Source organism: Macaca fascicularis, chromosome 3 (genome assembly GCF_037993035.2).
Source record: "Macaca fascicularis isolate 582-1 chromosome 3, T2T-MFA8v1.1".
NCBI lineage: Eukaryota > Metazoa > Chordata > Mammalia > Primates > Cercopithecidae > Macaca > Macaca fascicularis.
In genome coordinates, this window is record NC_088377.1 from 170,159,194 (window position 1) to 170,299,255 (window position 140,062).

Sequence of the window (140,062 nt, forward strand, 5' to 3'; positions counted from 1 at the left end):
TTGGTTCTGGATGTGGAGCCCACCCATACAGAGGGTAAACTGTGCATATTTTTAAAATCCGGGTGTAAGTGGACCCTCAAAGTTCAGACCCATGTTGTTCAAGGGCCAACTGTATTCCATACAGAGAAACAAATGTTGGAAGTAAATGCTTGCTGCCGCCAAGTAAAAATAGCACTGAGGCAAAAGTTTTCTCAGCAAGGCAATTTACTTCTATAGAAGGGTACATCTCACGGATGGAGCAATGGTGAGAGCACACTGGATGAGGGAGGGGTAGGGGGTCTTATTCTTAACACAGCTAGTCACTACTGCTTTTCCCTATTGTCTTTTCCCTATTGACTGGGGTTGGATGGCACAGTCTAAGCTAATTCTGATTGGCTATTTTAAAGAGAGCAAGGGTATAAGCTGGAGTGGCAAGGTTAGTAGTTTTGGCAGGAGGGATGGTTGCAGAGTAGGTGACTAATTATGATTAAGGACAAAGCAGGTGACTAGGAACAGAGCAGGTGACTAAGAACAGAGCAGGTGATAGAGGCTAGGAGGGGGTTGTTTACTGAAACTAGGGCAAGGAGACATAAAGAATGAGGAAGTTAAACTTTAAAATGGAGAACAAAGAACGGGGAGCTAAACATACTGACACATTGGTTCTTTGGAGAGGTTCCTCTCTCTCTTTCTCTCTCTTTCTCTCTCTCTCATCAGTATGACTCATAGGTTTCAATTTTATTCAAGAGTTTGTAACTTATTACGGTCATTATCTGCTTTGACATTCAAACAGTCCCAAATTTGGCTTGTGGGAGCACCTCCAGGCTGTCTTCTGCATTCTTTTGACTTGTCCACCATCATTCTTTGAGCAATTCCTTCCTTTCTGGCAAACAAGAGGCTCCACTCTTATCTTGTACTTTTCCCGCCTCAATCTTGGAATCAGCCATTTCTCCAAGAAATCCTGGTTCTTTAGAGTGGAAGATGGTATTTGGAAACCAATCTACACACTTAGTGTGCTTCTTCTTACTGTTGTGTCACTGCTTCTAGGCCCTCTCAATGGACAGATTTAGAAAAACACACACACACAGCCATATATGCACAGACATTTTTATATACTCATGCACCTGTAACTATATATCTCCATCTCTTTCTCTCTCTCTCTCTCTCTCTCTCTCTCTCTCTCTCTCTCTCTATTTATGTATTTTAAGCTGAGTTCATTCTGGTATCTCCAATTTCAGTCTACCACCTCAGGGTTCTTTCTAGCCTTCCCAAGCTTGCCATGCTTACAAGGACCTTCTCCCACAGTGAGAAACCTGGCTACCATTATCCTCAATGTGTTTGCTTATTTGCTCAGGTAACCAGTCTCCTAACCATACTGGCTGACTCCCTCATCCGCCACCGTCCCTACTGAGCAAGCCCTCTGTCTTTGAGAAGCTCTCTGATCTGCCTCATCCTTCATCCCTGGGCATACTGCGATCCCAGAGCCTGGTGGGCTCACCTCTGTCTCCTTCGCTGCTTGCTGCCGCACAGCAGGCAGTAAGGCAGCTCCTCGTGGAACTCTGGGAAATACAAAGGGCTACAACGGAGTTGGAAGGCTGCAGGTTGTATTATTGACCTTCACTCTTCCATAGGCTGAAGGTCCTGGGGTGATGAGGACTCAGGGGCCTGTCTATAGCCTTTGTCAGAGGACATGGGGTATCCTCTCCCCTAAAAGTTTTCTTTTTTAACCATTGTATTGAGGTATGATTGAGATGTAAAAAGCTGTATATATTTAATGTATACAACTTGATGAATGTGGGGATAAATATACGCCTGTGAAGCCAACCCTACTACCATCAAGGCCATAGACATACCCATCACCTCCTGAATTTTCCTCCTGCCCTATTATTATTATTATTATTATTATTATTGTGTATGTGTGTGTGTGTGTGTGTGTGTGTATGTGTGTAGAACATCAAATATAAGATCTACCTTCTTAGGAAATTTTAACTATATCGTACAGCATTGTTAGTGGTAGGCATGATGCCTCATAGTAAATCTCTAGATTCATCTATCCTACAACTGAAACTTTGTATTCTTTGACCATCATCTCCTCATCTTCACCTCTCCACCCAGCCCGTGGCAATCACTGTTCTACACTCTGCTTCTATAAGTTTGACTAATTTCTTTTCTTTGAGACAGGGTCTCTCTCTGTCGCCCAGGCTGGAATACAGTGTGGCACGATCATGGCTCACTGCAGCCTCAATCTCCTGGCTTCAAGCAATCTTCCCACCTCAGCCTGGGAACACAAGCCCTGCTAATTTTTATTATTACTATATTTTATTTTTAGAGATGGGGGTCTCACTATGTTGCCCAGGCTAGTCTTGAACTCCTGGGTTCAAATGATCCTCCCGCCTTGGCCTCCCAAAGTACTGGGATTACCGATGTGAGCCACCCTGCCCAGCCAAATATTTTTGATTTCATGTATAAGTGACATCATACGGTATTTGTCTTTTTGTGTCTGGTTTATTTCACCAGGTCCGTGCATGCTGTTGCCTATGGCAGGATTTCCTTTCTTCCTTTCTTTTTCTTCCTTCCTTCCTCTCTTGCTTTTTCTTCCTTTTTCTTCCTTCCTTCCTTTCCTTCCTTCCCTTCCCTTCCCTTCTTCCTTCCTTCCTTCCCTCCTTCCTTCCTCCTTGCTTTCTCTCTCTTTCTCTTTCTCCTTCCTTCCTTTCTCTCCTTTTCTTTTCTCTTTTCTTTTCTTTCTCTCTTTCCAGGATCTCTGTGGCCTAGGCGGGAGTGCGATGGTATGATCATGTCATGGCTCACTGCAGCCTTGCTCTCCCAGCTCAAGCGATCCTTTTGCCTCAGCCTGTCAGTTAGCTGGGGCTATAGGCGCATGCCACTGCACCTGGCCAATTTTATCTATTTATTTATTTATTTATTTATTTAATTTTTAGTAGAGACGAGGTCTCACTACGTTGCTGATCTCAAACTCCTGGGCTCAAACAGTTCTCCCACCTCGGCCTCTGAAGGTATTGGGATTACAGGTGTGAGCCATTGCACCGGGCCCATTTCTTTCTTTTTTAAGGCTGAATTGTCTCCTGAAAAATTTTAAAAAGCCCTCTTTTCTATTTGGAGGTGTATCCTATTCTCATGAGGTAATCCTTCCATCAAATCGGCCTGAAGAACTGAACAATGGTGAACCCAGCTGGGCTCTTCTGTCTCTAATGAGACAGTGCTGTGACTGATAGGGGATTTCTGAAGGTTTTTCTTGAATTGTTTTCTTCTACTCTTGAAGGGTTTTCTTGAATTGTTTTCCTGAGCTGATTACTGACTCCCTCAGACCGCTCTTCTCCAATTTGGGGAGGAGGAGGGAGTAATTTGTGAGAACACGGACAATTTTATTAACTAGCATTCTTACTCTACTATCAGGCTAGCTCCAGATTTTACATCTTTTCTACTCTTTGGCCACCCGACTTAATCTCTTTCTTTGTTAGGTTATCAATAGTTAATCTTTTGTTTTTTAAATAAACTATATACTTAATGTCTATGGCCAGGGTAGTCATTCTGTGACATAGCTTCTTCGCATGGGTTGCTAATTGTCCATCAATATCCCGCATCCTTAAATAATAAATAATTCTCCAGTTCTAGGTGGGCTCACGGCCACCCAGTGAAAAGCTACATTTCCCAGCTTCCCTTGTATCTGGGTGTGGCCCTGTGTCTGAATTCCGACCAATGGGATGTGAGCAAAAGTGATTATGCCATTTTCAGGTCATAGCCTTAAAAGGAATGAGTGTAAACTCCCCTTTCTTTTCCCACTTCTCACTGGCCAGGATGCAGACATAATGGCAGGAGCTGGAGCAGCCACCTTAGGACCCAGAGCTGAAAGCCACATGTTGAGAAGGGCAGAGATACTGTATCCACTCTGGATTGCTGACCTTTGAACTATTATGTAAGAGAAAATCAAAATTCTATTTTAAGTCACAATAGTTTGGGGTATTTGATTACCTGGACTACATCTTAAGTAGTATAGCTTCATGCCACTACCTTCACCCAGAAGCCTGTACCTCCCCTTCATTTGCACGTACTTATGTTTTCTTTTTTTTTTTAATTATACTTTAAGTTCTAGGGTACATGTGCACAACGTGCAGGTTTGTTACATATGTATACATGAGCCATGTTGGTGTGCTGTACCCATTAACTCATCATTTACATTAGGTATATCTCCCCTAATGTTTTCTTAGTTCATGTTTTATGTCCATGTTTTTACAAAGTAAAATGTTTAGTAGTCCAACTAATTTTTTTCAAAGAACCAGCTTATGGATTTATTTTGGTGTGCTTACTGTTTTGAGATTATTTTTGCTATATTTGAATGAATTTTAAGCCATTTATAGAATCATGGGGTCACATACTTTTCTTCTCAACATTCTTTCTCCATTGTTTCATTGTCCTATGCCATCTAAAATTGCTGGAAAGAGGTCTGAGGCCAGTCTCCTTTTATCCCCTGGGTAGACTGTCTGCGTCTTCTTTCTGGATGTTTGAAGCATAATTTTTTTGTTTGTTTGTTTTTAATATGGGGTTTTCCGGTGGAAACCAGAAAACCTGCTAGAGAAATTCTCTTTTTTTTTTTTTTTTTTTTTTTGAGACAGAGTCTTGCCCTGTCACCCAAGCTGGAGTGCAATGGCGTGATCTCGGCTCACTGCAACCTCCACCTCCCACGTTCAAGTGATTCTCTTGCCTCAGCCTCCCGAGTAGCTGGGATTACAGGCGTGCGCCACCACGCCCAGCTAATTTTCAGTATATTTAGTAGAGACGGGGTTTCACCATGTTGGCCAGGCTGGTCTCGAACTTCTAACCTCATGATCCTCCCGCCTCCATTTCCCGGGTTCAAGCAATTCTCCTGCCTCAATCTCCTGAGTAGCTGGGACTGCAGGTGCCTGCCACCACACCTGGCTAATTTTTGTATTGTTTGTAGAGATAGGGTTTTGTCATGTTGGCCGGCCAGGCTGCTCTCAAACTGGTCTCAAGTGATCTGCCCGCCTCAGTCTCCCAAGGTGCTCAGATTACAGGTGTAAGCCACCATAACCAGCCCTGCTAGACAAATTCTAAAAGAGCGGTAACACTTAGTTAATGCATTCTTTATCCCTAAGATTTAGGAACTTCATAAGAGCCAGTGGCTTCTTTGCTCACTTTACCTGCAATATAGTAAATTCAGTTCTTTTGCTAAATCAGGACTTTTGTTTGTTTATTTCAGAAATGACTGTTTCTTTTTATGTTTTTTCTTACTTTTTTGAATTTCATTTATTCCCTAGGACTCAATCTGCATGTTGGATCAACATAACTATTTTCTATGTCTCTCATTTCTCCCTAGTCAGTTCATCTCTCTCCCCAGCTTTACTGTGTCATATTCTCAAACCTGTCATCCATGTCGCTGACTCAGTTTTCTGTCATGCCAGCTCTACTTCTTATGGCTTCTAATATGACTTCCAGATCTTTAGTGAGTTTTTCTTGTTTCTTTTTTTCTTTTCTTTTCTTTTTTTTTTTTAGTTTTATTTATTTATTTATATTTTTTGAGATGGAGTTTTGGTCTTGTTGCCCAGGCTGGAGCGCAATGGCGTGATCTTGGCTCACCGCAACCTCCGCCTCCTGGGTTCAAGTGATTCTCCTGCCTCAGCCTCCCGAGTAGCTGGGATTACACCTATGTGCCACCACTCCCAGCTAATTTTGTATTTTTAGTAGAGACGGGGTTTCTCCATGTTGGTCAGGCTGGTCTTGAACTCCCAACCTCAGGTGATCCACCCACCTCGGCCTCCCAAAGTGCCGGGATTACAGGCATGAGCCACAGCACCCGGCCTGGTTTTTCTTGTTTCTTCACTTACCTCTTTTGGTCTTAATTTCATCTTATTTTGGTATCTCTACATTTTTGTTCAGAGGGTCCATATTATATTTAATTTCCTTGAGAGTACAGAGAAGAGTCTTGTCAAATATTTTCTTCTACTTCCTGGGATCATTATTCTTTTGATATGCAGTTGTCATGTGTACTTTCCTCCTGGCATGCTTTGGGAGAGGAGGGTAGCATCTTACAGAGATCCTGTGATAGAGCTTTACTAAGAAATAGTGACTATTTTAATTTTTTTAAAAAGTGTTTACCTTGAATCCACTAACCCTTTAGATAGAGCTTCTATTTCACAGGAAATAAGTAGCTAGAGAATCAAACTAAACATCACCCCATGGAAGCAACCAGACAAACCTAGAAGGTAGGACATGGTGTGGGACAACTCACCCAACTGCTCTCACTAATAAGTGTCCTTAAAAGGGGAATATACTAAATTAAATAAGCTAAGGGAACATGCTTGGTCCTGGATTGGGTACTGATTTGGATAAGCCAACTGTAGTAATAATTTTGGTTAATTGGAAAAAGTATAATGTGGCCTGAAAATTAGGTAAGATGAAAATATAGGGAAAAACAAAGGCAGAGAGTGTCAACTAAATGAATCAGGTTGTTAAAGAGAGTGTCAACTAAATGAACCAGGTTATTAAAAAGTTATAAAACAATATTTAAAGTATGATCTCATTTTGGTTTTATACACACACACACACACACACACACACACACAGTTATAGTGATGTTCTCCAGGAGGCAGGACTATGCTGAGTTTTATTAAAAACTTGCTGTATTGCTGGCCATGGTGGCTCACGCCTGTAATCCCAGCACTTTGGAAGGACAACGTGCATGGATTTCTTGAGGTCAGGAGTTCAAGACCAGCCTGACCAACATGGTGAAACCCCGTCTCTACTAAAAATACAAAAATTAGCCAGGCATGTTGGTGGGTGCCTGCAAGCCCAGCTACTCTGGAGGTTGAGGCAGGAGAATCACTTGAACCTGGGAGGCGGAGGTTGCAATGAGCCAAGATCGCTCCATTGCACTCCAGCCTGGATGACGGAGCAAGACTCCATCTCAAAACAACAACAACAGAAACCTTGCTGTATTTTCCAATATTCTACAAAGCTTTGCACTGCTTATGTAATAATAAAGTGTTTTAAATAGTGACATAGATTTAAATGGGACAGACTTACCACAAAGATAATAAAACTTAAAGCTTCGGGGCCTCTAATTCATATGGGCCTTATGAGGCCCTAGGAGGACCTCTAGCAATTTTGTATCATACTTTCGTGGGTGTTTTAATTTTATTTGTTAAGTTCTAGCATCTTTTCACTGTGGTGAAATATATACAACATAAAATGTACCATTTTAACCATTTTAGGTATGCAGTTCAGTGGTATGAAGTACATTCTCACTGTTTTGCAACCATCACTGCCATCCATCTCCAGAACTTTTTCATCTTCTGTAACTGAAACTCTGCACCCATTAAACAATAACTCCCTATGACTTCCTCCATCCAGTCTTTTTATTTTTAAGAGTTTCCAAAATTGTATAAACTCTTAGCTTCACAAAACCTGGGTCAAGCCCCAGCTGACAATTGAATGTCCTAGTAATTCCTGTGCAAGCTATGAAATGATACCTTGCACTGCCAAAGTGGCTTTGGCCTCAAATCAAAGGACAGTCAGCATAGTTGAGGCTGTCACCAAAGTTTTCATCACTAAATGTGCAAACAGCACTAATTGTGGCAGCATCATTATTACTGAATACACAAGGAGGAAAAAGCAATGTTTTCTCAAGTTATTGGAACCCACATCTGTATAACTTTCCCCAGAAGCTACAAGTTTGTAGTTTCTACAGTCCTAATTTCCTGTAAATTAACCCTATTTTCTTCATTGTTTAAAGTTATTGGTAAATAATTTTACATCTCCTTTTCCAGAAGGTAGTCACATGGCCTTACCTAGCTGCAAGAGAAGCCAGGAAATGTAATCTTTCTTACAGGAGACCTGTGCCCAACTAATGATCAAGTATTCTATTACTAAAAAATCAGAATGGGCCGGGCATGGTGGCTGAGGCCTGTAATCCCAGCGTTTTGGGAGGCCAAGGCAGGTGGATTACTTAAGGCCAGGAGTTTGAGACCAGCCTTTAGCAGAGATGGCAAAACCCCATCTCTACTAAAAATACAAAAGTTAGCCAGGCATAGTGGTGCACATTTGTAGTCCCAGCTACTCAGGAGGCTGAGGCAGAAACCCCATCTCTACTAAAAATACAGAAGTTAGCCAGGCATAGTGGTGCACGTTTGTAGTCCCAGCTACTCAGGAGGCTGAGTCAGAAGAATTGCTTGAACTTGGGAGGTGGATATTGCAGTGAGTCAAGATTGTGCCACTGCACTCCAGCAGCCTGGGCCACAGAGTGAGACCTTGTCTCAAAAAAAAAAAAAAAAGAAAGAAAGAAAGAAAGAAACAGAATGGGTGTTGGGACAGACAACTAACAGACAACTAAGTATCTGTCACATGGTTTCTATAAAGATTCAATATGCTTGTTTTTGAGGTTTGGTGGGGGAAGTAGGAAGGGGTGCGTATCTTTGTGTTTGTTTGTTTGTTTTTGTTTTTGTTTAAATACAGACAGGGTCTCATTCTGTTGTGCAGGCTGGAGTGCAGTGGCAAGATCACAGCTCACTGTAGCCTTGAACTCCCGTCCTAGAGTGATCCTCCCAGGAACCTAGGCTTTCCAAAGCACTAGAATTACAGGTGTGAGCCACCTTAAAGCACCATTTACACAACTGTTTAGCATCTTGTTTAGAGCTAAAAAATCATTTGCTCACAATCAGCTTTCTAGACTGGGCACCCAAGCCTTCTTCCTCTGAGGGTTGAACACCATAGAAGTGGGCTTAACAGACTTGTACGGAAAAGAGAAGTCATCTCCCCAACTGACTCTTGGGTGTCTCAATGGCCAAGTATACTCAAACCGTATGTCTAAACCAATGAGCTTTATTGTTGTGGTTAAGCTTTAACTGTGAACAGCAACATATCATTTTATTAATTACTACGCTTTTGTGCTGTGTGTTCCCTTTCTAGGTTATTTCTAGGGAAATGCAAACCAAAGGATGTGGTCTCTAATCCAATCCTTAGAGAATGTGACCATGAAATCACTTTTCCTACCTGGTAAACAAAAGATAATGAGAAAAGTGAGGTCGGAAGTTGCTTTACTGAGTCAGGAGCTATAACAGGTGCTGGAGCAGGGGTGTGATCTGAAGGACCAGAGGGAAGGACTGATGAAATTGGACGGGGAGAGCCTCCAGGCCCTTTAGGCTTCTCTCTGACTTTATAATGAAATGCAAAAGTCAGCCTCCATGCTTGTCCTTTGTGTGTAATGATTGTCAAACTCTTTTTCTGTATGTGTCACATTTGACCTTGATGGTTAGTTCATTATGTAATAAATTCAGAATTTGGGCCAGACACAGTGGCTAATCCCAGCACTTTGGGAGGCCAAGGTGGGCGGATCACCTGAGATCGGAAGTTTGAGACCAGCCTGACCAACATGGAGAAACCCTGTCTCTACTAAAAATAGAAAAAATTAGCTGGGCGTGATGGCATATGCCTATAATCCCAGCTACTTGGGAGGCTGGGGCAGGAGAATCGCTTGAACCCAGGAGGCAGAGGTTGTGGTAAGCCGAGACCACGCCATTGCACTCCAGCCTGAGCAACAAGAGCAAGACTCCATCTCAAAAATAAAAATAAAAATTTAGAACTTGGTCCAAATTAGAAAACAGTTTCTCCCGGGAATGGCCTTGCATAGTGGTCAGCCTGCTTGGTTCTCTCCCCCTGACCTAGCAGCCCATGATTTGGGCTCTTTCCTCCTCTGGTTCAGGGTTGAGGGACGCTGTCACTCTCCGAGAGGGGGAACAGCTTGTGGACCTAGCAGAGGTTCTATTCCTCCCAGCCAGTGCCCTAACAAAGCCAGCCTCTGGATAAGAAACTAATTCCTTCCCCTGCTTCTTCAGTTTGACCTCTTAAGGGAAATAAGTCCTGCAGAAGTAAGCAGCCTGGTGCGGCAGAACGCAGAGCAGGCACCAACTGCCCTGCAACTGCTTCCATAACCTGCAGATCCACCAGGGTGTCGGGGACCCACATGATGCAAAGCTTAGGAAGACGGGGTTTTCAATGGACACGCAACTTTTAAAGTTGTGTGAGATAGGTTGCATTCAGAGTAAGGAACGGTTGAAAGGCAGGAAGGGCATTTTCCTCTTAGCAGTGGAAGGAGCTTCCTGACAGCCCTCCTTGCTTGCTTTCTGCCTGGCTCACCGCTTTCTCTGCAAGTTCTGGGAGGACTATGTCCTGGGGTCCTGAAAAGGGCTGGGGGTTATCAAGGCACCGATAGGGCACACAGGCTCTCTGGAGGAAAAGGGAGGCTCCTCTGCACTTCCCCTTCCTGCAGGTCCGTGCTGATTTTTCGTGATGTCATCCATTCATCATTGTGAGCTGACTGGCGGTCCCAGGGCTTGGCCAGCTGCCCAAGGCCAGGAGGGGAGAGAGAGATCCCAGGACAAATGTGCAGCAGGCCCCTGAGCATGTGTAGAAATGTCATCAGTTCCACATGGAAAGACTTGGAGGAAATCAAAGAAGACAGTAAAAGTCACAAGATCCTATCCAACCTTCCCTTCCCTGAATGCCTGGGAAGAATTCAGGGGCCTCTTTCCTGTGGATCAAGAGCCGAACCCTGGAGTGGGCCTAGGTGTGGAGGAGGGACTGCTCTGCCAGGTGGTTCATTCTCCAGAATTCAACCTGTTTCCTAACTCCGTGGTGTTTGAAAGCAACTTCGTCCAGGTACTCTTGGGTGGCACAGAATAGCACTTTTTGATTCTTCTAAACCTGTTACCAAGATATGACTGAGAGAGTCCATCCCTGGAACTGGGGCGGAGTGAGAATTGAGGCAAGAAGCTAGTGACCTGGAATACAAGGCCATCCCCACTGACCTGGGCTTTGCTGAGCCTCAGACAGGGCTTCTCCTACAGATAGCTGTCACCCGGGGAGAAAGGTCAGGGGTCCTCTGCTCTGAGAGGAGAATTCGGTATTCTAATCCCCCAGTTTACTTCAGCCCCCAGGCTGTCACCTGAAGTAGATGAAAAAAGAGGCAGTGAAAAGAGACACTTCTTGAGAACAAAAATGCGGATTGGAGAAAGAACAGCACCTGGGGACCCAGAGACAGCTGGGCTCAGATTCCAGTCTTCTGCCTTCTCCTTGGGAGGTGACTGTGCAAGTAACCTGTGCAGCCTGAATCTGGCCCCTTTATTGTAAAAGGTTTGAACTGACCTGAGGATGAAATGCTAATACAGCAAGCAAAGCACCTGGTCTAACAGGCACTCGGTGCATGTTTGTCTCCTTGCCTGGGCTCTCCTCTGGTTGGATGGAAGCAAGAATAAACATCACTTTGGAGTTAGAGAGGACCTTCCTGTTCAGTGAAGGTGCAGGAGATAACAGGGCCCCTCAGGAAGGACCAAGAGGATAAATTTTTCAGAGAAGGCCAGGAAACAGTCCAGGGAGGATTGGCAGAAATGACAGATGGCAGGGAACTCCTGAGCTGTAATTCTTGTGGGCAATTGTTAACAAAGGGTGATAGAAATATTGTTTAAATACTAGTAGTTGTTTAATTAATACAGTGGTTATCAATAAGAATTGATATTTGGCCCCAACTGCCACGGAACATTTGACAATGTCTGGAGACATTTTTTGTTGTCCCCATTTGGCTGGTAGTGCTACTAGAACTAGTAGGTAGAGGTCAAGGATGCTACTAAGTATTCTCTAGTGTGCAGGGCAGTATCCTGCCCTCAACAAAGAATATCCAACCCAAAACATTAATAGTGTCGAGGTTGAGAAACCCTGGGCTGAAACAGATGGCGGCTTTTGCCAAATGCTCAGGTTGTGCCTGGGGGCTGTGTTGCAGGTCAAAAGGGGCAGGAATTGGAGAGACATCTACAAAGCCTCCTACACTATGGCCCTGGGGGTGACCTCCTCAGTGCCCTGCCTGCCCCTCCCCAACATCCTACTCATGGCCAGTGTCAAATGGCACCAGGGGCAGAGCCAGACATGGAACAGACCATCCACAGCCCCCAACATCTTCCTGAAGAGGTGAGCAACGCAGATGAGAATGGAGGACAAGAGGGGTGAGGGGTGGATGCAAAGTGGAGGTTGCTTGACTACTAAACTCAAGGAGAAGATAGAGATGTCATCAGCAGTAACACTGATTTTTTTAGACAACAGTATCCTAAGACAGGTGGTACACTGGAAGGACAGAGGCCAAGTGGGACAAAGGGAGATGTCATGTGGACAGGAGTGAGGGGCCAGTCTACCTGCCCACTTTCTTTCTCACTGCACGGACGCCACTGAATTCATAGGAAATCTCTCAGCATTGGGCCCAAGGCAAGGAGGCAGTGAGGTAGGGCAGATGGAGCACTGGTTGGGGAAAGGAGATTATTTTTAGTTCTTGGTATGCAACTAACTGGACTCAATTTTTAAAATCACAAGTTATTTGCTGCTCCACAGTTTTCTTTTTCCTCCCTTCCTTCCTTCCTTCCTTCCTCCCTCCCTCCCTCCCTCCCTCTCTCTCTCTCTTTCTTTCTTTCTTTCTTTCTTTTGAAAGTGAATCTCAAAAAAGACTGTCACCCAGGCTGGAGTGCAATGGTGGGACCTTGGCTCACCGCAACCTCTGCCTCCGAGGTTCAAGTGGTTCTCCTGCCTCAGCCTACCAAATAGCTGGGATTATAGGCGCCTACCACCACGTCGGGATAATTTTTGTATTTTTAATACAGACAGGGTTTCACCATGTTGGCCAGGCTGGTCTTGAACTCCTGACCTCAGATGACCCACCTGCCTCAGCCTCCCAAAGTGCTGGGATTACAGGTGTGAGCCACCATGCCCTGCCAGTTTTTTTTTTTTTTTTAATCAGTAAAATAAAGGGGACTAAGTCTCACTTAGAGGGGTAGCATATAGTGACATCATGCTTGCCCAGGATGAAGTAGTCTTTTTAAATCTTTGGGCCTCTTTAGATAATCTGTAGGATATCTCAAGAATCTCTAGAAATTCCCAAAAGTCCAGGAAAGTCCTTCATTTCTCCATGTTACCTCGGTGATACACCTCTTCATGATGTTCTTGGTGTACCTGTAGCAAGTACTGCCCAGTCCCAGCTGACTAATATTAGATCCAAAGCCAGATCCTTGAACTTTAACTCCCTTGGGAAGACTAACTGTGGCATTAAACTCAATAAATGAACAAGCCAGACAGTGGGGCAAGCTCCTTTGGTGCTTTCAAGAAAGAAATTTCAGCTGGGTGTGGTGGCTCACGCCTGTAATCCCAGCACTTTGGGAGGCAGAGACGGGTGGATCACCTAAGGTCAGGAGTTCAAGACCAGCCTGACCAACATGATGAAACTCCATCTCTACTAAAAATAAAAAATCAGACGGGCCTGGTGGCACATGACTGTAATCCCAGCTACTCAGAAGGCTGAGACAGGAGAATCACTTGAACCCGGGAGGCGGAGGTTGCAGTGAGTCAAGATCATGCCATTGCACTCCAGCCTGGGCAATAAGAGCAAAACTCTGTCTGAAAAAAAAAAAGAAAAAAGAAAGAAACAAATTGCAAAATCTTATGACTCCAGCCACCTTACCTCCTAGGCTGTCTCTCTCAAATAGGGTCTAGGGCACACAAGAATCATGGCAGGGTGGGTGGAAGTTACAATGCAAGTTCCAGGGCCACACCCAATTCCTAGTGAATCTGAATCTTTAGTGGTGTCTTCAGGTGTCTGCATTTTAAACAAACTCAGCCGGTGTATTTGGTCTCCCCAACATTTGAACAGCACTGTGCTAAAGCACCCTCTTTCCTACCTCCAAAAGCCTTAGTTCTAAAGAAGACCTTCCTCATTTTAATGAAGACAGGGTCAGATTGGATGCAATAGGGTTGTCAATGTGTGTCTTCCCTGGTGGCTTCAGGATTCTCCCATTGAAGTTTGTGGAGCTCCAGGTATGTGACCACCATCAACGCATCCTGCAGTTGAGAACAGTCACCGAGAAGATTTATTACCTAAAGCTCCACCCTGACCATCCTGAGACTGTCTTCCACTTCTGGATCCGACTGGTTCAAATTCTGCAAAAGGGGCTGTCCATCACCACCAAAGATCCTAGGATTCTTGTCACTCACTGCCTGGTACCCAAGAACTGCTGCAGCCCCTCAGGAGATTCAAAGGTAAGTAATCACCATTGCCAACCTCCAGCCAAGGCCAGAGCAGTGAGGTAGAGCTTAACCCAGCTGGTATGTGAGCACCCTATGAAGGTGATCTCAGCTCGAGGCCTTTTCTAAACAGCTTTATTGAATAGCATTTAGAACCATAAAATCCACTATGGGGGATTTTCTTATTTTATAATTGTTTTTTGTTTTTATATATATTTTATATAAACAATTTTATGTAAATTGTTTATTGTTTTCTAAAATCTACCATTGCGGATTTTATTGTGGATTATGTTGAAACCACAGTTTCAACACTTTCAGTAGATGTATAGAGTCATGTAACTATCACCACAATCCAGTTCCAGAACATTTCCATTACCCTAAAAAATTCCCCCTCGCCCATTTGCAGTCATTCCCTGTTCCTACTCCCAGCTCTAGGCAACCATTATCTGTTTTTAGTCTCTACACATTCATCTTTGGCATTTCATATAAATGGAGTCTTACAACATATAGTCTTTTGTGTCTGGCTTCTTTCACTTAGCATAACATTTTTCAGGTTCATCCATATTGTAGCATGGGGCCAACTCCAGGGCAGAGTCACAGAGTATTTGTAGTTTCTTTTTGTTTTATTCTGCTTTTTCTTTTTCTTTTTTTTTTTTTTTGAGATGGAGTCTCACTCTGTCGCCCTGGCTGAAGTGCAGTGGCGCGATCTTGGCTCACTGCAACCTCTGCCTCCCAGGCTCAAGTGATTCTCCTGCCTCAGCCTCCCAACTAGCTGGCATTACAGGCGCGCACCACCGTGCCCAGCCAATTTTTGTATTTTTAGTAGAGACGGGGTTTTGCCATGTTAGCCAGGCTGGTCTGGAACTCCTGACCTCAGGTGATCCACCCACCTTGGCCCACCGAAGTGCTGGGATTACAGGCATGAGGCACTGTGCCCAGCGTTGACCATTTTTCAATTGGGTTTTTTCTTCTTGTTGCATTGTAAGAATTCTTTTTATATTCTGGATACAAGTTGTTCATCAGATATATGAAAATATTTTCTCTCAGTCTATGAATTGCCTTTCATTTTCTTAATGATGTTTTTGAGGAGCAAAAGTTTTTAATTTTGATAAAGTGCAATTGTCAACTTTTTTCTTCTTTTTTTGAGACAGTCTCGCTCTGTTGCCCAGGCTGGAGTGAAATGGCACAATCTCGACTCATTGCAACCTCCACCTCCTGGGTTCAAGTGATTCTCCCACCTCAGCCTCCCAAGTAGCTGGGATTACAGGCATGCGCTACCACACTCAACTAATTTTTGTATTTTTTGGTAGAGATAGGGTTTCACCATGTTGGCCAGGCTGGTCTCAAACTCCTGACCTCAAGTGATCCACCCGCCTCAGCCTCCCAAAGTGCTAGGATTACAGGAGTGAAACTTTTTCTTTTATGGATCAGGTTTTCTATGCATATCTAAGAACTCTTTGTTCATTCCAAAGTCACAAAGATTTATCCTATGTTTTACTTTAGGAGTTTTATAGATTCAGCTCTTACATCTAGGTCTATGATCCATTTTGAGTTAATATTTATGTATGGAATGAGGTAATGATCTAAGTACTTTTTCTGTGTATGTGGATATGTAATTAGCCTAGCACCATTTGTTGAAAAGACTATTCCTTCCCACATTGAATTGTCTTAGCACCTTCGTCAAAAATCAACTTACTATCAATATAAGGATTTATTTCTGAATTATCAGTTCCATTCTGTTGATTTATTTGTCTATTCTGTGTCAATACAACAATGTCTTGGTTAATGTAGCTTTATATTAAGTTTGAAAATGGGTGATATAAGTCTTCCAATTTTGTTCTTTTTCAAGCTGTGTTGGCTATTCTAGATCTGTTGCATTTTAATATAAATTTTAGAATCAGTTTGTTAATTTCACAAAAAAACCTGTTAGAATTTTGATAAGCACATGTTGAATTTATACATCACTTTGGGGAGAAGTGCCATCTGATAATATTGAGTCTTCCAATATCTGAATACGGAATGTCTTTTCATTTATTCAATACTTTAGTTTCTCTTAGCAATGTTTTGTAGCTTTTGTTTTGTTTTTAATAGAGATGAGGTCTCACTGTGTTGCCTAGGTTGGTCTTGAACTCCTGGGCTCAAGCAATTCTCCTGCCTCAGCCTCCCAAAGTGCCAGGATTACAGGTGTGAGCCACATGCTCGGCCTATTTTGTAGTTTTTAGTAGACAAGTTCTGCAAGTTCTGCACTTATTTTATTCAACGTTTTCCTAAGTATTTTATTGTTGTTGATGCTGTTGTGAACAGAAATGTTTGTGTTTTGTTAATTTCATTTTTGGGTCATTCATTGATAGTATTAGAAATACAATTGGTTTTTAAATATTAACTTCATTATACATTATAGCAGTTTTATGGATTCCTTGGGATTTTCTACCTACACACCACACACACACACACACACACACACACTCATGCCATCTGCGATAAGGACACTTTCACATCTTCATTTCCAATCTAGGTTTGTTTATTGCTCTATTGCACTAGCTACAACCTCCAGTACACGTTTAATAGGAGAAACAAGAGCAGACATCCTTGTCTTGTTCCTGATCTTAGGAAAAAAACATTCAGTTTTTTGCTATTAAGTATGATGCTTATTATGAATATTTGTAGATGCCCTTACTCTGGTTGAGGAAGTTCCCTTTATTCCTAGTTTATTGAAAAGGTTTTCTTTCTTTTGTTTTCTTTCATCATGAATGGGTATTAGATTTTGTTAAATGCTGTCTCTGCATCTATTAAGATGATTATGTGGTTTGTCCTTTACTTTGTTAATATAGTATATAACATTAATTGATTTTTTTAATGTTAAACCAACTTTGTGTTCCTGCAATAAAATCTGCCTGGTCACAGTGCATATATTTCTTTTTCATATGTTACTAGATTCAGCTTGCTCACATTATGTTGAGGAATTTTGCATCTATGCTCATGAGAGATATTGGTCTGAAATTTTCTTGTGATATCTTTGTGATACCCTAGCTTTGGTATCAAGTTAATATTAGCCTCATTGAAGAAGTTGAAAAGGATTCCCTCCTCTATTTTCTGAAAGAATTCATGAAGCATTGCTATTACTTCTTCTTTAAATATTTGATAGAATTCACCAGTGAAGATACCTGGGCCTTTTTGCCCCAGAACATGATGAATGTAAGTCTGACTTCAGCTACAACAGAAACTCCGTGAAGGCAGGGGGTTTTATCTGTCTTGTTTATGGCTATATCTCTAGTACCTGGCACCTAGTTGGCATTCAATAAATATGGAATGAATGAGTGGCTATGGACATGGACAGCACAACTGGAACACTTTTGAGTATCACAAGCAGCAGTAAAGAAATTAATTTTGCCCCGATGTAAGAAGCAGCACATTATAGGATATATAGGATATATCTTAGAGAAATTAAATTTTAAAACACTAATTAGGCTGGGCACGGTGGCTCACGCCTGTAATCCCAGCACTTTGGGAGGCCAAGGTGGGCAGATCACAAGGTCAGGAGATCAAGACCAGCCTGGCCAACATGGTGAAACCCTGTCTCTACTAAAAATACAAAAATTAGGCCAGGTGCGGTGGCTCAAGCCTGTAATCCCAGCACTTTGGGAGGCCGAGACGAGAGGATCACGAGGTCAGGAGATGGAGACCATCCTGGCTAACACGATGAAACCCCGTCTCTACTAAAAAATACAAAAAAATAGCCGGGTGAGGTGGCAGGTGCCTATAGTCCCAGCTACTCGGGAGGCTGAGGCAGGAGAATGGCGTAAACCCGGGAGGTGGAGCTTGCAGTGAGCTGAGATTCGGCCACTGCACTCCAGCCTGGGCGACAGAGCAAGACTCCGTCTCAAAAAAAAAAAACAAAAAACAAAAAAAAAAAATTAGCCAGGCGTGGTGGCAGACACCTGTAGTCCCAGCTACTTGGGAGGCTGAGGCAGGAGAATCGCTTGAATCCAGGAGGCAGAGGTCGCAGTGAGCCGAGATCACGCCACTGCACTCCAGCCTGGGCATAAGACTGAAACTCTGTCTCAAAAGAAAAATCCCACTACATTTCTATAACAAATATATGATTCCCCTACATTTAAGTATAAAACCAAACAGCATAAACTTTATTAAGGCTTATATTAATAGGCTATTCATACATTATATTAAGGTATATTAATAGGAATAAGTATCTGCTAAGTTATGTTAAAAGTATGTAACGAAGATATTATCCTTAAGGCACAAAAGGACATTTTTACCTGTACAAGGAGTGTAAACCAAAAAATATGGCCTCAGAATTGCCTCTGTGAGCAGCTGGTGTGGCTGCACTTTGGAAATTTTTGAGTTCTAACACTTTAGAGTCTGAACCATGATATTACGAAAATGTGAAGACTCCAAGGCCTTAACCACCTGGTTCTGCTTTTTTTCTTCATATAGTTAGTACAGAAGAAACTCCAAGCCTCCCAGCCCAGCGAGAGTCTCATTCAACTAATGGCCAAGGGGGAGAGTGAAGCCCTCTCTCAGATTTTTGCCGACTTACACCAGCAGAACCAGTTGAGGTACATGACTTAAATCAGGCCAGCCTCTGACATTCCTTCCTGCAACCCAGATGGTCTGGGCTGTGAGATCCAGAAACCAAACATCTTGGTTAATGAGCACAGGGTTTTACGTGACCAGGCACGGTGGCTCACGCCTGTAATCCCGGCACTTTGGGAGGTCGAGGCAGGTGAATCGCTTGAGGTCAGGAATTCAAGACCAGCCTGGCCTTGATATACTGTCACTCACTATCCAGTCTTTTTTTTTTTTCCTTTTTGAGACAGACTCTCACTCCGTCACCCAGGGTTCAAACGATTCTCCCGCCTCAGCCTCCCGAGTAGCTTTGACTACAGGCATGTGCCACCATGCCCCCAACTAATTTTTGTATTTTTAGTAGAGACGCGGTTTCACCATGTTGGCCAGGCTGGTCTCAAACTCCTGACCTCAGGTGAGCTGCCCACCTCGGCCTCCCAAAGTGCTGGGATTACAGGCATGAGCCACCGTGCCCAGTCACTGTTCAGTCTTTATCCTTGATTCAGGACAACCTTCCTCCAGCTCTCCTTGCCTTGTTCTCCTTCTCCACACAGCAAGCATGGTGGGCTTGACTCCAGAGGAGGACTACTATAAAAAAGGAAACGAAACTCTCCAACAATGAGGATAAGTTAGGTATACAGGTGAAAAAGTAAAACCTAATTTCTTTTTTTGTTGTTTTTTGTTTGTATATTTGAGACAAGAGTCTCACTCTGTCACCCAGGCTGGAGTGCAGTGGCACAGTCTCAGCTCACTGCAACCTCTGCCTCCTGGGTTGATGCGATTCTCCTGCCTCAGCCTCCCAAGTAGCTGGGATTACAGACGCATATCACCACACCTGGCTAATTATTGTATTTTTAGTAGAGACAGGGTTTCACCGTGCTGGCCAGGCTGATCTCGAATTCCTGACCTCAAGTGATCCACCTGCCCCGGCCTCCCAAAGTGTCGGGACTACAGGTGTGAGCCACCATGCCTAGTCACGTAAAACCTTATTTCTAATCCAGTTTCTAGTCCTACAGGGAAATAACCAAAACCATAGTTCAAAACATTGTCAACTTATTGGATTTACTTACCTACTCACCCAAGGTCTCTGGTTGGACTTTATGGCGCTTCTGTGGTCGTTTTCTTAATATAGAGTCTGTTCTGGAAAGCTCCATGCTACAGATCTGTCTTCTTCATGGCTGAGGCAATGCTGCTGTATGTACGGATGACTTAGCATTAAGTCTTGGTATAAAACCGGTTGGTTTAAAAGAAACATGAGTTGAGCGTACTTAGACCAGAGGGTACCACAGAATATTCAGTCCCAGATAAAGTGGGATCCAGGGTCCTAGTGCCTGTTACTTATGGTTTAATAGAAAGGGGAGGACAGAAATAAATTAGTAAATGTTACCAGGAGAGAAAAATGAGGTATTAGAGAGGAGAATTTTGTCACAACAGGAACCAGTTGGACCAGCAGTTCAGAGGCAGAACAAATTCCCTTTCTTTCTGAGCACTGGTAATAAACTGAAAACCAGTACAGCTCAGAGGAGGCAAGCACTTATAGCAGCAAAGAGCTCACATAGACGTGGGCCCAAGTCACTGCTCTGACTGCACCCTTGAGCATATCGAAACTTGGGGGCTCAGTTTTCAGATCTGTAATATGGAAATGAAAATAGTGCCAACCTCATCCAGATGTCAGGATCAAATGAGCTCATATGTATCAAGCACTTAGAATGCTCCTCAGCATATTTAGAGGCAAATTGTAAGAAAGCTCTCAATAAGTATTAACTTGTATTATTAATTCTAACTTGGCTGGAGGTAGAAAACTATTAACACAAGAGAAAGACTGATCTGTTTCCCAGTATAAAGAATATATCCTAGAGATTGTCACTCCATATATCATACAGAGCTCTGTAATGAAGGAACTGCTCGATGAGATGTTATATTGCTGAGCTAGAGGGCACTGGACTCTAATAGAGCAAGGTAGTTTGAAACTACTTTTTGGCTGTCTCAAAATATCAAATCGCTGACTCTTTCTTCCTTCCTTCCTTCCTTCCTTCCTTCCTTCCTTCCTTCCTTCCTTCCTTCCTTTCTTTCTCTCCTTCCTTTTTCCTTCCTTCCTTCCTTCCTTCCTTCCTTCCTTCCTTCCTTCCTTCCTTCCTTCCTTCCTTCCTTCTTTTTTGAGACAGTCTCACTCTGTCTCCCAGGCTGGAGTGCAATGGCACAATCTCAGCTCACTGCAACCTCTGCCTCTTGGGTTCAAGTGATTCTTATGCCTTAACCTCCAGTGTAGCTGGGGTTATAGGCACTCACTATCATGCCTGGCTAATTTTTGTATTTTTATTAGAGATGGGGTTTCTTCATGTTGGCCAGGCTGGTCTTGAACTCCTGGCCTCATGTGTCCACTCACCTCCCAAAGTGCTGGTATTATGGGATTGAGCCACTGTGCCTGGCCAAATCACTGATTTTTAAATTACTATTTAAAGAACAGCTTCTGTTTATACCTCATTGGTCACACTCAGTCACATGACCTCACTCAGCTGCAAGGGAGGCTGGGAAATGCATTCCTCATTTTGCATAGCCACGTACACAACACAAAATTAGGTACTGTGCCCCCCAGGGAGAAGGCAAAAAGGGTCACTGGGGGCCTACTGGCACTCTCTGGCACAGACAGCTTTTAATATTTCTAGAAGTTGAGAGGAGGCTAAGATCTGAAGTAGAAAATAGGCAATAGACAGCTAAAGAAAGGGTGAAGAAGGGCCAGGCAGATTAAGGGAATGGGCAGGTGCAAGGCTGAGGCTTCCGCAAAGAAAGAAGCTTGGTGGAAGGCCAGTGTGGAAGAGCAGGTAGTGGTGGAAAAGAATAAGTAGAAGAGGGCAGGGACTGAGCCAGGCAGGGCCTGGGAAGCCATGCGAAGAAATTTAGAATTCCAGTGTCATGGAAGCCTTAGCAGCATTTTAAACAGGGAAGTGACGTGATCCAATTTACATTTTGAAAAGGTCATGCTAGCTGTTGCCTGACAGTTAATTTGAAGGGAAGGAGAGATGTGGAAAAACGAGTTAGGGAGCTATGGCAACCTAGTCTGGGCAGATCAGAAGGATGTAAGAAACGAGGGGAGGAAGGGATTCGTTTTTGCTTCACTGCTATCTTGATAATTGCTTTGTACAGACATTTAGCGCCTTCTCTTCAGTTTCCCAGAATGGAGTCCCTGAGTGATGATTTTTCTCTCATTTGGGCTGGTTCTAGTCTGGTTGCAATTATTACCAGTTTTTGCATACTGGCAACAACATGCAACTTAACAGCAAATAAAATAAATGGCTGAGATGCAGAACTGAACAGATGGCGTCACCCCCTCCTCCTCAGCAAAATCAGCAGCATGGGCTCTGCTCCCCACCTCCCACCCCATTCCACCTCCCCCTTCCTGATTTTTTTTTTCTGGAACTTTAATATGCGTCACACCCATCCAATATAGCCACAGCTGGCCTTTTTCATATTTATATCTGTCTCTAAAGCTTTGCATCAGGAACTTTTGAACAAGATCTGAAATACAAATTTAATGTTCTTTTCCTTTACTTTCAACTTTCATTTCCTTGATCCTGAAATGGCTCGAGTTTCAGGAGCAGCAAAAAGGTGGAGATCAACAAGAACAGCTCAGGTAAGGGAGGGCACAGGGTACCATACCTCAAAGAGCTTTCTACTCTGGATATAAGAATAAGATCCCCTCCAGCCCCCATCCTGGTTGTCCTGGTGCTGTCAGTATTGACATTGTCTTTCCATGCCTTAGTTTGAATTCCTTTAGGCTCTCTGGCCACCACAATCAAGTTGGCACCAAGTCCTAACCAACTTCTTTCTTTGCAATTTGTCTTCTATTCTTTACTTCATTTCTACACCCACAGACCCTACACTAGCCCAGCCCTTCTCATCTCAAGCCTGCAGCACTCTTCCACAAGTTCATTTATCCATTTATTCATTCAAAACCATGCACTGAATACTGTGTAAGTCCCAATTACTGTGATGGGCTTTAGGGTCACCATGTAGAAAGACCCCATGGTCCCTCAAGAAGTTTATAATTTGGTAGTGTCAGATGGGGAAATCCCCGAATTACAAAACGTCTCCTTCCAGGCAACATTCAAAGCTTATGCCTAGGGTGCCAAAGGAGCACAAAGACGGGGGTCCCTCATTCCTGCCAGGAAGTTGGCCTGGAAGGCATGGTTTCTGAACTGAGTCATAGACAATGAGTGCAAGTGAGCTGGCTGAAACAGATAAGGCAGGGCATTCCAGGAAGAAGAAACAGAGTCTGCATGAGGCAGCATGACACATTCTGGAAAAAGCAGCCAGTTCCCTATTTCCAGCTTCTATTCACCCCAAATCCACTCAGTTTGCCATGCATGGCCCTGCACAATCTTCCCCCATCTCACCCATCTCACCTGCTCACTCACTGTTCCTCTAATAGCAGCCCTCTGCCTAATCATCTTCTCCAGCCCAAATCTTTTGCTCCAGCAAACCTTAGCTATCCCATGCCTCCTTCATCCCCCATCCACTTCCTTTCCCCAATGCTTCACTCTAAATCCTGCCTATCCTACTAAATCCTACCCTTCACACAACACCTTCCTGCCAGGCTAATCCTTCCTTGGTCATAACATCTCTTTCGTTATTCCCTAGTTGTTTTATAGGTTTGAGAGATATTTCTTTAGTGAATACTAAATTGTTTTCATGCTTCTCAGTTGTCCACAGCATGAAGCAGAGGGCTGAGAACACAATGGGAGGCAATAAATACCCATATACCATGCCACTAATAAATTATTCCTTCACGTTGGTTCAGTGGGCAACCAGAATATCATAACATATTTATAAATTTAGAGAAGACCGTAGGTCCCAGGGGAACTCTGCTAACTTTCATCTAAATCAGGGATTACAAATGTATAGGTCTGCAGGTGATATAAATGGGTAAAAGGGGCCAGGTACAGTGGCTCATGCCTGTAATCCCAGCACTTTGGGAGGCCAAGGCGGGCAGATCATGACGTCAGGAGTTCGAGACCAGCCTAGCCAACATGGTGAAACCCCATCTCTACTAAAAATACAAAAATTAGCTGGGTATGGTGGTGTGTACCTGTAGTCCCAGCTACTCGGGGGGCTGAGGCGGGAGAATCGCTTGAACCTGGGGAAGTGGAGGTTGAGGTAAGCCAAGATCGCGCCACTGCACTCCAGCCTGGTGACAGAGTGAGACTCAGACTTAAAAAAAAAAGTGGATAAAGGGCTGGGTGACATGGATGTAAGAAAAGGTTAACTTTTCTCTAAATTCTATTATAAGTAAAACAACTGCTGGCAGCTGACACTTGGTGTCAAAACTGAGAAGACAGCAGGGAGCGGTGGGGATAGTGGCAATGAGAAAGTGAAAGCTTCAATTAAGACTTCCATTAATTGTTGCCATGCTGGAATCCAGGCCAAATATTCTAGTTTTTCAAGAGAAGCCAAAAGATCTGGACATACGTGGCATACTACCTTCCTATAAAATATTAAAGCATAGTATTGGCTAATACTTAGTGGGCAAACAAAATATATCTGCAGACCACATTCAGCCTGGAGGCTGCCAGCTCACAGCCCCTGTTCTAAATGGTGAGCACAGCTGTGGCTGCCTCACATTTTGTCCAAGTCTAAGAATGTTTTCTCATGTTATGCGACTAATGACATGATGGTGATTAATTTCTCTGCATTTAAACATACATTCAAACACACATATGTATAAACATACACACTCAAAACATACCCCATGGCATTAGGCTTGAAAAAAAACAGACGTGAGGATTATTTCAAACATTTCTGGGACTTGAGAAAACAGAATTTTAGGGTCACAGGGTATCTGGCATCATGGGGCCTACCATGCCCAAGATGTTCCTAGGCTGAAATTGAATTGAAATTAACCATCCCATGTGGCCTCCAGGCCATCTTTTCTCATTGGGCGAGGTAGCATACTCTCTCAGTTTAAAGACTGTTATACCCCAGCCTCTTGGAACTTTTGGATAAATAAGAGAGACTTACAATTGGAAAAACCAGAGGCCCAACAGCACCTGTGTGGCTGACTCTTTGCACTCCCCACCAGCAGGTGGTGTGGCCTATTATGGCAGTGCTTCTCAAAGTTTAATGTCCAAACAGTCCCCCATAGATCTTGTTAAAAGGCAGATTTGAATTTCTTGGGTCTAGCGGGCTTGAGACTGCGATTCTAACATGCTTCCAGGTAATGCCCAAGGTGCTGGGCTGCGGGCCATCCTTTGAAAAGCCGGGCCCAAGTGGATCAAGAAAAGGCTCTGGCTTAAGGTCTGCTGAGGTTCGAGGCCATTGCTAGTTCAGCTAGATGAATCTCCTGGGGTAAATTCACTCAGTTAACCCATCTGAATCATATTAGGTCTCTCCTTTTACTGGTGCTTCTTGTTCGTGTGATATAGTGGTAAGAACGTGGACTCTGGAGCCAGGCTGCCCAGCTTGGAATTCTGACTCTGCCTCTCCTTGTGTGACCATTGGTAAATTACTCATCCTCTCTGTCCTTACAGAGGTGAGGATTAAAGGACCATGAAGGCATGTAATTGTTTGGAATGGTGCCTGGCACATCATAAGCACCCCCCAAATGTCGACTGTTACCTGTGAGTGCTCTGTGAACCAGCATACAAACAAATGCATTTCTGGCCGGGCGCGGTGGCTCAAGCCTGTAATCCCAGCACTTTGGGAGGCCGAGGCGGGCGGATCACAAGGTCAGGAGATCGAGACCACAGTGAAATCCCGTCTCTACTAAAAATACAAAAAATTAGCCGGGCGCGGTGGCGGGCGCCTGTAGTCCCAGCTACTCAGGAGGCTGAGGCAGGAGAATGGCGGGAACCCGGGAGGCGGAGCTTGCAGTGAGCCGAGATCGCGCCACTGCACTCCAGCCTGGGCAACAGCGTGAGACTCCGTCTCAAAAAAAAAAAAAAAAAAACAAAAAAAAACAAATGCATTTCTTTACTTGATCTAGGGAGAGATTCTTCCCGTGAAGACAGCATCCCTTGCACCCGTGACCTACGTTGGAGAGCTTCATTCACGTATGGAGAGTGGGAAAGAGAGAACCCCTCCGGCCTGCAGCCCCTGTCACTCCTCAGCACTCTGGCAGCCTCCACTGGGCCACAGCTGGCCCCACCAATAGGTACAGCAATGGGAGGAATCCCCTGCCATTGTGGGGCAGCCCTGGTATTCAGTCTCAGGGCTGGGTCAGGTCCTGGGGTCCTGAGAGTGATTCCAGAAAGCTGTGTGGTATGGTCGAGGGATGCTAGCCACAGAGACCTCAGCCCTCTTTTCCCAACTGGGCTGAGCAAAACCCTGATGTGTGGCACCTCCAGGGCCCCCAGAGTTCCCCCAGATGCTGTTGATGCTACAGCTGCTTTCTCTTGCTGTGTGGGAGGCGTAAGGGGTCTCCTCTGCAGAGTCCCCATGTGGTCTTTCCTCTCTTTTCCTTTCCTGGAGCTCTTGAAGAGCCTTCTTACTGCTTGGGTTGGGGTGCAGAGAGTGAAAAGGAAGTAGGCTAAGGGGTCTGGGATGGGGTCAGACCTCCCTAACGTCCCAGTCCTTCTCTCTCCATGCTCAAGGCCCATTTGTCTATCCACACATTCATTTAATAAACATTTGTGAAGTACTTCCTACGTGCCTCTGTCTGACCAGAGATAGATTTCCTTAAAAGGGAGGGGTGATTTCTGTTTTCTAAAGTAAAATATCATTAATAAACCACCAACTTTTTTTTTCTGAGACAGAGTCTCACTCTGTCACCCAGGCTGGAGTGCAAAGGCATGATCTCAGCTCACTGCAACCTCTGCCTCCCAGGTTCAAGTGATCCTCCTGCCTCAGTCTCCTGAGTAGCTGGAATTAAAGGCATGCACCACCACACCCAGCTAATTTTTGTACTTTTAGTAGAGACAGAGTTTCACCATGTTGGCCAGCCTTGTCTTGAATTCCCGACCTCAGGTGATCTGCTCGCCTTGGCCTCCCAAAGTGCTAGGATTACAGGTGTGAGCCACTGGGCCCAGCCACCACCAACTCTTACAAGATACTATTATAGATAGTTGACCATTTTTTAAAATTAGCATAAGTATCTATGTGCTCACAAAAGAGCTTTTTAGGTAATTTATATCCTATCAAACACTTTTCTCTCCTACGCTCACAGGAAATTCTATTTGAGCCATCCTTCCACAATGGGGAGAATCTATGCAAGCCTCATCAATACCACTTTGCAGCATTCAGCTTCTGAGGGATTATCAGGATGGAGAGGAGGAGAAAACTGCAACTAAGGAAAAATAGTTACCTCACAGTGACAGCAGAGCCTTTCCAGCTGTACATAACCACGTCCTCACCACTGCACCTCGGCATACGCTACCTCCATGCCACTGCCAGAGCTGGCCTAGCAAGATGTGCTCTCAGAATGGCCGGGTCCAAGAGATGGAGGAAAGGAGTGAAAGCGAAGTAGGACCAGAGAAGTGGAAGAAAGCAAAATGGAGGTGACGAGAAAGGTGGCGGGAGAAAGTCAAAGCAGATGACAGACACAAAGAGAAGCAGTAACAAGAAACAGAAGAGACTTGGCAGACGAGATAAGGAGGACAAGAGAAGGGACACACCCCTGAGAGATGCTCACCAAGCTTCTATTTATCTAATTTAAAACTTGAAAGTAAAGCCATAAACAAACAAACAAAAAAAGAAATATGTTTTCTTCCCTGCTCAGACCATTCTGGACAAATATGAACTGCCAGACACCTTCCATCTCCCTTTCTGTCTGTTTTTCTTGCTAGTTCCTCTCTTCTGATTAAAGCTTTATTCCTTCATCGTTGGTCTGTTCCCTAACTTGGACTTGCTAGCCCTATTGTTCTGAATAGAGGTTTGGGTTTGAGGTGCAGAAAGGTTCTTACGGGAGGTAGTAAGACAAGGTGTGTAAGGAAGGGTGAATTTCTCTTTTGTGTTCAAACTCCCTAAGTTTGCTATTATCTCCGTGCCGCAAACACTGGCTCAACTTCTTTTTTGTATAACACTCCCTTGAAATGTCGACATAGCTTGTTAGTACTTTTTAAATTAGAGATTCCAGAGATAGGAGATATAGGCTCAACATATAGGTTAATCAGAGGTTTACCAATTATAGATGAAGGGAGTCATGAAGGAGTGTTTGTCAGATGGTCTATGGACCGGCCTCTTTGTTTAAAATGTGCAATACTGTCAGAAGCAGTAGCTCATGCCTGTCATCTCAACACTTTGGGAGGCTGAGGCAGGTGAACCTACTTGAGCCCAGAAGTTTGAGACCAGCCTGCGAAACATGGCAAAAACCCATCTCTGCCAAAAATACAAAAAAAATTAGCTGGGAGTGGTGGTGTGTGCCTGTGGTCCCAGCTACTAGGGAGGCTGAGATGGGAGTATTGCTTGAGCCCAGGAGGTCGAGGCTGCAGTGAGCAGTGAGGGTGCCACTGCCTTCAGCCTGGGTGACAGAGTGAGATCCTGTCTTAAAAAAAGAAAAATTTCACATTTAATGAGAAACAGACTTTGAGTACTTCAGGAAAGCTGCCCATCCCCCAACTGGGGTGGGTATTTTGATTTGACTTAAGATATGCTAGCAGTGTCTTTTTCCTCACTGAAGTAGTTTTCAGGCTGAAATGGTTGGAGGGCTAAAAACATAAGCTCCTGGATCACCATTACTCAAAGACTGAGTTATGTCCTAATTCTTAGTGATTTCAACATCCACATAGATGATCCTTCCCATACTTTGATCTCTGTTCCCTGAACTCCTGCCTTCCAATAATACTTTTTCCACCCTCCTCAACCACTGTCTCCCTTGATTTTACCCTAGTGCTTGTCATTAATAACTGCACCTAACCCCATTATTTCCACTCCCTAGCTATACCATCTCCTGTGTTTTCCTGAGTCCAATAATCCATTGACCCACCAATCCAACAATCTATTGCTTCTACCATGTTTTCACTGTCCCTCCCTCTCTTCATGTTCTCATTTCCTTGCCCTGTAACCTAGATTACCTGTGATCAGTCATTATTATTATCACTTCCTGGCATGCATTCTCAACATCTTTGTGTCTCTCTCACTTCCTTCCTTGGCTAAATCCAGTTCTCTACCAGCTCCATGCCTGTGTGATGCTGCTAAGCTTGCCACTGCACCCCTCTGGAGAAGATCACATGACATACTAACCAGTCTCACTGCAAAGTCATCATCATGGGCTCAAGGAGGTCCTTGATGTTGCCTGGAAATCATCATACATTCCCCTAAATCTGTTCACTCTGCTGAATGACTATTTCACACCTTCTCTCTCCTCTAACTGCCGATGCCTCCTGATGACCCCGCTTCCTATTTCACTGAGAACGTAGTAACAATTGAAAGAGAATTTCAGGCTCTCACCACCGAATCTACCAATTACCTAGATCCAGACCCACTAACTCTAGCTTCTCTCCTTGTTACTATGGAGGAACTGTGTCTCCAAGCAAAGTCCAGCTCTTTCCCTTTTGTAGTAGATCCCATCCCATCTCACCCAAAGATGTCACACCAGCAACTTTTCCTTTTTCCTACATCATCAGTTTGATCTCTACTTCTAGATCCTTCCCATCAGCAAGGAATATACTAGTATGCCTCCTAAACATACTTATTTCTTACATTAAAAAAAGAACAAAATAAAACAAAACCTCTCTTGGCCCCTCTGCCACCTTGCTCCAGTTTTCTCCACCCCTTTAAGCAAACTCCGTGAAAGGGATCCAACTTTTAAAAATCTCCATTGTCTCTTGAAGCCCTTCAATCAGGTTTTTGCATCCACTACCTCAACAAACCTGTCAAAGATTCCCACATTGCTAAAGCCCATGGCCAACCAGGCCCCACCTCACTGTCAGCAGAATGCTTTCTCCCTGAACCTTTTCTCCACTTGGCTTCCAGGACACTCTCTTGGCTTTCCTCCTCCCTCATTGGCCTTTTTCTCAGTTCCTTTGCTGATTCATTCTCATCAACACCCCCCAATCATGTCTGAATATCAGAAATTCCCAGGATTCAGTCCTTAAATCTCTTGTAATCAAAACACACGGATTTCATGCTACAAATATACTCTTCTTTTTTTTTTTTTTTTTTTTTTTTTTTTTGAGACGGAGTCTCGCGCTGTCACCCAGGCTGGAGTGCAGTGGCCGGATCTCAGCTCACTGCAAGCTCCGCCTCCCGGGTTCACGCCATTCTCCTGCCTCCACCTCCCGAGTAGCTGGGACTACAGGCGTCCGCCACCTCGGCCGGCTAGTTTTTTGTATTTTTTAGTAGAGACGGGGTTTCACCGTGTTAACCAGGATGGTCTCGATCTCCTGACCTCGTGATCCGCCCGTCTCGGCCTCCCAAAGTGCTGGGATTACAGGCTTGAGCCACCGCGCCCGGCCTCAAATATACTCTTAAACTTATATCTTTAGTCCAGACCACTATGTACTCCAGAGATACATATCCAACTGCCTAGTCAATATCTCTACTTGAATGTCTAATATGCCCAAAACAAATCTCTCAATATTATCCCTCAAATTAGCTGGGTGTGGTGGTGCATGCCTGTAATCCCAGCTACTCAGGAGGCTGAGGCAGGAGAATCACTTGAACCCAGGAGGTGGAAGTTGCAGTGAGCTGAGATCACACCACTGCACTCCAGCCTGGGTGACAGAGCGAGACTCTGTCTCGGAAAAAAAAAAAATTATCCCTCAAAACTTTGATCTCTCTAAAGTCTTCTCCAACCTAATAAGTGGAAGCCTCATTTTTCTACTTGCTTAAAACCTTGGAGTCATCCTTAACTCCTCTCTTTCTCTCCACCCTATTTCCAACCCATTAGGAAATCCTTTCAAACTACTTTCAAAATATATTCAGAATTTGATATTCTCACTAATTCCACTGCTACCAATCTGGACGAAACCATCATTATCATCACTCACCTGGATTGTTGCAAACACTTCCTAAATGCACTTGGTTCCTAATCTTACTCCCTTTCAGTCTAATGTGATCCTTTTAAAATACTAGATCATGTTACTTCTCTGCTCAAAACCTTCCAGTAGCTTCCCTTCTGTATTAGTTAAGGCAATGCTAGCTCTGAAAGAGATAAATCCTAATATATCAATGGCATAAAATAGCTAATAGAAGTTCTACTTCTCATTCACAAAGAGTCCAAAAATGGTGTTCCTGGTTCAAAAACTGAGTGGCAGTTTCACAGGATCCTTCCATCTTGTGGCTCTGCCATCTGCAACACACAGCTTCTAGCCACAGAAAGAGAATGAGCTCGGAGAATTACACATGGCAGGTCTGTATGGCCAGTACTGGAAGTAGTGTACAACATCTCCACCCTCCTCCCTTCCATCAAAGCTCAGTCATATGGCCACACTGCAAGGGAGGCTGGGAAATGTAGTCTAGCTGGGTTCACAGAAAGAAGAAGAAACAATTTAGCAAATAGTCAGTCTTCCATATCCTCTCACTCATCATAGCGAAAGCTAAAGTCCTTGCAATAGCCTAAAGGCCCTGCATGATGTCCCTCTCTCCCTCCCCCATTCCTGTTGCTCCCTCTCTGACCTCATGTCCTCTACTCTCCTTGCTACTGTACTCCAGTCCCACTGGCTTCCAGTTGCTCCTCAAACATTTCAAACATACTCCCAACTCAGGGCCTTGCCTTGGTGTTCCCTTTTCCTGGAATGTTCACCACCATCAGATGTTCACTCATATGTCACCATCTCATGAGCTTCCCTGGCCACCTTTTCTGAGATGGCAACACCACTCCTGCTAGTCCCAACACTCACTGTTCTCCTTTCCTGCCTTATTTTTCTCCTTATGTAAGCAAACAGAGAGGGTCTGTATTAGTCCATTCTTGTATTGCTATAAAGAAATACCTGAGACTGGGTAATTTATAAAGAAAAGAGATTTAATTGGCTCACAGTTCTGCAGCTATACAGGAAGCATAGCCGCTTCTGCTTCTTGGGAGGCCTCAGGGAAATTATGGTGGAAGGCAAAGGGGAAGCAGATATGTCTTGCATGGCTGGAGCAGGAGGAAGGGGCAGGGCAGGTGCCACAGACTTTAAATGAACACATGTCATGAGAAATCATTCACTATACAGTACCAAGCGAGGATGGCGCTAAACCATTCATGAGAACTCCACCCCATGATCCAATCACCCCCCACCAGGCCCTTCCTCCAACACTGGGGTTTACAATTTGACATGAAATTAGGGCAGGGACACAGATCCAACCCATATCAGGGTCTCCAGGGATAAAAGGAATTCAGTCAACTTGAGCAATCAGCCTGTTTCACAGCCTTCTGCCCTGTGGCCTGTTCTTCCCCAAACCCTGCATGGAATGTGGTCACCCTGTTGGTTTGAACCAGCTCCTTGCAGGCCCTGGCAATTTATAGATGAACTGTGTCAACTTTTCTCTTGACCATGTCAAAGTCTCCACCTTAGGAGGAGCTATAGCTTCATTGCCATAATATGCCACCTATGTGCTGGCATAATGGCTCAGTCATCTGTGCCACTGGGACCCCTCCTCTACGTGTGATTTTACACCTTCTCCCCTCTCCATCACCGCGTAAAACCCTCCTGTCACTTTCCCTTGGGGAGACATTGCTTTAGAGAACATTCCCAGTATCCTTCTTACATATGCCAAGTAATAAAACTCCTATTGATCAAAAACTGAGTTTTGCATTGTTTGTTACTAAGAGAACAAACCCTGGTTTTTCAGGTAACAGCACCTGTCACCACCTCTCATTCTATGTATGTTGCTTTTTTCTTGTTTTTGGGCTGTCTCACTTACCTCTACACACCAGAATATAAGCACCATGACAGACTTAATTTTGCTCACTGCTGTATCCCCAGTCCTAGAACAGTGTCTGCACACAGGAAACACTGAAGGTTCAGTAGCACCCATGAGCAGAGATGGGATGCTTGGACACGAATGTCAGCCTTTTGTGGTGACACCATCATGTGGCCACAAGCAGTCCTTCAGTGCTGCTCTCACTCGATGGCCTTGGGTGCAGCTATTGGTGGCATTTCTAATATGTGTTGTCCCTCAGGTCCTTTTCTTCCTTCCTCCACCCACTTTCTAACTCTGGGGCTCCCATGAAGTCTAATCTGCTTTCATCTCTTCAAAAAGTTTATCTGTTCTCATGGCTCCACCAGCCATCTCCTGGCCAACAACCCCTCCCAAGTATCTCCTCCAGGCTCTTGGGTCTTTCTCTTTAGATGTTCTGCCATCACATAGACTTCCTATGTCTTGAATTCAATTGACTTCCCTCATTCCATGCATCTAGCTCATTCTCCCAGTCTCCCATGATTAAAACCTTTTAATTTTTGAGTGCTCCTTCTTCATTTCATTCATTCAAGTGGTCACTAAGCTCAGGACTTATTTCCACTTTTAAAATCTGTCTTGTGGCTGGGCACGGTGGCTCATGCCTATAATCCCAGCACTTTGGGAGGCCGAGGCAGGCGGATCACTAGAGGTCAGGAGTTCGACACTGGCCTGATCAACATGGTGAAACCTTATCTCTACTAAAAATACAAAAATTAGCCGGGCGTGGTGGCACATGCCTGTAATCCCAGCTACTTGGGAGGCTGAGGCAGGAGAATCGCTTGAACCTAGGAGGTGGAGGTTGCAGTGAGCCAAGTTCGCACCATTGCACTCCAGTCTGGGTAACAAAAGCAAAGCTCCATCTCAGAAACAAACAAACAAGCAAGCAAACAAAAAAACCTCTTGTATATAAGGGTTCGTTTCTATTTCCCTTGCCCTTGCTAGGCCAGGCCCTTCTCCATTAGGGAACCTCAGGGTTGGAGGGCCCCATCTCTGGCACTCTCACTATCTGTTTAGCCTTTACTAGGACAATTCCAGGATGGATGGCTCACCACTAGGCTGAGTTTGTTTAGGACAGGGACAATGTCCTATTTATTTTTGGTTCACCAGCACCTAACACAGTGCCTGACTTTAAGGAGTTGTTATTTTTATTTTTTAAAAGAAAGGGTCTTGCTCTGTTGCCCAGGCTGGAGTGAAATGGCACAATCACAGCTCATTGTAGCCTCAACTTCCCAGGCTCAAGCAACTAGCTTGAACTACATGTGTGTGCCACCATGCCCAGCTAATTTTTAATTTTTTTTTTTTTTTTTGTAGAGAGGAGGGGAGGAAGGGTCTCATTATGTTGCCCATGCTGGTCTCGAACTCCTGGCCTCAAGTGATCCTTAAGGAGGTATTTTTAAAACTGTTTTTGAAATAATGCCTCCTGAGGCAGCCTGTTTTATTGTTAATGCCCATTAGATGTGTTTCCCTGTAGGCACAAGCTCAGAAACCTTCCCAAGAAGACCCACGATTCCCACTGCCTTCAGTTCAGGCTCCTCAAATTGGCAAGATCTTCCATTACCTCTCCAAACTTACCATCCATGCTTTCCTTTCATTGCTTCCCCCTCACTCCTTTTTTTTTTTTACCTTCCTCATTTGCTACCTGGTCTGAGAATTTACCCTCCACTCTGCCCTCCACTTGTCCTTATTCCTATTACTCTTCTTGCTGAATAGTCCATTTGGGACTTCCTTAGTTCAGCCTTAGTCATATCTTCCTCTGAAGCCTTCTCTGACTACCACCAAGGGTCAGTGACACTCCTTTGTCTGAACGCCATAAGCATTAGTTGTAAAACTTTCACATTGACAGTAACTAGCTTGCTTTCATGAGCTTAACTGTTTCATGAGCTTACTACTTGTCTCAATTTGATTTTAAACTATAGAGGCTTTATGTGCTAAGAACGCCACAGGTTTACATTCCATTTGTGTTGAAGCTATAGAATCCTTTATTTGATACTTGTTTTAATTTTATGACATGAAATGGATGATTTACTAAGTTCCTCTTAAACCAGGGACATGAAACGGGTTTGTCCCATTCCCTTCACTTAACATTACTGAGCTGGGCAGTAAGCTCAGAGCTGCAGATATAAAGATGAATAGACAGATACCTACCCAGGAGCTTACTCTAGAAGAGGACAGATGGATAAGCTACATTTTATAGCAGAATTTGGCAAAGTGTACTGAAGCTATAAACAGCTATGATGGTAAATAAGGTAAGAATTATGCTTAGTGGGGTCAGGGAAAGCTTCTAGAGCTAACATCTGAACTGGGACTTCTATCGGCAAGGCAGAAAATCAGGAAAACGCTCTTAATCCTGGCAGAGGAAGCCTCTTGATCAAAAATCTTAAAGATGAAAAAGGACCGGCTGTTAGGAAACACAGATGATGGTGCCCAGAACGCAAGATGAGGGAGTGTTGGGAGATGGAGCTGAAAGATACGCTGGTGCCAAAGACTGAAGAGCCTCCTGTAGATAGCACAGGGCGCAGCGCTGAAGGGAAAGAAAAAGTTGGGATTGTTCAATAAAGTTGGTGACTGATTCAGTCGGATTAATTCCGCCCTGGTGGCCTTGTGGGAATAAAGATAACCAGCAGGATAGTCTAAGAAGCCCTGTGGAAGCAGAGTCAAGAGCTGTGAATGGGGACGTGGCAGCCAAACGGCCGCGCCCACGCCACCCACAGTACGGGGCTGAGGCTGGGGCTGGGGCTGGGGCTGGGGCCCGGGCTGGGGCTGGGGCTGGGGCTGGGGCTGGGGCCCGCGGTCCCAACAAGCCCAGGGACTTGAGTTGGGCGGGAATCCGGTCCACGCAACTCGGCGCGGTCCCGGGGACGTGGCGCTTTCCAGCCAATCCCGGCTATGCGATTGTTAGACCAATGGCTGCTCGGGGAAGCTATGCGTCAGCGGCGAATTTGCTGATGATTGGTCGGGAGGCCGCCGACGAGGCGGATGAGGGCGGGTCGGGGAGCCGCTTCCGGTTGGGCGGTGCTTGCGCGCGTGAGCTGAGCCAGTGGGTGAGCGGCGGCCTCGGCATCCTGTGTTGTGGGGGCTACGAGGAAAGGTAAGTACGGTGATGCCCAGCCTCTTCACCACTGCCTCATCTTTATTCGCTTTCTTTCTGTCCCCGGTCTTGTTCTTGGCGAGGCAGGGGACTGCTTCACTCGGGGCCCCTGTCTCTGCTGGCGCCGGGGTCCCAGGCCTGAGCCTGCTGGATATCCCAGGGCCCTCGGTGTGCAGCCTGGGATGGAGGCCGCCGACCGTCTTCCCGCGCGCTCTGGGAAGGGGGCTGGTCCGGTCGAACTCCGTCCCATTGGGTACTGTTCTGTGCCTGGTTTGCTGCGTCCTGGTCCTCCGTCTCTGGGTCACGCCACTCACTGAGTCCCTGGCACCGGAGGGTCACTTTTTGCCTCCGGAAGGTCGGAGGGCATTTGGATAGTGTTGTAACAGCTCCTTGCTGCCTCCCACTCACCAGCCTGCTTGTATGTGCCAGCCCCGCCCCAAGGCCACATCCTGAGAGTAGGGTGCATCTGCCAAGGTCGTGTTCACTCACCTAAAGGGTGCAGAAACGGGGGAAAGAACGAGTGAAGACAATAGGTGGTATCTGTAATTTTAAAGAAAAGCCGAATGTTTAGAGCTTCCATGTTTGGCTACGTATTTCAGTTAGCGACAGAAAATAGTTTTTAAAGCTTTGTTGGGGAATTAATCTTCCTTTTAACGTTTTTTGTTGCTTCTAGCCCCATATCCTACTGATCTTTAGCATGCTGCGGTCAGAAATAAACTTAATTCCCTATAGCTGCCGTGATTAAGCGTTTAGTAGAGTGGCTTGCAGTTTCGAAAGCTGCTTTTGCATCAAGGTAAAAGCTCCCTGGGTCTCCTGCTAAAACTTTTGAGCCTGTGATCTGAATTCCTAAGTGTATAAAATTCTAGAATAGTGTCTTTGAGAATTGAATTGGGTTCATTTTCTGGCATGGACCATGAAGTCAACGTAAGTGAATTGGGAATAAGGTGGCTTCTAGTTGTTTTTTGTTCTAGTAGCTTATTCAGCTTGGAGGCAGAGAACCTTGGAATCTCTATAAAATTAGTCTTTGCCATAAAATGGAACTTGATACAAGACAAATGCAAGTTTGGCCTCACTCAGTAGATTTAATTAACCAAATACCAAACGACAGTCATCACTGAAGAATTTATATGTATAATCCAAACGAGGAACCAGATATAACCTCTAAATTTAAGATCCTAGAAGACCTACCTACTAACACTTGTCAGGGGTTGACAAGTATTTGTCAAGAAAATGAGTTTGCCAAGGCCTAATCTGAGGTTTTACGGTGATTGGGGGTTGGGGACAGGGGTTCCAATAGGATTCTTTTGAGAATCACAAGCTCACAAAAATATATTGAGTATGCCTGAGTGAATAGTACTCAATATAGCTTTGAAACCAACTCATTGTCACTCTCAATATAATCATTGTTTGCTTTCATTCATCCAGTGATGTGTCAAGAAATACTTATTGATAGCACTTTATATCCATTAGAGCAGTATTGGGATCTATATATTGGTGTTATTTTTTAAAATTTATTTATTTTAGAGTTGAGGGTCTCACTATGTTTCCCAGGTGGAGCCCTGAACTCGCATGCTCAAGCTGTCCTCCTGCCTCAGCCTCCCACGTGGCTGAGACTGCAACACCACACCCTAGTACATTGGTGTTAACACAGATTTTCTGTAATGTAGTTGTACCGGCAATATTGGAAGGACAGAGGTGTAGCCAGGGATAGCCATGGGAAATGCTAGCTAGACCATAAGGCCCTAGATTGTCACTGTCTGAACTCTGAAGTATGGATGTTGCTGATGCTGTAATTTATGTATTAGAGTTAAGACAGCTGAAATAACACTTGCCTGTTCCTGGCTGATTGCCAGATCCAGTAAACGGAATTGGAGCTTGGAAAACACAGGCAGGCAGGAACCACATTGCTGCCAAGTACCGCCCAATTAATTCAGTAAGATGTATTAATCCAGTAAAATGTGCAAGACACTGTATTAGGGACAATATAGGGATAATAATTTGTACTAGCTGATATGTAGACATTCTTCCAGAAGTGCAGATTCTAAAGGGGAGCTAAGGAGACAACTTAAAGTAGCCTGTGGTCATTGTTATTGAGTGGTTCAAATGAGTTTTATAGAAGTTTATATTGGATCATACCCTTTTTGTCCAAAAAGAAAAAAATAACGGATCACTTCCAGCTAGAGTGATCATAGTAGGTAGGTCTTCTAGGATCTTAAATTTATTTGTAGACATCTGGCACTGAAGGAAGGTTGAGTTAAATTAACTACCAAATTCTCAGCAATGTCAGGCTTGTTACACATGCACAGCAAAATTACAGCTAGAAACTAAGGCTCCTGTCCTTCTTTAAAAAGTGTTTTATTCTCTAGCCAGAAAAATTTAGTTTGTGCTGGTTGCTTTGGTTATAGAACTAATGAAGCTTGAGTAATAGTTTGAGACATTCTCAGGGTTTTTCTTCTGCAGCCAGATTTTATACTTTTATTATCTCAGCTGTCTTGTAAATGTATTCCCTCCATCACACAATATAATTAGAATATATTGATGAACCGATGTAACTTCATCACTAGAGAGACGTTAAATAAATTATGTTTTGGTGTCATGACTTTTATCAAATCATAAAGTATGCCATCACTTTTATGTGATGGTCCATTGGTATAGTACTAAAGTTTTTAAGTAAAGAATGTCAGATAGATAACAAGATAACTTCATTTTCTAGATTTCATAACCTGGGCCTTAGTATAGTTAAATTGCTATCAGGCTGTTCCCTGTAATCTCCAATTGAAGTAGACAGTTAAACAATGAGCTCCTGCTTTTGCTGTGTTATGGAGAAGTAAATGCCTTTTCTGGTGAATATCCATCCAGCTCAGAGAACTGGAATTTTACTACCACACCCATTTCTCCCAATTGTTAACATTGAGCAATGGGTCTTTGGTCAACCAGAATAACTGTTGGATCACTCAGTGTTAACATTCTTGTGAAGTTGAATTTAAACGTCTAAATGTCCCTGAAACAATTTAAGTATTCTGTGACCAATGGCACTTTACCAAAATTGAAAGCTTGGGCCATATATCGATTGCAGTGCTGGTCCAATGGATACCCACTATGGACACTAAGGACAAAAATTTCCTTGAAAGCTCTTAAGTTCTTACCTGAAGGGTGGGGCAGGGAGGAGTGGTAAGAATTTAGAGCTTTTAAGGACATTTTTGGATGGATCGAAGAAACCAATTCTTAAGACTCGTTATTATTAAAATCACACTTAACCCTGTTAATCTTTTCTTTTTTTTTTTTTTTTTTTTTTTTTTGAGACGGAGTCTCGCTCTGTCGCCCAGGCTGGAGTGCAGTGGCGCCATCTCGGCTCACTGTAAGCTCCGCCTCCCGGGTTTACGCCATTCTCCTGCCTCAGCCTCCCGAGTAGCTGGGACTACAGGCGCCCGCCACCTCGCCCGGCTAATTTTTTTGTATTTTTAGTAGAGACGGGGTTTCATTGTGTTAGCCAGGATGGTCTCGATCTCCTGACCTCGTGATCCGCCCGTCTCGGCCTCCCAAAGTGCTGGGGTTACAGGCTTGAGCCACCGCGCCCGGCCGTTAATCTTTTCTTTTTAAAAATTACTGGAACGATTCATGAAAACAACTTTATAGAAGATCATTATTAGTGACATTAATACTACAAAAGGATGATAGCTACTGGATATCTTTTCTAATCTTTTGGTTTGTGCCTAACATGCTGTCCAATAAAAATATAATACTAGTCATATATGTAATTTTAAATTTTCAGGTGAAAATCTAAAACAGGGAAAGTAATTTTAATAATATTTAATCTAATACATATAAAATACCATTCTTTTGATATGAAATGTAACACTTATACCAATCTCAGTTCACACTAGCCACATTTCAAGTGCTTAGTAATCATATGTGGCTAGTGGCTACTGTACTGGGCAGTACAGGTCTAGATTTTTTTTTCCCCAAGAAAAAAATATTAGATGTTGCCTTTCGTGGAAGAGACACAAAATTTTAGAAGGAGAGACTCATTTGAGAAATGGGGGGTGGGGAGATTCAGTTTTCACAAGCATTGGTTTACTTTCTAGATCGCATGATGAAAGCTCATACAGCTAAGTCTTTCATTTATGTGTATCATATTTTTCCTAATATTATGTTGTCCATTATGTCCGTAGTATATCCATTGGACCAGTATTGTGATCAATATATATGGCCCAATGGATGCAAAGATCTTTCCAGCTGGAAGTGATCTGTGATCTGTACCTATTCCTCTAAACTTTTTTTACTTTTTAGATGAAAGTATCCAACTTAAACTTTTTTCTTTTTTTTTTTTTGAGACAGGGTCTTGTTTCCTCACCAAGGCTGGAGTGTGGTGGCATGATCATGGCTCACTGCAACCTCGTGTCTCCGGGGCTCAGGGGATCCTCCCACCTCAGCTTCCCGAGTAGCTGGGACTATAGCTGCACCACCACACCCAGCTAGTTTTTTGTATTTTTGGTGGAGATGGGGTTGCCTAGGCTGGTCTTGAACTCCAGCATTCCATCCACCTCGGCCCCCCAAAGTGCTGGGATTACAGGTGTGAGCCACTGCCAGATAGCTGGCCCAATCTAAACTTTTATAAAGTGTTGAAGTGGGTGAGGAAAATGGTGAGAAGGGCCATTAACTTTGTATCATTTGGTTTCAATTTGGTTGAAAAGACAAAGATGCTTCAGAAATGAAGTACACTGTCTGGTCGTGGTCCCAACACTTTGGGAGGCCGAGACCGAGACGGGAGGATCACTTGAGGTTAGGAGTTCGAGATCTACCTGGACAACATGGTGAAACCCTGTATCTACTAAAAATACAAAAATTATTCGGGCATGGTGGAGCATGCCTGTAATCCCAGCTATTCAGGAGGCTGAGGCAGGAGAATCACTTGAACCCAGGAGGTGGAGGTTGCAGTGAGCCAGGATCACACTGCTGCACTCCATCCTGGGCAACAGAGACAGACTCAGTCTCAACAAAAGAAAATGAAGTGCACTAATGTAGTTTTTCAAATGCTGTATATGAAGTTATTTTTTTACTGTTCCTTTTCACATCTTCCCACATAAAATATCCTTTGTCTTAGATGTGCTTTGTTTCTGCTTGAACATACACAAACGCTCCATACCAAAAACCATATGGTTTTAGATAAATCTAGTACAGTTTTTGGTATGGATGGTGTTTTTTGTTTTTAGTGTCTGTATTCATAAAACAAGAGGCCTTTTGTTAAAGTTTCTAATAGCCAGGAGTTGGTATATGTGGGCACAAAGGACGTTTTGTTTTTTTTAAGTAGAACTTACTTAAAGTGCAGATTTTTCATTCCTCCCTGCAGAAAGATGAAGTTAAAGATGGACCATTGACTTTGTCCATCTGGTGGTCCTTGATGACGTTTGTAGGCCGTTTCATCAATAAATAGTAAGGAAGCCAGATTTCAGGGTAGCATTGGATGGTGAGGAAGCAGAGGCAGCAGGGTAGAAACTGTGTGGGTGAGGGAAAGGGAATCACAGGCTTGAAGGAATAGCACAGTCTGGGAAAGACTGTGGGTAGTGGAGACCTCAGAAGCATTGATTGACAGAATGGAGGAGCCTGTTTAAGGGTGCGATTGGAAGTTTAATCGAGAGAGGGGAAGAAAGGAGAAATGGGTGAGTGATAAAGCTAAATCGCTTGGCTTTTCCTCTTTGGAATTCTGGTATCCTGGTATCAAGATATTAAGCCTGAAACATAAATGTAGTTTTCCCTCTAAATCACAAAGTGAATCAGTATATTACATTTCTGTATGCTGCATGTCTTAAAATTTGGTATAGTATCCTTTCCAGGCCCTGATAATGTTAGAGTGCATAAGCATTTATTCATATTGTAATATTTGGGGTTGGCAAGAATTGTTAGGGTATTGTGCTATATTTTATTTTGAGAATGTAATCATTTGTAAAATTTTCCTAAAGTCCCCTTAGGCATAAGGAAAATCCTTTGTTGCAGTGACTCTTGATTTTACTTGATTCTGCAAGCCTCTGTCATACATATTGTTGGGATATATCCCAAAACATCAACAACATATAATTCTGTTTTTTGTTTCCAAAGTTTTGTTTATCTGCAGCATTATTTGTTTATAGGCTGGGTATGGTAGCTCACGACTGTAATCCCAGCACTTTGGGAGGCCAGGGCGGGAGGATCACTTGAGACCAGCCTGGGCAACATAGTGAGACTCTACAACATTTTTTTTTTTTAATTAGCTGGGCATGGTGGTGCACACTTGTATTCCCAGCTACTTGAGAGGCTGAAGTGGGAGGATGGTCTGAGCCCCGGAGGTCCAGACTGCAGTGAGCTATCATCACACCACTCCAAGTAGCCTGGGTGACAGAGTAAGACCCTCTCTCAAAATAAGACTTGTTTATAGTTTGAGATAGAAGTTTCATTTTGCCCTGAAGTAAAGGCATGCTCACTTTAATGTTGTATTTATAGAGCCACTAAATCTCGAATTTTCTGTTTACTCTGATTTGATTGATCAGTTGAATTATTGGAGGGTCAGCCAGAGTGGTGTTATTCACCCAGAGCAATATTTTACAAGTAATACACACAGAAAGCTAATAAACCTGAGAGTGTGCTGTTCATACAAATTAGACAATACAGCGGATACAGTATTAAAGTTCACCTTCACACCAGTCTTACCAACCCACCCCATTCGTGTCTCTTCCATGAACCTTGAGGTTACCACTGTTTGCACATGGGTGTTTATCTTTCCACACCATTTATGTGCGTGTTGTATTTTATACAAATAAAAACGAGCTGGGGAGATTGTTTAATTTTGTTTTGCTTTTTATGTAAATGAGATCTTCACATTGTTTTGCACCTTGCTTTTTTTTATTCACTTGACATATCGTGGTGAGTTCTCCATATCACTGTGGATAGATGCGTCTCGTTCTTTTTTTTTTTTTTGCACTCTTTTTTTTTTTTGAGAAAGAGTCTCGCTCTGTCACCCAGGCTGAAGTGCAGTGGCGCGATCTCAGCTCACTGCAGCCTCCGCCTCCTGGGTTCCAGCACTTCTCATGCCTCAGCCTTCTGAGTAGCTGGGACTACAGGCGTGTGCCACCACACCCAGCTAAGTTTTGTATTTTTAGTAGAGACAGGGTTTCACCGTATTTCCCAGGCTGGTCTCGAACTCCTAACCTCAAGTGATCTTCCCGTCTCGGCCTCCCAAAGTGCTGGGATTACAGGCATGAGCCACCACGCCTGGCTTCTTTTTTTTTTTTTTTTTTTTTCCAGACACAGACAGGATCTCTGTCACCCAGGCTGGAGTTCTGTGGCACAATCTCAGCTCACTGCAACCTCCACCTGGTGGTTTCAAGCTATCCTCCCACCTCAGCCTCCTGAGTAGCTGGGACTACAGGTGCGTGCCACCATGCCCGGCTAATTTTTGTATTTCTAGTAGGGACAGGGTTTCGCTATGTCGCCCAGGCTTGTCTTAAACTCCTGGATGCAAGTGATCCACCTGCATCAGCCTCCCAAAGTGTTGGGATTACAGGCATGAGCCATCATGCCCAGCCTCATGTCGTTCTTTTTTTTGAGACTGAGTCTCGCTCTGTAGCCCAGGCTGGAGTGCAGTGGCACGATCTCGGCTCACTGCAAGCTCCGCCTCCCAGCTTCACACCATTCTCCTGCCTCAGCCTCCAAGTAGCTGGGACTACAGGCACCCGCCACCATGCCTGGCTAATATTTTGTATTTTTAGTAGACGGGGTTTCAGCATCCCATTAGCCAGGATGGTCTCTATCTCCTGACCTTGTGATCCGCCCACCTTGGCCTCCCAATGTGCTGGGATTACAAGCGTGAGCCACTGCGCCCGGCCCATTCTTTTTAACCTTTGTATATTTTTCCATAATAAAGATTTAATATATTTTGCCAATTCTCTCTTTGTATTTGTTTTCCGATTTTTTAATCGTTATGAACTGTCATCATTGAACATCTTACTTAATACAAGTATCTTTGTCTGTAAATGTGGGTATTTTGATGGGATTGAATGAAACAATGTTGAGAAACATAGCCAAGTTCTAACATTGATAGGAATAGAATAAGATAAGTACCATCTTCGACCCCTTTTTCTGTGGGTTTCATGGTCTTGCTTTCACATTGCTTCTTCTGATGGATTTTCATAAGTCTTAACCTTCACATCATCAGTAACAGTACCTTTTTTGAGACTGGGGCACTTGGGAATGACTGCCCGCCTGCCCCCCGCCGCTCCCATTATCTCCTTAGGTACATTTCTATTTGTCTTACTGCGTTGTATTTATTCTAGAACACTTTCCACTCTCCACTGATACGTCCTCTGCCATTTCAGGACCTCCCACCCACTCCCACTGAGCTGCTTTCCCAGTGATGAAAGAAAATGTAAAATCCTGAAAACCCTTCTTCTTGATTTTTAATTTTATTTTTTCCTCTAAGACTTTAACCACTCTGGATAGTACTGTGGGGAATCAGTAGAGTGTACTAAACAGATTTCTACTCTGCAGCTTCTTTGCAGGTTTTTTGTCACATTTTTTCAGTGAAGTGTTCCAGCTTTGTGCTTGTTCATTAGAGTCTCCTGTGACTACAGAGATTCTGAAAGTTTGAATCAGGGCCTGGAAATCTGTACTTTGAACAGTACTACAGGTGGTATTTATGCCTAGGCAAGTATCGGAAACAACTGTGCAGAAGGATAAAGAAGTTCTTATCTGTGGCCAGACCATTTTAATGATTTGGCCTTTGAAGGTGACTCAAGGTTGAGCCTGGATGTTGGAGACTTGGTGCTATAGACCAAGGAAGCTGCCAAGTGTTTCACTGGTTCCTAATCTCATGAACATCAGAATCACCTAAAAAACATTTAAAGCTGCAAATGTCTGAATTCAGCTTCAGAGAATCTAAATCAATAGGGGAAACTTAAAGCTTCCTAAATGATTCTAATAATCAGCCATATTTGAAGACCAGACCATTGATGCGTACAAAAAGTAAAGGATTTGGAATCAGCATTTAAATCTTGGTTCTTTCACTTTTAATTCTTACGAACTTAGGCAAAAGGATTAAAGTTCTACTTTCGTATCTTTTGAAAGAAAACAGAAAGTGGACATTTTAACTATAAGTTTCTTATCAGCCTACAATCAGATGAAGGAAACTGGTAAAAATTTCTCACCATAATAATTGAAGAGTCCGATATTCCACCATACTTATTTTATGGATTAAGTAATTGGGATAATACAAAAGACTTGCATAGATGTGTGTATCACATTAATAATTTGGGATGTGAGCTTTTAATTTCTTATTTAATTATTAAGCATACTGCCTCCTGAATTAACTGCTTTTCATTTTCTTTAAGATCTAATTATCATGGACCTGCGACAGTTTCTTATGTGCCTGTCCCTGTGCACAGCCTTTGCCTTGAGCAAGCCTACAGAAAAGAAGGACCGTGTACATCATGAGCCTCAGCTCAGTGACAAGGTTCACAATGATGCTCAGAGTTTTGATTATGACCATGATGCCTTCTTGGGTGCTGAAGAAGCAAAGACCTTTGATCAGCTGACACCAGAAGAGAGCAAGGAAAGGCTTGGGTAAGGTGCCAGCTGTCAGGGGTCTAGTGTGGGTAATGACATTCTTTATAAAGGCTAATTCTTTTCTTCTTTTCTGGCTCAGTTATGAGTAAAGTTGTATTGAACTATTAATATATCTTCTGAAAGCTAATCATGGAATTACTACCTCTAAAATTTCATTAAGTGCCTGATTTCATACATTTTTAATTGAATAACAGTTTGTACCTTGTTCTGCAAAGCATTGTTTTTGCATAAAAGTACCAAGTACTGCAGGACCCAACTTGAACTGCATTATCTTGCTCCCAGAAGAATATAGCATGGGGGGATTTCTCATCTCTTCTCATCTCTGCTGCTTTTAATTTTTAAAAACTGTGCCCTATTGACCTGGCACAAACCAAGTCTTTGATGGGCTAATAAACTGCACATTGGATCCCTATGAAGTTTATGGTTTCCCGGGGTGTCCTTCACCCTCTTTATTTTCATTCTCAGATATTTGCTTCAGTAGAAAACAAAAATCAAACCAACTTTGTCTTTTAGAAAATTGTAACTTAATGTCTGAGTATGAGTTACTGTTTCAGTAACAGCGGGGCCATAGTCAGGTTCTTTGGCTCTCTTGGTAGACAGCTTTTGACCTGAAAAATTGATTTTGTAGAATCCCAGTTGAGTATTTCTAATTGGGGATCTGACAGTGTGTTTTTTGGTCCTTCCAAAGCCTTCCTTTTGAAGAAAATGCAGGTCAACTTTATAAAAATATTATTCTCAGTGAGCACTATTGGTGCAACTTTCTGAACTGTATTCGAGAGATTTGTGTGGAAAGTTGTGCCACACATAGCAATTTCTAAAAATATTTTGCCTTGATGGGTAGCATTTTGATCATAAGACATTGTTACAGGATTTGCTTTGGAAGATGCTGCAGAATGAATGTATTTTTTCATTGGGTTATCTACTGACTGAAGGATACAGTGTTTTATTCTTCAACGTTGACAGAAATAATAAAAATATTTTGCTATGTAGAATGAGTACTATCACATAACATTTGAAAGTAGATATAGATAGAAATGCATCACAGAGTTAGTGTTCTATTAGGTTGCTTTCCTTTGAGAGACCATCCTCACTTTCAGTTTTAATCTAATAACCGTACTAACATTCCAGGTTGAAAATAGAAATGCAGGTCGGGCATGGTGGCTCACGCCTGTAATCCCAGCACTTTGGGAGGCCAAGGCGGGTGGATCACAAGGTCAGGAGATCGAGACCATCCTGGGTGACACGGTGAAACCCCATCACTACTATTAATACAAAAAAATTTAGCCCGGGGGGGCTGGGCGCGGTTGCTCAAGCCTGTAATCCCAGCACTTTGGGAGGCCAAGACGGGCGGATCATGAGGTCAGGAGATCAAGACCATCCTGTCTAACACGGTGAAACGCCGTCTCTACTAAAAAATATTTTTAAAAAAACTAGCCAGGCGAGGTGGCGGGCACCTGTAGAACCAGCTACTTGGGAGGCTGAGGCAGAAGAATGGCGTAAACCCGAGAGGCAGAGCTTGCAGTGAACTGAGATCCGGCCACTGCACTCCAGCCTGGGCGACAGAGCGAGACTCCGTCTCAAAAAAAAAAATTTAGCCGGGCGTGGTGGCGGTTGCCTGTAGTCCCAGCTACTCGGGAGGCTGAGGCAGGAGAATGGCATGAACCCGGGAGGTGGAGCTTGCAGTGAGCTGAGATCGTGCCACTGCACTCCAGCCTGGGCAACAGAGCGAGACTCCATCTCAAAAAAAAGAAAAGAAAATAGAAATGCAGAGGGTATTCTAATTCTTTATGTTACGCCCATTAATTTTGTGCATGTCCAACCCACATTTTGTTCTGCACATATTTTTTCACAGAATTACTCTTAAATAATGGAAGGCCCTTAGGTTTGGTGTCATTTAGTGTAGATGGTACTTTAATGAGGATATTCTGATCCCTTGCAGGTAGGGATAAAGCTCTGCTGGCAGTTTTCAGTAGAAAGTACTCGTTTTTGTGATCAGTGAATATTAAAAGTTCGTCACATATGCAGATTCTGTATTTGATTAGAACAAGATGATAAAGTCATGTTTTTTATGGAATGTGCGAATAGACTGTTTGCTTCTCCCAAATTTTGTTGGTAGTGACAAATATCCCTACTTTATATAGTAACATACTGTTGGGAGCAAGAATCCCACATGAACCTTTTAAAAAACTTGTTTACTATGGCATTTCCAGACATTGTTTTGGTAGGGTAATGTATACCAGAACTGGGAACAACAGGTTCCCCCTTTTTTCCATCTGTCTATAAGACACATAATTATTAAGAGGTAAGTCATTGTTTATGCCTTATTTGCAATAATAGCTAAAAGAACACAGGAAGCATTTAAAAACAATTCAATATACAAGTTTCAGGTATTTTTTCTTATTAAGAATGTTGACAGGCCATTTTATGTATCCTTAAAATGAAGATTTGTTTTGAGGTAGTGGTTCTTAATATTTAGAAAGTTTTCTGGCTGGGCACAATGGCTCACGCCTGTAATCCCAACACTTTGGGAGGCTGAGGCAGGCAGGTCATGAGGTCAAGAGATTGAGACCATCCTGGCCCATATGGTGAAATCCTGTCTCTACTAAAAATACAAACGTTAGCTGGGCGTGGTGGCGCGTGCCTGTAGTACCAGCTTCTCAGTAGACTGAGGCAGGAGAATTGCTTGAACCCAGGAGGCAGAGGTTACAGTGAGCCGAGATCACGCCACTGCACTCCAGCCTGGCAACTAAGAGAGACTGTCTCAAAAAAAAAAAAAAAAAAAAAATCCTTGATATATTTATTATAGGAGTGAACTAGAGCAGTTCATTATCCTTTTGGGGATCACAGGCCCAGGCCCTTTGGGAGTCTAATGAAAGCTAAGGACTTTTCCTCAGAAAAGTGCGTGCTTATATATACAATTTTGGGCCAGGCACAATGGCTCACGGCTGTAATCCCAGTACTTTGAGAGGCTGAAGCAGGAGGACTGCTTGAGCTCAGGAGTTTGAGACCATGTAGTCCCAGCCACTGAGGAGGTTAAGATGAGAGGATCCTTTCAGCCTGGGAGGTCAAGGCTACAGTGAGCTGTGATTGTACCACTGCCCTCCAGCCTGGGTGACAGAGCAAGACCCTATCTCAAAAAATAATAATAACAATAAAAATAAGAAAATTTTGTGTACTTAAAATTTCAGGAATATTGGTCACCCTTCTGGAGCCCATTTATTGATCCAAATTCTTAAACAACTGAAGGGTTTGCTTTATGCTCCTTGAAATGTAGAGGTATGTGCTACCTCCTAAAAGAAATAACATGAGGTGCACTAATGCATTGTGTCTGTCCTAGAATAAAGGTTTATTTAGTGGCATCCATAGGGTTCTCCGCTGTCACAGGACTATGACACCATTAGCTTTATAAATTTACACAGGCATTTAAAGATGATGGTTTAGAGCCTTATGCCTAAAATAGGATGTGCCCACTTCCTGTGTACTTACACAACTGCCTGCGGGCTTGATGATCAGCAAGAATGGCTTTTACATTTTTAGAGGCTTGTTTAAAAAGAAAAAAATACACACACACACACACCATACCATATGTTGCCCACAAAGTCAAAAATATTTACTATCTGTCCCTTTTTTAAAAAAGAAGTTTGCCTTGTAAACTATTTTTCTGTTTAAGTAAAAAAAATATATATTATTTTTTTCTTAAGTTTGCCAACCCCTAGGTTAAACCATTTGAGATGTTTGCATTGAATAGAATGCTCTTTAGCCAGCTTCATTAAGAAAAGCCCGTCTTGAACAGTCATGTCTTTTTTAATCTGGGCGATCCTTCTCTTAGGCTATTTATAATAGTTTAAAAATACCTTTTGGGGATAGGAGGGGTTCTGGTTGCCCTTTTTCCTTGCCCTTTATTTATGAACTGTACAGTGGCACTATTAGTAACCAGTATGATTTGAGCACAAACTGCATCCCATTATAAATAATGTTGAACTGTTCAATGTTGGTATAGCTTCATCTGTGAACAGTGTTAAAATTCTACAGGACTAAAGTTACAACAACAAAAATTGTCCTTATGTCTATGTAGATAGAAGAGGATATTTATAAGAGATAACTTTTTTTTTTTTTAATTGAGACGGGATCTCGCTCTGTCTCCCAGGCTGGAATGCAGTGGTGCAATCTCAGCTTATTGCAACCACAGCCTCCCAGGTTCAAGAGATTCTCCTGCCTCAGCCTCCTGAATAGCTGAGATTATAGGCATGCGCCACCATGCCCAGCTAATTTTTGTGTTTTTAGTAGAGACTGGGTTTCACCATGTTGGCCAGGCTGGTCTCAAATTCCTCACCTCCTGCCAGGTGATCTGCCCCTCTTGGCCTCCCAAAGTGCTGAGATTACAGGCGTGAGTACCAGGCCAGAGATAACTTCTTACTGGTTTACCTTTCCTGTTAACATTTTGGAGCAAGATTACACATTCTCTGAAGGAAAATGCTAGTTACTTATAGGATTTAAGTAATAGTTGTATCTAACCCCCTATCTGTATCAAGATGAGTCTCTTTTCATAGTGTCACTAGTGCTCTTCAGTTCTGATCACTCTCCTATGTTTTTTCATGAAATGAACACAAACTGGGGAAAGACATTATTTGCTACCAAGTGACAATCTTTTCAATCCTTATAGGTGGTTACTTATAGGATTTAAGTAATAGTTGTATCTAACACCCTATCTGCATCAAGATGAGTCTCTTTTCATAGTGTCACTAGTGCTCTTCAATTCTGATCACTTTCCTATGTTGTATTCATGAAATGAACACAAACTGGGGAAAGACATTATTTGCTACCAACTGACGATCTTTTCAGTCCTACAAATAATAGAGCATAGGAGTGTACCAAGATTTCGCTTCTGTTGGAAGTTTTGACTTCAACTTCATATTCCAAACTGAGCTGCTTACTTGGGTAACATTACATAGGATGATTTTGCCTCTGTAGTTAAGTGATTGCACCTTTAAACAGAAGTTTTCATATCATGCCCATATTTTTAAATCCATAAAGATGACAGATCTGGAAGAAGGACACTTACAAAGCTTCATAAAGCTACTGATCCTTTAGCTTTGTGGTTTTGCTTTATGATCTACATACTAACCCTCTCAGCTTATTAACATTCTCATAATCAGATATACATTCTTACCACATCATTTCATCAGAGTTCTCTGTTTTCATGTAAAAATCCAGTTCAACATAGTATTTAAAAGCTGCTAGCCATTTTTTAGATACGCATCTTCCTGTCTTTTTATGTTTTTTAAAAATAATCTTGCCTTGAGATATAAATGATCCCAGAACTTTTTTGATATCTTCTTATTTTTATCAAAAATGTTACTTTTTCTAAAAGCAGCTAAATTTTTAAAGTCTGATGTAAATATTATGAATTTTTAGAAAACCATGATTATTTACCAAGAATTGGAGTTTCTCTTCTGTAAGCAATAAAGAAAAATAAAGTTCAGCCACATCTTCACTAGAAAAAATACAAATGAAAAAAAGGAAAAACATAGTTTTACATGTTGTTTGATACAAAGAGTGGAGAACTTGGATAGGAGTGGATATTCACTCCTGAATTCTAACCATAGGCTGAAATCTACCTCTAAACAGATAGGCTGAGTTTGCTTTTGGATCCAAGTGCACCAGCCTTGACTGTGTTGACCTTATTCACGTGGCTTGTTACAGACCAGTAATGGACCATTTTTTTCAGTTGCTGGCCTGGCAGTTTTGTTTTGGAGACAATTTTTTATTTCTGTGCATTAGCCCTGGGCACACACCTGGCTAAGTCCAGAGTTCTGTGTCTTTTTAACCTTTTGCTGGATTTCTCTGCATTTTCTACAGAAAGATTGTAAGTAAAATAGATGGCGACAAGGACGGGTTTGTCACTGTGGATGAGCTCAAAGACTGGATTAAATTTGCACAAAAGCGCTGGATTTACGAGGATGTAGAGCGACAGTGGAAGGGGCATGACCTCAATGAGGACGGCCTCGTTTCCTGGGAGGAGTATAAAAATGCCACCTACGGCTACGTTTTAGGTAGGTCCCTACTATCTGGGGGAAAAAGCCTTGTGGAGCTGGCACCTTGAAACGTAACTGTTTTGTCTTGTAGAATGATTGTAGATAAAATAGACGCGGATAAAGATGGGTTTGTGACGGAGGGGGAGCTGAAATCCTGGATTAAGCACGCCCAGAAGAAATACATATATGACAATGTTGAAAACCAGTGGCAGGAGTTTGATATGAACCAAGACGGCTTAATCTCCTGGGATGAGTACAGAAACGTGACTTATGGCACTTACCTGGGTAAGGGGCAAGATGTCAGCCTGGCAGAGACCATGGTCTTGAGTCAAAGAAACAAATGGGTCACACAGTAAAGGAAAGGAAGCTTATCTTAAATACTTTAATTCAGTGCTAAGCTGATTCCCTTTATTAATTTTAAATTTGTATATTATGTATTTTTACATATGTTTAATTGTCGTTTTCTGAAGTCTGGTATCTTCTACATTTTTAGCATTTTACATATATTTTACCATTTTTTCTTTATGTCATCCCTCATAGAGACAATTTTTGGAGTAGATTCATTTAAAAGAATACGTTGGGCCGGGTGCCGATAGCTCACGCCTATAAGCACTTTGGGATGCTGAGGCGAGACAATTGCCTGGGCCCAGGAGTTTGAGATCAGTCTGGGCAACATAGGGAGACCCTGTGTCTACCAAAAAAAAAAAAATTAAATTTAAGTTAGCCAAGCATGGTGGCACATGCCTGTCCTAGATACTCAGGAGGCTGAGGTGGGAGGATCACTTAAGCCCAGGAGGTTGAGGCAGCTGCAAGCCATGATTGCACTGCTGCGCTCCAGCCTTGGGGACAGAGCAAGACCTGTCAAAAAAAGAAAAAAGACACTATAAGGCTACATAGTTCCAACAGTGCAAAGCAAGGGGCTTTGAGATGTCTCTTGACATGGTCCCAGTAAAGTGTTGTACCTAAAATTCAAACCAAATTAGATTTCTTTATGACTGGTGAGAAGTCTTTCCTTAATAAAATAGCTTTCCTTGATAAAATTCAACTACTTCAGTATGTCTGCTTACTGAAGTTTGGAAATGAAAATTTCCCATTTGTTTTCTCTGGCACATGAGTTTATCAGCCTGCTTTGCAAATGCTTTAAGGCAAATAAATGTTAATTTGATTGCTTTTTGTTGATTTGATAGCTTGTATGCTTGGGCCACCTGTTAGTAATTTTCTTTTACTTGTAACACTTGCCTGCTGCTGAATACTAGGCAGTGAGTCTTACTGAGTTGATGACCCAGGGTGTTTTTATTCGTGAAATTCCTCTGTTGTACATGGTTACAGTTTAAGACCAGAACGTATTAATATAAATGGTACTTTCTCCATTTTAATCCTGGAAATTAGGCAACCTTCTGGGTTAAAGCAAGCGTTCTCTGCCACTGACTAACAGTGAGTGTATAATGGATCTGTTTCCCCACAGATAGCCAGCTGTCTGCGTTAATTACAGGACTGCATGCATTTCTGGTGAAGAGACTTTTATTTCTGTGTCAGGCTTGTTCTCTTTCCTAAGACTAAAGTGGCACTCTCTCTCAATGCTTGACACTTAGCCAAGAACCAAACATATCCTTCACCCAATTAAGAACACATGTATTAAACAGCACAGATGGAGAGGCATCCTGCTTCTTGTTCTGGCTGAGACCCAACACCTTCCTGATTTATTTGGAATTAATGATAAATATAAAGCAAAGAGTAGGCTATTGGTGATCTAAACAAAATGTTGTGTAAATAAATCTCAGCTCTGACCTAGACACTCACTCGCTGCCCAGAATGATTCTTCAGCGCTGTGTATGATTATGTGCATAAAAATCTGTTGAGAGCTCTGTTGCCTCACAGGGCAGATGATTCAACGTAATGGGTATTTCTGCTGCCTGAGACTGCATAAGCTGAAGCACTGTCTGGAGAAGCAATGTCTTTATAAGGCATCTTTCCCCAGAGGCATGAGGGTGGACAGCACTGAGGGGGTCATGAGTTGGCTTAGAGAAGTGAGGAGGAGTATTTGTTACTGGGTGTTCTTGATTCAATTTGGAGTTCAGGTATAAATCATCGTAGCTCTTAGTTAAAATCTGTCTCAATGAATCCAATATCCATGAGAGAAAGGTTAACACTGTCTCTGCCACAAGTAAAATATGAAATACTGAGATCTACCCTGCCTATAGCAAAACTAGATCAAGAGCCTACCTAAAGCTGTATACAGGCCAGCTAGGGCCAGAACTGGTGCTTAGGATAAATATGGCATTCCAAGCAGAGCTATAGGAATATAGGTTTTGTCATTAAAAATAAAGTTTTGGCCAGGCACAGCAGCTTCTGCCTATAATCCTAGCACTTTGGGAGGCCAAGGCAGAAAGGTTGCTTGAGTCCAGGAATTCAAGACCAGCCAGGGCAACAAAGCTAGGCCCCATCTTTACAAAAAATATATATATATCAAAAAGTAGCCAGGAGTAGTAGTACTTGTCAGTAGTCCTAGCTACTTGGGAGGCCGAAGCAGGAGGATTGCTTGAGCCCAGGAGTCCAAGACTGCATTGAGCTATGACTGCACTGCACTCCAGCCTGGGCAACAGAACAAGGTCCTGACTATAAATTAAAAAAAAAAAAATGTATCTTCCTATTTCCATCCTTATGTATGTATGTGCATGTTGCTATTAGGCTATTTGAGTCCAGTCAACATGTTTTACCCCAAGGGAAGAGAGCACTTATGTAAGAATTTAGTCTTAAAGTATGTTGTCTTGTTATGTTTCTTATTTATGTTACATCGTACTGAAACTGTTTAGAAGAGACACCTTAGTATCTGAGAAAGGCTTGTTTGCCTTATGTTCTCCATCTCAACCTATTATGGCTTTGAGAGAGAGAGAGAGAGAGAGAGAGAGAGAGAGAGAGTGAGTGTGTGTGTGTGTGTGTGTGTGTGTGTACGTACGTACAGGATCCCAAAGCCTTATGATTCATTAAGCTGTCTTACTGAATTTTTGATACTCAATAAAGAATGAAGCTTCAAAATGCTCAACTCTCAAAATAGTACAGTAGTTTTGTCTTTGTTTCTTTAAACTGTGCTTACAGTGTGGAAAGATTGAACAGTCTCAAAGGTCAGCAGTAATGATGTTATTCTTAAAGGGGCCCTGTGGGTCTTTTTTATAAAACCAGTGTCATATCCTTGTTATGTAATCAGTGTTGCAGGAACAACAATTTCTTAACATTAATGTGGTGTCTTTTACTTTTTAAAATATCTTCACCAAAAAATTTTCATGTCTGTTATCTTAATTCGGTTTATACAGGAACTCAGATTGGAAAAAAATTTTATTACTTTTCTGCAGTTAACTCCACATCTTTTCAGCTTAAAAAGCTTAATTTCGGCCAGGCGCAGTGGCTCACGCCTGTAATCCCAGCACTTTGGGAGGTTGAGGCGGGTGGATCACGAGGTCAGGAGATTGAGACCATCCTGGCTAGCACAGTGAAACCCCGTCTCTACTAAAAATACAAAAGAATTGCCAGGCATGGTGGTGGGCGCCTGTAATCCCAGCTACTCAGGAGGCTCAGGCAGGAGAATGGCGTGAACCCTGAAGGCGGGGCTTACAGTGAGCCGAGTTTGCACCACTGCTCTCCAGCCTGGGCGACAGAGTAAGACTCCATCTCAAAAAACAAAACAAAACAAAAAACTAAATTTCACTTTTCTATATTCTTATATAGAGACTAGGTAACTGCTGCTTGTGTAGCTCAATGTCATAACAGATGGGTAATTCCAAATTCAATTTGGTTGTAATCTAAGGGGTTTTTTTTTTTTTGTATGCCTTTGTCAAGTCATTATTGGCATAAAGTGAACTGTATGTATTTAAGTGCACAATTGATGGGTGTTGACGTATGTATTTACCAGTGAAACCACCACTGCAATCACGATAATGAGCATATCCATTATCCCCCCAACATTTCCTCATGTCCTTTGGTAATCCTCATCCTCCCCATTCCCCTGTCCATAGGCAATCACTCATCTATTTTCTGTGACTTTAAATTCGTTTGCATTTTCTGGAATTTCACTTAAATGGGGGTGAACAATACCTGTAACTCTTGGTAGATTTCTGCGTTGACTGAAAAAAAAAGAACATGACCTTCAAAGCGGTGGCATTCTATTGCTTGAATCCAAGTGTCCATTATATGAGGTAGAAGGCCTTTGGTTTCTATCTTCTTAATGGGATCCTAATGTTTAATAAAAATAGCAATAACTGACATTTATTGAAAGCCAACTATGTGCCAGGCATTGTTTCTAAGCACTTAGATATATTTTCTCATTTAAACCTTATAACAATCCTGTGAAGCTGGCACCATTGCTATCTCCATTTTACAGATAAAAGAGACAAAGGCACAGGCCAAACAGCTAGAAAATGGTAGAGTTAAAACTCAGACAGTGTGGGACTTGAGAGCCACCACTGCCTTCCAGATGTAACTAGAAAATTCAAGCCTTCTAGCAGCCTTAATACCAATAGTGAAGCATAACAGTGAGTTACATAGTTCAGGAGCCAGAGTTCCCTGTGAACTTGGAGCTGACTCTGACATCCCAATACTGGAGCTGTAGCCCAAGACTAAGTGTCTTTGTACTGCTGCAGTTTTACCTGTGTAATCAGTTATTTCTTCATTGCATGGTTTATCTTTATTGGAAGTTGATTTCCCACCTCACACATTTTCATGTTTTCTGAAAGCCTTTTAAGATTTGACCTACATTTTTGTTTTCTAGATGATCCAGACCCTGATGATGGATTTAACTATAAACAGATGATGGTTAGAGATGAGCGGAGGTTTAAAATGGCAGACAAGGATGGAGACCTCATTGCCACAAAGGAGGAGTTCACAGCTTTCCTGCACCCTGAGGAGTATGACTACATGAAAGATATAGTAGTGCAGGTGGGTGAGAACAAGGATTCTGAACAGGGACTCAGTTCCTCTTTTTGTGGCTTATTCTATCTTTCCCCTTTAGCCTTTCCTGTGTATTTGGCAGAGTGATATGCTATATAAGTACTGGCCAAATTCAGAATCCAAGGTCTGTCACTGTTTTTCTGTGACCTTGATCAAGGTGCCTTGGGCATTCTGTTTAGTATGCTAATACCTCTATCATATAATATATTTTGCCATTTCATTGGCAGCTCCATATTGTAAGAATGGGGGAAATCCTATTATTTAAAATATCCCATGACCAATAGTCAGACATCGAGTAATAACAGTGATACTAAAGAACTCTCACAGAAGGCAGTTACTAATAACATAGACTATCTATAGCTGTACACATAATCACTGGTCACATCTCCTGTTAGTGTGACTTTCGCATGACTAAGGCTACCAGGTGGGCGGGATGGGATAGTTTGTCATTAAGCAGTGTCAATGTTCTGCCAGGAAGACTCAGTTGTTCTAGATTGAAGCATAAGAAATTGCTCATGTTTTACCATTTCCTGGCTAGAAATGGTTTTAACCATACAGACACACATACGTACCTACATACATACATATATGTATGTGTATGTTTAATGAATAATAAATGTTTGCCTAAACTAGATACTTTACTTTCTTCTGGCAAATTCAGAGACTAACTTAATAGTCTCTTCTTCTTCTTTCCTGTTTAGGAAACAATGGAAGATATAGATAAGAATGCTGATGGTTTCATTGATCTAGAAGAGTATATTGGTAAGTCTCTGCTTCTAATGTTTTTCTTAGAAAAACTGAGAAGCGCCGGGCGCGGTGGCTCAAGCCTGTAATCCCAGCACTTTGGGAGGCCGAGGCGGGCGGATCACAAGGTCAGGAGATCGAGACCACAGTGAAACCCCGTCTCTACTAAAAATACAAAAAATTAGCCGGGCGCGGTGGCGGGCGCCTGTAGTCCCAGCTACTCGGGAGGCTGAGGCAGGAGAATGGCGTAAACCCGGGAGGCGGAGCTTGCAGTGAGCTGAGATCCGGCCACCGCACTCCAGCCTGGGGGACACAGCGAGACTCCGTCTCAAAAAAAAAAAAAAAAAAAAAAAGAAAAACTGAGAAGCTTTGGAAGATGTATTTGCTGGCCAGGCACAGTCGCTCACGCCTGTAATCCCAACACTTTGGGAGGCTGAGGCGAGCGGATCACCTGAGGTCTGGAGTTCAAGTCCAGCCTGGTCAACGTGGTGAAACCCTGTCTCTACTAAAAATACAAAAAAATTAGCTGGGTGTGGTGGCGGGCGCCTGTAATTCCAGCTACTCAGGAGGCTGAGGCAGAAGAATTGCTTGAACCCAAGAGGCAGAGGTTGTAGTGAGCCGAGAACACACCATTGCACTCAACCTGGGTGACAAGAGTGAAACTCTGTCTCAAAAAAAAAGAAAGATGTATTTGCCCATAGAAACAATTTACCCCAAGGGTCAATTCTCACTAGCTCATTAGCTGTCACCAGATCATTAACCAGACCAGTGTGATAGTGGGTTGTGATAAAGTGTCCATAGCCATACTGCCTAATCAACATATAAATGTGAGCCCGATATGTAATTTTAACTTTTCTAATAGCCACATCAAAAAGTAAAAAGAAACAGATGAAATTTCAACAGTGTGTTGAAATTCTAATACTGTAATTTCCACTTAATATAAATTATTGAGGGTTTTTAAAATACTTATAGCACATCCCAGCCACATTTCAAGTGCTCAGTAAGCACCTGTGGCTACCATCCTCAACAGCACAGATATAGCATGTCCTGCATGCTCAATGGAACTGATGGTAAAGAGTTGCAGGGAGCCCAGACTGACATAGGGAAACCCAGGGAAAGGAGATAGAGAATGGATTAAGAGATGGATAAATAAATGACGGGGAGGTGCTAATCCCTCTCGTAGCCATTCCTTTTTACTGTGTTCTGTTCATATTTTCTGTCTGATTCTCTGACTACTTTACTTTTGTTTTTTAAGTTTCTCCCTTTTGACATTTCCCTTTTTAGTGTCTAATTTTTCTTTAAAAAATTGTTTTGGATGTCACACCTTCAAGGCTAATTTCTCCCAAGTAAAGCTCTGTTTTATTATCATCAGACTAATTTTAAGATATTCTCATTGCTTAAAAAGAAAAAAAAAAGCTGTCTTTCTTACCAAGTAGTTGAGCAAATTGTTTCCCAATTACTGTGACAGAAATTAAAATGAGTAAAGGAGCTGAGTGTGGTGGCATACCCAGTTACTTGGGAGGCTGAGGCAGGGGGATCACTTGAGTCCAACAGTTCTGGACTGTAGTCACAAGTTCATCATCAATATGGTGACCTCCTGGGAGCAGGGGATCACCAGGTTGCCTAAGGACGTGTGAACCAGCCTAGGACAGAATCAGAGCAGGTCAGAACTGTGCTAATTAGTAATGAGGTTGTGCCTGTGGATAGCAACTGTACTCCAGCCTGAGCAACATAGCGAGACTCCATCTCTTTAAAAAAGTGAGTAAAGATGGAAAGTATAAGACTGTTACTACAAATGTCATTGTTACAAATACTTTGTTTAGAAAGATATTAGATATTTTAATATTTCACATACTTATCGGGAATAACTTATTCTAGCACACCATGGGTTTTGTGTTTCAGATAAACCCGTTTGTTTTTAGACCTCTGATAGTTATCTGAAATGTTTATTTTAAGCCTGAAAGGAAGACTTAATCCTTACCTCTGTCACCTGTCATTAAACTGTCTGGAGCAAGTCAGTTACTCCAATTGAATTACTCCTTGACTGTTCACCTTTCTTTTCTTAGGTTCAGTGACGTACTTTGAACTTTTCTTAAAGAAGGATGAGCAACAGAAGATAGGATAGGGTGTTTCCCTAAACGTTTTTTTTGTTTTGTTGGTTTTTTTTGGAGAAGTTTATCAGGACAGTGGATAAATGCCTAGGTGCATTTACTGAGCCCAGGTTGATGTTTATAGGGTTTTCTACTTTTAAATGATTTATCTTTTTATTCTTGGCTTTTGCCATTTCATTGCCATTGCTAAAACTGAGGAACTCTTTTGAACCTCCCAAGGAGAGGAATTTGTATAACTGTTAACTACGTCACTTATCAAGCATTGAGGCCAAATAAGGAGATATTTCTGTCTCCCTGTGTGTCATATAGATTCATGGACAGAGGAGTTATATTTTGAAGCTACCAAAGCTACCTTGTGCATGTATGCTTTTTTTTTTTTGTACAAGTCAGTAACTAATGCAAATACTTTTACATCTGGGGTGCTGGGCTTTGTAAACCTAAAATTCTCCCAAACAGTTATCTTTCAACTTCTAGTGCCCTGTTGAAGGAGATCATGAAGAAACAAAGTTCTTCGCCTCATAAATTTAGCATTGAAAAGAAGCCCCCATCAGTGCCTGTGGAAACATAGGGAAAGAAGAAAAGAAAAAAAACCACCCAAAGTTATGCTGATAATTATTTTTATTTTTAAAATCTATTATAGAGCATTGCAGACATACACGATTTTTTTTTTTTTTTTTTTTTTTTTTGAGACAGTCTTGCTGTGTCGCCCAGGCTGGAGTGCAGTGGTGTGGCGTGATCTCCACTCACTACAACCTCTGCCTCCCAGGTTCAGGTGATTCTTGTGCCTCAGCCTCCTGAGTAGTTGGGATTACAGGCATGCACCAGCATACCTGGCTAATTTTTGTATTTTTAATAGAGGTGGGGTTTCACCACGTTGGCCAGGGTGATCTTGAACTCCTGACTTCAAGTAATCTGACCGCCTCAGCCTCCCAAAGTGCTGGGATTACAAATGTGAGCCACCGCACCTGCCCCAAAATTAGAATAGTATAATGAATCCCCATGTACCCATGCCTAACCTCAACAACAACCAACTTACAGCCAGTTTTTTTCTCAGCCACATCCACTTCCTTGCTTCCTTCTTACTTTGAAGTAAATCCCAATCATTATCTCATTTCATCTGTAAACATTTAGGTATATATGTCTAAAATGTATATGTGTTTCTAAAAACATTTTTTTAAAGGTAATATCAACCCAAGAAAATTAATAATCCCTTCAAATCATCAAATAGACTGAATCTTTTAAAAATAGAAATTCGGCCAAGCATGGTGGCTCATGCCTGTAATCCTAACACTTTGAGAAGCTGAGGTGGGCAGATCACAAGGTCAGGAGTTAGAGACCAGCCTGACCAACATGGTGAAACCCTGTCTCTACTAATAATATAAAAATTAGCCAGGTGTGGTGGCATGTGCCTGTAATCCCAGCTACTCAGGAGGCTGAGGCAGGAGAATGGCTTGAACCCGGGAGGCGGAGGTTGCGGTGAGCCAAGATCGTGCCAGTGCACTCCAGCCTGGGCCACAGAGCAAGACTCCGTCTCAAAATATAAAATAAAATAAATAAAAATAGAAATTAAAATAGTTTGTCATCTTTAGTCACCTAGCTTTAAAATGCACTTACATTGTAGTGTATTGTGTATTCTAACTTCCTTTAAAACCATATCTTTTAAGCATGTATCTATTTCCTAATTCAGAACTTTCTAATCCGTATCCTGTGAGTAAGTCTTCTTGGCCTTCAGGACAGCTCGGGCAGGGACCTGGTCCAGTAGACCATACAAATACTACATTTTCTGAATGTGCTGTAGCATGGGAAAAAATTGGCAAGTCCCGCTTTGAGGAACTTCTCTTGTGAGGTTAAGACAGAGGAGTACTTCTACCCTTAACACTCAAGGTCAGGAAAGTGGCAGCACTGACTAAATACCTTTGCTTAGAACTTGCAGGAACTATTTAGACTTCTCTTTAGGTGTTTTCCCATACCTTACATGCAATGCAGTTACACTTAACTTAGATGTCATATAACTCAAGCATTTTCAGACTTGTTCACTTACATAACTCCTGATAGAATTTGACCAACAGCTTTCCCTTTGTGTTTTAAAGCTGGCATCTGAAATATTTAATTAAGAAATTTAAACAGTTATAAAGAATAGCCTCTGTTGGGCCGGATGCTGTAGCTCATTCCTGTAATCCGAGAACTTTGGGAAGCTAAGGCAGGTGAATCACCTGAGCCCAGGAGTTTGAGACCAGCCTGGACAACATGGCGCAACCCTGTCTCTACAAAAAATACAAAAAAAAAAAAAAATAGCCGGACATGGTGGCGTGTGCCTGTAGTCCCAGCAACTCAGGAGGATCACTTGAGCCTGAGGGTTTGAGGTTGCAGTGCACCGTTATTGCACCAGTGCACTCCAACCTGGGCAACAGAGCAAGACCCTGTCTCAAAAGAGAAAAAGAATAATCTCTGTTGGTGATAAGCGTTGATATTTTGGAAGTAATTCTGAAAGAAATCTATAAAATTTAAATACAAAATACCGTAGCAACTTCTATAATTTGAACACGCCAACTTTAAAAAGATAATCAGGAAATTTAAATTCAGTCTGGGTATTAGATGATACCAAGGAATTGATTTTGTAAAATATGAAAGTGGCATTGTGGGTATATAAGAAAATATCCATAATTTTTTACATTTATTTTCTTTTCTTTTCTTTTCTTTTTTTTTTTTTTTTTTGAGATGGAGTCTCGCTCTGTCGCCCAGGCTGGAGTGGTGCAGTCGCCGGATCTCAGCTCACTGCAAGCTCCACCTCCCGGGTTTATGCCATTCTGCCTCAGCCTCCCGAGTAGCTGGGACTATAGGCACACGCCACCACGCCCAGCTAGTTTTTTGTATTTTTTAGTAGAGACAGGGTTTCACCGTGTTAGCCAGGATGGTCTTGATCTCCTGACCTCGTGGTCTGCCCGTCTCGACCTCCCAAAGTGCTAATTTTTTACATTTCTTAATAGTTAAAAAGGAAATGTTTCTTTGGTACTGTATTTTTTTTTAAAGTTATGGTGTTTGGTAAGCAGCAATGTGACCATCACTTAATTGCCCTTTTTTTTTTTTTTTTTTTTTTTTTTTTTGAGACGGAGTCTTACTCTGTGGCCCAGGCTGGAGTGCAGTGGCCAGATCTCCGCTCACTGCAAGCTCTGCCTCCCGGGTTTACGCCATTCTCCTGCCTCAGCCTCCCGAGTAGCTGGGACTACAGGCGCCACCTCGCCCGGCTAGTTTTTTGTATTTTTTTTAGTAGAGACGGGGTTTCACTGTGTTAACCAGGATGGTCTCGATCTCCTGACCTCGTGTTCCGCCCGTCTTGGCCTCCCAAAGTGCTGGGATTACAGGCTTGAGCCACCGCGCCCGGCCAATTGCCCTTTTTTTTTGTTTAAATTTATAGGGATTTGGGGATATTTATACTACTTATCAGTCACCACATGGTATTGTCTTGAAAAAATAAATGAATAAACTGTTCACCAACTTGGACATTTTACACTCTTCCTATTTCTTCTTCTTTTTTAAAGACAAGAGTCTCATTCTCTTGCCCATGTTGGTGTGCAGTGGCCCAATCACAGCAGCCTTGATTTCCAAGGTGGGGAGATCGAGTGATCCTCTCACCTCAGTTGGGACCACAGAAGAGCATCACCACACCCAGCTAATTTTTGTTATTATTATTATTGTAGACATGGGTCTCCCTACGTTGCCCAGCCTGGTCTGGAAATCCTGGGCTCAAGAGCTCTACCTGCCTTGGCCTCCCAAAGTGCAGGGATTATACATGTCAGCCACCTGGCCTCCTACTTCTTTTTTTTCTTTTTCTTTTTGAGACAGGGTCTTGCTCTGTCGCCTAGGCTGGAATGCAGTGGCGTGATCATGGTTCACTGCAGCCTCGACCTCCCAGGCTCAAGCCATCCTCCTGCCTCAGCCTCCCAAGTAGCTGGGACTGGAGGTGTGCGCTACCATGCCTGGCTAATTTTTGTATTTCTTTTTTTTTTTTTTTTTTTTTTTTGAGACAGAGTCTCACTCTGTCACCCAGGCTGGAGTGCAGTGGCCGGATCTCAGCTCACTGCAAGCTCCGCCTCCCGGGTTCACGCCATTCTCCTGCCTCAGCCTCCCGAGTAGCTGGGACTACAGGCGCCTGCCACCTCGCCGGGCTAAGTTTTTGTATTTTTAGTAGAGACGGGGTTTCACTGTGTTACCCAGGATGGTCTTGATCTCCTGACCTCGTGATCCGCCCGTCTCGGCCTCCCAAAGTGCTGGGATTACAGGCTTGAGCCACCGCGCCCGGCCATTTTTGTGTTTCTTGTAGGTGTTTTGCCATGTTGCCCAGGCTGATCTCAGGCTCACGAGTCAGCCTTCTATTAGATACATTTGCAGTTTACTTCCTCAACAGAATTATATTCTGACATATTTTGTCTTGAAAGCCTTAGTCATTTTGACATTCTTATTTGCAAGAATATTGTGTATGTAAGTTGAAATATGGAAAATGGTTTTCTGAGATTTGGCTCTTAAGTGTTTTTAGAGTCTTCTGGGTTAAGTTACTATTACAATTATTAATACACAATTGAACAAAATAACATGTATTGCAAATGTTTTATGTTTACATATTTTTTAAATGCATTTCTTTGACACTTTTTTTTTCCAAATAGTTTCATATCCACGGGTGACAATTACTTATCGCTAGAGTGAAACGGGATTCAGCATCAATTCCTAATTTTTATTTTTAGAGGAAGTACTAACAGACCTTGTTTACATTAGTAAATAAGTTGATGGAAATGGAAGTTTTGTCATAGCAATGTCGCTTAGTTCTTGGAACTCCTTTTGAGTTACATGCCAGAAATCATGTAATATATCATCAAAAATTATGGGGTTTTTTTGTTTGTTTTAAGGTGGAGTCTCGCTCCGTCACCCAGGCTGGAGTGCAGAGGCATGATCTTGGCTCACTGCAACCTCTGCCTCCCAGGTTCAAACTATTCTCCTGCCTCAGCCTCCCCAGTAGCTGGGGATTACAGGCGTGGGCCACCACACCCAGCTAATTTTATTTTTTATTTTTAGTATGGATGGGGTTTCACCATGTTGGCCATGCTGGTCTCAAACTCCTGATCTCAAGTGATCCACCCGCCTCAGCCTCCCGAAGTGCTGGGATTACAGGCGTGAGCCACTGCATCCGGCCCAAAAATTATGTTTAATGATCCCTTAGCTAAAACTCAGGCCATTTTTCAAGGTTTTTTTTTGTTTGTTTTTTTGTGTTTTTTTAAAGCAAATAATTTAAAACCTTTTGACATGCAGAAGAATTTATTCATTTTTTTCAGACATTTGCATTCTGAAGACTGACACTAGTATTTCTTTTTCTTTTTCTTTTCTTTTTTCTTTTTTTTTGAGACGGAGTCATGCTGTGTCGCCCAGGCTAGAATGCAGTGATATGATCTTGACTCTCTGTAACCTCTGCCTCTTGGGTTCAAGTGATTCTCCTGCCTCAGCTTCTCGAGTAGCTGGGACTACAGGCATGCACCACCATGCTCAGCTAATTTTTGTGTTTTTAGTAGAGATGGGGTTTTTGCCGTTTTGGCCAGGCTGGTCTCAAACTCCTGACCTCAGGTGATCTGCCTGCCTCGGCCTCCCAAAATGCTGGGATTACAGGTGTGAGCCACCATGCCCGGCAAGACCCTGGTATTTCTAATTGTTTCTTTTTCATTATCTTGGAGCTTTTTACGCTCTAGTTTCAAAATGGATGAAAATATGCCTTTCTTTTATAAAGTGGGACAAGGGCAGTTGTGAAAGCGGGGAGATGGGGAAAAAACCATGATGGCCAGAGGTACATTCTTATGAAGATCAATTTTTGGAAAAAACTATATGTGGAACTGAGTATCTGGAATTTGATTCTCTCTTGACTGACCTTTCTCAATGTACTCCTTGACAGTGTTCCTGTTTCCCCAGGGGCATGCTTGTCCCAACTGAAGGCCACTGGTATAATGGACTCTTTGTAGTAATTGGGCTACACCTTTCTAAAACAAGTGGTCTAGTTTAATTAGCTACCTTAGGGTGAAATAAAATGTAGGGAACGAGTCTAAATCTTTCTTGATGGTAGTTCTCTCCTCTTATTTCTGCATTTATTAAGGTATAAGGACGCCTTGCTCTCATGTGACTTAAAATCAGCAGCTGGAAATATTCTTGTTGCAAGATAAGTAATTAAGCCTCAGGAAAATACCTTGCTTTCTAAAGTCTCTCTGGCCTAAAATACCCTCGCAGCTGCCGTTGGGTTCCAAACAAATGGATGAGGAAAAAGGGTTAGGCCAGATTAGCATGAGGCAGTTTTTGGGAAAAGACAAACCCTTCTTTTGTATGTATGTCTGTGTGCCCAGGTGACATGTACAGCCATGATGGGAATACTGATGAGCCAGAATGGGTAAAGACAGAGCGAGAGCAGTTTGTTGAGTTTCGGGATAAGAACCGTGATGGAAAGATGGACAAGGAAGAGACCAAAGACTGGATCCTTCCCTCAGACTATGATCATGCAGAGGCAGAAGCCAGGCACCTGGTCTATGAATCAGACCAAAACAAGGTAAGTCTGGCCAGGCCCACACAATCTATCCTTGATTGAAGTATGCTTCTAGGGGATCACCTAAACAGTTTATGTTAAGGTGCAAAGAGCATTTAGGGTCTTAATTAGTCTTAAGTCAGCCAACTATCTGAATCTGGTGATTAAAACCTTTCAGGGCAGCACTAGCTATCTGATCTCATTTTAGAAATCCCTTTGCCCAGTGCTGATAGCATTGTAGGAAATCTGGCTTCAGAAAAGAGCCTTTGTGTGTAGCCTGTGCCCAGCATGCATCATCACGTATTTTTAGATCCCCAGGAATTTTTTTTTTTTTTTTTTTTGCTTTGTTACTTCATTTGTTCCTTTACCTGTCACAGGCCCATTCTTTCTACTCAAAGCTGGTTGTTTCCTTCTTAAATCAAATATGCTTTTTTTTTTAATTGGGTCCTTTGTGTAGGCTATAAATCAGCTTTTCTTTGGAGCCTGTTCAAATTGTCCTTGATCAATTAGTTATCTGAGGTATTTTGTTCAAAGTAGTGTCCCTAAGCCCAGTCACCTGTGTCGGAGATTTGAATGCCCTGCTTGGAGTAAGCTGAAAATCAGTCTAAAAATGGAGATTTTTAGTGTTCTGAGTATACTTTTGTCTAGGCTAGTCTTCAATTTCAAATTCAGTTTTTTATCTTAGAGCCTTTTTAAGTGTTGATCTGCTTTAAGTTCTTGCTCAAAGTCACTTTAGTAGCCAGGTGTTGTGTCCTGAGATGTATGAGAAAAGGAAATGCATGTAGTCATCCCCGTCTAGGAGATGTTCCATATTTTTCTCTAAAGGGAGAGTTTTCTCCTCATGAAGGCTTTATTTCTAGCATTGAGTTGTTGTGTTATATTCTTTCCACCCTTTCACTTTTAACTTTCTTGATAAAAGAAATGTTTAATGGGCCTGGCACGATGGCTCACGCCTGTAATCCCAGCACTTTGGGAGGCTGAAGCAGGCAGATCACCTGAGGTTGGGAGTTCGAGACCAGTCTGACAAACATGGAGAAACCCCGTCTCTACTAAAAATACAAAATTAGCTGGGCATGGTGGTGCATGCCTGTAATCCCAGCTACTCGGGAGGCTGAGGCAGGAAAATCACTTGAACGCGGGAGGTGGAGGTTCCGGTGAGCTGAGATTGCGCCATTGCACTCCAGCCTGGGCAACAAGAGTGAGACTCAGTCTCAAAAAAAGAAAAAGGGGATGTGTAATTGCTCTTTTCTTCCCTCTTTGTATGTATGTGGGGGGAATGAGGGCTGAGTTCACACTTAATTTAGTAGAAGTGAGAATCTTAACTCCTGATTAACCCCGATTCTTCTATAACAGTGTTTCTGAATTTTTAATGGGAAATATGTTCTGCTTCAATTCATTGCTATCTCTAATTTCAGGATGGCAAGCTTACCAAGGAGGAGATCGTTGACAAGTATGACTTATTTGTTGGCAGCCAGGCCACAGATTTTGGGGAGGCCTTAGTACGGCATGATGAGTTCTGAGCTGCGGAGGAACCCTCATTTCCTCAAAAGTAATTTATTTTTACAGCTTCTGGTTTCACATGAAATTGTTTGCGCTACTGAGACTGTTATTACAAACTTTTTAAGACATGAAAAGGCGTAATGAAAACCATCCCGTCCCCATTCCTCCTCCTCTCTGAGGGACTGGAGGGAAGCCGTGCTTCTGAGGAACAACTCTTATTAGTACACTTGTGTTTGTAGATTTACACTTTGTATTATGTATAACATGGCGTGTTTATTTTTGTATTTGTTCTCTGGTTGGGAGTATGATATGAAGGATCAAGATCCTCAACTCACACATGTAGACAAACATTAGCTCTTTACTCTTTCTCAACCCCTTATATGATTTTAATAATTCTCACTTAACTAATTTTGTAAGCCTGAGATCAATCAGAAATGTGCAGAAGAGAGGAAAGGAAAAAAATATATACTCCACAATTTATATTTAGAGAGAGAACACTTAGTTTTGCCTATCAAAAAGTCCAACATTTCATAGATAGTAGGGGCCACATACTACATTCAGTTGCTACACGTCCAGCAACTGAACCTGCCATTACCTGGGCAAGGAAAGATCCCTTTGCTCTAAGAAAGCTTGGCCCAAATTGATTTTCTTTTTCCCCTTGTAGTACTGACTGTTGGCTAATTTTGTCAAGCACAGCTGTAGTGGGAAGAGTTAGGGCCAGTGTCTTGAAAATCAATCAAGTAGTGAATGTGATCTCTTTACAGAGCTATAGATAGAAACAGCTGTAAAACTAAAGGAAAAATACAAGTGTTTTCAGGGCAAACATTTTTTTCTCGGTATGCATCTGTTGAAATGCTCACGACTTAATTATTTGCCTGTTGAAATCACTGTAAATGCCCCAATCCAGTTCCTCTTCTTCCCGGGTGTGCCAAGGAATTAATCTTGGTTTCACCACAATTAAAATTCACTCCTTTCCAATCATGTCATTGAAAGTGCCTTTAACAAAAGAAATGGTCACTGAATGGGAATTCTCTTAAGAAACCCTAAGATTAAAAAAAGACTATTTGGATAACTTATAGGAAAGCCTAGAACCTCCCAATATAGTGGGGATTTTTTTCTTCTTTCCTTTCTCTTTTGGACAATAGTTAAATTAGCAGTATTAGTTATGAATTTGGTTGCAGTGTTCTTATCTTGTGGGCTGATTTCCAAAAACCACATGCTGCTGAATTTACCAGGGATCCTCATACCTCACAATGCAAACCACTTACTACCAGGCCTCTTCCTGTGTCCGCTGGAGAGCTTGAGCTCACACTCAAAGATGAGAGGACCTACAGAGAGGGCTCTTTGGTTTGAGGACCATGGCTCACCCTTCCTGCCTTTGACCCATCATACCCCATTTCTTCCTCTGTCCTTCTCCCCACTGCCAAAAAAAAAAAAAAAAAGGAAAAGTTTATCATGAATCAACAGGTTTTCAGTCCTTATCAGAGAGAGAGATGCGGAAAGAGCTAAAGAAACCACCCTCTGTTCCCGACTCTACTTCACCCATATTTTATGCAACACAAACACTGTCCTTTTGGGTCCCTTTCTTACAGATGGACCTCTTGAGAAGAATTATCGTATTCCACGTTTTTAGCCCTCAGGTTACCAAGATAAATATATGTATATATAACCTTTATTATTGCTATATCTTTGTGGATAATACATTCAGGTGGTGCTGGGTGATTTATTATAATCTGAACCTAGGTATATCCTTTGGTCTTCCACAGTCATGTTGAGGTGGGCTCCCTGGTATGGTTAAAAAGCCAGGTATCATGCAACTTCACCCCAGCCTTTGTACTGAGCTCTTGATAATGGATATACTCTTTTCAGTTTAGCCCCAATATAGGGTAATGGAAATTTCCTGCCCTCTGGATTCCCCATTTTTACTGTTAAGAAGACCAGTGATAATTTAATAACCTACCAACTCTGGCTTAGTTAAGTGAGTGTGAACTGTGTGGCAAGAGTGCCTCACACCTCACTAGGTGCAGAGAGCCCAGACTTTATGTTAAAATCACGCACTTGAAAAGCAAACCTTAATCTGCTAAGACAGCAGGAGGCATTGTACGGTAATCTTGAATGATCCCTTTGGATTTTTTTTTTGGTTTAAATCAAGCCTGAGGCTGGTGAACAGTAGCTACACACCCATATTGTGTGTTCTGTGAATGCTAGCTCTCTTGAATTTGGATATTGGTTATTTTTTATAGTGTAAACCAAGTTTTATATTCTGCAATGCAAACAGGTACCTATCTGTTTCTAAATAAAACTGTTTACATTCATTATGGGGTATGTATGACCTTCATTTTCTAAGAAATAGAACTCTAGCTTAGGAGTATGGATGCTGTAAAATGTCAGAAAGGGAACTCTCCTTGAAGTTCTCCCAAACTCAGAGACAGCACTGCCTTCTCCTAAATGGTTATTCTTTTCTCCCTGTTTTCTGGTATTTTCTAGCATCCTTCTCACCAGAGCCATGACCTTTCTTTACTTCCATTAGGCTGTATAACTGGAGAGACCTGCTGCTCGTTATATAATTATCTCATACCAAACACAAGCGATTCTGAATGTGCACACACGTTTATCTTGATTTTTATTTCAAAAAGGCTCTTTTTGGGGGGCCTGGAGGGAGAGTATAGAGCATAAGGTAAAACAATTTTATTTAACATTATGGTATTGTTTACAAATGGTACTAAGACATGCAAATTCATTTTGAGAACCTCAAGAGAATTAAACTATTAACTTTAGTAAACACACAGTTTAAGACAAATACAAAGGTTTAGCCAAATGCAATGGGGAGGAAGCACCTGGAATAATTTGTGCTTGCTCAGGGGCTTGTGGACATGGCTGTTCCTGCCAAAGCTGTAGCAGTTATCCAGAAGTTCTTTCAAACATATTTGGGACCACTAAGGTTTTTTGTTTTTGGGGGTTTTTTTTCTTTATGTCTTTCCCATTTCTAAGGTGTTTTCTTAAGTTTGTTCTAATTCAGTATATATCATCTCAGAATGGGTCCCCAGCAGGAAAAAAAAAAAAAGTTACTAAAAAGGAAAGTATCCATACACTGAAAACTTAAAGCCATATTCCTTTTTAGTTGCCTTGTATGTAAAAATCAGTTCTCCAAGTGCTGTGAATGGTGCCACTTAGGAGTAGAAACTGATGGTTGTTGAAATGGCCTTTTTGTGGTCTGAAATAGACCCAGTGGAAACAGTAGCTTTGTAGGCAAGAAGGCAATAGTAAGAAAATGAAAAATTGACTCCCCAAACTGCCATCACTCCTCTTACCATCTTTTTTGTGTTTTTAGTAGTTTGGTTTCTGACAGAGACAATAGAAACTTACTTAAAATTTAATTCTAGTTGTTGCAAACAGGCCAATATTGGGTCCTCAGTTGGGGCCAACTTGGCTAGACGAGACAGTAGAAACTTCTGTTTTCTGGGAGCTGCTTATGTCGGATTCGTCTGTCATGGCCTTCCCACACACCATCTTCATGATGTGAGCTTGGAACTGGAGAGAAAGGCACAATTGGAGATAGCCTTGGCAGACAAGGAAGTATGGGGAAAAAGACCTCATTCTGTGTATCACCAAAGCCTTGCACAATGCTTTGTACCAGAATGCCCTTACATGGTTCTGAATCTATCTTCCCCGTCGTCAAAACTATCTAGATTCCAGTCTAGAACAACTCCAGGGTCTATGGTAATCCTAAATACTCTGGTCAAGTCTGAGACCTCACTGTTCGTAAATTCACAAACCATCCTGCTTCATAAAAGCACTGCCAACAGAGGCCCCTCCATTACTAGCAGGTGCTCCCAGCTGGAAAGGACTGCCAATTCTGTTCTATCCAGGGAGGTTTCAAATTATTTTTGAGTCTACCTCTGGGATTGAGGAAACAATACCATCTGAAAGTAGGGTTTTTGCCACTTAGGGTTTGGTGTTTGGTGTTTATTACCTCAGATTTCAGGATAAGGGGATAGGCAATCCCCCAGTACCTTCAGATGATAAGATATTTTAGAGATTTATGCATGTGGTACGATTTCTGTGCTTCACACATGCTCATGCAGGCTAAAAGTTGGAAGGGAAATGATTAAGAACTTATTAAATGAAAGGACTGGAAATTCAGAGGAATCTTTTTTTTTTTTTTTAAGTTCCAGGATATATGTGCAGGATGTGCAGGTTTGTTACATAGGTAAACATGTGCCATAGTGGTTTGCTGCACGAGTTTTTCAATAAAGTGCTTTCGCTCATCCTGTTCTTTGGAGCAACTTCGTTTTCCTGACTCAAGTTCTTTTCCTCTGGGGTTCTATTTTCTCATCTTGATAACCATGCCTTCCTCCCTGTGCTTACCAAGGGCTTCCCAACCTCCTCAGGGGTTTTGTGGCTTCCCTCGTCTACTCCTAGAAACCTGAGTAGAGTCCAGGGTGCTCCGAGTTAAAAGTCAAGAAGAACCAGGGTCTTCTGGACCACAGGAATGTGAATAGAGAGCTTTACCTGCTTATTCATGAAGCAGTAGATGATGGGATTGTAGATGCAAGCACTCTTGGAGAAGAATGCAGGAATGGTGACAAGCCGTAAGTCCAGCCCATGGTTACGGTTGTTGACCATGTACATGGCAAAGGCTGCATAGGGCACGTAGCAGACACAGAAGGATCCTACCATCACAACCACCATGCGGCTCACCTCCCGTTCAGCCTTCTGGGTCGTAGCTGACTCCTGCTGCTGAGCTGCAACCTGGGGTGAAGACAGAGAGCATCACATCCCTCTTTTTCCTGGCCCTCTGGATGCTTTTTTTTTTTTTTTAATTTTTTTAATTTTTTATTTTATTATTTTATTTTAATTTTTTTTTTTTTGAGACTGGAGTCTTGCTCTGTTGCCCAGGCTGGAGTTGCAGTGGTACGATCTCAGCTCACTGAACCTCCACCTCCCGGGTTCCAGTGATTCTTTTGTCTGAGCCTCCTGAGTAGCTGGGGTTAAAAGCGCATGCCACTGCACCCAGCTAATTTTTGCATTTTAGCGTTTTACGATGTAGGCCAGGCTGGTCTGGAACTACTGACCTCAGGTGACCCGCCTGCCTCGGCCTCCCAAAGTGCTGGGATGATAGGTGTTAAGTCACTGTGCCCGGCCTCTGGATACTTTTCTATGGGATGGGGGAGGGGACGTCCACTCTGAATGCCTCTTTTCTGCCCCATCTCCTGGCCTAGTTCCTTTGGATCTCCATCATTCTCCCTCCTCCCACTTCCTTTGCTGCTTTTAGATACCCTCTCTGGCTATGGACATTTCTAGGCATCTTATGTTCCAGAGCACTCTTCCTTCTCATGTGGAGCCCCAAACCCATTCCTCCCTGACTATCAAATGCCACTCACAGCTTTCAGGGCCCTCAGCAGCTGGGTGTAGGAGAAGCAGATGAGGGAGAGAGGCACAATGAAGCAGAAGATGAAGAGGAACCACGTATAGGACTCGCTGCGGTATTTGGTGCCCACGGTGTACCAGTCAGGGCCACAGGAACACTGCAAGCCCTCAGGGATGAACCTGCAAAGGACCAAACACTTGCTCACTGGACTCTCCACAAGAGTTAGTGCAGTGGGAGCTGAGATGCCTGGATTGTGTTCTCCACTTAGAACCCAGAGACTGCCCAAAGACTTCAAGCAGTGGGGTTTTCTGTCCTGACTGGGAGAAGCTACAGCAATTCCAACTGCAGAGTAAACGCTAGCACTCGTCTCCCACTGCCCTTTCACCTCATACTACAACTCTTTAAAAAGTAGAGGTCAAAGATTAAATAGTTATACCCAAGCTCTCTTTCCACCCACATCAACCTGAGCTAATTAAGTCAGCATCGCTGCCCTGCACTCTCACCGGCTCCAGCCAAAGAAGGGTGGGATGGAGACGCCAATACCAATGGTCCAGGTAGCCAGGACCACCGTCAGTGCATGCTTGGAGCTGAAGCGGAAGTTGCCGAAGGGCTTACAGATGACAATGTAGCGCTCAAAGGCCAGGAAGGCCAGTGACCAGCCTGTCACCAGACCTGTGGTGAAATGTGAGGATAATGGGGTAGACAGGGCCCCACCCAGCCTGGCTGGCAGAGTGGCAGACAGATTGGGTGGAGCAAGCACAGAGAGACAGGACTGGACTGACATTTGGAGTGAAGACACAAACATCCTATTTTGGCCAAACTTGTAGTCTGGGTTGCTTTGTACCCCAGTATTTTAAAAAGCACCAGACTCATTTCCCCCAGACTCCTCTTTAAGGACCCCCTCCAGTGGAGTAGCAACCTTTGCCTTCCCGTAACCCCTTTTCCCCTGCAGTACCTGCTACAGTGCCCAGGAAGGCCTCGAAAGCACAAACATGACGACCAAAGACGAAGTATCCTTTACAGCTGTTGACAAAGACAGGGAAGACAGAGAAGATGCAGAGGAGGAAGCCTCCAAAGGACACGTTGACCAGAATGTAATTGAGGGGCTGCCGCAACTTTTTGTAGCGCACTGTGGCCACCAGCACCATGGCATTGAGTGGAAACCCTGCAAGGAAGACAGTGCCCATGAAAGCTGCCTGGAGGTAGAAGGCCCAAACAGGGGCAATGTGGTACTGAGGCCCATCCCACGGCTTCACTGAAGAGATATTTTTGAACAAATAAAATTCCTCTTCCTCTGACATCTTTCTCATGGATGCCCCACACCCCCCTCTGAGTCCTCTTATAGGTGATCCTCCTACCCCAGAAAACCCCTCCTCTGAAAACACTTGGGCTCTGTGAATGATCAATACTAATCCTAAACCTCCCAAGGACAAAGTTTGGGATTAGAAATCGCTAAACCACTACCTAAACCTTGTGTGGCCCCAAAGCTGATTGTGTTCTTCAGAGGATAAGATTGGGCTCAAATAATCTGGATATGCAATGCTGGGTGCTGGAATGAATAGAAGTGAACTCCCTGAGGTCTGGGAGGTGCTGACCCATATTCACTGAAGATGCTTCCACCTTTTTGCTGTTCTTTTAATGGGGCTATAGAAAGGGCACGCCTTTTGTTTTGGCTTCTGGCACAACTGTATCGGTTAAGTTTTCCTCACCTCATCTGCCCCTTTGTGGAAGGTGCCCATTTTAATTCTCCTGAGAGGCTGGGAACCAGCCTCGGGCTGGAGGAAAGGGCTGGGAGTGGGGAGTGCCCTGGAAGCACATCAGTAAACAGCCTTGATGGAACAGGACTTAGGCAACTTGACAATGCCTAGAGGTCTAGGGCATCCCTGAGCCAGGCTGCCTCCATTTCTTTGTGTTGAATCTACTCAAAGAGTGTGCCTTTCCTACTCAGACCTCCAGCCAGGGAGGCGGGTCTGTTCACTGTCCTCACGCCATGTTCATGCCCACCCCTACCTTCAGCTCAACGAGTCACCACAGTCTTCCTCCTGTCTGTTCACTGAAGTCTTACCTAGCCCTCACAGCCTACCTCACAAAGACCTCTTCTGTGCAGCCCACCCCAGTGACAAGTTCCACCTGCACTTGTACTCAGTACTACACTTTAGGCTTTATGAATGAATCTTTTCCACCTCAGCAGATCATAAATATATAGATGAGTTAAATGTGACACGCTTTAGGTATAAATAAGTTAAAAAGTGAAAGGACGGTCCAGTAATGGCAGAAAGGTTTATTAGATGAATGCACCCTTAGGCATTGTAAACTGGACACAATATGAAAACAACTTTTTGAAAACACCTAAAGTATCCAAAGCAGGCAGAAACTGAAAGGAACTCAACTCTTCAATGAAAAGAAACGTCTACATTGTTTTTTGGGTTTTTTTGTTTTTGTTGTTTTTTCCCTGAGTGTACTCCTGAGTAAAAATGGCACAGGATAGCTAGAACTTGAGCAGAAAGCCCCAGCCTTTTTTGGCTTGAAGAGTCAGAGGACAGAAGACAGTTTGGGGCTCCAGAACACCTGAAGGTAGATTTCCTGGAATGAAGGAAGCCACAGAAGGCGAAGTCTTTAAATCTGCATATAAACTCCCCTCAAATCACAGGCTGACTGCTAAACTGGATGGAGGAATTTCCAAGAGCCCAGTAAAAGACAACCACTGGAGGTCTGAAAGAGCTACACAGATTTTGACTGTAGAGTTTGAATTTGAATCCCAAGTCAGAGGGTCTGGGTAAACACTTAGGGCTTTCCACTTAAAACTCCCAAAAGGCACACCATAGAGCTAAAATCTATATCCCAGGACTAAATATTTGTTCTGAGAGTAAGGGCAAAGCCAAAGCTAACTCACACTAGCAAAAGATAAAACCAAGCCTCAGCAGGTTCAAGGTGATCAACTAGTAAGTTAACTGCTTATTAGAACAAAAATCAACACTCCTCAATGGAAGATAATCCAGTCTCTAAAGTTCACTATCTACAATGTCTAATATACAATGAAAAATTATAAGGCATATGAAAGAAAAAAAAACCCAGAGGAAAATATGACTCATAGCCAAAAGAAAAAGCAGTCAGTAGAAGCAGAACCTGAGATGACCCAAGAAGTTGGCACCAGCCGAAAAATCTTTAAACAGTGATATAAATATATTCAAGAACTGAAAGGAAAAAGATGATCATCGTGAGTTAATGGATCTCAACAGAAGAATGGGAAAAATAAAAATAACCAAATGGAAATTCCAGAACTGAAAACTACAACATGTCCAATGAAGAATTCACTGGATGGCTGAACAGCAGATTGGACAGCAGAAGAAGGGATCAGTGAATTTACAGATAGATCAATAACACAAAGATATCTGGAAAATTCCCAAACGCTTATGAATAAGCAATATACATCTAAATACCTTGTGAGTCAAAAGAGAAATCATAAGGAAAATTTGAAAGAATTTGAGCTGAATAACAATAAAAAAAAGTATTGGAAATTGAAGGAGGCAGCTAAAGCAGTACTTAGAGAAAAATTTATAGCTTTAAGTATTTATACTGGAAAATAAATGTTTAAAATTTAAACTTTCGCCTTGAGAAGCTGAAAGAGTGAATCAAATCTAAAATAAATAGGGGGAGATACTAAAAAGCAGAGCATAAAAAAATGAAATTTAAAATGAATAAAGAATGGAGAAAAATCAATGAAACCTGACACAAAACAACATAGTTCTCTCCTGTCTCCAGCATCTCCTCAGTAGGATCTGAGCCAATAGTTACGGATTTTCCAACCCCCTCATGATAGGAACTTGCTCAGTATCATCATTTTGAAGATTCCCAGATAGCACAAGAGAGGTAAACTGAGTTAGGAAAATACCCAGACTGATTTTCCTCTGCTGTCACACCACAGCAATCAGCAACACAGAAGACTTCTGTGACCACATGTGTGGGGATTTCTCACCAACAAGCAAACAATCAGTTCTGCAGCAGACACCAGCTGGGTGTCCTCTAATTTAGTTCTATTCTGGCACTACCTGGAGATAGCATCAGATCTTGTAGGTTGAGGGCTCAGTCCCCAAGATTGCCATTGCTCGGCCACCCACCCCTCCCCGCAACTCTACCTCCCACCTCTCACCTTCAGCTTCCAATCACAAGCTCCTGGGTTTTGTTACCTGTGCTTCCAACCGAATGACTACAAATAGGGGATCTCACAACGCCCTCCGTGGGTTCAATTAATTTGCTAAAGCAGCTCACAGAACTCAGGGAAACACTTAACACCAGTTTATTCTAACAGGTATTATAAAGGATACAGATGAAGAGATGCATAAGGAGAGGCATGCATGTGGGAAGGAGCATGAAGATTCCATGCCCTCTCCAGGTGCCACCCTCCAGGAACTTCCGTGTGTTCAGCTATCCAGAAGCTCCTTGAACCTTGTTCTTTTTGGGGGTTTTATGGAGGCTTCATTTCTTTCTTTTTTTTTTTTTTTTTGAGACGGAGTTATGGGGGGAACAGCGTGGGAGGGCACTGTCTGGGAAGATGTGAGGACAGTATTAGGAGGGGCCAAAGATGTGGCCACCTAGCCTTGTACACTGGGTGTAAAAGGGTCCAGGGTATCTTGCACCCTTGCCATTTAGCCTCCCATCAGAAATGTTTGCAGAGGTGGGCACCTCAGCAGAGCCAGGATGAGCAGAGCTGCTTATCCCTTACCCTGGGCAGGACTTCAGGACCAGGGGCCAGAGGTCACCCTAAGGTGCCTATCCCTGAGCAGGGCACATGGATTGTGTGTGAGCCTGGCCTGAGTGGAACAAGCCAGCCTCCACTGTCTGCTGGGCTCTGCTGAGGTACCCACCTCTGCAAACGTTTCTGATGGGAGGCTAAATGGCGAGGGTCCAAGACACCCCGGGCCCTTTTACATCCAGTGTACAAGGCTAGGTGGCCATGTCTTTGGCCCCGCCTAATACTGTCCTCACACCTTCCTAGACAGTGCCTCCCACCCTGTTCCCCCAACAGCAGAGGGAGACAATGGGCCCAAGCTGGAGGCAACCCAATCCCCAAGGAGCTCAGACCAAAAAGAGCCTCACCCAAGCACAAAGTCTTACCGGTACTCAAGCCACGGACAAAAATTCTCCCAAGTCATGGAAGCTATGGAGTAGAAGGAGGCAAGCTTCTGAGGAAGGGGCATGGGGTAAAGGAGGAAGAGAAAATATAAAAACTGGAGGCAGGCTGGGCACGGTGGCTCACGCCTGTAATCCCAGCACTTTGGGACGCCAAGGTGGGCGGATCACTTGAGGTCAGGAGTTCACCAACCTGGCCAACATGGTGAAACCCCGTCTTTACCAAAAAATACAAAAATTTGCTGCGCAAGGTGGCACGCTGCTGCATAGTCCCAGCTACTTGGGAGGCTGAGGTAGGAGAATTGCTTGAACCCAGGAGGCAGAGGTTGCAGTGAGCTGAGGTCACGCCACTGCCCTCCAGCCTGGGCAACAGAGCGAGACCGTGTTTCAAAACAAAACACCAAAATAAAATAAAAAATAAAAACGAGGTGTTTTAGGTGCATTTAGTATATACAATGCTCTTCCCAGGCTGAAAATCACCTTATCAATTTAGAACATGTTAATACACTAAGGCTTTACAGAAGATCACGTGAAACACACTTAGACCAGGATTTCTCAACGTCGGCACTACTGACATCGAAGATAATTCTTTGTCGTGAGGGCTGTCCTGTGCGTTGGAGGATGTTGAACAGCATCCCTCTCTTCTAGATGCCAAAATTAACACTGCCAACCCAGTCATGATAACCAAAAATGTCTCCCAACATTGCCAAATGACTCCTGAGAGACAAAACCCTTCCTTCCTCACTCCCTTCCCCTCCAGCTGAGATTCAACCATTGATTTAGATTTAGACTTACAAATGTTCAGAACCCAATATAATACAATCAAGTGAATATTTGTTTTTCCATTTGTTCCGATTGTCCAGAAAAAAGGAGAGTCCTACCAAAGTGGATATTTTCTGAATAGTTTCAGGAGGTCTTTCTTTCTTTTTCTTTCTTTTGTTCTTTCTTTCCCTCCCTCCCTCCCTCTCTCTCTCCCCGTGTCCCTCCCTCCCTCCCTCCCTCTCTTTCTCTTTCCTTCCTCCTTCCTTCCTTCCTTCCTTCCTCTCTCTCTCTCCTTCTTCCTTTCTTTCTCTCCCTTTCCTTTCTTTTTTTTCTTTTTTTTTTTTTTCTGAGACAGAGTTTCGCTCTGTCACCCGGGCTGGAGTGCAGTGGCGCTATCTCAGCTCACTGCAAGTTCCATCTCCCGGATTCGCCCCATTCTCCTGCCTCAGCCTCTCAAGTAGCTGGGACTACAGGCGTGTGCCACCACACCCGGCTAATTTTTTGTATGTTTAGTAGAGATGGGGTTTCACTGTGTTAGCCAGGATGGTCTCGATCTCCTGACCTCATGATCTGCCCACCTTGGCCTCCCAAAGTGCTGGGATTACAGGCGTCAGCCACCGTGCCCAGCCCCCCCTCCCTTCCTCCCTCCCTTCCTTTCTTTCCTTCCTTCCTTCCTTCCTTCCTTCCTTCCTTCCTTCCTTCCTTCCTTCCTTCCTTCCTCTTTCTTTCTTTCTCTCTTTCTCTCTTTCTTTCTCTTTCTTTTTCTCTTTTCTTTTTCTTTCTTTCTCTCTCTTTCTCTCTCTCTTTCTCTTTCTCTCTTTTCCTTCCTTCCTTTTCTTCCTTCCTTCCTTCCTTCTTTCCTTCCTTCCCTTCTCCTTCCTTCCTTCCCTTCTTTTCTTCCTTCTGACAAGATCTCACTACGTTGCGCAGGCTGGTCTTCAACTCCCAGCCTCCAGCAATCCTCCCTCCTCAGCCTCCTGTGCTGGGATTACAGGTGTGAGCCATTGTACCCAGCTAGGGGTTTTAAAATTTTTATTCTTATTAGAAGTGTATTTATTTATACGCCTTCCTTTTCCTAAAGTAGTTTAAGGGAGACTTGCAAGAATATATAGGACACAACAAGAAACAATGAATCAAATGTAGAAGCAGAAGAAAGAGAAACAACAGTGGGGAGTTAAAGAGTCAGGAATTATACTGACATTTGATGACCCTGTGAACTTGCTACTGACGGGCGACACACTCAGCCTCATGCTTTCTAGCAGCTACTCATTTACATAATTGTCCAGAGAAAAAATGCAAACCAACTGTTCTTGGAGTTATGACAGACAAGAATGCCTCCCTGGGGACTTCACAAAGGAAACATTGTCCTCAACAACATCTTTCAGTAGACAGGACAACCAGTTGCACAGGATTGGGTCTAGTACTGACCCCTCAGTATGGATTCAACACAGCACAAAGCACAATTCGAAACCATTAGGGCGAGCTCCAAGTACTGCTGGGCTGCTCTGATCTAGAGGAAATTTTGGCTCTCTGGAGGCTCAAAATGCATTTCTCCCTATCCTTCTTATTGCTTCTCTCTGTTCAGTTTTTAATAATTTAATTTCTGGTTTGAATGGAGTATGTGTACATATATATGCATATGCATTGAGCTCAAAATTCAAAAAGTACAAAAGAATATACAGGCCAGGCATGGTAGCTCACACCTGTAATCCCAGCACTTCAGAAGGCTGATGCAGGCAGATCACTTGAGGTCAGGAGTTCGAGACCAGCCTGGCCAACACGGCGAAACCCCGTCTCCCCTAAAAATACAAAAATTAGCTGGGTGTGGTGGCATGCGCCTATAATCCCAGCTATTGGGGAGGCTGAGGCATGAGAATCACTTGAACCCAGCAGAGGTGGCAGTGAGCTGAGATTGTGCCACTGTACCCCAGCTTGGGAAACAGCAAAACACTCTTCCAAAAAAAAAAAAAATTATATACATATGGCCAGGCGTGGTGGCTCGCGCCTGTAATCCCAGCACTTTGGGAGGCTGAGGCAGGTGGATTGCCTGAAGTCAGGAGTTCAAGACCAGCCTGGTCAACGTAGTAAAACCCTGTCTCTACTAAAAATACAAAAATTAGCCAGGTGTGGTGACACATGCCTGTAATCCCAGCTACTGAGAGGCTGAGGCAGGAGAATTGCTTGAGCCTGGGAGACGGAGTTTGCAGTGAGCTGAGATCTTGCCACTGCACTCCAGCCTGGCAGACAGAGTGAGACTCTATCTAAAAAAAAAAAAAAGAAGAAGAAGAAGAAGAGGGGCCGGGCGCGGTGGCTCAAGCCTGTAATCCCAGCACTTTGGGAGGCTGAGACGGGCGGATCATGAGGTCAGGAGATCGAGACCATCCTGGCTAACACGGTGAGACCCCGTCTCTACTAAAAAATACAAAAAACTAGCCGGGCGAGGTGGCGGGTGCCTGTAGTCCCAGCTACTCGGGAGGCTGAGGCAGGAGAATGGCGTGAACCCGGGAGGCGGAGCTTGCAGTGAGCCGAGATCTGGCCACTGCACTCCAGCCTGGGTGACAGAGCAAGACTCCGTCTCAAAAAAAAAAAAAGAAGAAGAAGAAGAAGAGGAATTCAGAGAAAAAGAAGTTTCTTTCCCACCCAGCCTCCCAACTACTCAGTTACCCTTCTCAGAGGCAACCAGTGGTAGCTTCTTGCTGTTCTTTATATATATAGGAAGTGACGGTGATTGAGATGATGTGTGTGACAATGTTGTCTGTTAAATACTGACCCATAAGGCTCTCCAGAGAAGTGATAAGGGAAGAACTGACATGCTCTTGTGAAAATGGGGACGCAGGATCTGCCTAAAAGTCATCCTCACACCTAGGAGGAGAGTGAGGAAGCTCCTGGTGGGAGGGCCAGGATTCTCCCTAAGAGACAAAGGAGCAACTGACGGCCTGAAGTCCCGCTGCATGGATGAAGGCCACAGTGATTTTAGCCTGGAAGCAAATTCAAGGTATGTGCCAGTGGATTTCCACCAGGGCCATGCTCCTCTCCGCCGACTCCACCATCTAGGAGGCTTTTGGAAGCATGCAGGGTGTTTCAGGGCTATCACAACAGTGGAGAAGGGATTACTGGTATTCAGTGGACAGGATGCAGCTCCAGATCAGCCACACAAAGAAGAATGATCCTGCCCCAAATTCCAACAGCACCTCTGAGAGAAGCACTGGCTAGGACCCAACCCTGGTCTCAGCTCTGAAACATCTTCAGCAAAGTCCCCCTAGGAGCCCTAGCTTTGAGCAACATCACTCTCTGGCACACTCACCAAGAGGAACAATTTAGGGAATGTGTGCTGAGGTAATGGAAGGACATGTTGCGTGCGCTTTTATTTATAAGTCAGTTTAAAGCTGGGGAACAGCGACCCAAAAAAGTCTCTTTGGTTTGAGAATAGATGAGCTGTTGCCTTCCTCTCTGGCTGGATTAGTTAGCTGAGCCAGTTGTCTGGCTCAGACACTTCGATGGAAATCATGCAACTTTATCCCCTGAGTACAAAAGAATGCAGGCCAATGTATCCTCTAAAGTGAGGGCCATTCTTCCCACCTATCCAAGGGAGGGATTGGTTCAGTAGGAATCCTGCTTGAAAGGATGGAGTGTGGGCTGGGCACAGTGGCTCACACCCGTAATCCTAGCTACTTGGGAGGCTGAGGTGGGAGAATCGCTTGAGCCCGGGAGGCAGAAGTTTCAGTGAGCTGAGATCGTGCCACTGCACTCCAGCCTGGGTGACAGAGTGAGACTCTTGTCTTAAAAAAAAAAAAAAAAAAAAAAGGATGGAGTGTGGAAGATTTCTCCAGGGTTACCATTTCTACTTCAAGCCAAGTGGTGAGGACTCATCTGCATATCTGTTGCCACTAGTGATTTTTTTGTGCACACTCCTAGAATTTTCTTTTTTCACTCATTCGTTCATTCCACGGACATGTGCTAAGTGATGACTGTGACAACAGTTGTGCTATGAGGATTAAGTGGGATTAATCTGGTAAAGTGCTTACACAAGGCTGGGCACACAGAAATGCCTGGGAATAGCCTGTATTGTCAGCAGTACTGCCAAGGATCAGACGTTGGGGGAGACCCAAAAGACCAATAAAACAGTATCTGCCCCCGTGGAGCTCTGAGCTCACAAAAGACCTCCCCTCCGGAAGTGAGCAAGAATCCAGGATGCGATGGATGTGTACAGGGATGGTGGAAGCACAAAAGACAGAGAGCCCAACCAAGCCCATCAGGGTCTCCTACGAGTCCCCAGTTTCTGAGGTGTGATCACCCCCCCTCACTCTCTTTGGGAACGTCCCAACCTAGGCCACCCTTAGGCTGCCAGCAGCTCCTTCCTGGGCAGCTTCCCTGGGTAGGATGTTCAGGGCAGGCTACCGTGGGGGAGGGAGTGTGGGTATTGACAGGATATAGTCCCCATTTCTGGTTTTTTAGAAAGTCTGGGTAGCAGTGTGTACTGCATTTAAAACAGTCTTAGGATTCAGATAAATGTGAATAAGCTGAATTTAGGCAAGTTAAAGCATTCTGATAAACATGAAGTATACGCTGAATTCAGGCAGTTGTTTATCTTACACTGAGGTGATACTGCTCTCACAAGGTTGCTGGAAGGTTAAATAAGATCTGTAAAGCAGGGAGCACCCTGCCTGGCCCACAACAAGCATTAAATGACAGCTTTCCTACTATGTATTTCTCTCCCCCTCGTGTTGCCATCATAACCCGTTTCCTTTGACAGCGCTTTACAGTTCTCAAGGTGCTTTCATATACATTGTCTCATGCGATCCTCACCCTGTAAGGTAGACAGGGTAGGTGTTACCTTCCCCAACCAGCAGATGAAGACACTGCGGATTTTAGCAAACATCACCTAGTCAAGAGCAAGCTGGGACAATCTTCTGGGTCCTCACCTGGGAGTCTAATGGGTTTGGAGAATGCTTTTCTGGTGGTCTGATCATGAGGTAAGAAAGAAAAGTAGCTCTCAACTGAGTGCAAGAGACCCCAGATGGGCTCACCAGCCCTAAGGGTCCTCAGGGAAATAGTGGTTCCTGGAGCCTGGCTTCTTCCCCAGCAGGACCTCCATGAACTCTGCTTGGGAGTCCTGGCGGGGTAACTGGCAGGTCAGGGGGAAGAATGGACCCTGCCTGTAGGCCCAGGCAGAGGAGCATCTGTGTGGCTCCGCAACGAGCTAGGGAGGAGCAGGAGAGAACTCAGGAGCAACGCCTGCTGGAGCGCAGCCGCCTGGGCCTGGAGCCAGCCTGGAAGTGGGAGGAGAGAGGCTCGTTCTAAGAACTACAGACTGCTTCTGTGGCTGCTGCTGATGTGGCAGGGGGAGCACATCTGGCAAGAGCTAATTGCCTGTGGCTCGTTGGTCTAGGGGTATGATTCTCGCTTAGGGTGCGAGAGGTCCCGGGTTCAAATCCCGGACGAGCCCTGCTTTTTCTGTCCGTTCTCCGCTGCCACATACATATACACCGCCTACCCCTTCTAGGGTGGAAGCAAAGAGATAGCCTCCTGGTGTGTGGCTAAAGGACCCTGAGGACAAGCTGGCAGTCAGTCGCCCCATTGCCCTGACCTATACTTACCCCATTATTTCCACTGGGGCCAAACTGAGCAGGAGGGGACTGGCAGAGCATCTGGCTGGCCTGCATTTTATTTGGCAGAAAGACAGCCTGTCAGAGACATCAGGACAAGGAGCGGGCTGGGCCAGAGCTGGAGGTCAGGATCAGGCAAGCTCTCAACATAAAACCCAAGCTATGAAATGCACTGGACTCAAAGTCCAAAAGCTAGGACGACAGTTACAGTTCTGAGTCTCGAAACTTACTTCTCAGAGTTGTTGGGAGGATGAAATCAGAAACTGTAATGCACCCTAGAGATGTAGGGATTGCTAGGAATCATGTTACACACAAAGAGAATCTAAATGGGAACTTCTGGCAACATGAAAGACTGGACTAAGGTAGCTATCCCTTCATCCAGTGCCCCCAAACACACACAGGGATGTTGGATAAAATGGAATTCAAAAATTAAAATGGTACAATCCCAACTTTTTTTTTAATAAAGGAAATTATCAGCTATCAGGATTAAAGAAGGAACGTAAAAAACAAACAAAAAAAGCCAGGCCAGTGGCTCATGCCTATAATTCCAGCACTTTGGGAGGCCAAGGCGGGTGGATCACCTGAGGTCAGGAGTTCGAGACCAGCATGACCAACAAGGCGAAACCCAATCTCTACTAAAAATACAAAAATTAGCTGGGCATGGTGGTATGCACCTGTAATCCCAGCTACTTGGGAAGCTGAGGCAGGAGAATCGCTTGAACCCAGGAGGCGGAGGTTGCAGTGAGCCAAGATGGCACCATTGCACTCCAGCCTGGGCAACAGAGCAGGACTCCATCGAAAGAAAGAAAGAGAGAGAGAGAGGGAGGGAGAGAGGGAGGGAGGGAGGAAGGGAGGGAGGGAGGAAGGAAGGAAAGAAGGAAGGAAGGAAGGAAGGAAGGAAGGAAGGAAGGAAGGAAGGAAGGAAGGAAGGAAGGAAGGAAGAAACAAAGGAAGGAAGGAAGGAAGGAAGGGCGGGCAGGCCAAAAAAAAATGGGGGCCGGGGAGAAGGATGTCACAATGGCCTATTGTTGATGTCACACACAGATAAGATAGACACCCAAGATCTGGAGCTGTGTCTCAATGCTTCCAGCTGTAGGATACGTGGCCTCACCTGCCAGAGGCAAGGAGCCAAAGCTGAAACCCCTTCATAAAGCTCAGAATATAAAAGATCCATCTTGTTCGTCAAAAGAAGATTAAAGGCTGAGCACAGTGGCTCACACCTGCTATCCCAACATTTTGGGAGGCTGAGGCGGGGTGCTCACTTGAGCCTACGAGTTTGATACCAGCCTGGGCAACACAGCAAAACCCCTTCTCTACAAAAAAATAAATTTAAAAATTAGCCAGGTGTGGTGGTGTGCACTGCAGTCCCAGCTACTTCAGAGGCTGAGGTGGGAGCATCACTTGAACCTGGGAGGTTGAGGCCACAATAAGCCATGATCACATCACTGCACTCCAGCCTGGGCAACACAGCCAGACCCTGTCTCTGAAAAGAAAGAAAAAGAAAAGAAAAGTGGACTAAAAACCAGCAAGGAAGCAGAGAAAAGGGGTGGAAATACAAGTCAACCCTGAGAAATTGATGTTCTAAGTCTGACCAAGTATTGTATCTGGATTTCTGTTTTCATGGTGCTGAATCCAAGCGAGAAATTAAATATAAACTTGGTTTATGACGCTTGAAATCCTTAGGAATACCACACAGCCACACAGAAGCAAAAAGAGTTCTATAAGACTATTTTCATATAACAAGGGCATATAGGACTCCCACCAAAACCAGCCAACCAACCAACCCATCAAAATTACAAAAACCCAAAATGTGCTGAAGAAGAGCTCACAATAAAAATTATGGACGTGTATAATATTAAATATTACAAACTTTCCCTGCTTTTCCCTCTGTCCAGAGAGATACAGAATGCTTTAAGTGCTCTGTGACCCAGCCAGCTGAAATGTTTTTCGCTGTAGGCTTGAACCCAAGCTAGGGCCTTGAACATTCACAGGCACTGATAAAGGTGTTTAGGTTGTTGCTGAAAACACTGAAGGACAAACCATGTTGCTAAACATATAGAAGCTAGCCCTGTCCCCAGTCAAATTCCTGAAACCCTCATTTAAACTTCATAACCCAGCTCCCTCATTGTGGACACACCTAGGTAGAACATCCCTTATCTTGCTCTCTGCCTTGAGGATCCACGGCAGCTCACTTTGTATGTACATTCCCCTAATAAATGCTTTGGACCAATCCCCTGATGTTTACCACTTGGTGTTTTTGGAATCTCAACCAGCCCCGTTTCAGAACAGTTTGGGGCACTCCCTTGTGGAATTACTGCTTTTGGGGTGATTCTAGCCACAGGTTCAGCTGAGAAGAAACAAAACTAGACAAGGAAGCAATTCATCATAAGGAAGGGTTGGTGGACACTGCAAACAGGAGAGCACTCCAAGAACTATACATGATAGAACAACATGAAAAACATTATATAATAAATATATGTAGAAGAATTAAAGACAAGAAAATAAACCATAGGAAAAAAAATCAAATACCACATGAAGAAATGAAAGACATAACCACTGAAATTAACGACTCTTAGCACCGGAAAATTATACTTAATAACAAAGAAGACATTAAAGACTCAGTGATGCATTAAACAGGAGATTATTAGACTCAGGCAAAGAGAGAATAAGTGAACTGGAAAAGAGAGCTGATGAAATCATTCAAAATCTGAAAAAGTCGGAAAGTGATAAGATAGAAAATATGAAAGAATAGCTAAAAAAACATGAGTGAAAGAATGAGACAGACTAACATATATCTAATAGGAGTTCCTGAATGTGACTGAGAGAATGGGGAAAATATAATATTCCAATAGATAATGGTTGAGAATTTTAATGGAAGAAAGACACAGTCCTCAGGTTGAAGAGTCCTGAGCTCTGAAACACACTGTGGAGAAACTGCAGGATATTGAAGAAAGAGAAAAGTCTTTTTTTTTTTTTTTTTTTTTGAGACAGGGTCTCACTCTATTGCCCAGGCTAGATTGTGGTAGTGTGATCATAGCTCACTGAAGCCTCAAACTCCTAGGCCCAAGCAATTCTTCCACCTCAGCCTCCTAAGCAGGTAGAACTACAAATGTGTGCCGTCACGTCTAGCTAATTATTTGTTTATTTATTTTGAGATGGAGTCTTGCTTTGTTGCCCAGGCTGGAGTTATTTTTTTATTGTTATAGAGACAGAGTCTTGCCATGTTGCCCAGGCTGATCTCAAACTCCTGGGCTCCAGCCATCTTCCCAAGGCACTAGGATTATAGGCATGAGCCACCATACCTGAGAAAAACCTTAAAACAACCGGAAAGAAAAATGCCTGTCTGCCTACAAAGATAACAATTATATTTGCAGCTCACTTCTAGCAACAGGATATTGATTATAGGGGGAAAAAAAATGGAAAACAAAATATTATAGAAAAGACTTATTTTTTCAACCAGGTATGGTGGCTCATGCCTGTAATCCCAGCACTTTGGGAGGCCAAGGTGGGTGGATCACCTGAGGTCATGAGTTCAAGACCAGACTGGCCAACATGGTGAAACCCTGTCTCTACTAAAAATACAAAAATTAGCCAGGTGTGGTGGCACCCACCTGTAATCCCAGCTACTTGGGAGGCTGAGACTGAAGAATCGCTTGAACCCAGGAGGCAGAGGTTGCAGTGAGCTGAGATCACGCCACTGCACTCCAATCTGGGTGACAGAGCGAGACACCTCAAAAAAAAAAAAAAAAGAAAGAAAGAAAGAAAAGAAAAGACGTATTGTTTTTAATTATAGAGAAAAATTTTGTCACTTACTAGCAGCAAAAGATTATAGGGAAAAACATCTTCAAAAGGCTAAGAGAAAATAACTGTCACCTAGAATTTGATGCCTACCAAATTTCCATTAAAAGGGCATGAAATAAAGACATTTTAAGATATTAACTGGGAATGCTGACCCCTCAAAGACTACACTGAAATGTCACAAAGGGTAGATTTTATAAGAGGGAAATGGAAATAAGAAGGAACGGTGAGCAGAGAAATTTATAAATATGTTAGTAGATCTAATCAAGCCTTGAGACAGATGATGATGATGATGATAAAGATGGTGGTGGTGGTGATAATGGTGAGGAGGATGATTCCTGGGGTTAGAAAGAAGGGGAAACTAAAATACTAGATAGAAATATGGGAGATGGTGGGGAAAGAAGAACAGAGTTAACATGTTCTAAGATCTTTCTATTACTCAGAAAAGTATAGTGATATTGATTCACCGTAGACCTAAGTAAGAATGTTTAGAAATATATAAAGAGGTAATCACTAAAAGAGTAGAAATAGAATGTGTAACTTCCAAATAAGGGGGGCCAGAGGATAAATAAAATAAAGCCACTGTTAGTGGTGTTTAAATTGGTCTAACTATATTATAGAGCAATTTGGCAATGGCTAGTGAAATTTAAGATGCACCTACCTATGACCCAGAAATTCTACTTCTAGGTATCCATCCTAGGAGAACTCATGAAATTGTCAAGTGCAGCATTGTTTTTAATATGGAAAACTGGAAACAGTCAAAATGTCAATTAGCAGAAAAATGGATAAATTGCAGTGTATTCAAACAATGAAACAGTATTCAGTAGTTAAAATTCATAAACTGGAGCTATATGAAACAACATGGATAAATTAAAAAAAAAAAAGAGTTTGCAGAAGAATGCGTACAATATAACACTATTTAGATAAATTCCTAAAACACACAAGTCACAATTATGTATTGTTGGTAGATACATTCGTAAAAGGTAAAACATACATACAGGTAAAACTGGAAAACCATAAATAGAGGGCTACCTCGAATCAAACATGGCAAGATCTGACTGGTTGTAGGATTTCAGCTCTGTGTGCATGGGTTATTTGTTACGTTATTCTGTTTACCATACTTTTTGCATGTTTCAAATACTCATATTTTTTTTCTTTTTAATGAAAGGATCTAGGCATTTAGAAATAAGGGTAAAGGGGGATAAATGGCTACATCAGTCCTCAAAGAGGATGATCTCCTGGGATGAGATTAGGAGGGAGGCTGAGCCCTGAGTCCAGGGATTACAGGGATTAATTCAGATCATCCCCCTAGGTTGATCACCTTGCTGACATGCCCACCACTCCTGGCCCCTCAGAGATGCATTTCTGGACCACAGCCCACCTCCCTCATAGCTCTTAAGCTCTTTTCTCCCGCCTTTTAACTGCCCCCCTCCCTCAACCCGGTACTGGTCTGGCCAGGGTTTGACCAAGTTTGGCTCCTGAAAATAGACTGGTTCAGGTGTCCCTTGAATGTTCTCCCAAATCAAGGGTGAAAGGTGACCTGCATGCCAGAAGCCAGGGAGAGATTAGTCTTAATACTCAGGATCAGAGCTCCCTGAGGAGAGCTTGAACCTTGGATGTCACCGTCGACAATTTCCCTGCTGTGCCTCCCTCCATTCACCAAGAGGTCAGCAGTCAAGGCCAACTGCTAACGTGACCCTGCTGGCGGAGGCAGAACCATGAGGAGCTGCGCTGGGCAGAAAGGACAGCCAGTAAGCTTCCAGAACTAGTCTTTGCCAGTTCCCGGAGCACTGCATCCCTCAAGCCCCCAGTGCAGCTCCTTTCTACCACCCCTGACAAATGCTCTGCTCCCCAAATCTGGACAGCCTTGGTGTCTGCATGCAGTAAACCCTCTGCAGAAGGGGTCTGGGTGGGCTTATTCAACTTTCCCCACAACTGTGTCACCTTGGCCACAGGATCTGGAGTAGAATCCTGTCATCTGGGAAGCAAAGGAAACATCCTTGATCTCTGCTCATTGTCTCTCTGCTGAGATAATGAGAGAGGCAGAGGAAGAAAAAAGGAGCAAGGAGTGGGGGGAGGGAGAGAGACTTATAGACAACATCATCATGAATAGGCAACATTTAACACCACAAATATGAAATCATGTTAGATGATAAGATAGGGCATTAACTGGGTCTCTGGGAGATCGACCTTTAACTCATTTATCCTGTGTCAGAAACTCGGTCAGATGCTGGAGATACAAAGATAACTGAGATCCCCATAACATTCAAGAAACTGGGCAGAGCCTGGACAACCCAGAGGTCCTGGTGCTGTTACAGACAGACAGACAGGGACGAGCACCACAGAAGCGCCTAGTAGGGCAGGGATGGGGTACCAGTCAGAGAAGGCCACCTGGAGGTGACCCCCAGCTGAAAAGTAGGGGAAGTCCAAGCAAAAAAGGGCTTCCTTCCCGTGGAACAGGAATGGCTTGTGGACGTGGAAGCCTGTGGGATGTCAGAGGCATTTGAGCCAGAGCAACTCCATCTTGAATAGGAGCTGGGTAAAATGAGGCTGAGACCTACTGGGCTGCATTCCCAGACGTTTAAGGAATTCTAAGTCACAGGATGAGATAGGAGGTTGGCACAAGACACAGGCCATAAAGACCTTGATGATAAAACAGCTTGCAATAAAGAAGCCAGCCAAAATCCACCAAAACCAAGATGGCAGTGAGAGTGACCTCTGGTCATCCTCACTGCTACACTCCTACCAGTGCCATGACAGTTTACGAATGCCATGGCAACGGCAGGAAGTTACCCTACATTGTCTAAAATGGGGCGGCATGAATAATCCACCCCTTGTTTAGCATATCATCAAGAAATAACCATAAAAATGGGCAAACAGCCGCCCTTGGGGCTGCTCTGTCTATGGAGTAGCCATTCTTTATTCCTTTGCTTTCCTAATAAACTTGCTTTTACCTTATTCTACGGACTTGCCCTGAATTCTTTCTTGCGTGAGATTCAAGAACCCTCTCCTGAGGTCTGGATCCGGACCCCTTTCCTGCAGCGGGGGGAACGCAGACAATGTGAGTGAATGTGCTAGAGAAGGGATCTGCGTGTGTCCCTGGCTTAGGAATCTCCCAGCCATTTCCTGGATGTGCTGGGGAGCCCCTGTTGCGAACTGTACCCACTTCTATCCTTGCTGAGACCTGCCGAGATGTGAGAACTGCCTCTTCAAAAGCCGGCACCCAGTGGACATAGCTTGAATAAAAGAATGGTGGAAGACGTGAAATAAGCCCCCTGGGCTTCCAAATCTCCCTTCCACGAGAGTGAACATCAGTCGTGCCCACTCTCGCGGGCTACAGTGGGGGCGTGGCTCACAGCCCACCTGGTGTGGGAACGGAAGGGAAGGCAGGGCGGAGGAGAGGGGGTCTTCGGGCCCTGAGGCTTGGTGGGGCCACCGGAGGGCCCCCCTAAGAGGGTCCCTGGCCCTGGTTCGGTAGGGGGTCGCGGAAAGCGGAAAGGTCAGGGCCCTGCCGTTCGCCCATCCGGGCCTCGACTTCCCTCCTCCGGCCCTCAGGCTGCCGAGGGGCCACCGGGCAGGGCTGAGCAGGGCCTGAGGCCGGAGTCCGCGCCGACTGCTTGGTGGGGGCGCCGGCCGGGCGGGGGAGGGAAGGAGGGAGGGGCGCGCGTGTCTGCGCGCTTGGAGGAAACAGTCCCACCTCGTCCTTTGCTGTCCCCATTGCTGAGCATGACTGGGCCCTGACACCTGGTGCAGAAGGGTCCCTGCGCACAGCAGATCCCGGGGGGATCCGCTGCCAGAACCAGGGGATCTCGCTCCTCCCTCTTGGGACAGCCTTAAGCCTAGGAGCTCCTGACACTGTCCGGGCCCCGCAGCTCCCCACGCTCCCTCGGGGAGAGACTTGGGGCGTATCTGGGGTCGCGCTCACCCTCCCAAGCCGCCCCCTGCACCGGCTCGGAGCTCCCGAGTGCTGGGAGGGCTTCCGGGCGGCGGCGAGCGGCGGGGGGCGGTGTCAGGAGGCCCGGCCAGGCCCCGCCCCCTCTCCCGCCCCCCCCCATTCCTGCGCACCCGGCTCGGGTCCCCGGGCTCGCGGCTGCGGCTTCTGCTCGGGGAGGCGTAAGGCGGCGGCGGGAGCGGTCATGGAGGCGGGCGCCGGAGCCGGCGCGGGAGCCGCGGGCTGGAGCTGCCCGGGACCAGGTCAGAGCCGCCCCTCCCTCACCTCTCCACCGCCCCTCCTTTCTCTCCTCCATCCCTCCTCCCTCCAGACCCCCAGGTGCTCCTGGCCTCCGCGGCTCCCCCTTCTCTGCCCAGAGTCTTCCTCCCTCCATCCTGGCCTCCACCGGGGCCCGGTCTCCATCTTTCCGGCCTGGGGCTGGGGCTTCAGCGCACCGGCCGCATCCTGTCTGGTGGTCCCTCCCCAGCGCGTCTCTCCACTCCAGTCCAACGGTGCTTCCAGCCTTCGGGGCTCCAGACCCCGCACCTCCTGCAGCCCCGGAGATTCCTGAGCGCGGGGCGAGGGTGGGGTGGGCAAGGTCCAGCGAGAGAATGAGAGGGGAGGGGAGGGGAGCGGTCGCTGCCCTACCCCTTCCCACACGCCCCCCACTCCTCCCTCCCTCCGTAGGCCACCTCACCCTTTCAGCCTCTTCTTCACTGGCTCCCGCCCTCTTTCTGTCTTGCCCCTCTCCTCCCTGTCTCCCTGGACTAAATACGCACACCCCCTCTTTCTGTGCAAGCAAGAGGGGCCTGGAACAGGGGGTTCTGAGGAGGCTGGGCGTCAGGACTGGGGTCTCCGCAGGCAGAGCATGAGAGGTGGTGGAGAGAGAGAGGAGTCGCAGAGACGGGAGAGTGAGTCAGGCACCTCCACTGGGATTACAGATCCCAGAGCCCCGAGGAGCTGGAAGGCATGTCCCCTTCTTTGCACCCCAGCCCGCAGCCAGTCCCCCATCCCCCAGCCCTTCCTTTCTCCGTGCTCTCAGGACCCACAGTGACCACTCTAGGCTCCTATGAGGCCTCTGAGGGCTGTGAGAGGAAGAAGGGCCAACGCTGGGGCTCCCTGGAACGACGAGGGATGCAAGCTATGGAGGGTGAGTTTTCCCAAAAGGCTTCTTTCTTTCCCTTCCCCTCCTCCCTTAATTCCCTTTCTTCCTCCCTTTGACCCCCAGGCCTCTAAGCCGGGACACAGCCCTTCCCTCAGTTCATCTTAGCCCCTCTTCCTGCAGCTCAGAGCGCCAGCCCTTCCCAGGGCTCAGGCTTTGACGGAAGTTTAGGGTGCATCCCTTCGGGACCCCAGTCAACCCCCAGCTAACCAGGTTGTGTGTCCCAAGGGAGCTGCCAGACAGAGAAAGAGGCCTGGTTGGACAGAGCTTTGAAGCAGCCTTTCAGCAGGGGGTTTGTCCTCACTGCCTGCCGACCCAGATCCCAAGCTGTCTCTTATTATAAAAAGCCAGGAACCGGGCATGTGAATTGTCTTTCTGGGGCCACCACCATTAACTTCGAATGGAAGCCTGTGGCTTTGGTTCTCTAGGATACCTTACTGCCTGAAAGAGATTGCCTGGGAGGGGGCGTGTGAGGCCATCCTCCCAACACACGTGTATCCCCACCACACCCATGTGACTTGGCAGTTGCTGCCAACACCAGGCCCCTGGAAGGACGCTGGTCCATTTTCCAGGACTTTCTGTGAAGTATTGCACGTTGCACATTCAGTATGGGCAAACCTGCTCCCCCTAAGAGGGACAGATGGCACAAGGGGTCCCAGACGAACCTAGGGCTGCTGATGTTAGATAAAGTAAGACCAGAGATTCAGAATTTTAAAACAAAGCAAACAATCATCATCCAGACAACATTTTGCTATTTATAGGGACTGCATTGCAGTAAAGGAGCGGGTGCTCACAACCAGAGGCTGGGGGCCAGCACCAAACCCCAGTTTTTTTAATGCATTAAAATAGCAGGCTTTCTTTTACACACAAGTACAGCCTAAAACTTCCCCTGAAAGCTGCTTTGTGGTCAGCAGAGTAGGAGGGGCTTCATATGGCTCAGCTAGGGGAGAGGAGACTTTGTGACATGCAGCAGGGAAAAACAAGGTGGACCTTGTAGAAAATTTCAAACAGGTATTTAATAATATACATTTGAAAGGGCACCAGCGTTTATCCAATGAAACCTCTACAATCAGATATTTTCTTTCTCTACCTGCTGACGGGCAATGCTTTCTTATTACGGAAAGGCTGATTTTTCACAAGCCACCTGGATAGTGTTTTGTTTGGTTGTTTTTGTTTGTTTGTTTGTTTGAGATGGAGTCTCACTTTGTCGCCCAGGCTGGAGTGCAGTGGCTCGAACTCGCCTCCCTGCAACCTCCACTTCCCATTTTCAAATGATTCTCCTTCCTCAGCCTCCCAAGTAGCTGGGATTATAGGCATGTACTACCACGCCCAGGTAATTTTTTTATATTTTTAGTAGAGATGGGGTTTCACCATGTTGACCAGGCTGGTTTGGAAGTCCTGGCCTCAAGTGATCCACCCACCTCAGCCTCCCAAAGTGCTAGGATTACAGGCATGAGCCAGCATTCCCGGCCAGTTTTGTTTTGTTTTGTTTTGTTTTTGTTTTTAACTTTTGAGAAATCTCCAAACTGTAACTGTTACCCCATTTGACCGAAAGATCCACTCACTGTCTCCTTTCTTGACTACTTGTCCTGCTACTCAGAGGCCAGCCTAGAAGAAGCAGGTAATCCTGTGCAAGTGTCTCATGCTGAGCGGGCACCAGCCTGCCCACAGGCATTGGTGGGAGGCTACCATGTGCAACATTGGTCCAGGAAGGGCCTGGGAGGTGGAGGGGCTGCCTCTCAACTTGACCCTCACACCTGAGGATTCATCTTGAGTATAGGTCTTGCCCAGAGGCACCTTGGGGGATACCAGGTGGCACTAGTATATTATCTCTGCCCTGGGATAGTGAGTTTGAGGGCCCTGGAAGGACTGCGGAAAGGAAGTTGGTGCTGACTCCCTGGTGGGATGGCTGTCTCTCCTAGGGGAGGTGTTACTCCCAGCTCTCTATGAAGAGGAAGAAGAAGAAGAAGAGGAGGAAGAAGAGGTGGAAGAAGAAGAAGAGCAAGTGCAGAAAGGTGGCAGTGTTGGCTCTCTGTCAGTCAACAAGCACCGGGGACTGAGCCTCACGGAGACAGAGCTGGAGGAGCTGCGGGCTCAGGTGCTGCAGCTGGTGGCAGAACTGGAGGAGACCCGGGAACTGGCAGGGCAGCATGAGGACGACTCCCTGGAGCTACAGGGTAAGTGGCTGGGCCAGGGCCCAGTGCCCGGGCCCAGAGGCTCTGCACTCCCCTGGATCCGAGCTTGACACTGGTGCCCCTCTCCCTGCAGGGCTCCTGGAGGATGAACGGCTAGCCAGCGCCCAGCAGGCAGAGGTGTTCACCAAGCAGATTCAGCAGCTCCAAGGTAATTCCCAGGGCTTGGACTGGAGGGAGGTGGCCATCCAAGTGGTCACCTAAGTACTTTTTTCCTGAGGGTTTGACTGAAGCATAGCAGATAAAAATAACCAAATTCAGTAATTTCACCTCATTTTCCTCTACTAGTCTCACGCTTTTCCGCTCCTTGTCTCTCCATCCTCCTCTGTCCCCAGTTTTCTTTCTTTAAACCTCCACCTGGCTCTTCTGTCCTCTCCTTCCATTTCTTGACCTCCTTGTCACCTCCTGTCTCTGGTGGGCTCTTTCCTCTTGCCCCTTCAGCCTCCTCCTTCATACTGCATCCCTGTCCCTTTGTTCTCCTGGTCAGTGCCAGGGGTGGGTGATCCAAGTTGAATTCCAAGCCAGATTCCTTTTTTGGTTCCTCCAAGGACAGCATGGGAAAGCATGAAGCCAATGAGACGTGACTGGCGGGGCCTCTCTGCACCTGTTAAGGGAGGCAGATGAGAGCACTTCTCTTGCTGCCTGGGACCTGAGCTTGTGGCCCCTAAATCCCTTTTTGCCAACACCCACGTCCCTTTGTCTCTGGAAAGCAGCAAGGCAGGTGTCCCACATTCCACCGCACCACCAAATAAAGAGGCAGCTTTTGTTACTTTTGTGGGCTTCCGGAAGGTTTAGGGGAGCTGCCCTAGAAAACGGCAGGGACTCTGGGGAGAACTGAGATCAAGCCAAAAGAAAAGTATAAATGGAGAAAAAAAAGGAAGGCCGGGAAGCAGGCCTGGACAGTAGCAAGCAGAGGTGTGAGAGGGGGAGGAAAGGAGACGGGGACAGAAAATGTAAGCAAAGGTAGATACAGGAAGGGTGGTCAATGAAGGGGCTTGCAGAGGAGGAAAGTGGCAGGAAACGTGTCACACAGGGAAGAGTGTGGGCACTGGTCTGGGATGACCTAGATTCCTGGGCCCAGCTCTACCACTTACAAATTGTGTGATCTTGGGCAAGTCACTTATCTTTCTGAGATGTCATTTCTTATCTGTAAAATGGGACTAATTTATTTATCACCTACTTATGAGGTGCCTTTATACTTGGAGGACCAGCTATAAATGAGACAGACCACATCCCTGCCCTAATGAAGAGTACATTCTAATGGAGAGAGGCAGAAAATAAACAACACAAGTTCAGGTGGCAATAAATGCTATGAACACGACATAATAATATGATATAGAGAGGAGATGGGATGGGAGTTTATTTTATTTTATTTTGAGACATAGTCTCACTCTGTTGCCCAGGCTGGAGTACAATGGCACAATCTCGGCTCACTTCAACCTCCGCCTCCCGGGTTCAAGCGATTCTCGTGCCTCAGCCTCCCGAGTAGCTGAGATTACAGGCATGTGCCACCACACCTGGCTAATTATTGTATTTTCAGTAGAGATGGAGTTTCACCATGTTGGCCAGGCTGGTCTTGAAGGGAGTTTATTTTAGATATGGCAGTTAGGAAAGTCATCTTTGAGAAGTTGACATTTGAGCTAAGACCTGAATAATGAAAAGGATCCAGCCATCCAAGATCTGAGGGAGGAGCGTACCAGGCAGAAGCAACAGCAACTGCAGAGGCCCAGAGGTGAGAATGAGCTTCATTTGTTTGAGCGATAGAATAGAGGCCACTGTGTTTGCAGCAAAGTGCATGTGGAGGACCCTGGTAAGAGAATGTTCTGAGGCAGGCAGAGGCCAGATTACAATGGATCTTATAGGCCAGCCAAGAGGCTTGGCTTTCATGTAAGTGTGGTGGAAAGCCAGGAGAGGGTCTTAGCCAGGACTGGGATGATACGATCTGCTTTACATTTTTAAAAGAGAACTTGGCCACTAAGTGGAAACACTTAGGATGGAGGGAAGGGACTCAGAACAGTGAGTCCTGTCAGCAAGTTACTGCAATAGTCCAGTCAAGAGATGATGGTTGCTTGAGTTAGGGCTGTAGAAATGGAGATGATTCAGAATATATTTTGAAGGTGAAGCCCTCGGGATATGCTAATGAATTGGATCAGGGGACAACAGAGACATCAAAGATGACTTTGCCTTGAGAAAATTGATGGAAGGTGGTGATGTTTATTGAATTGGGAAAGACTTGGCAAGGGGTAAGTTTTGGGGGTAGGGGAGCCATTTAAGACATGTTTTCTACTGTTGAGTTTGAAGTAACTGTGGACATCCAAGTGAATATATTGAGGCAGTTGGATATATAAAGGCGGAACCAGGGAGAAAACAGGGCCGGAGATGTAAATTTGGAGTCATTAGCATATAATTGGCATTCGAATCCATGGGAAGTAATGGTGCAGTCACATGGAGAGACACCAGAAGAGGAGAAAGGGTCCAGTCCCAGAGACACTCCAGTATTTAGAGGTCCAATATAGGAAGACAAATGAACAAAAGAGTAAAGTGAGAGGAACTCCTGGAGCATGTCATGCCCTGGAAGCCAGAGCAGAAAGTGCTTCAAGGAGACAATGATCCACTGTGTCAGGTTGCTAAGTCAAGTGAGATGGTCTTGGATTTGGCAAGAGGGAGGACCCAGAGACATCTCAGTGCATGGAGGCACCGATTGGATTAGGTTTAGAGAGGACATGGGAGATGAAATGGAAAAGGTGAGTACCGGTAACTCCAGTAGTCATTTTGAAGAGAAGCAGAGAAGTAAGGGAAATAGGGTCGAAAGATTACTTCTTTTCTTTTTTCAAAGGTAGGAAATGCTAGATCATGTATAATGAAAGAAAAGATCCAGTACAAAAAAAGGCCTTTGCCTGGAGAAGGGACATTCTTCCATTCGAACTGGCGAAAAGTCAGGATTGAAGCACAGATGTAGCAGGAACTACCTGGGAAAATAGGGTTCTACAGCGCTTCCCTCCTCCGTAGGATGTTTCGTTTCTTTTGAGATGGAGTCTTGCTCTGTCACCCAGGCTGGGGTGCAGTGGTGAGATCTTGGCTCACTGCAACTTCCGCCTCCTGGGTTCAGGAGGCCTGGCTAATTTTTCGTATTTTTAGTAGAAATGGGGTTTCACCATCTTGGCCAGGCTGGTCTTGAACTTCTGACCTCGTGATCCGCCCCGCCTCGGCTTCCCAAAGTACTGGGATTACAGGCGTGAGCCACCACGCCCAGTCCTCAGTAGAGTGCTTTCTAGGGTGAGATCCCTCACGGCCCTGCGGGAGAGACCGAGGCTGCCCTCGCGCACGCGCGTCACCCGTTTCCGCCTGGACGGGGCGCGCGCGGCCTTAGAGGCAGCTGCTGTTCGGAGGCCGTTCCGGCCGCCACAGCCCCTCCGGGGCCGGGACCGGCCAGCGGCTGGGTGGCCCCCCAGGGACACTGCTCTGGGGGGGCGGCGAGATGGAGGCTATAACCAGTGAGTGAGAATCCACTTTTCTGCCCGCAGCCCGACTCCTCGGCCCTTGACCTCTCCCCGACGGTCCCAGCCCCATACTCAACGGGCGCCAGCGCCTCGGAACCCGGGGAACCCTGGCTGGCCTCTTCAACTCCCGGGCGCTCCCGGAGTAGCTCTGCCCCCAGGCCTTGAGTCCTGCCCCGGGCGACTCTAGGTGACTCTGCACCTTCTGTTCCCAGTGGATCTGAGAATTTTTATTTTTATTTTTATTTTTATTTTGAGACTGAGTTCCGCCCTGTGGCCCAGGCTGCACTGCAATGGTGTGATCTCGGCGCACTGCAACCTCCGCCTCCTGAGATGAAGTGATTCTGCTGCCTAAGCCTCGCCAGCAGCTGGGACTACAGATGCCCACCACCACACCCGGCTAATTTTTGTATATTTAGTAGAGACAGGGTGCCGCCATTTTGGCCAGGCTGGTCTCGACCTCCTGACCTCAAGTGATCCACCCACCTCAGCCTCCCAAAGTGCTGGGATTAAAGGTGTGAGCCACCGTGTTTGACCGAGAATGCCATTTTTTTTAGGGCCAGAAGCACCTAAGGGAGAGTTGAACCCTAACATCAAAAGCATATTAGGGAAGTGGAGGTTGGTCTGTTTCTCCAGAAGGCCCACCCCAGATTCTAGGGCCTTTATCCTAATGGCCAGTTTCCTTGTGTGTCTCCCTAGCTAGACCGACTTCACTGTGCTGTTCAGTAGTGGGGGTAGAGCTGACTGTTCTTCCAATAGGAAGTCAGAGAATCTAACAGGAGATTCTTGGCGTTGGCACGCAGTTAAGGATCAGTTAATAGTTGTTGAATAGATCAAGGAGATGTAACAGCTAGGATCATTCTAGAACTGGAAAGATTGGCAAAAGACATGCGCATAGTTCCACATGTGAGCTCAGGGGAGCAGGGTAGATCTTCCCCTGAGAAGCCCTCACCACTCAGCATCTATCTATGAAGCATGTCCAAATTTGTCTTCTTTGAAAGTCTAGACTCTATTCTAATTTTTAAAAAATACCCAAACAGGGTCAGGTGTGGTGGCTCATGCCTGTAATCTCAGCACTTTGGGAAGCCAGGATGGGAGGATCACCTGAGCCCAAGAGTTTGAGACCAGCCTGGGCAGCAGAAAGAGACCCCCATCTCTACATTAAAAAAAAAAAAAAAAAATTACCAGGGCAGGGTAGCCCATGCCTGTAGTCTCAGATATTAGAGGTGCTGAGGAGGGAGGGTTGCTTAAGCCCAGGAGATCAAGGCTGTAGTGAGCCATGATCATGCCACTCCACTCCAGCCTGGGCAACAGAACAAGATTGTGTCTCAAAAACAAAAAGGAAAACCCCCCAAATATTTAGTTCTGTACGCATAGGAGATACTTAGTAAAAGTTTGTTGAATAGATGAACTGTTGCCTTATTTATGCATGAATACATCAAATATCTATTGAGCTTCGTTTTCAGGCACAATACTAGATCCTAGAGCTATAATGGTGAGCAAACCCGATATGCTCTCTGCCTTGATAAAGCTTATAACCAGATGAAGGGGAGACTAAGTACACACACACACACACACACACACACACAGAGCAAAGTACAAGGTTTTATGAGACCATTTAATAGAGGACTTCTCTTAGTTTTTTTGGAGGTACAAACTAGAAAAGTTGACATCTGAATGGTGAGTAGAATGAGCAGAAGTTGGGGGAAGGGGGTGAGAGAATGTGCCTTGCAAAGGATTTATGGGAAAATCCTGACCTTTCCAACCCAATCCTCATTAATTCTCTCATCCTGGCCCTCAAATCCTAAATTCACTGTTGTTATCAGTGGCTTTTACTCTCTCCACTTTTTGGTTCTGATCCCAGATGGGTGCATGTGTCTAGAAACTCTGAGATGCTCCATAGATACAGAGAACTCTTGACCCATTATTTTGTAAATTAAAAAATAGAAAATATAGGCTTGTTCTGAAAATCCAAACAGCACAGATGTATATGATATGTAAAGTAAAAACCTCATCACATGTTACCCCATACCTCAGAAACAACTGCTCATTATGGTTTGGGCATAGATCTTTCCAGGCCTTTTTCTATATGTTTGTCCATTTGTGTGTTATATACTATACATAAAATATTTTTTACAAAAATTAGATCATAGCATATATTTTACAGCTCTTTTCTTCAGTTAATATGGAAACTTCTTTGTTTTCACCATAGATCTGATACTTTCTTTTAAATGACTGCATGATATTCTATTTAACTATCATCAGTTTATTTTATTATTATTATTATTATTATTTTTTGAGACCGAGTCTCACTCTGTTGCCCAGGCTGGAGTGCAGTGGTGCGATCTCGGCTCACAGCAACCTCTATCTCCCGGGCTCAAATAATTCTCCTGTCTCAGCCTCCCAAGTGGCTAGGATTACAGGGGCATGGCACCATGCCTGACTTTTTAATTTAATTTAATTTAATTTAATTTAATTTTTATTTTTAGTAAAGATTGGGTTTCACCATGTTGGCCAGGCTGGTCTTGAACTCCTGACCTCAAGTGATCCACCTGCCTTGGCCTCCCAAAGTGCTGGGATTATAGGCATAAGCTACTGCGCCCAGCCTAACTATCATCAGTTTAAACAATCCCTTATCGACTGACACTTAGATTATTATCCCGTGTTTGGTTATTATGCAGTGAACTTATATGTGAATTTGAGTTGTGCACATTGTTTTAGGGCCAGTACTTACCACAGGTAGGTCATGGGAACTTTGAGGCTCTGTAATTTCTGAGCTCTCAGGATGAATAGGTGAAAATAGTCTGTATACATTTTTTGAGTCAGGGAATTTCTAGAAAGATTCAGGGCATCAAGAAAATACTATAAATGAAGTTAGGTCTTTAACAATCAGGTGATTCCTTAGAAGCATGTAATACTTATTGTTTACAGTAGACTAAGTGATTGCTTTCGGTGCCAGGCCTCAAAATCTACTTTTCTTTTCTTTTTTTTTTTTTTTTTTGAGACGGAGTCTCGCTCTGTCGCCCAGGCTGGAGTGCAGTGGCGCAATCTCGGCTCACTGCAAGCTCCGCCTCCCGGGTTCACGCCATTCTCCTGCCTCAGCCTCCCGAGTAGCTGGGACTACAGGCGCCCGCCCCTGCGCCCGGCTAATTTTTTCTATTTTTAGTAGAGACGGGGTTTCACCATGGTCTCGATCTCCTGACCTTGTGATCCGCCCACCTCGGCCTCCCAAAGTGCTGGGATTACAGGCGTGAGCCACCGCGCCCGGCCCAAAATCTACTTTTCTATTGGACCTTACTACATAGAGTCACTCTCTTTTCCCTTCTTAGGTACTCCTTTTCGTCCATCCAGCATGATGCTATACTTCTCTGATGGGGTAGCGACGAGGTTTTCAGGACTTTGCAGACAAGAAATAAGTCTCCCTTTAATTTTGTGCCTCTAGAACATGGTAGATTAGTTCACCCGCCCTCTTGATCATCTCAACCTTTGGACTTTGCAGGTGAGCTGCGTTCTCTGCGTGAGGAGATTTCCCTGTTAGAGCATGAGAAAGAAAGCGAACTTAAGGAAATAGAACGGGAATTGCATTTGGCCCAGGCTGAGATCCAGAGTCTGCGGCAAGCAGCAGAGGATTCTGCAACTGAACATGAGAGTGACATAGCGTCCCTGCAGGAGGATCTCTGCAGGATGCAGAATGAACTTGAAGACATGGAACGCATTCGGGGAGATTACGAGATGGAGATTGCCTCCCTCCGTGCAGAAATGGAAATGAAGAGCTCTGAACCATCCAGTAGTTTAGGTCTCTCAGATTACTCTGGGTTGCAAGGTATGAGAGCCGTCAAGTGGGTCAGTAAAGTCAAGCAGAGGAAAGGAGATAATACATAGGAAAATGGTAGAAGGTGGTGTTAGATCATGAATTAGGAATCTCTAGAAAAAACCTCCAGGTCGAATTCAAGACTGTAGGGGGCCAGGCATGATGGCTGATGCCTGTAATCCCAGAACTTTGGGAGGCCAAGATGGGAGGATCATTTGAGCCCAGGCGTTCATGACCAGCCTGGGCAACCAAGTGAGACCCTATCTCTTTCTAAAAGAAAATTTTAAATAAAAATTTTTAAAAAGACAGTAAGGGGGAAAAACCTACCCAGATATTACATAACCAGTCCATGGTGGTGTAAGAAATAGCACCATGGAGAGGTACCCTGGAAATTCTTCTTCAGAGAGTCATTGGGTCTTTGTTGATTTCACTATGGGAAAACCCTTTCTGGGAAAATTCCCAGCTCTAAGATGGGCAAAGAGGGACCTGTCACCTTGGGAAACTCTTCCTGCTGCCCAGGCATCATGGTGCTTTGCCTAAACTGCTTTATGGGGGACCTCTGGCCCTGCTTCCAGGTACAGGGATGCTAATTCTTAGGTTCCATTAGCTCTCCCCAAAATAGAAGCTTTAGGGGGCAACAAATGAGAGCACAAGACAGCTAGAGAAGAAAAGTTATTCCAAGTAATACATGAGTTACCCAAAAGCCTAGAGCCCTGCTTTCAGACAGTGAGTCTCCCAGCTAGTTGCTAGGATTCATGACATCAGAGAGTTTGCCTTTATTCTGCGGCTAGATTTATGATCTGAGTATAATGGAAGTCCTATATTTGGCCAGGTCAAGCAGAGGCAATCAACAAGGAATCAAAGAACTGCAAGTTTTTCCAGCTGTATCAAGCGTCTCAGAAGAGCCTTTAGATTAAATGGTGCTGGGAGAGGAAGGTTGGCACAGTGGGAAGGCTTGGGCTGGAGTCAAACAGACCTGAGTTCAGTATCTCAGCTCCACTAATTAGCAGGAGGAACATAGGAGGTCTGGTTACGGTCTTTCTCTGAGCCTGTTTCTATATCTGGGATATTAAATCAAAATTGGTTAATAAAACCTAATAGCTAGATGGGATCCTGAAACAGGAAAAGGACGTTAGGGAAAATGTAGAGAAATCCAAGTAAACTATGGAGTTTAGTTAATAGTAATGTATCAATATTCGATTCCTTAGTCATGACAGGTATACCATGGTAATGTAAGATGTTAACAATTAGGGAAATTGGGTGAGAACCCTCCCAGGAAACTCCGTACTATCTTTGCAACTTTTTTGTAAATCTAAAACTAATCTAAAATTCAAAGTTTATTAAAAAAAAAAAAAAAAACTTACAGAACTATTTTGGGAATTAAATGAAATGTGAAGCATGTCAAAATCACTTGCACACTTACCAAATCTGAGGCTGAAACTATCAAGTCTAATGCTTAGTGCATGATTAGTTTTCATTAAAGATTAGTTTCCGCCCTCCCTTTTATGGTAATCTGCAGTATTCTAAGGAATTCTGATTGGAATTAAGAGGAAGCATTCGAAGTTACTTTTAGGGTGTTGAATCTTCCAGCAGGTAAGATAGGTCTTGGGTTTAATTAGAGCAAGTTAGTGTTCTTTAAATATCAGTATAATTAGTGTTCTAAGAGACATAATTATTTTTAAATTTTTTGCAAGTGGACACAGAGTCTTGCTCAAGACCCAGGCTGGTCTTGAACTCCTGAGCTCTAATGATCCTCCTACCTTGGCCATCCAAAATATTGGGATCACAGGTGTAAACCACTGCACCCGGCCAACATAATTCTTAATCACGAAGAAACAGAACAGATACAGGTGTTTGTATCATCACAGCCTTAAAAGCGGGCATGGTGACTCAGGTGGATCACTTGAGCCCAGGAATTTGAAACCAGCCTGGGCAATATAGTGAAACCCCATCTTTACAAAAAAATTCAAAAATTAGCCGGGCTTGGTGGTGTGTGCCTATAGTCACAGGTACTCGGGAGGCTGAGGTGGGAGGATCACTTGAGTCCAGGGAGGTCAAGGATGCAGTGAGCCTTGACTGTGCCACTGCACTCTGGCCTGGATGACAGAGTAAGACTATCTCAAAACAAAACAAAACCAGAAAGGAAATAGTATAGGTATAGGTGACTGGTGCTTAGAGACATATACTGGGGTATTTCAGCTGGATCTCTTCTAATGCTTGAGGATGATATGTGGGTCTGGTTAGGATGGCTCTTTCTGTCAGCAGATAAAAGGCCATTAGAAATAATTCCTTTTTTTTTTTTTTTTTTTTTTGAGACAGAGTCTCACAACCTTGGCACACTGCAACCTCTGCCCCCCAGGTTTAAGCAATTCTTCTGCCTCAGTCTCCTGAGTAGCTGGGGCTACAGGCGTGCACCACCACACCTGGTTAACTTTTGTATTTTTAGTAGACACAGGGTTTTGCCATGTTGGCCAGGCTGGTCTCGAACTCCTGACTTCAAGGGATCTGCCCACCTCGGCCTCCCAAAGTGTTGGGATTACAGTCTTGAGCCACTACACCTGGCAAGAATTCTTTACCACATCCAGACCGATGTATTTGGTGTGGGAATAAAGGACATACAAGGAAACTCAGAATGCCTGAAAGGCAGGTACTGGCAGTCACATCTGACAGTTCACATCTCTCAGCTTTTTGTACTAAGAGCATAATTGGAAGGTAATCATAAACAGTTGAATGGAAACTTTACATACAGTAAACCCCAAACTTAATTAAACCTTCAAAAATTCCTAAAAGTTCAAGAGTCTGCTTCGGTTGAGGCTTTGAAGATGAGCACACAGGGCAGATCTTCAGGGCAGATGAGAAGAAGGACAGCTATCGGGAAGAGGAGCAAGACTCACTGCACTGTGGAATTTCCTGGGCCCTGTCTTCTAAGCCTCTATCTCTCTTTTCTGTCTTTAGAAAAAGAGAAGCTCTTTAGCCTTCTGCTCTCATGTTTCAAAACAGGAAAACTGGGGGCTGGTCATCAGTGCTTTCCTTTCCTCCTGGTCTCATCTCTCTCTGCTTGTCCTCTGCAGAAGAACTGCAGGAGCTGCGGGAACGCTACCATTTCCTGAATGAGGAATACCGGGCCCTGCAGGAGAGCAACAGCAGCCTCACTGGGCAGCTTGCAGATCTGGAGAGTGAGAGGTACAGCTGTCTCTGGAGAGTGAGAGGTCATGGGGTTCCACAGGACTCTGTCTTGCCTTGGGCTTTCCCCTGAAGGCAGATGCCAGGGCAGTGAGCGTTCCTCTGCTCCTGGAGACCCAGTCCTTTCCATGGTTTCCAAAGAATACAGATACCATCTACAAGCAGACATGGGGATCCGACCCAGTTATCTCAAGACTAGAGGGAGTGAGTTCTGAAGTTTACTTTTGCTCTAGGCACTGGGTTCTGGTTTGCTCTGCCCTGAAGTAGATCAGAAGAGATTCGTTTATTGTCCGCATAGACTTGTTTCAGTCTAATGGCAGGCACAATGCTTCCAGATTGGAGTGGGCTTGACTAGGCCTAGCCTGAAAACTAACTGGACTGGCATTCTAAGGGTCTCCCAGAGTCAAACACACCTTTGCAGATTGAGGTGCTGGAGACTTTCCATAGTCTTCTAAGCATGTTTATCTGAGCGGTGAGTCACAATAGAAGGCCCCTTACTATCTTTGGCCTAAAATGAAGGCATCAGGACCAAGCATGCATGGCTGGTGTTGCCAGGCAGAACTCCCTTCAAGCACAGCTCTGGGGTTCTGGATTGCAGGACACAGAGAGCAACAGAGAGATGGCTGGAGTCCCAAACACTAAGTATGACGTCGGCAGAGTCTCAGACTTCGGAAATGGATTTCTTAGAGCCTGATCCTGAAATGCAGCTGTTACGGCAGCAGCTACGGGATGCTGAAGAGCAGATGCATGGCATGAAGAACAAGGTAGGGCACAGAGGGTGGGGAGGGCAGGCACGTTTCTTGTCTTTCTTTCTTTTTTTTTTTTTTTTTTTTTTTGAGACGGAGTCTCACGCTGTTGCCCAGGCTGGAGTGCAGTGGCGCGATCTCGGCTCACTGCAAGCTCCGCCTCCCCGGGTTCACGCCATTCTCCTGCCTCAGCCTCCCGAGTAGCTGGGACTACAGGCGCCCGCCACCTCGCCCGGCTAATTTTCTTGTATTTTTAGTAGAGACGGGGTTTCACCGTGTTAGCCAGGATGGTCTCGATCTCCTGACCTCGTGATCCGCCCGTCTCGGCCTCCCAAAGTGCTGGGATTACAGGCTTGAGCCACCGCGCCCGGCCACTTGTCTTTCTTTCACCTTCTCCCAGCCTGTGGTAGAAACATCTCCACAGGCATGCACTGTGACGGGAGACAGTATTCTGGGGTCTTGCTTGCCTGATGTAAATCTTCCAGTCAAAGAATGCCATACTTTCCCCAAGCTTGTTCTTGGAGCACATGTGGTATCTGTAGTAAACAAGCCTCCCTGTTCCATTTCCTGCATAGTGTCAGGAATTGTGTTGTGAGTTGGAAGAGCTACAGCATCATCGCCAGGTCAGTGAGGAGGAGCAGAGGCGGCTGCAGAGGGAGCTCAAGTGTGCTCAGAATGAGGTGCTTCGGTTTCAGACCTCCCACAGTGTCACTCAGGTAAAGACTGCCCAGGGAGTCATCTGGGGTGGGGGCAGAAGGGCCTCATGGAGGGGCTGCTTCAACCAGGGTGGGCACAGTGAGTATGGCTGTGCTCTGCTGACTCTTGCCCTGCAACTGGGCACAGTCTGCTGGAAACCAACTGTAGAAGTCATATAGCACTGCATTCTAGAAATGGTGGTCATTACTGAGTGTCTGTCTCACAGAAGAAACCAAACCCTAGACCTGTGGGAGCTCCTCAAGATGTCTGCATCTGAAAAGGAACCCAACTGATCCGTAAAAAGATCTGCTGTTTCTCCAGAGTAACTGTTCTACTCACATCCTCCCTACCACAGAATGAGGAGCTGAAGTCCAGACTCTGTACCCTGCAGAAAAAATATGATACTAGCCAGGATGAGCAGAACGAGCTCTTGAAGATGCAGCTGCAACTTCAGGCTGAGCTCCGGCAGCTCAAAGTCATGAAATCCACACTTGTAGAAAAGCAGAGTGAGAAGGTAACAGCAACCAGAGGTGAGGGGACAACTTAGGTGCTAAGGGCATCCTTCTGAGGTTTTGGGAAAGGTGGATCAGAGTAGTGAGTTAAAAATAATTCCAGCAACCACATAGACAGCACCACAGGTAAAGAACTCCAGCCCTGCTCGAGTACTACATTAGATATGAGGACATTAGGAAGTGAAGGGCAGGGAGAAGCAAATCTTAGACTGTCGGTGTCTTCAAGTGACTCACACAGAAGAGTGAGTGGGTTAAGGAGCCCAGAGGCACTGCCCAAAGCCCCCTCTACCATAGGAGTTACTGTGCCGGCTGCAGAAGCTGCAGCTCCAGCACCAGAACGTCACATGTGAGAAGGAAAAGCTGCTGGAACGGCAGCAGCAGCTGCAGGAGGAGCTGCAGTGCCATGAGGCGGAGCTGCAGCACCTCAGGGATACGGTGGCCTCCTTCAAAGAGAGCAGTGAGAAGGTAAAAGAAGCTCCTGGTGAGGGAGGATGTAGCCTCATCTTGTGTGGGGGTGAGAGTGCAGAGGAGGAGAGGGAATGGTAGGAGTGTGGAGGAGCTGGCAGTGAGGGGGCCAAAGAGGTGCTTAGGAGAAAGGTAACCTCAGGGAGTCACAAGGCTCTCATCTTCCTTTGATTTTAAATCAGAAAAGCAGCATATAAAAAGGAAGTCCCTTTCCCTCCCTACCTCCCAAAAAAGGAAGCCCCAGAAGATCTGTGTTTCTTTTTAAATTATTTTTATATTTATTTATTTATTTAACTGGAGAGGCTACACTGGGAAGGTCTGTGTTTCAAGCCTGTCAGGGACGGGTCCATCTTGGGTATATATCCCAGGCTGGGATGAAATTGGGGCTGAGAAGGACAAAGGAAGATGGGTCCCCTTAGTCCCTGCCTGGGAGGAGAGAGTTCAGCAGCAGGAGTGCCTGGGGTGATGGCCAGGCCTGCCTCCCCTGCCCAGAACACAGAGACGCACGCTCAGCTTCAGGAGATGAAGCAGCTGTACCAGGCCAGCAAGGACGAGCTGGAGCGGCAGAAGCACATGTATGACCAGCTGGAGCAGGACCTCCTGCTCTGCCAGCTGGAGTTGAAAGAGCTCAAGGCCTCCCAGCCCAGTCCGGAGGACAAAGGAAAGTGTGCTAACAAGGTAATTGTTGTTCAGAGAGGTGACAGCTCCTGGGCACTGGCTCCAGAGAGAGGAGGTACAGAGGCAAAAGATGAAGGCACCCAATCGAAGGGCTTGATGGGCTTCCTAGGCAGGAAGCAGAGGCAGGGCCACATGCTGCTAACTACAGAACCGTTTGCCCTGACCTTGACTTTGAGCCGGAGCCACAGCTCAGTAGGATCAATACCTTTGGATCCCAGTCTGAACCCCTGAAGGTTTTACACATGATTCCATGTATGTAGACAATGGAATATAGAGTGCTGACTAGGCAAGAGAAGGACCTAGGCTCTTTCAGGATTTATTCTGTGACTTTGAAGTAGTTAAATTCTTTGTTGTTGTTGTTGTTGTTGAAACAGAGTCTCACTCTGTCACCCAGGCTGGAGTGCAGTGACACGATCTCAGCTCACTGCAGCCTCTGCCTCCTGGTTTCAAGCGATTTTCCTGTCTCAGCCTCCCGAGTAGCTGGGACTACAGGCACATGCCACCGCGCCTGGCTAATTTTTGTATTTTTAGTTGAGACGAGGTTTCACCATGTTGGTCAGGCTGGTCTCGAACTCCTGACCTCAGGTAATCCACCTGCCTCGGCCTCCCAAGCTTCGATGACAGGCATGAGCTGCCATGCCCTGCCAGTAATTAAATTGTTGAAGGTTGAATTGTGCCCTCTTTAAATGGAAGAGAATTCTACTCTTATCTCACTTCCTTTTAGTAGTAAATCCTGATAGTGATAAATAAGGGCTTATTCATTTTTTTTCTTTTCCATAGTGTATAAAATGCAAGCCGTTATCATTTATCCTGTTGAGCACTTTCAGCTCCTGATTACTGATGGGAAATGGAAAGGTGTTGAAGCATGTTGGAGAAAAGGCCCAAGAGTCTCTAAAGATGGTGGAGCTGGTCACATTCTGCCAGAAACTCAGTAGTTCCTGTCCCTGGGGAAAGGCCTTCAGGAGACAGAGGACTGGGAAGGTTATTTGGGCTACCTCAACAGTCTCTTTGCCTTTCTATATCCAGGCTCACGTTTCCTCCTTTTTCCACTTCTACTCAATTTAGGAGCCCAGGGGATCCGTGACTTGCTCGTCACCTCTTCCCCTAATGGGAAAAACGATGGGAAAGGAGAAGCATGCTGGCAGACAGCACCTGTTTTTTTCTCTAGCCATAAAACAGCATTGAGATCTGTCTGATACTGGAAGATTTGGGTTTTTGGAAATGGGATGATTTAGACTTCTCAATCCAAATTCAGCAATAGCGCATACTTTCTAAAGATATAAAGAGAGAATTAGGAAAGCAAAAATGGGAAAAATTAGGGTGAAATTAGGTCCTTATTGGTAAGGAGTGTAATTGCATTCAAAAACAACTGGGGTTAATGAGAATAACAGGAGCTAAGAGTTCCCAGCAGGGTGGGAATATGGTGTATACACCAAAGGAAAGGGCCAGAGAAGAGGAAAGGGGCATCGATAGCATTCGCCATCAAACTGCCCCCAGAAAGGAATGGTAGAAGTTTAGAGCAAGGCCAGCCACCAGTCTAGAGCAACCTGCTCTGAAAGACCAGCCTGTGGGGGATCCCCAATCGGTATCTAAACAGCCAGGGTGCATTGTGGCTTGGGGTGACCAGTCCAAAGTGACTGCACAGGGAGAGAATCACAAGAGGCAGGAGAGCGCGGAAGTGCTCTGTTAGCCACCCAGGAAGCTTACCTTACAGAGTAACCACCCCCTCCGCACCCGCCCCCACCCACAGTGTGACACACTGCTGTCCAGACTGACAGAATTGCAGGAAAAGTACAAGGCCAGCCAGAAGGAGATGGGGCAGCTGCAGATGGAGCAGTGTGAGCTCCTGGAGGACCAGAGGAGGATGCAGGAGGAGCAGGGCCAGCTGCAGGAAGAGCTGCACAGGCTCACACTGCCACTGCCCAAGAGTGGCCTCTTACTCAAGGTAACTCCGCCAGAGGCAGCTGCTAACTGGGGAAGCTGCTCTGAGAAGCTTCCCTGTGTGACTAGGGAAAAATAGAAGGGTGGAGGTTGAACTTTTTCTTCTTCTTACCAATGACTCCTTACTTTCTCACCACTCTCCCCAAACCAAAAAGCTCCATAGAGCCAATTAGAGTTTTTCTTATAAGGGCTTTAAATCTTAAAATACCTTTTATACTCTGGAATCTGTGCAGCAGTTTATATTTAGTTATTTAGTCCATCTGGAGAAAATGCACCTGAAACCACTTTGTAAATGACAAAATATATCCCAACGTAAGAAACCATTGCTACTTTTAGCTGGTCTCCATAGAAAGACTCCCCCTGTCCCCAGATGGGCTCTGTGAAGCCAGCCCTGAGATTCTTCAGGGAATTGTTCACAGCAGGGATGAGGCACCAAGGAGGCATCGGACTTTCTGTGTAACCACCACAATCCCTTGCCTCCTTCCTTCTACTCCGCCTCAGAGTCAGGAGCTACTCACCAAGTTAGAAGACCTGTGTGAGCTGCAGCTGCTCTACCAAGGCATGCAGGAGGAACAGAAGAAGCTGATACAGAACCAGGACTGTGTATTAAAAGAACAATTAGAGATCCACGAAGAGCTGCGACGTTTCAAAGAGTCTCATTTCCAGGAAGTGCTGGAGAATCCCGATGATTCCAAATTGGCTAAGTCCTCAAAATATAATCGAAACAAGGTAACCATAGCAAGAGGTAGGGAGACAGTTCTCCTGAGCACAGCAGCATGACAGGGAGAGTGGGCACTGCTGAAGGGTCAGAGTTGGGAAGGCCTGTTTGGCCAGGGGTAAGGATAAGGCTAAAGCCCTGCCCTTCACCACCTGTGACCTCTTTCAGGCTCCATTAAGAGGTGGCTTTTAGATACAGCCTGAGGACCTCACCTAGATGCCATTATCCTTTATCATATTGATATTCACAGTGCCCAGTTGAAGCACTGTGAGCACTCAGGGCAGAGCTGGGATGACCCAAAATCTGTCATCGGATCATTTGACTCATTCCTAGTAAGATGTATAGTTGGATTCCTTTGGACTGACTCTAAACATGTCATCTTTTTCTTGAGTGGAAAAGTACGGTTCTCAGTTATCAAAATCGTTCACCTTTGGTGTTATCTGTGAGGCAAATTTGGGCCCTTTCATTTCCAAGAGAAGAATTCCTAGCACATGGGGTTCTTAGTACTGACCACACTATCTTCATTGGAACTTTGGTGGCAATAACAGAGCAAGGTCACAGGGGTTAGACCAGAAAATCGATGCCTTTCAAGTACCAGCAAGGGGTCATACCGATGAGGTGACACAGGTGGAGATCACCGTACAATTCTATTCAGGGTTGGGGGCTAAAGTTGTTCTGAGGTCTCAGCGTGGGTGAGGAGGGGCAGGTAGACAGTTTCGGTTTAGGCCGAATCTATTCATTCAGATCTTATTCTGAACAAGGAGAACCAGGGAGTAGCAGAAGTCAACACTGTGAGGCTGGATCATATTCCAGGGGCAGCAGATGTCCAGGCTGCAGGCCTGGGTAACACAGCTGGGAACCAGGTATAAAATATTTCCTTAACTGATCAGATCTCATCCTGGACATCAGCGCCAAGAAGCCAGGCCCAGAGAGCCTGGGAAACATGCCCAGAGGCCAGATTCAGAATTGGGGCAGGAGATACAGGAACTAATAGTGAGACTTTGATTCCAGTTCTTCATATTGCCGCGTTCAAGGCCAGGCTGATTTTACAACTAGGGGTGGGCAGGGAGACTGAGCCTGAAGGTCAGGATAACAGGTATACCTGACTGAGAAGAGGGTGTGATGGGGAGCCAAGGTGTTCTGGAAACCCACTCGGGACTGCTCCAGGGAGACAGGGATGTACCAAAGTGCAGAAACCAGCTGAAATGGGAGCCGGGAAATTATGGAGTATCTGCCCTGGGGATATTTTCCCAAATGAGCAAGAAACTGATACATGCCAGTTACCTGTAGTTTAAGTCAGAGACATAAGCCGGGGTGAGGTGGAAATGTAGGCATGCCATTCTCTAAGGTGTGCTCTCAGACATCTGTACCAGGAAAGGTGCAGCTGGAAGGACTGAAGTGTCACAATAATGATAATGTCTCCCCACCCCTGCCCCCAGCAATCCAAGCTGCTCATGGAGCAGATGCAGGCCCTGCAGGTGCTGTATGAGGCCAGTCAGGCGGAGCAGGAGCTCTTGCAGCAAGAGCAAGGGAGGCTCCTAGAGGAGCGGAAGAGACTGCAGGCAGACTTGCAGCTCTGCCTGGAAGAAATGCAGCTGCTTCAAGTCCAGTCCCCTTCTATAAAAATGAGCCTTGAGTCCTACGGGAAGAGCTATGGTAGCATGGCCCCCAGCAATGAGAACTGCCGTAAGACTTATGATACCACTGTGGATGACAATGAGAGCTATAACAAGAGTTACGCCAGCACCCAGACCAGCAGCGAGAGCTTTCTCAAGAGCTATGACAGCAGCACCAGTGCCAGTGAGGCCTATGGAAAGAGTTACTGCACTACTAGCGACAGCAGCATTACCTATAAGAAGAGTTACGGCAGCACCAGTAGCTCTGACACCTGCCAGAAGAGTTTTGTCAGCAGCTGCACTGACGAGGAACCTGCTGAGCCTGAAGACATGGAGGTAACGGTTGCCAGGTGACAGGTCAGGCAGGGGACGATGGACTCTTGTCTTTTTAAGAGATGCATCACCAGTGGAAGGGACAAGAAGTGTGGGAATGGGGTCAGAGCTGACCTGGGGAACTACTGAAAGTAAGCGAAGCCTTCTACCCATGGCAGCCTGGTCTCCCACTCAGCCCTCTTGTAGAGAGATGCCCCCGTCTGGACAGAGGCCCATAAGATTCAGTCCATTTCCTCACCACAGCCATGGTGCTCTTTAATGGGGGTAAATATAGTATTCCCCCGCGGGCAGCTCTGGATCCTGGTGGCCATTGTTTGGTATCCAGGGAAGGGCCTAGCAGAGTGGGGCGGAGCTTAGGTGCTCCTCAGGGTGCTATTGTTGCTCCCCCACCCTCTGCAGCACTTTGAGGAAATGGTTGCGAAGGTGCTGATCAAGCTGCAGGCGGTGCAGGCCATGTACCAGATAAGCCAGGAGGAACACAGCCAGCTGCAAGAGCAGATGGAAAAGTTACTGGCCAAGCAGAAAGACCTGAAGGAAGAGCTGGATGCCTGTGAAAGGGAGTTCAAGGAGTGCATGGAATGCCTTGAAAAGCCCGTGGCCCCCCAGAACGACAAGAATGAGGTAACCACTGTCAGGGAGGCAGGGTTTCCTCTGGCAGCCCCTGGAGCCAGAGGGGTCATGGCCACTTCAGAGAGGCCAAAGAGAGAGGGACAAAGCAGGGACAGCATGCACCTCAGAGGCTGGGCAGTCTGCTGCATCCCTGATGACATTCCCAAGTGCCCGAGGAGCTGGGGTTTACTGGTCATCAGGATTCCACGTATCAAATGATTTCTTTTTCTCTCTTTGCCACTTCTGTTCTCTCTTTTGCTTTGTGTTCTAGACCACTTCTGTAGAACTGTATTTTTGCATTTGCCAATCTTCTTTCATCACTTTGTGTGCATTTGCCTTGTCTCCTGGTGCACCAACTGGGAGCACCAACTAGATTGTAAGCAGCTCAAGGACAGGGACATGTCTCCTTTTGGATCTCTCACAATGCCAAGAAGAGTGCTCTGCACCCCCTAGGAATGGGACAGAAGTCTTGTGTCTGGCCAGGGGTTCACAGTCCAATGGGGGTCTCTTTGTATACACACGGGAGAGATTCAGAGAGCAGCGAACACATGGGTCCAGATTGGTTAGTATTGGTACCTACTGAGGGGATGGTCATGTTCTGCCATCAGCCAAGGAAGACAAAACCCGAGATCAGGGAGCAGAATGTGACTTGCCTCTGTTTCCAGGGTGAGGTGCAGGAGCCCAGTACACACTTCAGGAGTGTACAACACAGTTCTTTAAGTAATTGTTCCTGTTAGAGAGATGGGTTGGATGAAGTAGGAGTTCCCATAAAAAGAATTCTAGGCCAGGTGCGGTGGCTCGCCCCTGTAAACCCAGCACTTTGGGAGGCCAAGGTGGGTGGATCACCTGAGGTCAGGAGTTCGAGACCAGCTTGGCCAACATGGAGAAACCCCATCTCTACTAAAAATACACAAAATTAGCTGGACATGGTGGCGCATGCCTGTAATGCCAGGTACTCAGGAGGCTGAGGCAGGAGAACCGCTTGAACCCAGGAGGCGGAGTTTGCAGTGAGCCAAGACCACACCATTGCACTCCAGCCTGGGCAACAAGAGCAAAACTCCATCTCAAAAAAAAGAATTCTATCTAATAAATCCCCGAGGTTCAGAATTGATAGCAGCCCTGTTGTTATTCCCCAGTCACAGTAGAAAACACCATTTAAATCATTTTGACCTTCTTTTTTTTTTTTTTTTTTGAGACAGAGTCTCACTCTGTTGCCAGGCTGGAGTTCAGTGGCACGATCTCAGCTCACTGCAACCTCCACCTCCTGGGTTCAAGCGATTCTTCTGTCTCAGCCTCCCAAGTTTCTGGGACTACAGGTGCGCTCCACTAAGCCCAGCGAATGTATTTTTAGTAGACATGGGATTTCACCTTGTTGGCCAGGCTGGTCTCAAACTCCTGACCGCAAGTGATCCGCCCACCTCAGCCTCCCAAAGTGCTGGGATTACACTGGATGGCAAGTGAGCCACCACGCCCTGCCATTTTTTTCATCTTATTAGATGTACGTCATCAGGTGCCTCAAGTTAGGAGAAGCTATTTGTAAAACTATTTGAGAGGCTCATTTTTCACAGTTGAATATTTTCTCTTCCTATGGGCTTTAGCAGGGAGATTTCTGAGACCCCCAAGCAGGGCTGAGGTTGGTTGCATGATCAGCCAACTGGTTGCGTAACCAGCCAACTCTGGGTAACTGGCCCTTCACTACCAACAGATCAAAGAACTGCAGACCAAGCTGCGAGAACTGCAGCTGCAATACCAGGCTAGCATGGATGAGCAGGGGCGGCTTCTGGTAGTGCAAGAGCAGCTGGAGGGGCAGCTGCAGTGCTGCCAGGAGGAGCTCCGCCAGCTCAGGGAGAAGAGGCCCTCTGTTGTCAAAGAAGCCCGGGGGAAGAATGCTAATAAGAACATGAACAAGAACGCCAATGGGGTTAAAATGAAAAAGGTGATCAAGCCGTGCTCGGATACTTCTGAGAGTGACTTTGAGACCAGAAAGGTGAGTAGTAACCTTCGTAGCCAGATAAGCAGAAAGGAGGAGGAGATCCTGGGAAGAAGCATTGTCTCCACCACCCTTTCAACCAGGCAAGGGATTTGTAGAGAAGCTTCTGGGATCTCTGAAGTGTCTACAGTGGTTCCCATCTTAATGGAAAGTGGGTGCTCCCTTTTCCTGTGAAGCTATGGGGAGAGTGGAACACAGACAACTCAGACAACTCACATTGAACACAGACAACTCACATTGGGAGGTACAGCCCTAAAGGACCACAGCCCCTAGGCTGGACAACTCCTTCAGTTCACCCAACCCCATTTGCTGGGGCCCCTGTTCTTCCTGGGTTGCATGCCCAAGAGAAGGACCAAATAGATGAAGAGGGAGGAATTTGTTCAAAGTAGTTGTGTACTAATAAGTGAAAGAGGATTGGGTAAAAAAAGAGTCACTGTAGGGGTGGGAAGCAACAATTTAGGTGCACACCCAAGACTCTTTAGTTCTGGCAGCTGTTTGAAATGGCTTATTGGCCAACAGACATAGTGGTCCTGAGAGGTGAGGTGTGATGCCCTCTACATATGCTCAGAGGATTGGCTCACAGTCCCGGAGCACCGGGCTGCACCCTTGCACTCTGACATGCTGGAAGTCATGTTTCCTGGAGCTAGTACAGCATTGTCATGAGAGTAGGAGCTTCACAGGTAACGCAGCCCTCATCCTGCCCTACTCCCACCCCACAGAGTCTGGAGGTGGTGCTGTACTACAAAGCCAGCCAGAGGAAATTAGATGGACTAGCAAAAGAGGAGGAAAAGAAAGAGGAGATGAAAGAGGAAAAAAAGGAGGAAGTGAAAGAGGAAGCAAAGGAGCAGTGTGGGGATGAGCTAGTTGCTGAGCCAGCAGATCCTGGGGAAGCTAAATCCACAGAAGATCAGGAGGAAAATGAAGAGGACAAAGAGCAAGAGGAGAAGGAAGAAGACAGTGAAGAGGAGGAAGATGACATTGACTCTTCCCTTGAAAGTCCTGAAGAAAACAACCCCCTCAGACTTTCCGAGAGTAAAAAGGTAACCGGAGCCAAAGGCTAGATCAAGTGGGAAGTGGGATCTTGGGCTCAGGTACCTCAGAGTTAATGGGTGGCCCTGCCAAGGATAGATATCTCCAGGAGTGGAGGCCTCGCACTGTAAGGCACGGCCCTTCGGGGAGGTGGAGATGCAGAAGGGGGAGGCGAGAGCAGTCTGTCTGCAGGAAATCACGGGCTCAGCCCCATTTGCTGTGGAACCACCTCACAATGACCACCTTTTCTGGGAACCAACGTGGGGTCCCTGGAGTCCTTTCATTTACATAGTAGCCTTTGTTACCTTCCTTATGTGGGGAGCGTTCCCTCATCCCTCTTTCGGCACTGCAGGAAGGACATTGACAGCGTGAAGTCTACTTCAGGCCATTTTTGTCAGCCTGGGCAAGTCACTCAGTCCGGTTTTCCTATGGTGCCCTGTTAGGTTTAACCTTTGTTGTCGCTGTTAGGGGTGTGTCAGGGGATAATCTCTTCTTTGTAGGCTTGTGTCGCCCCCTGGATTCTGGGTATCACAGGACATGAAGGTGGGGCCTGGGAGTGATCAAGAGTGATAGTGAAAATATTTCACGTCTGTACAGTAGGAGCATAGACTAGTCCAAGGAGACCATCCCTAGCCCTACAGTTGCTAGATCACTGAGAGGTTGGGGTGGAGGTATCCTGGGATATATATGCTAGAATGCCAGGGGTAACTTACCAACAATATAGAAGTACTTCCATATTTTATTAACTGGTACATCTCTGCAGGTATGTAGCAACTGAATTCTTGCCCTGGGCTTAACTCAGGGCCAGAGTCTCTACAGAGTTAGAGTATTTCCTGTGTAAGTCCTCAGCTTACATTACAGGTTCTTTCTGTTCTAAACAGAGGTAAAGAAAAAAGCCTCTTGTCCAGTCAACTCTGAGGATATCTGGAATTTCCGGCAATTGGGTCTTCAGCACTGGCTAAGGATCCAGTGTGCAGTGCTCTGCTTACCTTGTGCCAGGGGACCATTACCTAAGATGTGAAAAGTCGGAGCCACTGCAGCCCCTCCCACTATCATGTTTCCTTGAGCTCATCATATTCCACCATGTGCTGGTTCAGAGCCTTTACCTTCGGTGCCAACATTTCTAAAGCTAGACCTGACTTTTCTACTTCAAATACATTCTATGTTTCTATATATGGAGAGATCCCTTTGCCCCGTGGGTCCTGCGTCTTTTGCAGGCAGCTCTAGGGCATGCGTATTACCACTTTGCAAAAGCAGTTTCTCTCCGGAAGACTGTTGCAGCGAAAGAACTAGCCCTTCTCCCTTGTCAGTTTGTTTTGGTGCATGTTGTTTTACAATGATATCATTAGATTCCTAGGCGATCAAAGGGACAAGAGCCCAAAATACTAAGAAACTTGATGGAAAGCAGGCTAGAACAAAGGGACAGGTGGCCTGGTAGAAGACTGGCTCTTCCTAGAGCAACCTAGGAAAAGTATCTGCACTACTCCACTAAGGAAGCTGTTTACTTTCTGCAGCATCACAAGAAAGGTCTAGGTGCAGATACGTCCTGCTTGACAAGATATGAGAGGTATATGATGAGACAGAAAGAAAACTGGACTCACCGCCTGACTTGGACCTAGCTGCTGCTTAACCCATTCAATTTTGCAATTCCTGCAGACTGCCGGTGGAAAGAACCAAGGCCCAGGCAGCAGAAAAGACATGCAACTGCTCTAGCTTACCTGTTTTTTAACCTCTTGATTCCTTTCTCTTTTCCCTTTGTTTTCTCATCTTCATTATCTGTTGGATCCATGTGTTTATGTCTCACATCTCCTGGTCTCTCCTCGTGCTTCTTTCTCATTTTGGTGTGTTGCAGTCATCCCCTACCCCCGATCCCCCCATCTTCTCCTTGCCTCTTGTAGGCCTGGTGGTCATCTCGGCTTTGCTCTGGTGCTGGTGGGCTGAGACGTCGTCCTAATGCAGGTACTGGTATTGCTTCCTCTCCTTCTGAGGGATAGAGGGAGGGTGCAGGTTGCCCTGGCCTCTCCTCTTTCCCTTTTCTCCCAGCTGCTTGCTTCTTGCTCGTACTATTTTACAACAGGTGATGCTCAGGTCTGAGTTTTAGTTCTGACTTTTCCTTGGGCTACTGCAAAGCCTGTGACATCTCTGAGCATGTCTTTGTAATGCATAGGAGGTTGGAATGCTTGCCAGAGACATGGTTTGAGTTTCAATCCTTGGCTGGGAAAAACTTGGCTAAGCCCAGCTCGGTTGCTACTGTCAAAGCTGCCTCACTACTTCTTTTTCCCCGCTCATCCTCTGTGTGATGGCTAGCCTGACCACTTCTGATGAGCTGATGTTTGTCTGCAAGGCTGGCCTGGACTCTCTTTGTCTTTAACTCCAGAGTCAAGTTCTCACTACTGTTGCTACCCAGGATGGCAAAATAAGGAATCCCTCTTCTGTTGGGGGAGAGAGGAGGTCTGAAGAGCTCTGATCCTCATGATCATCCCAGGGGCACTGGTAGGAGGGCAACCTAAGTTGGTCCGTCAAGCTTGGTGAAATGGAACTGAACCCTTACTGTATTCTGCTCTTTCTACTGAACAGTTCTCTGCTTCTGGACTTCCAGTCTCCAGAAAAGTCAGAACAGAATGCCGGGAAATTTTATTAGTTCTCTGTTTATCTCTTTTGTGGGTCAGATTCCATGTAATTGGCTTCCCAAACTAGGTTTTCTGGAGGGAATGTGGTATTAGTGAAAAGTTTCTACTAGCCAGAGATCTGTGTTCTCAGGAAATTAAGACTGATTTATTCTGGCCACTTTCCAGTCAGCTCCCACACATGTAATCTAGGCTGTCAACAGGATACCAAATTCAGGAGGCAGAATGTGGTCTTATGGCCTAAGGTGGAAGACTGGGGTTCCACCTGCCTTCTGGAACCCATAAGGTATTCTCTCTAGTCCTGTGTTGCTTCTTTCTCATGCTCTCCCTGCCTCCCCCTCTACTCCCCTCTCTTCTCACATTCCTGTGAACAGAATGTAGCTTAATGCACAGGGTGGCAGCTGGAGCATTTGTTGGTGGCACTTCTCTCCATTTCCTTTTCTGTCCTTCCTCCTGCTCCCTCCCCAGCTTTCCTATTACTCATCTTCAAGCCTCCACCTTTCTTCTTAACTTTAGGTATTCCCTTTACTCCCTGGTCCACAATTGCTTTAGTGATGGAGCCCCTCTCTATGACTCTTTCTCCCCTGTGCCCCCCACCCCAGAAGTCTTAAGGCACTACAGGTGAGACCCAAAGCATTCAGCCACAGCCTCCCACCACCTCAGACTCAGCCTGGCCCAATCAAGGGGAGAGGAAGAACTGCTGGTGAAGGATTCTACTGGTGGGGCCTGTTATCCCCAAAGCTCTGGGAGGCCCCAACATGCAACTGTGCAGCCAGGACCTGAGGGAGCCCAGTGTGTAGAAAGCATGAGAACTCGGTTGAGTCTGCCTCTACTGACAGCTGTTGTCCCAGGGAGCAAAATGCACACTCTGAGCTCTAGCTTCTTCAAATGTAAACAAAGGATGATCAAACCTCTGCCCTCCTCACAGGTTTTTGTCAGGACCGGATGGATTAAAATAGATGAAAGTATTCTATAAATTATAAAATACCCCATCATTAATAAAAAGAGCACACACTTACAAAATGCAGTCTATGTGTTAGGCACTGTTCTAATCACTTAGGTATATTAACTGATTTAAGCCTTGCAACAACCCTGTGAAGAAGCTACTCCTATTATTACTTTATATATGATTAAACTAAGGCATAGAGAAGTTAAGTAAAACAGCCAGGAAGCTGCGAATCAGATTAAAAGGACTCAATATTAGCAACAGATAAGATTCCAATCTTGCTTCCCCTTATCATCTCTTCTCATTTTGAGCAGTTTCTCTTCATTGGTCCCAAGGAGGAAGACACCATACTTCTGTTTAGGCAACCTCAGATCACATTAGCTCTTTAGGTAACTAATATATTATTAATTTATTTCATGTGTTGTTTATAAGCCCCTCTGCAGATTGTGTATGCTAAGCGTCCTTTCCCCATTCTGTACCTGCATTTGATTTTGAGGCTTCAAAGGCAGAATTTTCCATTCTTCCCTATTATAGTTCATTGTTCTTACCTTATAAGGTTCTGTGTGTATGTGTTTTTAATCTTGACCCTGTGGTTTTAAAATACTTGCTTCCTCTGCCACCTTCACATCGTCTACAGGGGTGGCAAGCCCACCTTCCCTATCTTCATCTACAGAGGACAGAGTGAGGACAGAGCCTCTAGAGTGTCGTCTTGTGGGGTTCTTTTATTCAGCTCATTGGTCACTTACCTGTCATTCAACATACTGTACTGTCATCCTACCCTTATTTCTGCATATTATCTGCAAAGATCATAGAAAATCCTGTCAAACAACTCAACATCCAAAAACATGATTCCTGTGATTTGTCACTTAGCTCACCTAGTTTAAAAGGAGAGTTTGACACAACTTACCCCTTTGGGACACCCACACTGGCCCTTTCCCCATCCCATGCAGAAACTTGCCTTTGCCCAGTGTGAGGTGCACCAGTCACATTTAAGGATTTCAGCTCCTCCCTCCTTTAAGAACACCAGACTAACATTCTTAGCAATGCACTTTAGGATAGAAGCATCTGAGCATGTCAATTTTTTTTCTAGCTAGCTCCCTTCTTAGTTTTTGTTTTTGGTTTCAGAGACAGGGTCTCACTCTGTCACCAAGGCTACAGTGCAGTGGCATGATCATGGCTCACTGTAACTTTGAACTCCGGGTATCAAGCGATCCTCCTCCATCAGCCGATCTCTTGGTTTTCTTACATGAATTACTCTGTATATCCACCTCTAACGTTGCTTGGCTTTCCATTTCATATCTTCTGTTGTTCTTAGTAGCTATTTCTACAAGCTCGGGAGATTTTCTTTGCTCTTTAGCAGGCTTAAAATCCTCTTTTTAGATAAAGTATCATCTGAGAAAATGTGTTATTAGCATTAATGGGCTATATTCCATTTTTACTTGAAACCATCCTTCTCTTACCTATGCTATAGCTTATGACTCAAAATCCAAATTCTACCTTTCAGGTAGTAGAGCAAAAAAATAATAAAAATAAAACCTATTTCCCCAAGTATGTATTTTCTTGTCTAACATTTTCATATTCCCTAATGGATGCTTTTTGGATATCTTCTGATGGTGCCACTTGTCCCCTGAATCAGCAGGGTTCCCTAGTGGCCAGCAGTGTCTGGAAGCCTCAGCATACTCTAGCACATACGCCAGGAAGTCAGTCAACATACCTGGTGATTAGGAGTGTTTTAATGACTCAGGCCCAGTGACAGGTTTCCTTAAGTTTCCTTGAACCAGTGTCATTCTCTGTCAAAGTTTGTCTGCCTAAGAACCTCCTACTTACCTGCACTCCGTGGTGCACTTTCTTCATTTCCCCTCAGTCTTACTCCCCTTTCCCCATCCTCTTGACTCTGAGTTCACTTCACTGCAGTGAAACTAATGAGGTGCTGCTGCTTTTCCCAAAGCGCCAGGTTTAGCCTCCTCTTTATTGCCATGGCATTCAGTCCTTTCTCATTGCAACCACTTGGAAGTCTGGCCCCTGAGCCTGCGTCTTCACGTGGGAGCTAGTATTCTCAGCCCATGGGGAGAAATGGAGGCCTGAATACAGGCTGTCACCTAAGGTGGTGCATACAGTGTTGGGCCACATGTCTAGTGGTGCCAGGACTGAGAGATCACTTGCCTCCACTGGTTACCCAGGAGGTAAGAGAGACCGATCCACAATGTTCCTGAGGTGTCTTGGGCACCCATAGGCAGGTGATTTCTGGCTTAGGGCAGGGTTCAGGAGGCTGGGCACTCACAGTTTCTCTTTGGTCCCACAGAACATGTTTGGGTTGTGGAAGCCTATGGTATTCTTGGCTATTGCAGCTGTGGCTCTATATGTGTTACCCAACATGCGACAGCAGGAGTCAGAGTTCTGCCTCATGGAGTGATGGCAGACCTTGGCCAGCGCGAGGGCAGATCCCCAGTGGCCACCACCCTCAGCTTTGGGCAGGACACACTGTGCCAGAACCCTCCCCATATGTTCCATGTGTCCCCGTCTCCTCAGCCTCAGTCACCCAGGCTGGAAAGGCTTGTGGGGAGCGGCTGACTCCCATCTCCTGCCTTGTGTAAGAACCTGAGTTCCTTGTAATTAAATATCAACTGAATTACATGAGACTGTGGATTTTTGTTTGCTAAATGCCTCACAACATAACCAGAACAGAGTGGTCCCCCTTTAAGCAAGTACCTCACATAAGAGTCTGACTCCTAAATACGGCTTCTCACCCTGCAGATGACCTCAGAAATGAGGCTGGCCCCTTCTGCTGACAACTGACTCACAGAGGGGTTGGTCTGTGCTTATTAACCCGTCCTGAGGTGCTCACCTGAGCATGGAGAAATGGAATGAACAGGGGCTGGGGAGACCTCCCCTTAGGTTCTGTGCGCACACCTACCTACATGAGAAGGCTGCCCTAAGAAGATCCACGTGTGTGCCTTTGTGACTTTTCAAGGGATTCACCCTCAGAGATGACTTTAATCAGCCAGAGTCCTGGCGGTAAACAGGTGGCACACTCAAAGCTTTACATGAAGAGAGTTTAATGAAGGGACTGTGTACAAAAGGCAGAGTTAGGAGAAGCAACAAAACATAGTGAAGTACCAGGCACTAGCAACAGTGTAAAGCATCCCAGGCTGAAGCAGGAAGGAAAGGAAGCAAGAGCTGGAGCTCTGAAAATGGGCCCCAGGCAGGAGTGGCAGCCACAGGGGGTGCAGCCCCCGCCAGAGCCGTGATGAAGTGGGATATGTATTCCCCTACCTTCTCCTCCCACCTGCCAGTTTTCTACTGTAGCTCATCAGCTGAACCCAATGGGAAGACAAAGCGCAGAGGTGCCCAGGTGATGTAATCTTTCAAGCTCAGCCTCCTGGAGCTTAGAGCAGGACAGAAGCCTGGGGATGGTTCTAATTGGGACAAGTAGAATGATGAGGGTAGTTTATGTGTGTTCCTGTTTACCTTCATTCCTGTGGAACCTTTGTGATTGGAGGTTATCATCATGAATGTTTCCATACGAAAGAAGACCCCAAGCGTATTCTTTTTCTTTCTTTTTCTTTTCTTTTTTTTTTTTTTTTTTTTGAGACAGGGTCTCACTCTGCCACCCAGGCTGGAGTGCAGTGGCACCATCTTGGCTCACTACAACCTCCACCTCCTGAGCTCAAGCGCCTCCCACTTCAGTCTACCAAGTAGCTGGGACCACAGGCATGCACCACCATGCCCAGCTAAATTTTGTATTTTTTGTAGAGACAGGGTTTCACCATTTTGCCCAGGCTGGTCTCAAACTCCTGGGCTCAAGCAATCCTCCTGCCTCAGCCTGCCAAAGTGCTGGGATTACAGGCATGAGGCATAGTGCCCAGCCCCAAGCATATTCTTAAGCCATAGTGGAAAGAATGACCCCATGACTCCTGGGTTTCTTTGGACCCCTCTTTTTTCCTCCCTCCCACCCGAAAGGACTTTGTTCCATTCAACTAAACGTCCAAAGAAACACATGTACAGAGTGTATACTGTAGTAGCACTGCCAAGCTAAATGAATTCATTCCTTCTCTAGCTCTTACCTACGGGGAGTAGCAAGGACATTTAGAATTAGGAGATTTTCAAGTTGTATTCAGCCCAGAGAAGTGACATGGCTGAATTGAAAGTCCATTTTAGCAGACATGGGGCCAGTGCTGAAATTGTGACTAGCCTCCTAGAAATGTGACTACAACTAGGCAAATTGAAGACAGTGCCACATGCCTCTTTTGCCTTTGTCTAAATTAGCGGTCCCCAACCTTTTTGGCACCAGGGACCGTTTTCATGGAAGACAATTTTTCCACAGATGGAGGGGGGATGGGGACGGTTTCGGGATGAAACTGTCCCACCTCAGAGCATCAGGCATTAGCTAGATTCTCGTAAGGAGTGTGCGACCTAGATCCCTCACATGCGCGGTTCACAATAGGGTTCCTGCTCCTTATGAGAATCTAATGCTGCCACTGATCTGACAAGAGGCAGAGCTCAGGTGGTAATGCTTGCCTAGCCACCACTCACCTAATGCTGTGTGGCCCAGTTCCTGACAGTATTGGTCCATGGCCTGGGGGTTGGGCACCCCAGCTCTAAGTGACTCCTCTTTGAAGACAGTTCTGACCTAGGCTGGTCTAGCTCCTTGCTACTCCATGCGACCCATAGATCAGCAGCATCAGCATTGCCCAGGAGCTTATTTGAAAGGCAGATCTCAGGCCCCAACCCAGACCTGCTGATGCAGAATCTGCATTTCTAATGAGATGCCCAGTTAGTTTGTATGCACAGTAAGATTTGAGAGGCACCACTCTAGTCACTTACATTAGATTGTATGCTCTCAGTTGTAACCTAAAGAAACTATTTCACAACTGACCTGGTGCCACTGGCTGCTTGTTTTTGAGTGTAGTGAGACTGCTGTTTACCCACTTTACTGCCGCCACCAGTTGACTGAAGAACATGGGTATCAGTGGTGGAAAGGACTTACAGCCAAAAGCTATGGTCCGCATGTTTCTGCAAATTCATATGTTGAAATCCTAACCCCTAAGGTGATAATATTAGGAGGGAGGCTTTGGGAGGTGATTAGGTCATGAGACCAGAGCCCTCAGGAGTGGGATCAGAGCCCTTATTAAAGAGACTTCAGAGAGATCCCTCACCCTTTCTGCCATGTAAGTTTACACTAAGACTATAGCCAGGCCAGGCGCAGTGGCTCACGCCTGGAATCCTAGCACTTTGGGAGACCAAGGCGGGTGGATCACCTGAGGTCAGGAGTTCAAGACCAGCCTGACCAACATGGAGAAACCCCATCTCTACTAAAAATACAAAAAATTAGCCAGGCATGGTGGCACATGCCTGTAATCCCAGCTACTCGGGAGACTGAGGCAGGAGAATCGCTTGAACCCGGGAGGCAGAGGCTATGGTGAGCTGAGATCTTGCCATTGCACTCTAGCCTAGGCAACAAGAGTGAAACTCCGTCTCAAAAAAAAAAAAAAGACTACAGCCATCTATGAGGAAGCAGGTCCCTCGCCAGACATGGAATCTGCAGGCGTCTTGATCTCGAACTTCCCAGCCTCCAGAATTGTAAGAAATAAATTCTTGTTGTTTATAAACCACCCAGTCTATAGTATTTTGTTACAGCAGCCCAAATGGACTAAGACACTAAAGATCACTGATTTAATCTGGAATTACAAGCCAGGGTAGAGGTCAGGTTCTAGTAGGGTGGTCTCCAGCTAGGGGACCTGAACCTAGAGCCTGCCTAATGGCAGGAATGTGGGCCTGCTTTTCCCACCTTTTTGCTTAGAATACAAAACCCCTCCCTTTAGGACATATCCTTCTCTGTTCATTTCATTGATTGATTGATTGAGACAGGGTCTGACTCTGTTGCCCAGGCTGGAGTGCAGTGGTGCAATTTCAGCTCACTGCAACCTCCACCTTCCAGGCTCAAGCCATCCTCCCACCTCAGCTTCCAGAGTAGCTGGGACTACAGGCGCTCACCACCACGCACAGCTGATTTTTGTATTTTTTGCAGAGATGAGGTTTTGCCATGTTGCCCAGGCTGGTCTAAACTCCTGAGCTCAAGTGAATCGCCCGCCTCAGCCTCCCAAAGTGCTGGGATTACAGGTGGGAGCCACTGCACCTGACCCTCTGTTCATTTTAGAATCCCATTCTCTTCATTTGGTTTGGACTTTCTGTCTCCTTGTCTTAATAATACACTGTTACCCAGGTGTTTTGAAGAGGAATCTTTCCTGCTGAATGTGAAACATTCATTTAAGCTAGCTTAAAAAAACGCAGTAGGATGTTCTCACTTATAAGTGGAGTTAAGGTTGGGCGCGGTGGCTCACGCCTGTAATCCCAGCACTTTGAGAGGCCGAGGCGGGCGGATCACAAGGTCAGGAGTTCAAGACAAGCCTGGCCAACATGGGGAAATCCTGTCTCTACTAAAAATACAAAAATTAGCCGGGCATGGTGGCAGGCGCCTGTAATCCCAGCTACTCGGGAGGCTGAGGCAGGAGAATTGCTTGAACCTGGGAGGCGGAGGTTGCAGTGAGCCGAAATCACGCCACTGCACTCCAGCCTGGGTGACAGAGCAAGACTCCTTATTTAAAAAAAAAAAAAAAATGTGTATAATGTGTATAATGTGTATAATGTGTACACAGGGACATAGAACGTGAACTGATGGACATTGGAGACTTTGAAGCGGTGGGGGTGGGGCGAGGGGAGGGATGAGAAATTACTTAATGGGTACAATGTACATGATTTGGGTGATGTTACACTAGAAGCCCAGACTTCACACTAAACAATATATCCATGTATCAAAACTGCACTTGTACCCTCTGAATTTATACCAAAAAAAAAAAAAAGGATTGATCTTAAGTCTGGAGGGGTATGCCTTGGAAACCACAGGCAGGCGTGCACCTGGGTCTAGGTGCGCTAGAACCAGGGACTCAAAGCACCTTCAGGAGCCTCCATCTCTCCCCACTGCTGCCCTCTGCATAACTGCCTCCTTTCTGCAAGCTGCCTGCAGCCCAGCCCTCTCTGGTTTCCCTTTCCAGGTCAAGAGGTAGAGTAGCCACCCGCTGCCACTCCTGTCAAGGACCAGCTGCTTTTGGGGCAGGGTGGGTGATTCTAAAGATGACAGGTACTGCCACTTCTGATTGTGGCAGAGGGAATATTGGGTTGCAGGGAAGGGGAGAGGGGAACAACCTGGAGATCCAGGCAGTGGTCCCCACGGGGATGTGGACACAGAGCTGCAGGGGAAGGCCTCTCTCACCAGAACCCCTTGGTCTCTAAGATAATCAGAGGAAGCAAACTAACTGTTTTGGATCACCTATTAGATGCCAGGCACCATGCTAACCATCTTTCTTGTGATTTCCTTCCATTTTCACACATTTAAAAAAAAAAAAAAAAAGATGAGAAAACAGGCCCAAAAGAGTTACGTTACTTGCCCAAGGTTACAGAGCTAGAAGTAAAGAGTCTGGAATTCAGCCCATGGATCATTCCACTCTACCACACTGTCCCTGGCAACTGGGTCAGTGCCACAGTCAGTATCAGTATCACTGAAAGTGCCTGCTGTGACCTGGCCAGCCCAGTATCATCACAGGTGACTGTGGAAATATCCCTGGTTCCAGAAAAACAGTATTTTCAAACATGGCTCATTGTACCCGCTCACTTGGATTCAGCTCAGCCCAAGATAAATATGGCCAATATTGGTGGCTGATGAGCAGAGCCCCTCGATGGCAGAGGCAGGACCAGGTGAAGAGCCAGGCAACCTGGTCTCCTGAGATAGGTCAGCAGGTGGTGAGTCAGGGGGCTATAAACGGCCTGTGGCCCCAAACAGCACTGCCCAGATACTCAGCTGATGAAACCCCTTGTAAGCCCCTATGTGCCCCTGCCTGGCTTAGGGAGGAGCATGTCAGCGCTCCTCGGGGAGGGGGCCCTACTTGGCAGGCCGGGGCCCAGCATTGTGCACGGTCTGTTCCAGCCTGGCTGGCCAGGCTGGGGGCCTGGGCTCATGGGCTATATTGAGGGCTGAGTCACCAGCCCGCGCCTGGGTCAGGCTGATTGTCACTGGATGCTGGGGCCTGAGTCAGGCCCCGATTTATCCTGGAGAGCAACAGGCTCAGGTTTCTGAGGACAGTTGCGGGGGTTGGGGGGGGGGTGACGGGAATCATCCCTTGGCACTCTGCACCCTCCTCTACCAACCATTCACTTGATCCCCTGGGGCCCGCACACTGACCTCCCCTGGAGCCCGCACACTGACCTCCCCTGGAGTAAGCTCATGAGTCAGAGGGAAAGCAAGGGAAGCTACAATGGGAGTTCCTTCTCCTCTTCCTGGCTTTCTCCAGCCTCTCCCACCTGAACAGAGGCGCTCAGTTGGCTGGGGGACCTCAGATAATGCCTGCAAAACAGGACTGTGGACTATTAGGGTCTGTAAAGGGGCTGTCAACTCCAAGCAAACTCACCTTAACCCTTTCTCCACCCCAGCAGCTCAAAGAGGAATGCATCCTTTCTCAGATCTGTGCCTCAGTTTACTCACCAGGGTTTCAGAGGCAGCACTGCTGAACCCTGAGCCCCTGGCACCTCAGGTTGGCTGTCAGAAGTCGGCCTTTGTATATACACAGTTCCCCTGTGAGGCCCAGCTGTGTGTCCTAGGAGCCGGGCCTCTCTCCACAGCAGAGCTCAGTCTCTCAAGTGTATGGACAGCACTGGTGCCTGACGGGTGGATTTAGCCAAGAGTTGAAGGTGGCTTGGGGAGAATGAGAGTTCTAGAGATAGAGAGAAGGGGTTGCCAACAGGAGAGTGGAATTCCTGAGCACCTCGTCACAGGCAGCCGACAGAACATGAGCCACAAGGCCCAGGCTATTTATACCTCGCCTGTCACTATCAGGGTCCCTAGAGCTCCCCCCACCCCCAGCCATGCACAGCAGGTCCTTTTGCTCTTTCTGGTCCCTTCTCTACTCCTCCCCCTCCCTACCTAAGGACCAGGCAATTTCATTCAATGAGAAGAGAAAGAAATTATTCATAGACCCCTGTCATCATAAGCATTGCCCCCCACAGAACCCTGAAACTTTCCTCAGCTCCATAACAGGGGGTGCCCTCATTGGCCCTTGGGGGAAAGAGCCCCCAAAGATGCTCACTATCTTGTCTTTTACGCCAGGTCTAGGGGTAGAAAAGGAATGAGATATAATGATTTACCTAAAAGGGCCCAGACCCTTCCCTGGCTTGAAGAAACTTCTCAGGCTCAGATATGGCCTCCTACCCAGCTCAACTCGACTAACTGGGTCTAGAAGGATGGGAAAGCTGAGGACACATGGCTTGAAAAAGGGGGAACTGGGAGATATGGCTGCATGTATGCTACAGAGTTGCAGAATGGATCTTCTCCTTATAGAAATACGTTCTCTAGACTGGGCATGGTGGCTCATGCCTGTAATCCCAGGACTTTGGGAGACTGAGGTGGGCGGATCACCTGAGGTTGCGAGTTTTAGACCAGCCTGACCAACATGGAGAAACTCCGTTTCTACTAAAGATACAAAATTAGTTGGGTGTGGTGGCGCATGCCTGTAATTCCAGCTACTCAGGAGGCTGAGGCAGGAGAATCGCTTGAACCTGGGAGGCAGAGGTTGTGGTGAGCAGAGATCATGCCATTGCACTCCAGCCTGGGTAACGAGAGCGAAACTCCATCTCAAAAAAAAAAAGAAAGAAAAGAAAAGAAAAATAAATACGTTCTCTAGCTCTTTCTCCTCACCCCAGGCCAGAGGGTCTGTTTGGGTGCCTCAGTTTCCCTGCTGTTCTATTCCCCAGGCCTCCAGCTTTTGGCTTGCCCTGAGTACAGCTTTGCCTGGGCATCCCAGCTGGCTCCCTTGGGCTCTCCCTGACCACTCTGACCCTGGCCCTGCCCACCTGCCTGGTCACATTTCCCTCTGGCTGCTCTGGCTGGGGCTCTCCCTGTTTCAGCCTGGCTGACCCACCCTTTCCCTGGCAGGATCTGCCCCATGGCCCAAATGGGCACGTTGCCCAGGGGGCTCCCTGGCACTATGGAGTGCCACCTCAGTTGAGTCAGACTTGGGGGAGGGGGACACACAGTGTGAGTCACTGTGTGCCCTTTTCCTGAGCTCAGCTTCATTCTGAGGTGATGAGGCCAAACGGGCTGCTGACCGGGACACTGAGTCAGGGGCAGGGGGCCCAGTTTTACTCCTGGAACTCTGGATTTGGGCCCCACATGAGGCTTTTCTATTTGTAAAGTCAAGTAATGGCTGGGAGGCACCCCCCCACCCCCCGGAGGATTCTCCTTCATTGGCCTGGGCAAGGTCCCTGCTTCCTCTCAGGCCCTCTCTGCACAAGCACACACACTTCCCTTCCCTGTCCACAGGTGGACAATGCCCTGGGCTAGGAGCCAGCCCTCGCAGGTCCCGTCAACAGCCTGCCACCAACTAGTCTAGAAAATTCTGTCAACACCAGATCAGTGGGTTTTGCCCTAATCGCTGGCCTCAGTTTCCCCATTTACCTCTTTGGCCCGTGCGAGGTGTGGAGGGAGCATATTTCATTCCTGACAGTTTGGTGTGTTGGGTGTGGATGGAGAACTGTCGGCCCTCCCCGCCACCTTCCAGCGCGGCGGCACCGGGGGCCCAGGGGGTGGGCACCCTCAACCCTGTCCCGCCGCTCGGGCGGCGCGGGGGAGGGGCGACGGGGGCGGGGCGTCCTGCGCGGCGCGGCCCCCACCCGCTGGCCGGGCGGCATTCCTGGGAGGCCGGCGCTCTGACGTGGACCCGGGGGCCGCGGGCGCGGCGGGGGGGCGGCGGCCCGGGGGCTTCTTAAACCCCCCGCCCCGGCCCAGCCCGCACTTCCCGAGCACCGCTCCGCCCCCAGAGGGAGAGAGAGCCAGAGAGCGGCCGAGAACCTAGGAGGCCAGCTGAGCCCCGCCGAGCCCCGCCAGCCCCGGCGCGAGAGAAGTTGGAGAGGAGCGCAGCGCAGCGAGTTCCCTGGTCGCGCCCCGACAGCGCCCTACAGCCCCCGACAGCCCCAACCCCGGCCCTAGCCCCGGCCGCACCCCCAGCCCGCGCCAGCATGATGAACAACAGCGGCTACTCAGACGCCGGCCTCGGCCTGGGCGACGAGACGGACGAGATGCCGTCCACGGAGAAGGACCTGGCGGAGGACGCGCCGTGGAAGAAGATCCAGCAGAACACATTCACGCGCTGGTGCAATGAGCACCTCAAGTGCGTGGGCAAGCGCCTGACCGACCTGCAGCGCGACCTCAGCGACGGGCTCCGGCTCATCGCGCTGCTCGAGGTGCTCAGCCAGAAGCGCATGTACCGCAAGTTCCACCCGCGCCCCAACTTTCGCCAAATGAAGCTGGAGAACGTGTCCGTGGCCCTCGAGTTCCTGGAGCGTGAGCACATCAAGCTTGTGTCCATAGGTCAGTGCGGGGGGCGAGGGCACGGGCGCGTCAGGGATAGGGTCATCCCATGGGGCAGGGGACACAGGTGCGGGGTGGGCGCTCGAGGATCTGAGAGACAGGGCAGAGGGCACCCCCCTGGTACAGAGAGAAGACCCTGGCCCCGGCCCTCCCACCCACCGACGCGGGCCACGGGCACTGTCTGCACATCCCTCTGGGGACAGCGAGCACTCCCTGGGTGCCCCGGGGAGTCCAGGCCTTAGGGTTTGCGTGCCTTCCAGCTGCCGCCTCGCTATGCACACTCCTACCGCCCGTCTCCGCTCGCTGTCCCCTTTCCTTCCATCGGGCAACCCTAGCCCACACTTGGGAGGACAGAACTTGTGCCTGTCACTGATTACTGGGGGCCCCCAACAAAACAAGTGGCTCCCCAGCTTCGCAGCCCCTCCGCGGGCCAGGAGAGAGGGCTGAAGACAGGTCCCAACAACTGCCCGCGTCTGCGGGCTCTGGGGCCGAGGGGAGCTGGCGCGGGAGGCCCTCTTCGTGCATGTGCTCAGCAGCTGGGTTCAGGCCCGGGGGCCAGGACAGGCAGGGCCCAGCCTCAGAAACCTAAAAAGGCACTGAGCGAGCGCGGGGAGACTTAACCCCTGACTGTCCTCCTCCTGCTTCAGCCTGCGGCGGAGGGGGCTTCCGCAAGTCCAGGCCCTGCCCCAGCCCACCCCCTACCCCGGGATTGGCTGCAGCTAACGGTCTGGGCTGCGGGAGAGGGAGGGAAGGCCTGTGGAAGGGAGGAAGTCATTGAGTGTAACCAGATTTGGAAGGTGTGTAGTGCAGAGTGGGGGCGGGGAGGCACTCCAGTCTTGGGAGCAAAGACACCAAGGGTGGGCTTGGAGTGGCAGGAGGCTGTCCTGCCCTCAGAGTCCTGCAGTCATCCCTGAGGCTGGGGGGCCTGGGGAAGACCCCCCCACCCCTGTGGAGAGCTCTTAAGAACCTTGCTGGGATTTGCAGGATGGGGTTCTTGGACGGTGCACCCCAAGGCCCCATGAGAGGAGTTTCATGGCGGGCCAGGTGGGCCCCACACTGTATGTTCCCTGAGATTTCTCTGTCCGCCCCACTCTCCCTTGGGGCGATCTCTAGGCCTCCTGATATAGCAGCTGAGGTCAGCCCGGGGCCCTTTGCCCCATCCAGTCCCCTCCCTAGCCCTTACCCCCTCCTGCCCCTATACTGCCCCCCCACCCCACCCGCCTGGCCTGGCCTGGAAATAGCCCTGCCTCCGTGACACAGCAGATGTCTCTGAGCTTTCCAGAAGGACAAGGCTGAGGGCAGGGGGTGGGGGAGGGGGCCTGGAGTGTGTAGTGAGGCTGAGGGCTACGTGATGGAGGCTGAGGGGTCAAAGAGGAGTCAGTCCTGGGCCGGCATCCTCAGCAGACTGGGGTTTGAAAGGCAGGACTGACTGTCCCAGGTGGGGTCTCAGGGAAGAGCCGGAGGCCTCAGCAAGACATGTAGGAAACCGCTCAGCCTTCCCCTCCCTTCCAGTCTGCGGGGGCTCCTGGCCCCTCTCCAGGCCTCGTCCTTCTTGAGCACACCTCTCCCCTCCCCCGTGGCGGTGCCTGGCTCCAGCCCCCTTGGCTCTGCGGAGGAGGGGCCAGCTTAGAGCTGAGGGGAAGAAGCAAAAGCTGGTTTGAGGGTGGGAGGGAAGCTCCCTGGTTCCCGCTGGGAGGAAGGGGAGGCAGTCCTCATTTGGGCCAAGTGGCTCACTTGCGCTGATGAGATAAGCTGTCAGCAATTCAGCTGCCGGCCCCAGGCTGAGGCTGGAGGGGAGGGGACACTGGCAGCGACCGGCAGAGGTCCAAAGGGGCTGCCCATGAGGAGGGGGCATCCTGCTTCTGCTCGCTCCCCTACTCCATTTAGTGGTGGGAAGGGGCGATCTACGGGGCCTCCTTCTGAGTATTGTCTCAGCACTGAAATCGAGAGTCTGGGCACCTCAGGGGGCATCAGAAAGACTCCCCACTTCTCTTTCTAGAAGGGAAGTCGGGGTCTGGAGTAGCAGTTGGGATCCAAGTCCACCTGAAGAAGGGGCACTGAGCCCAGGCTAAAGGAGCTGTGCCCTTCATATCCCCACCACCTTGTCCTGGGCCCCCATCGCCCCTCATCCCCTAACAAAGAGGCCTATGAGGCAGCTCTGTCCCGCAGCTGTTCCCCAGTTGCTATTCCTTCTCCTGGAGCCAACAACCGAGGGAGGGGCTGGAGGGGGCAGCAGCTGTCCCAGCACCTCCCTAGGCCCAGCCCTCTCCTCCCCCTCCATTTGAGGCCTGGGGTGGCCTCGACTAGCTGTCTGGCTCCTCCCACTCCTTTGGGGGTATCCCTAGGCAGATGGAGAAGTGGTTTGGTGGGCCCTGGTGGCGCTGAGCTCCTTTCCTCTGCCTGGCCTCCGAGAGGGAGGAGGGAGAGGGAGGCCATTGCTTCCAGAGTGGGACTTGGGGCCCCACTGCCCTTCTCCTGCCCCAAGCCTGGACCACTCGCTGTCTGGCCCAGGGCCAGTTGCTGGGGAGAACCTCCCTCTCCAGCAAGTATGAATGACCACCCTCCCCATATACACACCCCCTCCAACCCCTGCAACCTCAAGGCTTCCTGCCCAGGGGTCTGGCTCCAGTTTGCAAGAAGTACTTCTGGGCATGTGAGCTTTGGAGTCTGTCGGGGTTGTGAGAGACTGGGGGCACTGGGGCATCCAGACTGTGTGAAAGTGTTGGAGCCTGTGTGTTTGAGAGAAAGCACCGGGAGGCAGGGAGTGAGTGTGTCATGGAATCTGAAAGCTGCCAAACCATTGTGCTGCAGTGGAGCCAGGGGAAGGGGGCGGGCTGGGGAGCTGCTGGGGAAGGAAGGATGAATCAGTGACAGGGTGGGGGAGCCCAGGAGGCCAGAGCCCCAGCCAGATGGACAGGGAGACTGAGGCACCCCTCCCATGGCAGGTGGGAGTGAGGCAGGGGATGCCCTGGATTTCCCAGGCTCTTGGTCTCCTAACACTCTCCCCAAGATGTGGGGAAGGGTGGAGGGGAGAAGATGTGTAAAGGGAAGCCTCTGCTCCACCCTCTCCCATCTCTCGGGCAACATCAGTAAACAAGACTGAGTCCTCCACCCGCTTCCAGCCTCCTGAAAGCAGTGCTTTGGGAAGCTGATAGATTTCAGAACTTCATTGCTCTTTACAAGTAAGCTGAATTCCAAAGATCTTTCTATGTGCTAGGCCGCCCCAGGCTTCTGGATATTTCTTTCTGATTGTTAAGTGGGATCTAGGCCCCCCCAAATCTTGAGGAACCAGTTCTGGCTCAAAGGAGGTGATGGGTGGAGTGTGTCAGCTCCTGAGGCTGGAGTCCCTCTGGCCCCTAGCCTTTGACAACATGACTTTCAAGACTTAACCAAGAATGTACTGGACCCAACCCACCCACCCCTGCCCCACTATCGGAACCCCTTGGTTTCTAAAGCCCTTTGTGGCATTCAGGGTAGAGTGTGAGTGGAAACTCGTCCTACTCCGCTCCAATTTCAGTTCTTAAAATATTCATTCATTCAACTAATATTTATTGAGACCTTACTATGTTTAAGACCTTCATTGTAGAAAGATAAAACCTAGTGTCTAGAATGAAAGAAACTAGACCAAAAAAAAAGAGTATATACTGTGTGATGCCATTTATATAACACTCTAGGAAATACAGAGTAATCTGTCGTGACAGAGAGCAGATCAGTTGTTGCTTGGAATGGAAGGACGAGGGTGGCAGGAGGGAGGGCTCACAAAGGGGTGTGTGCAAGGAAACTTTGGGGAGTGATGGATGGTACCTTCGTTATTCTCGATCTGTGGTGACGGCTTCGTGAGATATCCATAGTGTCAAAGCTTCTCAAACTTCATTATCTAGCATGTGCAGTTTGCTCTATGTCAATCATAGCTCAGTAGAACTGTTAACAAAACAAAAAGGCTCTGCCCTGGGAGCCTTACAATCCCACAAGGCCAGACAGAAACCAGGTAATTACATAAACAGGAGGCAGACTCACTGGCTGTAGCTGAGGTGAGGGTACCTTCCGGAACCACAGGAACACAGAGAAGCAGCCTTCTGACCGGAAGGGCCTCATAAAGGACTTGGCATCTGAGTGGGGCCTTGCAGGAGGGAGAGGGTCAGGTAGGCAGAGACTAGAGGCCTGACCCCAGGGCTCTGGCCCGAGGAGCTGCGCAGGTGAGGGAGGGTGCTCTGGGGCAGTGGAGGGTGGGGCGCCCCTGAGCCTGTCTGTGCCCTCCCTTCTGCAGACAGCAAGGCCATCGTGGATGGGAACCTGAAGCTGATCCTTGGCCTGATCTGGACGCTGATCCTGCACTACTCCATCTCCATGCCCATGTGGGAGGATGAAGATGATGAGGACGCCCGCAAACAGACACCCAAGCAGCGACTGCTCGGCTGGATCCAGAACAAGGTGCCCCAGCTGCCCATCACCAACTTCAACCGTGACTGGCAGGATGGCAAAGCTCTGGGTGCCCTGGTGGACAACTGTGCCCCTGGTGAGTGGGCCAGCAAGCACAGCATGGAGCCCTTAGCTCCCAAAGACAGAGGGGACAAGCTGGGGCTGCCAAGGCACATGGTTGTCAGAATGCACACCCTGAGGCCTGGGGGGCAGGATCCCCTGCAGGGTTTGTCCTCCTTCAGCTGAGACTGTCTGCTGGTTGGCAGCAGGCCCTACCTGATGAGTGTGCCAGATTCCACAGAGGCAGGGAGAGGTTTAAAACCCCTTATTTTACAGACAAGGACACCATGGCCCAGAGAGGGCTGGTGACTTATCCAAGATCACACAGCTTGTCCATGGCAGAACCACCTAGAGCCTAGGGCCTGGACTCCCTGCCCCACGAGGCGCTATTCCTGCCGAGCTGAGAGAGAGGCAGTGTGGTGACCGGGACTTGTAGCAAGACCAGGAGTTAGATCCAGAGAAGGGTTTTCTCTGGGAGACCCTGGGATGGCTTTGAGAAGGGGTTGAGGCTCAGGATGATGTGGGATGAGGCCAGTGGGGCACTGCCTGGTGGCAGGTGACCCAGCCTTGCCCCTTCTCCATGTAGGTCCTGGCCTGGTCAAGTGGGGGCAGCTCAGGAGCCATGAAAAACTGAGGCATCACTGGCTAGAGCATACCCCATGGACAGCTCCCTTTCTGCCCCTCACCTCCTGAAAAGATAGGTTTTCTCCTGGAGTCACAGCCCCTTGGGAGAATCCTCCTCCACCCTGGGGTCAGCCGGGGAGCAGGGGGTGGGAGGCGGGGGCACAGCCTCCTGGGAAGCATTCCCAGCTGCTGAGCCATGGCCCATAACTGGTGTGGCTGCCAGCAGTGAGCTCAGCTGTTCCAGCCAGTCATGGATTCCAGTCTTGAGCCAGCCCCCTCCCCGAAACGGTGTGCCGTCCTCCTCCTCCAGTTCTGGCCTGAACCAAGTGCCCCCTCACCTCCAGCCTTCACAGGAGTGATCTGGGGCTGCCTCAGCATCCTTCTTGTTAGGAGGGCGGGGCTCCTGAGGATGGCAGAGGAGAAGTCATTCTCTCCCCACAGGCCCTTTAATGCCTCAGTTTCCGCAAGTGAGCAGTTAGAAGGAATAGGGAGTCTTATCCCCTAAGACCGGTATGAAAAGTGTTTGGAGATCTAGGGCTTCAGGACAGCTGTGAGGAAGCCTTCTAGGAATGGGTCAGGGGCGTATGTGGGACAAGCACTCTGACCTCCTCTGCCCACCCCTGAGAAAGCTGAATGAGGCGAGAGGTATCTGAGAGGGGACACCCTCCCAGGGTTTGGGGCTCAAGGTCTGAGCTGGGGCCTGGGCAGGCAGGAGGCTGGCCAGCAGGGCTGGTGCCAGGCTGCGTCAGCGAGGGCAGAAAGGCCTCATTGTTGGTGGTGGGGAGGGCTGTCGTGCTCCTACATGGTGAGGGGCCTCGCAGCTGATGGGATCAACAGGAACCTGGCTGGTCAAGGCCTAGAGCTGGTGGGAAGGGGTGTGAAGCCACAGCCTCTGAGGGTGTTAGGTGAACAAATGCCCTGCATCCTGGCCAGCTGGCTGCCCCTCACCATTGTCTCCCTCCATCACCTCTCCAGGTCTCTGCCCCGACTGGGAGGCCTGGGATCCCAACCAGCCCGTGGAGAACGCCCGAGAGGCCATGCAGCAGGCCGACGACTGGCTTGGGGTGCCCCAGGTACCTGCACAGATGGGGCGGCGGGGGACAGGGGGCAGGGGCAGAGGTTGGTTCTCTAAGTTTACCTGAGCAGGGTGCAGGGGGAGACTGGGGCTGCTGGGAAAAAGAGGACGCCATGTGACATCACTCCCTTCCATCGCAGGTCATTGCCCCTGAGGAGATCGTGGACCCCAATGTGGATGAGCATTCTGTTATGACATATCTGTCCCAGTTCCCCAAGGCCAAGCTCAAACCCGGCGCCCCTGTTCGATCCAAGCAGCTGAACCCCAAGAAAGCCATCGCCTATGGGCCTGGTACGTGTGAGCCCCTGGCAGCCCTCCTGGGCCGCTGGACACATGTTGGCTCTCCCTGAGTAACCTGGGCTCTGCTCCTACCCCGCAGGCATCGAGCCACAGGGCAACACAGTGCTGCAGCCTGCCCACTTCACCGTGCAGACGGTGGACGCAGGCGTGGGCGAGGTGCTGGTCTACATCGAAGACCCCGAAGGCCACACCGAGGAGGTATGCAGAGGCCGCTGGGGAAGAGGGATTCGCTTGGGATTGGAACCAGAGAGCGTGGGGCCAACAACAGGAATGGCCCGGAGGTGACTGCTAGAGCCACACACTGTGCTGTGCAGTCTGGGGAAGGTGTCACTGTGGGGGCTAAGTGGGGCTGGGGTGCATAAGGTGTTATGTGGTCAGGAGAGACTATGGTCATCGGAGAGGCTTCCAATCTTTTTCCTTCCCAATAGGCCAAGGTGGTTCCCAACAATGACAAAGACCGCACCTACGCTGTCTCCTATGTGCCCAAGGTCGCTGGGTTACACAAGGTATCTCCCTCTAGGCCCCCCTGCCTGCCCTGCTCTTCACATCCTTGGCTCTGGCTGCATGCACCCCTCTCTCAGCCTGCACTTCACCCCTGCCCAGAGCCCCAGCTGCCCTCCTCTCACCCTCCTTGGTGTGGCTGTGCCCCTCTGCCCCCCTCAGGACTGCTCTCCCCTAGAAGCTAACCCTTGACCTCTGACCCCTAGGTGACCGTGCTCTTTGCTGGCCAGAACATTGAACGCAGTCCCTTTGAGGTGAACGTGGGCATGGCCCTGGGAGATGCCAACAAGGTGTCAGCCCGTGGTCCTGGCCTGGAACCTGTGGGCAATGTGGCCAACAAACCCACCTACTTTGACATCTACACTGCGGGTAGGACGGGCACCAGTGGGGTGCAGGCGGAAAGCCCCTGACCGTGTGGGGCTGTGGGAGGTGGGGCTGGGGCAGGGATGCCAGCCAGAGGGGGGGCAGCCTCAGGGTGAAGGCACTGGGGCAGCTGTGTGTCCAGAGTGGGTGCTGACAGCCTCTGTTTTTGGCAGGGGCCGGCACTGGCGATGTTGCTGTGGTGATCGTGGACCCACAGGGCCGGCGGGACACAGTGGAGGTCGCCCTGGAGGACAAGGGTGACAGCACGTTCCGCTGCACATACAGACCTGTCATGGAGGGGCCACACACCGTACATGTGGCCTTTGCGGGTGCCCCCATCACCCGCAGTCCCTTCCCTGTCCACGTGTCAGAAGGTAAGGGCCCTTCACCGCTCCCCTCGGTAGCCCTCACCAAAGCCAGGATGCAGAGAATTGCCACCAAGTTCTAGTCCTGAGGACTGGGGGGACATGAAGCACTAACTCCATGGTGCAGAGGGGCACGGCTGGCTGAGGTTTGCAAGGGGCAAGAGGAAGAGCTGGGGCCGGGCTCTGCAGAGACCCCCTCCCTGAGTCCTCTGCCCCACCCCCAAGGTGGCTGGAGTCCCTGAGAGCAGGGCTGGGAGGCCACAGTGGAGGGTCCCAGAACACGTGCCACACTGGGAGGGCTGAGCGGAAGTGACGGGGCCGTACGGGTGGGGGCATATCTGGGGAGCACTGTCCTCACACCAGGCCCTCGGGTGGTGACTGCCCCACTTGTTCTCTCCCTACACTCAGTGCCCATCGTCCACCAGGCCAAGAGAGTGGTGCCACGTTAATGCTTTCCAGTGGAGGCGGGGCCAGGCATGGCCGTAGCTGACTGGCCTCACCTGCGCTGTGTGGCCTGGCCCGGGCAGTGTGGAATCGCCCCACTTCCATGGCATCCTGTGGCAGGCC

At 46.3% G+C, this 140,062-nt stretch overlaps 5 protein-coding genes, 2 non-coding genes and 1 pseudogene across 34 annotated transcripts in view; 5 read left to right on the forward strand and 3 right to left on the reverse strand.

The window, feature by feature from the left end:
* Nucleotides 1-4,532: 4,532 nt before the first annotated feature.
* On the reverse strand, nucleotides 4,533-4,576 carry LOC123572626 (U7 small nuclear RNA; annotated as a pseudogene).
* A 447-nt stretch (nucleotides 4,577-5,023) lies between these two features.
* LOC123572627 (U7 small nuclear RNA) lies at nucleotides 5,024-5,083 on the reverse strand. Its single transcript, XR_010585991.1, has one exon. It is a non-coding gene; the product is annotated as a U7 small nuclear RNA (small nuclear RNA).
* Nucleotides 5,084-10,335: 5,252 nt separating this feature from the next.
* Nucleotides 10,336-27,455, forward strand: GARIN1B (golgi associated RAB2 interactor 1B). The gene is made up of 7 exons (XM_045388428.1): nucleotides 10,336-10,665; nucleotides 11,783-11,967; nucleotides 13,824-14,076; nucleotides 18,514-18,635; nucleotides 22,233-22,276; nucleotides 25,625-25,792; nucleotides 26,804-27,455. The coding sequence occupies exons 1-7, from the start codon at nucleotides 10,420-10,422 to the stop codon at nucleotides 26,815-26,817; spliced, it is 1,032 nt and encodes a 343-aa protein (XP_045244363.1). The 5' UTR covers nucleotides 10,336-10,419; the 3' UTR covers nucleotides 26,818-27,455.
* An 8,041-nt stretch (nucleotides 27,456-35,496) lies between these two features.
* On the forward strand, nucleotides 35,497-69,338 carry CALU (calumenin). Of its 4 annotated transcripts, none has more exons than XM_045388426.2 (7): nucleotides 35,497-35,548; nucleotides 44,908-45,139; nucleotides 51,002-51,195; nucleotides 55,940-56,106; nucleotides 56,820-56,880; nucleotides 65,348-65,547; nucleotides 66,939-69,338. In XM_045388426.2, the coding sequence occupies exons 2-7, from the start codon at nucleotides 44,919-44,921 to the stop codon at nucleotides 67,041-67,043; spliced, it is 948 nt and encodes a 315-aa protein (XP_045244361.1). In that variant the 5' UTR covers nucleotides 35,497-35,548; nucleotides 44,908-44,918; the 3' UTR covers nucleotides 67,044-69,338. The 4 variants fall into 4 exon arrangements, with proteins under 4 accessions (XP_045244361.1, XP_005550769.1, XP_073892046.1 ...); XM_005550712.4 differs by lacking the exon at nucleotides 51,002-51,195 and adding an exon at nucleotides 51,269-51,462; XM_074035945.1 differs by lacking the exon at nucleotides 51,002-51,195.
* On the reverse strand, nucleotides 68,040-73,708 carry OPN1SW (opsin 1, short wave sensitive). Its single transcript, XM_045388425.3, has 5 exons — nucleotides 73,350-73,708; nucleotides 72,898-73,066; nucleotides 72,408-72,573; nucleotides 71,536-71,775; nucleotides 68,040-70,554 (listed from the first exon to the last, which is right to left on the reverse strand). Exons 1-5 carry the CDS (start codon nucleotides 73,702-73,704, stop codon nucleotides 70,435-70,437), a joined length of 1,050 nt encoding a protein of 349 aa, XP_045244360.1. The 5' UTR covers nucleotides 73,705-73,708; the 3' UTR covers nucleotides 68,040-70,434.
* A 9,952-nt stretch (nucleotides 73,709-83,660) lies between these two features.
* On the forward strand, nucleotides 83,661-83,732 carry TRNAP-AGG (transfer RNA proline (anticodon AGG)). The gene has a single exon. It is a non-coding gene; the product is annotated as a tRNA-Pro (tRNA).
* Nucleotides 83,733-91,795: 8,063 nt separating this feature from the next.
* Nucleotides 91,796-123,006, forward strand: CCDC136 (coiled-coil domain containing 136). 23 transcript variants are annotated; one of them, XM_015448010.3, is made up of 19 exons: nucleotides 91,796-91,884; nucleotides 92,664-92,771; nucleotides 94,706-94,960; nucleotides 95,052-95,126; nucleotides 101,972-102,295; nucleotides 105,355-105,466; nucleotides 106,065-106,230; nucleotides 106,788-106,928; nucleotides 107,264-107,422; nucleotides 107,715-107,885; nucleotides 108,378-108,563; nucleotides 110,314-110,508; nucleotides 111,006-111,233; nucleotides 112,662-113,174; nucleotides 113,571-113,792; nucleotides 115,486-115,767; nucleotides 116,490-116,810; nucleotides 118,652-118,758; nucleotides 122,675-123,006. In XM_015448010.3, exons 1-18 carry the CDS (start codon nucleotides 91,827-91,829, stop codon nucleotides 118,751-118,753), a joined length of 3,618 nt encoding a protein of 1,205 aa, XP_015303496.1. In that variant the 5' UTR covers nucleotides 91,796-91,826; the 3' UTR covers nucleotides 118,754-118,758; nucleotides 122,675-123,006. The 23 variants fall into 23 exon arrangements, with proteins under 23 accessions (XP_015303496.1, XP_015303494.1, XP_073892050.1 ...); XM_015448008.3 differs by lacking the exon at nucleotides 118,652-118,758; XM_074035949.1 differs by lacking the exon at nucleotides 107,264-107,422.
* Nucleotides 123,007-131,209: 8,203 nt separating this feature from the next.
* The window catches only part of FLNC (filamin C), a 29,194-nt gene continuing 20,341 nt past the window's right edge, over nucleotides 131,210-140,062 (forward strand). For all 3 annotated transcript variants that reach the window (XR_012432828.1, XM_045388415.2, XM_045388416.2), the window contains exons 1-8: nucleotides 131,210-131,788; nucleotides 136,056-136,304; nucleotides 137,867-137,964; nucleotides 138,107-138,257; nucleotides 138,346-138,464; nucleotides 138,695-138,772; nucleotides 138,974-139,136; nucleotides 139,304-139,504. Coding sequence is in view for 2 of the 3 variants with exons in the window: in XM_045388415.2 (XP_045244350.1) it covers nucleotides 131,437-131,788; nucleotides 136,056-136,304; nucleotides 137,867-137,964; nucleotides 138,107-138,257; nucleotides 138,346-138,464; nucleotides 138,695-138,772; nucleotides 138,974-139,136; nucleotides 139,304-139,504 (1,411 nt within the window). In the remaining variant the exon portion in view is untranslated. The remainder of the gene's footprint in view (nucleotides 131,789-136,055; nucleotides 136,305-137,866; nucleotides 137,965-138,106; nucleotides 138,258-138,345; nucleotides 138,465-138,694; nucleotides 138,773-138,973; nucleotides 139,137-139,303; nucleotides 139,505-140,062) is intronic.

What these genes read in the sequence shown, in the direction of transcription:
- GARIN1B (XM_045388428.1), top strand. Translation starts at nt 10,420, where the DNA reads ATGTCATCAGTTCCACATGGAAAGACTTGGAGGAAATCAAAGAAGACA. An exon ending in CACCAGCAGAACCAGTTGAG is followed by an intron (nt 18,636 to 22,232) that starts GTACATGACTTA and finishes AAATGGCTCGAG; the next exon opens with TTTCAGGAGCAGCAAAAAGG. An exon ending in GATCAACAAGAACAGCTCAG is followed by an intron (nt 22,277 to 25,624) that starts GTAAGGGAGGGC and finishes TACTTGATCTAG; the next exon opens with GGAGAGATTCTTCCCGTGAA.
- CALU (XM_045388426.2), top strand. Translation starts at nt 44,919, where the DNA reads ATGGACCTGCGACAGTTTCTTATGTGCCTGTCCCTGTGCACAGCCTTT. An exon ending in TGATCTAGAAGAGTATATTG is followed by an intron (nt 56,881 to 65,347) that starts GTAAGTCTCTGC and finishes CTGTGTGCCCAG; the next exon opens with GTGACATGTACAGCCATGAT. An exon ending in ATGAATCAGACCAAAACAAG is followed by an intron (nt 65,548 to 66,938) that starts GTAAGTCTGGCC and finishes CTCTAATTTCAG; the next exon opens with GATGGCAAGCTTACCAAGGA.
- OPN1SW (XM_045388425.3), bottom strand. Translation starts at nt 73,704, where the DNA reads ATGAGAAAGATGTCAGAGGAAGAGGAATTTTATTTGTTCAAAAATATC. An exon ending in CTTCCTGGGCACTGTAGCAG is followed by an intron (nt 73,067 to 73,349) that starts GTACTGCAGGGG and finishes ATTTCACCACAG; the next exon opens with GTCTGGTGACAGGCTGGTCA. An exon ending in CCCTTCTTTGGCTGGAGCCG is followed by an intron (nt 72,574 to 72,897) that starts GTGAGAGTGCAG and finishes GGTCCTTTGCAG; the next exon opens with GTTCATCCCTGAGGGCTTGC.
- CCDC136 (XM_015448008.3), top strand. Translation starts at nt 91,827, where the DNA reads ATGGAGGCGGGCGCCGGAGCCGGCGCGGGAGCCGCGGGCTGGAGCTGC. An exon ending in CGACTCCCTGGAGCTACAGG is followed by an intron (nt 94,961 to 95,051) that starts GTAAGTGGCTGG and finishes CTCTCCCTGCAG; the next exon opens with GGCTCCTGGAGGATGAACGG. An exon ending in CAAAATATAATCGAAACAAG is followed by an intron (nt 111,234 to 112,661) that starts GTAACCATAGCA and finishes CCCTGCCCCCAG; the next exon opens with CAATCCAAGCTGCTCATGGA.